Source organism: Ipomoea nil, unplaced genomic scaffold, assembly GCF_001879475.1.
Source record: "Ipomoea nil cultivar Tokyo-kokei standard unplaced genomic scaffold, Asagao_1.1 scaffold1830, whole genome shotgun sequence".
Lineage (NCBI taxonomy): Eukaryota > Viridiplantae > Streptophyta > Magnoliopsida > Solanales > Convolvulaceae > Ipomoea > Ipomoea nil.
The window spans coordinates 92969-237147 of record NW_017618258.1 but is presented as its reverse complement, the minus strand read 5'-3'; the positions used below and the strand labels follow the sequence as shown (position 1 = coordinate 237147).

The window sequence follows — 144179 nt, the reverse complement described above, 5'->3', positions numbered from 1 at the left end:
TAGGAGTTTAATAGATGTAGATTAGTTATATTTGGACTCTAATAATGTATTTAAGCTTTTAATTGTGAATTATTTAATAAAAGTTTTAGTATGTGCCAACAGCTTCGGATCATTGAACAAAGCGTGGTCAACATCACGCGAAAAAGGAGATTGCAACTCGCGGAGCAATTTCTTTGGTCGTTGGCGAGCGAGTCTCCAATAGCATGGAGAAAGTGCGGAAAAAAAAGTTGCACTGAAGGAGTATAAAAAGGAGGAAAATCTTCATCACCGATCATCAATTCACCCCGGAGATTTCCGGTGGTTCGCGGAGGTTTCTGGTCGGTAGTTCATCACCATCCGTTTCTAGGTTCGTAATTCCGGCGGCAAGTTCTGGGAGTTGGTGCAACGGCGGAAACACGGCGGAAATTGTTTCTTTCAGCAATTAATTCTTTGGGCGCAGGCTTCACATGGCATATGCTCTCCTCTATTTCTTTCTGTAATAACATCATCATTATTCTTTATTAATTTGTGTTGTTTTCCCTTCTCTTTAATTCGTAGCCTTCTTGTTTAATGCTTCAATTCCCTTAGTTTGAGCACATTGCTTAATTTCGTCAATTCCTTTTGTTTGAGCACACTGTTTGAATTCGTCATTCCCTCTATAATATTTGATTTGTTTTTATTAGTGTTGAGAGATGAAGCATGGTGATTTAATTATTATTGCAAAGTTCATAATAGTGCACTGCTCGTTTTCTTTGGTAAAATGAACAATACACTATGGAAGTTTTGCAGAAGTTATGTTTTTAATATATGTTTTCAATTCAATTCTGTTTTATCTTACGCTCTGAACTATGATTTGCATTTAAGTTATCTTAATATTTGACATTTGCTTTGAGAACTTTAAGTTGTCAAGCTTGTTATTTTAATTTGATATTCCCTGCTATTTTATGTCATTGTTATTTTATTATCTTTCTTACCTCGTTTTCTACTTGCAATTTCGTTTAGTTAAATCAATTCTGATTGTTGATTGGGCGCTTTAAAATTGTTAAGTTAATTATTTTAGTTTCAAAGTTATTTTAGTTCAATTTGTTATTTTTCTTTTGGTTTAATTTTATTGCTTTAACTTTCTGAGTTTTAGTGATCGTTATCTTTAGCATTTGATTCTAGTACTTTACATTATCGAGTCATTTATTTCTTAAGTTTAGTTTATAAATTGCATAGTATCAAATCCCTGTGAGTTCGACACTTGCTTTTGCACACTATCACTACGATCGACTCGTGCACTTGCGAGGACTATATAATTAAAATTGTCCATCAATTTTTGACGCCGTTGCCGGGGACTTTGTTTATTTTGCAATTTAATTTTCTATTTTTTTCTTTCCTTAATTGCTTGATTGTTTTTCGTATCGCTTCATTATTGTCATCTTTTTCATTTTTAATCTTGCATTTTATTTAATTCATTCGTCCATTTAAAAATTGTTTTATATTTGTTTTTGCTTTTGCTATTCTCTTTATTTAATTTTCCCATTTCTTAACTGCTTGATTCTTTAATTTGATCTCTTTATTATTATTGTCGTTTGTTTTTCTTTTTTAAGCTTGCTCATTTATTTAATTCATTAGTTCTTTCTACTTTCTGGAAATTCTTTTTCATTTTTAATCACAAAATAAATAAATTAATTAATATGTACTCTTTTTTAAGTTCAAACCAAAATAATTCTTATAATAATGATTTTGTACAGACAAATTCAATGAATGTTTTTAATCAAATGCCTATGCTTGACCCGTTTTATAATTATAATTCGGGTTGGGAAAATCACTCGAATTTTTCTTGGAATAATCAAAATGATTTTCAGCCAAACTATCTTAATTTTTATTGGGGTAATAATCAAAATGATTTTCAACCAACTCCACCCCAACCTGAAAAACCATCTTTGGAGGACTCCTTGAATGATTATATACAGGCTTGCAATAGGCGGCAAAAAGCACATGAGCAGCGATTCCAGAGATGGCAAGAAGCTCATGATCAATGGTTTCAGAAGAATCAAGAAGCACATGATCAATGGTTGCAAAAGTAACAAGAAGCTTATGAATTCCAGATGCAACAAGAAGCAGATGAACACCGATTACAACAAAATGAGGCTTTTTTAAAAAGATTGGAAGCACATTTAGAGCAAATTTCTAAATTTGTGCAAGGGCATGTGCCAGGTAAGTTACCTAGTCAACCTGAAGAGGCTGAGGCTATGAGAAATGGTGAAATTTTTTAAAACAAGTTAGAAGATAATACCATTTCTAAACAAATTGAAACATTAAATAATGATGTTGATGATATTGATGAGTCTCAATTGCATAAATATGATAATCCTTATGTGCCTCCCAAGCTTTATGTGCCCCCAATCCCTGTTGATGAAAGCTTTGAAAACACCAAACCGGTGCAAAATGAATATTTTGAGGAAGAGCCTTATGTACCACCCAAGCCTTATGTGCCCCCATTTCTATTTCCAAATAGGCTCAAAAGTTGTGTGCCTGAAACGGAAGGTACAGAGCTACAAAAACAATTGCCCCCTATCCCAATTGCCACTCAAGAAGGCAAATTGATAAAAAATGTGATTGATTAAAATGCTGAGTTTTTAATTTTTACACCTATGAATTTGCCTAATAGCTCTAACCAAGTTTTTGCAGTTAAGGGGTTGAATTTTGCAGAAGATGGTACGTTGGAGTTCGATAAACTCCAAAAAGAAAATCTTTTGAATGGCGTTGATAAATCGGTTTCTTCTTGTTATTCTAAAATTGCAGGGCTAAATGAGAATTTCATAAATAAAAAGTCTAATAAAGGAGGACTCTCTTTATCTTTTTTTTTTCTTTCATCTCACAACATTGGGGACAATGATGAAAATAAGTGTGGCCCACAAATCATAAAAATAACAAAAAAAAAATAAAAAATAAAAAATAAATAGAATTTGAAAATCACAAATACCTTTATGTGTTCTATACAATTTCTTTAGTAGTTTATATGTATCTTTCACTTATTTTACCTTTTTCAAATTCTTAAACAATTTTTTAGTGCTATAAATTATGGTGTAGTGTGTTGGTTCAAGGATCCTCTTTGTGGCATAAGTGAGGTGAAAAATCTTTAAAAAAAATATTGTAAAAAAATATTTAAAAATAAAAATGAGAGTGTTTCATTTATTTACATGTTTGTTTTTGCAATAATTTCAAAGATTCTACTCCGTTGGATCAGCCACCTACACATGTACCATAAATAAATAAGTGTAGTGGTCTGGTTTATGAGTACACACAAAATTGAAAACCCAAACATGTCTGGTGTAAAATGGCGAGGTTCTTTGGAGAAGTTCTCTTTGGAAAAAGTCATAAACAGAAAAATAATGAGTGAACTTTGGAATAGACGAGCAATTGCATTTTAATTTTAATAAATGTCTTTGATCTTTGTTTCCTTCACGTTTTTCTACTGCACTGTGATAGAATATTTCTGAATTTGGCTTGGGTTGTATTTTGTGAAATTTTCATATTTGTTTATTGAGATTTTGTATAGCTCATATAAGGGGTATCAGCACACAAGCACAAGTTTTATATTTATTTTAGCTACTAAAGTTTTTAATTTATAGTCAAATGTTTTATACATTCTTTGAGTTAGCACTAACTTTGCATTGATGAGGCAAATAAATTTGAAAGGTGATTTGTGTAAAGCTCGGCCTAATGCATGATTTTTCTTTTCTTTTTCTTTTCTTTTTAATAATGTCTTTGCTTGAGGACAAGCAAATAAATAAGTGTGGGGAGATTTGATAAACATTATTTTTGTTATTATTTTTAATAATCTTTTATAGTTAATTTGCAATAAATAATTAATTTATATATCTATTTTTATTTATTGTTGTGATTAGTAACTTTGTTAATATTATTCAATTTTAGGTTGTTTTAATGAGTTAATATCCAAAATTGTCCTCGATTATAGTGGTTTTTCTCAATTCGTCCTAAACGACTTTGGTGACCTAATATAGTCCCGGACTTTTGTGTTTCGCTCAATTTAGTCCTCTGTTTGTTATTCCATCAAATTGGTGTTAAATAAAGGGACAATTCAATAATATCAATATTGAGCTCTCTTTACTTTCAACCTGCGAAGTGAGAAATCTCTCTTTCTTACACGAATTACACCCAGAGTTACTCTCAAACCTACAAATCAAATTTTATATTCGCAGCTTTAGAAGTGATTCTGGGAGTAATTCGTAAAAAAAGAGGGATTTTGCACTTCACATGTCTATGAATAAAGAGATGCCAATATTAAAATTACTAAATTGTCTATTTATTTAACAACAAATGAACGGAATAACAAATGAGGGATTAAATTGAGCAAAAACACAAAAGTCTGGGACGAAATTGAGTAAAAACATAAAACTCTGGGACTACATTAAGTCACCAAAGTCGTTTAGGACAAAATTGAGAAAAACCACTATAGTCGAAGACGATTTTGGGTATTAACTCTTGTTTTAATTGTTAAATTTGTTTTATTATTTAAATTCCGTGAGTCCAATAATTCATTGATCTTAATTTAATAATAATACTAATACTAATATTAGTTTTAGTAGTACTTGATTAGTAGGAGTTTAATAATTGTAGATTAGTTATATTTGGACTCTAATAATTTAATAAAAGTTTTAGTATGTGCCAACAGCTTCGGATCATTGAACAAAGCGCGGTCAACATCACGCGAAAAAGGAGATCGCAACTCGCGGAGCAATTTCTTTGGTCGTTGGCGAGCGAGTCTCCAATAGCAGGGAGAAAGTGCAGAAAAAGAAGTTCCACTGAAGGAGTATAAAAAGGAGGAAAATCTTCATCACCGATCATCAATTCACCTTGGAGATTTCCGATGGTTCGCGGAGGTTTCCTGTCGGTAATTCATCACCATCCGTTTCTAAGTTCGTAATTCCGGCGGCAAGTTCTGGAAGTTGGTGCAACGGCAGAAACTGTTTCCTTCAGCAATTAATTCTTTGGGCGCAGACTTCACATGGCATAAGCTCTCCTCTATTTCTTTCTGTAATAACATCATCATTATTCTTCATTAATTTGTGTTGTTTTCCCTTCTCTTTAATTCGTAGCCTTCTTGTTTAGTGCTTCAATTCCCTTAGTTTGAGCACATTGCTTAATTTCATAAATTCCTTTTGTTTGAGCACACTGTTTGAATTCGTCATTCCCTCTATAATATTTGATTTGGTTTGATTAGTGTTGAGAGATGAAGCATGGTGATTTAATTATTATTGCAAAGTTCATAATAGTGCACTGCTCGTTTTCTTTGGTAACATGAACAATACACTATGGAAGTTTTGCAGTAGTTATGTTATAAATATATGTTTTCAATTCAATTCTATTTTATCTTACGCTCTGAACTATGATTCGCATTTAAGTTATCTTAATATTTAATATTTTCTTTGAGCACTTTAAGTTGTCAAGCTTGTTATTTTAATTTGATATTCCCTGCTATTTTATGTCATTGTTATTTTATTATCTTTCCAACTTCGTTTTCTACTTGCAATTTCGTTTAGTTAAATCAATTCTGATTGTTGATTGGGTGCTTTAAAATTGTTAAGTTAATTATTTTAGTTTCAAAGTTATTTTAGTTCTATTTGTTATTTTGCTTTTGGTTTAATTTTATTGCTTTAACTTTCTGAGTTTTAGTGATCGTTATCTTTAGCATTTGATTCTAGTACTTTACATTATCGAGTCATTTATTTCTTAAGTTTAGTTTATAAATTGCATAGTATCAATTCTCTGTGGGTTCGACCCTTGCTTTTGCACACTATCACTACGATCGACTCGTTAAAATTGTCCATCAGACAACCTTATTCAGTTATTCCCTAAGTTGCAACTTTAATTCCTTTGATCTTATTCCTATTTAACGTTGTCCTCAAGTTTGAAACCTAAAACTTCCATTCCCTTTTCCCTTTTCCCTTTTTGAACCGAATTTTCCCAAAACCTAGTATGTATGTATGTATGTAAGTATGTATGTATGTATGTATGTATGTATGTATATATATATAAAATATATATATATATATATATATATATATATATATATATATATATATATATATATATATATTCGCATAAAATATTTTTGCCTATGTACTACAGTACTAATTCCAACTCTTTATCCCCAAAAACGATTTCTAAGCTTCGAGGACGAAGCTTCTTGTAAGGGGGGTAGAGTGTAACACCCCGTGTTTTCCTAAATATTTATATTAGATATAAATATTATTCAAATAGAACTACTTACTAAAAATATATATGTACCTAAATATGTCACTATGGGCTCCGGTTAATAATTTTATAAATACCTAAATCCCGTAATTTATTGATATGGTCCATGATGGACCGTGGACGTTGGTCTAAAATAAAGCCCGTTAGCCTTTTAGATAAAATAAGGAGGGCCCTCTGACCTATTCAGATTCGTATTAGGAATCCCAAACCTCTTACCCTATTCAAATTCGTATTAGAAATCCTAAACCTCTTACCTATTCAAATTCGTACTAGGAATCCTAACCTATATAAAGGGATTAGAAAGCATTCAGAACCCTTACCACCCATCCCTATTCCCTCACTCGAAAATCACTCCCAAAAGATAGTCAAAGAATTCCCCATCACCGGGCTTAGGGAGGATCGATTGAGGAATGATCTTAGGAAGTTGTGAGAAGTTTAATTAAGCTAAAAAGGTAACCCATGTCTTACAAAACCTATTTTCCTTGCTATCGTATATTTATTGGCTCCTTTGAATGGTTGTATGTGTGATTTGGTATGTATGCCTTGTTAGAGCTTGTCTTTAGGATTTATGATGTGGATTCTTGTTATTCTTGATGATCTTGTGTGGTGGCTTGCATTTTCTTGTATTTAATTATGTTTAAAGCTTCTTTTAGGGTTTTATATGATGGTTTTTTGATGTTCTTGATGCTCTTGAACTGCTGTGTGTTTATTCTTGAGTCTTGGCATGATTAGAGTTGGTGTTTAGGGTCCAATTGTGTTGTTTCTTAGCTTATTCTATGTGTTCAAGTCCCTATTGTTGTTGATGTGTGTTTGGGCGTGTTTGGACTTGATTTGGGTAAAATTGGGGAATTCTCGGGATGGGAAAAATGCCAAGAAATACATGTTCCAGCGGGTAGTCGGTGGGGGGACGAACCCCCACCCGACCACCCGCCGGACTGCCCACTGGAACAAGGCAGCCCGCCGGCGGGAGGATGTCCTCCTGCCGTACCGCCCGCTGGTACAGGCGGTGGGTTGTATCGTGGGTCTCCGTTGGTCGTTTTTTGATGTTTGTGAGTCTTGTACGATGTCTTAGGTACCGTAATGTGAATTGTGAGACGTGTCCTTGCATGTGGCCCATACTTGTATCGTGTGGTGTCAGAGTACGGTCTATTGTGGTCTTTATGTGTCTTGTGGTATCGTTGTTAAGAGTCAATATGCATGACGTGCCCTTCCCCTAATTATCCCCTCATGGAGTCATTGTCGAGTCTTGTTTATTGTGTTGTTGTCCATGATGAGAAATGATATGAGATTGGCAGAAAAGATATGTTGGTGGTTTGATGCATTGCGCGTGCTTATGTGTGATGGTACTGCGGTACTTGTGTGTGATTTAATGGCATCGCGGATGCTAAGAGATCAGTGGTCTTGTTGGTGGTTATGTAGGCGAGGAGCATGTGGTGCTCCGGAGGGATAAGGATGTGGTGTGTAGGGTGGCCTAGAGGTACAGGTTGGAACTGATATAAGGTTGGAGAGGCGTAAAGGTTAGAACTTGGTATAAGGTTGGAACATGGACATGTTTGTTGTTGTTGATTGCTATTGTTGAGTCTTATTGTTGTCTTGTCTTGTGGTCTTAGTTTGCATGCTTACGTCTTTATGTGTCTTGCCGTGTCAAGTCTGTTGATGTGTCTTGTGTCTTGAGTCTTATTCCTGGTTTTGAAGCTAGAGTCGTTTAGGGCTATAACTATGTATTCCCAAGTCTCAAAATAGTTTCTTATATCTATATGTATTGTACTCAACGCGTGGGAGTGGGTTACTTAGCATTATTCGCTAATGGTTGTGCTACCGCATGTTTTTCAGGTACTGATTAGTTGGCCGAGAGCGCGCTAGAGGAGCTGCGGTTCCAAGCTTAGTTAGTTCTAGCTTAGTTAGACGGTCTGTGAGCCATGCTTGTATTTGGATAACGACTATGGTTTATGCTTTGTTTAGTTAGTTTTAGCCTGTGCATCTAGGTTCTCAAGCTTAGATGTGGCATAGCACCCCAACACTTATGTTTAGCTTCCGCTCTGTTTTGGGTATTAATGATAGCTTTATCTTTATTTCGTAAGCTTTAATGATTTTAAATTATACCGAAAATTGGGGGTGTTACATGCTCCATGTTTGGTAAAGAGCTTTGGCCACTAGGGTCCAACAATAAACAAGCTTGAGAAGAATGAGCTCCACCACATATGGCACAACAAGCTACCATTGTCATGCTTTGTGAACCGGGAGAATTGTAAGTAGCTTGTGGCAAGGAATAAGGAGTAGACATGTAGGATACTTGAGGAGGAGTTTGAGTCACCGCTTGCACATTTTGCTTTGGAGCTTGCATCATATTCTTGAGCATGTGTTGAATCAAATACAATTGAGCTTGCATGGCCATCTTTTCTTCAACCTCAAACATCCCGACAGTTTTCTCTTTCTTGGGTGGGTCACTTCTTTCATTATACCAATGTGTCGTGTTAGAAGTGATCCTATCAATCAATTGTTCACCATACTCCGGACCCATATCAATAAAAATACCCCCAAATGAAGATGTGTCAAGAATGGTCTTTGAGCTATCCAATAATCCTTCATAAAAGGATGAGATGAAATCCCCCAGAATTAGCAAATTCTTTGGACATTGTCTCCTCAACTCTTTAAATCTTTTCCAAGCTTCATACAAATTCTCATTTCCAAATTGTTGGAAATTTTGAATTTGTTTCTTCAATTTGGCGGCCTTGGAAGGAGGGCAATACTCTTGCATGAAGGCTTTGTAAAGTTGTTCCCAAGTGGTGAGCTGTCGTAGGCTCCCAAATTAAAACCTTACAAACGTAATAGCGGGAGTAAGGATCGATCCCACGAGGAGTAACTAGTTTAATGTATGTGCTCAAATTAAAGTAAAGGGGGGTTTGGTATGAAGGTGATAATCAAAGAAAATAAACGAATAAAGCAATGAAAATAATATATTGAAAACACTTATAATAAGAAACCTTGGTTAGTAAAGATCCACCACCAGAATATAACACTGATCATTGATTCATAAAGCAATTAATATGCAATTGAATATTTGTCGTGACCTAATAAACAAGCTTCCGTTTTCCCTTAGTTGTAGGTAACTAAAGCACACGCGGTTTAATTACCCCTAACTACTAAATAACCTAAGACAAGCGCTATAGATTTAATTTAATAGCAGCAATAGGAACTAGGAAAACCGACAAACTAAATAACACAAGCACAAGCACCAAAAAAAAAAATAAAAAAAAAATAATAATAATAACACAAGCACAAGCGGTTGCATTTAATTTAGGAAAATATTCTACCCGAGTCCAATTATCACTAAGCCGTCAATAATTAACCCAGTTGCTACTGAATATTAGAATAATTTGTAGCACAACATTATCTAATATAGCAAATAATTATATCAAGTAAATAACTAGTAGGTCTCCCTAGCAATTAAATGATACAAATTCAAATAATTTAGAAGAATATTTAATACCCAAATGCATAAAAATTATATAATAAAAATAAATAATCTTACAGCATAATCAATTCCGGGGCTTCAATTCACTAAACCAAGCTAGAGAAATTAGCAATGAATGGACATTGACAACAGCTTTACAGAATAATCGAGATGGGAAGAATGAACAAAGAAAAATGAACATTTTACAATAGAAAACCCCTACTATTTATAGCATTCTAAAAATAGGCCAAATTAACCTCTACCATCCATTCCCTATTATTGTGTCATTCGTCCGAAGACTTCCACTATTTGCGCCAAAATGAGTGAATTGAAACTTTCAATTCTTCTCTGCATTTCCGCTGCTTTGACCAACATAACCAACATAATACTAAATTATAAAATATATATATATATATATATATATATATATATATATATATATATATATATATTAGTAAGTATTATATTTTATATATATGTAGTATGTAGTACGTAGTAAATATTATTATATATTATATATTATATATATTTATATTATTAGTAGTACGTAATATATATGTATTCTATATATTTGTTTATTAGATATATTATATATTATTATTATTATTATTATTATTATTATTATTATTATTATTATTATTATTATTAGTAGTAGTAGTAGGATGGTACGTAGTATATACATATATATTATAATATATTATATATTTATTTAGTATTATATTTAGCTCATAAATTGTTAAACTCTAAAAATAACTAATTGTTAAATAATTTGAAATAATTAATACGAAAATATTATAAAAATGTACCTAAAATATGAGTGTAAAATGCTCATATCAAATTCCCCCACACTAAAACATTTGCTTGTCCCCAAGCAAAAATATTATTTGCGAAGTAAATAAATAAAATCCTCAAAACTCATAACATATCATGAACAACAATCTGAAGCACCCTGCAATTAATAAGATAACACCCCTGTCTGAAAATTGAGAAAACTAAATAAGTAAGCCCTCACAGGAATATCACTCATCACTCAAGTGTTTGATGGGTATAAATTTCACTCAAGTTCATTCCTATAAAATTGTTCTACCATAGGCTTGCATATCTTCTCAATCACCACTACAAGAGTCATGCATGACACAAATCATAAGGATTTTCCACAGGTTGTAATGGGGCTAGGGTTAAGGTAGGGAATATTTAGGAAAGTAGCTTAAACAAAAGCTTTCAAACTAGAGGAGCAAATAAATACAAATAATCCAAGATACTTGTTCAACACCAAGTATAGAATGCTTCCTCAGTATTACCAGAATTTCCCCTTACTTCATTTATTTAGAAGTAACTTCAACTCAAAATCAATTGCTGATTCTTTCTCATTTTCTTATAAATTTTCAGCAATATTTTTCTTTTTCAAACATATATTCTCCATTTTTCCATTTTTTCATTTTTTCAATTTCCATATTTTTTTGGAATCATGAATTGTCTTCGTTTTCTTTTTCATAGAAGACCAGTGACAAATCGGCAATGAAGATACAACCCACCTCATTCTCTGTCATATTAACACAAGAAAGTGACCTCCCCCACACTTCTTCCTCACAACCTCACGTAGATTACACGAATAATTCAAAATTTGCTCCACTAGTTATTCAGCTGGGTGAAGACATTATTTTTAGATATAAAAGGCTTATAATGTGGTTCAGGATAAAGAAAAGAATGGCCATAAAGCTCAAAGTGGGTTAACGAAGGGAAATAAATCATGGGACAAACCGATTATTTGGCTAGTGAGGCTCAAGATCAAATAATGGCCTTAATCACACTTGAATCATGCATGGTCTAATTAGCTTTAAAAGAGAATCAAGGCAAGTTCTAGAGAAACAAAATTATGGAAGAAATCACACAATAGAAAGAAAATAAGACCGAAGTGTCAGTCAATGGCTCAAAATCTCACAGGTTTATTGCTTAATCTAGCCACTACATATCGAACAGGAAATGCTAACAAATTAATCACAACTTGCCAAACTATTTATTCAATCATGTTATGAATTCCAAGAAAGGAAAAATAAAATAATTTTTTTCAAAATAATACTTATTTTGCATAAAATACTAGTAAAATATTTGTGAAATTTTTTTGAAAATTTTGACATATGCGAACAAATAATAAAGGTAAATTCCCTCCCCCACACTTATTATCAACATTGTCCCCAATGTTGAACAAAAAAAAACACAGAAAAAGGGTTATTGAATGAGAAAAGGGATTAAAAGAAAAAGAATGGAACAAACACACCTTAGGTTGCCTCCCAAGCAGCGCCTTTGTTTATCGTCGTTGGCTCGACTTATGATATTTCTTTAAATTTCCATCGTCTTTTTGAGTACCTTCGATGATTATGAGTATTCAAAGAAACATTCCCTTCATGCAGATTAGTACTCAAAGATGATTTATTATTTGGTTCTTCTTTATTCTCAATAGAAGCAATTTCATTAAATTTAACAAATTTCAAGGAATCAACAAAAATTGCAAAATTATCATCACTAGGAGATTTCATGGTATCATAAATATTAAAAGTCACAAGTTTACCATTAGACTCCATAGTAAGCATACCACTATGAATATCAATTTTTGTTTTTGCAGTTTTTAAGAATGGCCTTCCTAACAAAATATGATTATTATTTTTCATATCAAGCACATAAAAATCAGCAGGAAAAACCAAGTTATCAACTTCAACAATCAAATCCTCAATCACACCCCTAGGATATGTAGTAGATCCATCAGCCAATTAAATTATTATACTAGATTTATTCAGGGGTCCAAGATTTAAAGAAGCATAAACAGAATATGGCATGACATTAATAGAAGCTCCTAAATCTAACATAGCATTTTCAAATTTCACCCCACTTATCATGCATGGAATAGTAAACATACCTGGGTCTTTGCACTTTTCAGGAAGATTGCTTTGACTAGCCATAGAGACATTCTCTTGCACTTTCACTTCCGCAATTCTTTCATTATTTCGTTTCTTTTTCATAGTGCGTACCTCTTTTAGAAAATTTGCATAGCGAGGTACTTTTTCCATAGAATCTAAAAGTGGTTTATTAGCATCACATTCACGAAAGGTCTCATACAGATCATTATTTGAGTTTCCCCTTATTGGTTCTAAAAGAGCTTGAGGAAATGGGGGTACTGGTTCATAATCAGAAAAAGATGAAAGCTTACCTTGGGACTTCTCTTTATTGTTGGCAATGATTCCTGCACTTATTTCCTTGTTTAAATCAACATTCTTTTTCAGCGACATACTTTCAACATTAATTGCACTTACATTCTCTTTAGGATTAACAACTGTTTGAAAGGGTAGTTTGCCAGAACTCTGTGCTTCCAATCGACTAACCGTAGTTGCTAGTTGACCCATTTGTCTTTCCAAGTTTTGATACTAGCATTTGTTTCTTGAATACTAGCCTTTGTTTCTTGACGGAATATTTGTGTTTCTTGTTGAAACTGCAGAGTGTTAGTAGCAAGAGATTTAACAATATCTTCTAGATTCGTACCTAAGCTAAAGTTTTGGGTCGGTTGTTGTCTTGAAGGAAATGGTTGTCTATACTGTTGAAAATTAGAACGATTCTGAACAAACTGGTTCCCTTGTGAGTTCCCATAGCTAAGGTTTGGGTGATCCCTCCATCCAGGATTATATGTATTGGAAAACGGATCATACTTACCTTGAGGTTGTCCAGTAAAACCTCCAGCCATGTTAACTTGTTCAATAGGTTCTTCTTGAAGAGTTGGGCAGGCATCAGTTTGATGCCCAACTACCGAGCAAATTCCACATGCTTTGACAGTTTGCATATTGCCTACTGCTAATTGACGAACAAGAGTAGTTAAACCAGAAATTTGTTGTTCAAGATCAGAAATATTTACCTCATTCACTTGCTTAGACGATTGGACTATTCTATTGCCAAACTGTTGAGAATTTGTAGCCATGTTCGCAATTAGAGTTCTTGCAGCGTCTGGTGTCTTGTCAACTAAGGCACCACCGCTTGCGGCATCAATCATGTCTCTATCCATTGGGAAAAGTCCTCCATAAAAGTATTGAATGAGTAATTGATCACTAATTTGATGGTGTGGGCAACTTGCACATAGTTTCTTGAAGCGCTCCCAATATTCATACAGGGACTCTCCATTGTATTGCCTTATACCACATATTTCCTTTCTAATGTTGGCCGCCCTTGAAGCTGGGAAATATTTTTCAAGGAATAGTGTCTTTAAGTTATTCCATGTGGTGATGCTTCCGGAAGATAAATAATATAGCCAATCCTTCGCTGAATCTTTCAAAGAAAATGGGAAGGCTCTCAACTTGATTTGTTCTTCAATAACCCCTGTGGGTTTCATACTTGAACACACCACATGGAATTCCTTCAAGTGCTTGTGAGGGTCTTCACCTGCAAGTCCATGAAAAGAAGGCAAAAGATGAATTAATCCAGATTTTAATTCAAATTGGACATTAGCATCCAGAGCAAGGAAAGTGATGCATAAAGGTTGGTGATCTAAATTTGGTGCTCCAAGCTCTTTTAAAGTCCAATTCTGAGCCATGGGTTCCTCTTTTAAATTAGAATTGGTAGAATCGGTAGCCAGATCACTAAACTCCAATTTGCTCAAAGCTTGTTTCCTCCACCTGCGTACAGTTCTTTCAATTTTTGGATTGTATGGCAGGACTTCTTTGTTAGCAGATCGAGTTATAGGCATAAACAAAAAGAAAATATATTGCAGCAATTATGTAAAAGTAACGAAAGAAAAGATTTTTTTTTTTTAAATTTTTATGGGACAAATTAACGAGAAAAACAAATAAACAACTAAATAATTAAATAAACACAAAATAAACAAGAAAATCTCCCCGGCAACGGCGCCAAAATTTGGTGAGCTGTCGTAGGCTCCCAAATTAAAACCTTACAAACGTAATAGCGGGAGTAAGGATCGATCCCACGAGGAGTAACTAGTTTAATGTATGTGCTCAAATTAAAGTAAAGGGGGGTTTGGTATGAAGGTGATAATCAAAGAAAATAAACGAATAAAGCAATGAAAATAATATATTGAAAACACTTATAATAAGAAACCTTGGTTAGTAAAGATCCACCACCAGAATATAACACTGATCATTGATTCATAAAGCAATTAATATGCAATTGAATATTTGTCGTGACCTAATAAACAAGCTTCCGTTTTCCCTTAGTTGTAGGTAACTAAAGCACACGCGGTTTAATTACCCCTAACTACTAAATAACCTAAGACAAGCGCTATAGATTTAATTTAATAGCAGCAATAGGAACTAGGAAAACCGACAAACTAAATAACACAAGCACAAGCACCAAAAAAAAAAATAAAAAAAAATAATAATAATAACACAAGCACAAGCGGTTGCATTTAATTTAGGAAAATATTCTACCCGAGTCCAATTATCACTAAGCCGTCAATAATTAACCCAGTTGCTACTGAATATTAGAATAATTTGTAGCACAACATTATCTAATATAGCAAATAATTATATCAAGTAAATAACTAGTAGGTCTCCCTAGCAATTAAATGATACAAATTCAAATAATTTAGAAGAATATTTAATACCCAAATGCATAAAAATTATATAATAAAAATAAATAATCTTACAGCATAATCAATTCCGGGGCTTCAATTCACTAAACCAAGCTAGAGAAATTAGCAATGAATGGACATTGACAACAGCTTTACAGAATAATCGAGATGGGAAGAATGAACAAAGAAAAATGAACATTTTACAATAGAAAACCCCTACTATTTATAGCATTCTAAAAATAGGCCAAATTAACCTCTACCATCCATTCCCTATTATTGTGTCATTCGTCCGAAGACTTCCACTATTTGCGCCAAAATGAGTGAATTGAAACTTTCAATTCTTCTCTGCATTTCCGCTGCTTTGACCAACATAACCAACATAATACTAAATTATAAAATATATATATATATATATATATATATATATATATATATATATATATATATATATATTAGTAAGTATTATATTTTATATATATGTAGTATGTAGTACGTAGTAAATATTATTATATATTATATATTATATATATTTATATTATTAGTAGTACGTAATATATATGTATTCTATATATTTGTTTATTAGATATATTATATATTATTATTATTATTATTATTATTATTATTATTATTATTATTATTATTAGTAGTAGTAGTAGGATGGTACGTAGTATATACATATATATTATAATATATTATATATTTATTTAGTATTATATTTAGCTCATAAATTGTTAAACTCTAAAAATAACTAATTGTTAAATAATTTGAAATAATTAATACGAAAATATTATAAAAATGTACCTAAAATATGAGTGTAAAATGCTCATATCAAATTCCCCCACACTAAAACATTTGCTTGTCCCCAAGCAAAAATATTATTTGCGAAGTAAATAAATAAAATCCTCAAAACTCATAACATATCATGAACAACAATCTGAAGCACCCTGCAATTAATAAGATAACACCCCTGTCTGAAAATTGAGAAAACTAAATAAGTAAGCCCTCACAGGAATATCACTCATCACTCAAGTGTTTGATGGGTATAAATTTCACTCAAGTTCATTCCTATAAAATTGTTCTACCATAGGCTTGCATATCTTCTCAATCACCACTACAAGAGTCATGCATGACACAAATCATAAGGCGGCCTTGGAAGGAGGGCAATACTCTTGCATGAAGGCTTTGTAAAGTTGTTCCCAAGTGGTGAGCTGTCGTAGGCTCCCAAATTAAAACCTTACAAACGTAATAGCGGGAGTAAGGATCGATCCCACGAGGAGTAACTAGTTTAATGTATGTGCTCAAATTAAAGTAAAGGGGGGTTTGGTATGAAGGTGATAATCAAAGAAAATAAACGAATAAAGCAATGAAAATAATATATCGAAAACACTTATAATAAGAAACCTTGGTTAGTAAAGATCCACCACCGGAATATAACACTGATCATTGATTCATAAAGCAATTAATATGCAATTGAATATTTGTCGTGACCTAATAAACAAGCTTCCGTTTTCCCTTAGTTGTAGGTAACTAAAGCACACGCGGTTTATTTACCCCTAACTACTAAATAACCTAAGACAAGCGCTATAGATTTAATTTAATAGCAGCAATAGGAACTAGGAAAACCGACAAACTAAATAACACAAGCACAAGCGGTTGCATTTAATTTAGGAAAATATTCTACCCGAGTCCAATTATCACTAAGCCGTCAATAATTAACCCAGTTGCTACTGAATATTAGAATAATTTGTAGCACAACATTATCTAATATAGCAAATAATTATATCAAGTAAATAACTAGTAGGCCTCCCTAGCAATTAAATGATACAACTATTCAAATAATTTAGAAGAATATTTAATACCCAAATGCATAAAAATTATATAATAAAAATAAATAAATAATCTTACAGCATAATCAATTCCGAGGCTTCAATTCACTAAACCAAGCTAGAGAAATTAGCAATTCACTCTACCATCCATTCCCTATTATTGCGTCATTCATCCGAAGACTTCCACTATTTGCGCCAAAATGAGTGAATTGAAACTTTCAATTCTTCTCTGCATTTCCGCTGCTTTGACCAACATAACCAACATAATACTAAATTATAATATATATATATATATATATATATATATATATATATATATATATATATATATATTAGTAAGTATTATATTTTATATATATGTAGTATGTAGTACGTAGTAAATACTATTATATATTATATATTATATATATTTATATTATTAGTAGTACGTAATATATATGTATTCTATATATTTGTTTATTAGATATATTATATATTATTATTATTATTATTATTATTATTATTATTAGTAGTAGTAGTAGAATGGTACGTAGTATATACATATATATATTATAATATATTATATATTTATTTAGTATTATATTTAGCTCATAAATTGTTAAACTCTAAAAATAACTAATTGTTAAATAATATGAAATAATTAATACGAAAATATTATAAAAATGTACCTAAAATATGAGTGTAGAATGCTCATATCACCAAGTTGTGAAGTGATTGGCCGGAAAGGAATTGAGCCAACTCAATGCTTGGTCTCTCAATGAAAAAGGGAATAGCCTCAACTTGATTGCATCACTAGGAATATCATTCAGCTTAATTGTTTGGCAAATCCGATCAAAGTAAACAACATGAGCCTTGGGATCCTCAACCCTTGAACCTCCAATTGATTGGCTTGAACCATTTGGATAAGTGAAGTCTTGAGTTCAAAATTATTGGCATCCACCCCCGGGTAAACAATGCAATCCTCTTCTTCAAACTCCGAAGGTAGATGGGTCGCCATAGGTTGCCTTTGTGGAACACCTTGATAGAAAATAAGAGGAACTCCTTGTGGAAAGTTTTGAGGCATGTTGAACATGGCAAAGTTGGGGTTCATTTGGTGAAAAAGATTTTGCATACCAACCCCTTGGCCTTGTTGTTGTTGAGGTTGTCCATACCCTTGAGGAATGCCCCCTTGATTCATGTTAGGATAAAGTGGGTATTGAGCTTGTGGAAACCCCATTCCTCCTCCAAGATAAGGATTGACATTAGGATTTGCCATGAAGTTTTGCTCCGGTATTTGAACTGGAGCAATTGGCACTTGAGAGACATTAGCATGAGCTTCATTGAATTCCCCTTGTCTCGGGCTATGTTGGGTGCTTGTGTCATTGGGAGAGATTTGACCTAGATTGCTAGTGTCACCCATCTCCATGTTTATCTCCAATGATTCAAACTCCTTCAACCAACCAAGCAAGTCTCTTCTTTGTCTCCTTAGATCCCTTGAGAGTTCTTGGTTGAAAGGGTGGTATTGGCTTCTTTTAGACCTAGTTTGCATGCACCAAGAGGAGTACCTACAAGCAAACTCAAGCAAAGACAACTTTGGAAGCACTTAGTCACAATTTAAAACAAACGAACAAAGGAAAATAAAAGAAAATAAAAGCTTGATCTCCTTAGAGTTCACTCACTCTAATGCTAGAAAGAAAAAGCAATCACACAATACAACCAAATAAACCAATCCCCGGCAACGGCACCAAAAAGTTGATGTACGGGAAAGAGGTGGTGAGTAAACGGGTGTAAAATTTTCGTTCCGCAAGGGATTGGGACTATGGCACGTACTTGAGTGACAACTGAAATTCTAGGCACCAAAGTATTGGAACCCACAAGAATCCAAGCAAGTTCAAATTCATGGTTGATTAATTGTCAACAATTAAAGGCTAAAAGTCTAGTTAAGATAATGCAATCTAAACACAAGTAAACACAATAATAAAAGATGAGCTCAAATTAGGGGGTGTTGCCTTCTAGATGCTTTAACAACTTAAGGCCAGATTAGGGGAGACCATCAACCAAAGGATCATAAAGGCAATGCACATAAAAATCCTAGCTTAAAGCCATTTTCATAAGCTAATAAACAAGGATTAGAGCAAGGATCGCCCTACTTTCGTGGTGTATCAATTCCTAGCTCTTAAAGCACATAAGCATTTAGGCCCCCAATTCTTCCCTATTTTCATAGAAAGAAAATGGGTTTGAGAAAGGAGAGGCATAAGTTCTTCTCCCAACTTTCATGGTGGAGAATAACCATCCAAAAGCAAGTTAATATGAGTTGCGTACCAAATATTAACAAGATTCAACATAAATCCATCTCAAACAAATGAACCCTAGGTTAGATATCTTCCCCTTATGCAATAATCACCTATTTAGCATCTAGGTTGGAAATATCACCCTAATCCAAGCCCAAAAATGAACTACTCACACTTCATAAGCATAAATAACAACAAAGCACAAGAAAGTATCATAAACATTGCACAAAAGCTTAAAAAGAAGTGTAAGAAGCTTCTCTATTGAAGATGAAGATTTTGTGGTTGAATCCCACTCCAATCCATGATTACAAGCTTTGTAAATGAGTTAGAGATGAAATACTAGACTAATCTAAGATAAGGAAATGAAAGGAAGTGAAAAGGAATGAGTTCTAGCTCTCTAGGGTTCTAACTTATCTTCCATCCTAAAAAAAAAAAAAAAAAAAAAAAAAAAAGAAGAGTTAAAACGCAGTCAAAAGAAGCAGAGATGGGCTACTTGATGCATCGAGAGTAATTCTCGACGCGTCGAGCATTTACAGAATGTAAATCGTGACATTCTGCCAAAACTCGACGCATCGAGAATTACTCTCGACGCGTCGAGGGCTGATCTACAACAGAACTTTGATTTGTAGGCTAGTTTTTACCCTTTTCTTTAAGAATTAGGTTTCTTTATCTTCATGAAAGTTGTATCTCTTCGAGTCATGTTTCAAATGCCGCAAGAATCACTTCATTTGGACATTCCTAGGTCGAGATATGGTCAAATTACTAAACAGTGGTCAGTTTTGGACGAAATCTGTAAGTTTAGAACTTCAACTTCAAGGATGATTTTGACCACTGTGGCTTCCTTTTTAGGATTTTATGTCTGAATATGAGTTGTAGCCCTTTGAGTCTTCTTTCTAATGGGACAAAAATCACGTAATTTGGATATTTTTAAGTCGAGATATGGTCCAGAGACTATGACGTCGTCGTGCAGGTCGGGAATTGCAATTGCATGATCGCTTGCTTCTCTTTTGCTTTGGTTTGCCCAAATGACCAAGACCATTGAAAGCACCACCCTAGACTCCTTTGGAAGTGTTGCATCCATCTCCATAGCTTTATATTTTGGCTCTCCTTGACTCCAAATTCATCCAAAATGCCTCAAAAGCACACAATTTCCTGCAACTCTACAATTTATGCATCAAAAGATATAAACTAACAAAGTAATTAAGACACTTCTTTGCATAAAATCAAAGTGTTTATCACTCAAAATATGTCTATACAAGGGATAAAAATATGGAAATAAATGCACGTATCATGCACTATATGGTTGGGTACCTACCATCTAAGGGAAGCTTAAGCAGTTGCCATATGGGAAGCTCTAAGTTGGCTTAAAATGCAAAACTATGATAGAGTAATGGTGGAGTATGATGTTCTTGTTATGGTGCAGGGTCTTAATTCTAGCTCTGGAGAGTCCCCTTTTGACTTGATTCTTTTAGACATTAAAGATAGATTAAGTTTGTTTAACAACATGTCTATCTCTTTTGTAAAGTGATCTGCGAGCTGGACAATTCATACCTTAACTCGTGACTCGTGAGTATTACTAAGTTAGATTGCGAAGAGTAGATCATTTATTCTTCTTTTCTTTGTAATGTCTTCTAAACTAACAGATGTTTTGAATTTTCATAAAAAGATAAAAAAAAATTAAAACACTAAGGGTCTGTTTGGAAAGAAGGAAAATGACTTTTGGAAAATGTCTTCTGAAAAATGAGTCATTTTCCAAAAAACATTTTCCTTTCCAGTGTTTGGTTGCGTTCATGAAAACTCTCTTGGTGTGTTTGGTTTATTTTCTGGAAAATGAGTAGAATTGTATAATTAAACATTTTAATTATTTTATTTAGAATATTACAACATGTATAATAATAAAATATAATAGAATAATAACAATTTTAAATATAATAAAAAAAACTAATAACGCTCTGTTTGGTAGAACTTATTTAGGAGCTTATAGCTTATTTTAAGTTACTAATAAGCTATAAGCCCTGTTTGGTAACGTTTCCAAAATAAGCTTGTAGCTTCTTAACTTTTTTTTTCCATCTTTGTCCCTTATTATTTTACAAAATGACATCCTTTATCCTTCCCACTTAAAATTCTTTTCTCTTCTCCTTCATCCACAACTTTCACCGCAATAATAATAATAATAATAATAATAATAATAATAATAATAATAATATTATTATTATTATTATTATTATTATTATTATTATTATTATTATTATTATTATTATATGAAAGAGATTCGCAAAAATATTGCTACTTCATTATGGGATGCTAAATCATGATTATGCTAATAATTTTATATCAAAATGTTAAATTTTTTTTTTTAAGACAAAATGTTAAATTTTAATATGTAAACAAATTAATTTAAATTTTATGAAGATGTTCTTTTTTGTCTTTTAACATTTATCAACTTATTAAAAAGTTAATTTTACCAAACACTTTCAAGCATAACATCTAGCTTAACAACTCTTCAGTTTTCAGCTCCTAGATTATAGCTTTTCAGCTTTAAGCTCCTTTTAAGCTTTCAACTATCTTTTCAGTTAGGTTTGCCAAACATAGCCTAAGATATCAAAATAACTCATTAAAGTCTTGTAATTCAAAACAACAATAACAACAACAACAACAACAATAATAATAATAATAATAATAACTAATAAGTGGTATAGTAGTGGTGTTATTTGTTATATAATAATAATAATAATAATAATAATAATAATAACAAGTGGTGGTGTAATGGCGGTGGTAGCGGTGATATGGTGGTGGTGGTGGTAGTGTGGTCTTGTACTGGTGGTGGTGGTGATGGTGATAGTGAGGTGGTGGTGGTATGTTGTTGATGGTGGTAGTGGCGGTGGTGTGATGGTGGCAGTGAGTGCGGTGGTATGGTGGTGGTCCCGGCAACGGCGGTGATAGTGTGGTCTTGTATTGGTAGTGGTGGTGATGGTGGTAGTGAGGTGGTGGTGGTATGTTGTTCAGGGTGGTAGTGGTGTAGTGGCGGTGATTGCGGTGGTGGTGGCGGTGGCGGTGGTAGTGTGATCTTGTACTAGTGGTGGTGGTGATGGTGGTAGTAAGGTGGTGGTGGTATGGTGTTGGTGGTGGTAGTAGTGGTGGTATAACATTGGTGTAAAAGTTGAAAAATGACTTCCCACAAAAAGGGGAAGTCATTTTCCTCTAAAATGAACTTATTTTCCAAAATCAATGAAAAATGATTTCCATTACTTAATTTTCTAAACACATCTAAACACGGAAATGAAATATGGAGAAATCATTTTCCAGATTTGTAAATGCACCCTAAACCGAAAACAAAAACCAGCCCCATTGGCCAATCATTACGCATATCGATCGGGTTATCCCCCAAGGCCCCAATATAGGGTTTTCCACAGCCCTGCACCAGCATTTTTCTGTACCTTCTCACACCAAAAATCAATCAAAAATGGCTGAAGAGGCACAGTACGCATCGGAAGCGGGGTCGAACAAGAGGAAGTACGAGGAGCCAACCTCCCCTTCCCCGGTGTCACGCAGGCCCACCGGATTCTCTGCCCCAATCTCTTCACTGTCTCCACCCGACGGTTCCGCCGCCGCGGGCGCTCCTCCTCCTTCGTACAATAATGTCGCGCCTCCGATGGACGACTTCCAGCTGGCGAAGCAGAGGGCTCAGGAGATCGCTGCTCGGCTAATCAACAACTCGGATCCAAAAAAGCCCAGGGTTGACAACGGTGGTGGTGCTGGTGCTGGTGCATTTGAAACTAGAGAACGTAAGCGTTTCAGCTTCATCCTTATACCGTGGCCTGTCTTCTTTACGCATATATTAATCTTGTGCATATTATCATCCCTTATGTTATGCGTTTATGCACTTCCGGCGTATTCCCTGTGAAAGATTTTTGGCATTTTATTTACTGCAGCTCAGAAGCCAGTTGGGTCTACTTTACTTCCTTCAGTAACTGGATCATTCGGTTATCCTGGTCCAAGCAAGAAGATAGAGGTTCCAAATTCCAGGGTTGGTGTAATCATAGGGAAGGGTGGGGAAACCATTAGGTATCTTCAACTCCAATCTGGAGCAAAGATACAAGTTACCAGAGACATGGATGCTGACCTTAGTTCTCAGACTAGAGGGGTTGAACTAATGGGCACTCCAGAGCAGATAGCCAAGGCTGAGCAGTTGATTCAAGATGTTCTTTCTGAGGTAGAATTTCAATTTATAAATTATTTATACCATTTCTATTCATATTATGGTTTCTTCTATTAAACCATCAGGCCTATCCTTTGGTCAGGGCGTTGCGTTTAAGATAAGTTATGGTTTATGTGCGTATAGTGGTTTGCCCATTACTAATACACTGTAATTGAGATAGGCTGATTCAGGTGGTTCTGGCATAGCATCACGAAGGTTAACAGGACAGCAATCTGGAGCTGAACAATTTGTTATGAAAGTCCCAAACAACAAGGTATACTGCCAGTAAGATTTGTTTGCTATATGGTGAAATACTTCTATGTTCTATCCTTGTTCTATTATCAACTGGTGTGTGTATAGGTTGGCCTTGTTATTGGCAAAGGTGGAGAAAGCATAAAAAACATGCAAGCAAGATCAGGAGCACGTATTCAGGTACACTTAATCTCTCTTTTATTTGCTTGTGAGCACCAACATTCATTGCCAATTATGCAGTGTCAATAATTGTTTGAATTCTTATGACTTTTACAGGTGATACCTTTGCACTTGCCACCTGGTGACACTTCAACTGAGAGGACTGTACAGATTGATGGATCAAGTGATCAGATTGAGCATGCAAAACAGCTTATCAATGAAGCTATCAGTGAGGTATATTGGTTGTGCATAATGATGTGGATTTATTCTTGTGAACCTGTGCTTGAAATGCAATTTAGGTATTCTGTTTAGTTTGTGTGCTCCTTTTTTTTTACTATCCTTCGGTGCCTGTAAAGAGAATATCCTGCCCAAATATGCTAAGAGTTAAATACTCACTGCTGGACTTTAAGAAGCATTCCTTCTCAGGTCAATAGTGTGATTTTATTTAGCTTTATTTTCTGAATATCTGTATTGGTATTTAGAGTCTACATTTTGACATCAGTGGCATAACCTTGACTCCAGTGCAGTCTTATCATTTGTAGATCCTGGCAGAGCATGAGGTCCAGTAGTTTTCATTCCTTATTTATTGGGGTGAAGGTCTAAATATTTCGGCATTCTTAATTTGGTGATTGGATGGATATCTTTACTGGAATCCTTCTAGCCTAATAATATTATATAAGTAGACTAACTGCCATAGAATTCTGGTATCATTACCTGTGACTTATGTTGATGAATAATTGTCTCCTATACCAAACCAATATCTATACATGCAAATACAGGGTGTATGCATATGTATATTTTGCCATTCCTCTTTGGATGTACAGCCAGGCTGATTGAGATTCTATAGTTCATGTTGAATGTCCCTGGATGGAGAGGTAATGTGGCCTTATGCAGTGCCCTTAGTTGCAAACTAGGACCTTGTTAACCAATGATATTCTACTGCTAGTACACCATGATCCATTGCTATTCATTCTTGATAAGAGTGCATTATAAATGGAATGCTAGTAAAGTGATATTTGTGCAGACTTTTCTCCTGTTGTTTTTCTCGGGTATTGGTTGAAACTGCATACACATGAGTTAAATTTATAAAGGTTTTAAGTCAATTTTAACATCCAAGTTCATAATGCCTTTTGAGGTGTTAAGATATGTCAGTTCCTATTTTAAATTGTTGGATATTTTATTGGACTTGGATATCTGATTTCATGTGAGGCAGGTCTTGTCAAGCCAATTTCACTGAGGTATGAAGGCAGTTTATAAGTTTCCCTAATGTAGTGGATGTATTTTACTCAAGTTTCTCAACAATTTTTAGATGATTTTTCTAGTAAATAGTGTTTGGGGTTGTCATATCATTTTTTTTTTTTTTTTTTTTTTTTTTTGGTTAGTTTCGTATCTGATTTTTTGTTGTCATTTGGGCCAATTCTAGAGTTAGTTTGTTAATGGAAAGTCGGTGACATCAAACATGGAACCATTTAATGTTGGGTCTTCCTCAGGACTGTTCGGGTATGTTTTCAAACTATAGTAGATAATTATCTTCACATAATGGAGAAAAAATGCCTGCCCAGTATGAAAATGCCCCATTCATTTCTTATCCGACTTCAAGGTACAAAGTATCTTTAAAATTTGCAAGCTATGGTGATGCTAAATTTATGGTTGGCATAAGTAACGAGACTGTAAGTAATTTATGAATTATATTTTTGTGTATGCTGCGTAAATAGAATCCATTTATTAAGTTCATCACTCTTTATAAATGTGGAGAGTTGGAAAGGATTGCAGTCTCTTGTATGATTATGATATCAGATAAATGGAACTATTAGATATTAGGGCTGCCAACTTTATTGAATGTTTTGGTACAAGGTTATCTTCTGTGTTTTTAAAATATTCTTGTTTAGTACTTAACTGGGTGTATCTGTGTGTATTTGATTTGTGTTATGTATGATTACTTTTTGCTCCTTTTATTTCTATAGATATCCCAACTCCCAAGATCAGCATTTTGAGGGAGTCAGTAGTCAGTAGTCAGTATCATATCAATAAATAATTATATCTGTTTGATTTGCTGTTGTCAATATAAATGTTGAGAGAGTCTATGGAATTAAAAAAAAAGAAGTAAAATTCCACTTTCAATTTAAATGGCTAGTTGATAAGTGGAAAAAGAAAAAGAAAAAACACTAAAGACTATTTGAATACTTTAATAGTAATATATTGATATAAATAACTTATATTAAATTAATAATTAATAAAAACTATATTAATAATTAATGTTAGTTATTAATATTAAAATTAATTAATACTCTGTACTAATTGAATTTGCATTTGTGAAATTTTGGTAAAAATTTAGGATGTGGAGAATTATTCGCGTTGAATGCTCTACTTAGTTGTTATTAATCACTTAGTATTTTTTCTATATTGCCATGCGAGAATGGGTTTCAGTAAAAATACAATTATCCCAATTTTATAAGTGCATTGCCAAACATTTTGGAAATTGTTTAGCTTTTTTTTTTTTGCCATATGTTGTTGCACTTGTCATTTCAATTAGGGTGAGGATGGGGCCTCTGCAGAAGTTTGTGTCCCAATCAATGAGTACGGTATGTTGGTGTCTAATCTTTTTGCCTTAGACTGTAATTTACTAATTTGCATATCTAGAAACTAGAATAACAGTGGCTTATTTTAGATTAATTGTTTTGATTGTTGCATTTATATCTTGCTGGTTATTTTGTTGTATTTTATTTTGTGTATACCAATCATATTTTACTTCATTGTCTACCCAATGTGGTATGGATTAGTTATTCGTGGTTCATTTTAGATAACAACTTTGTGCAGAATCGTGTTAGAAATCCATCTATGACTGGTGCATATCCTCAGCAAGGATATCAGGCACGACCACCAACTAGCTGGGCCCCTCCTGGTGGACAAATGCAGCAACCTGGTTATGGATATATGCAGCCTGGAACATACCCTGGTCCATCACCCCAATATAGCATGCCTCAACCACCATACCCTGGTTACCCCCCTCAACCACCAACATCTGCTGGATATGGCACTGGCTGGGATCAATCAAATCCGAATCAACAGACAGCTCCTGGAGGTGGTTATGATTACTACAGCCAGGTGCCACCACAGCAGCAGCAACCAACTCCTGGAGGCTCTGGTGCTCCTACTGATAGTAGTGGTGCCTATGGCTACAATCAACAACCATCCTCTGGTTACAGTCAAGGACAAAGTTATTCCCAAGATGGTTATAGTGGATATCATGCACCTGCCCCTCAATCTGGCTATCCAAATCCTGTTCCTGGATATGATCAGCAACAAGGTTATAATTCTACAACTGGGTACAGTAATACCTCCAACCCAGCAGCAGATGGCCACACACCATCTAATGGGGCACAGAGTGATACAAGTCAAGCACCTCCAAATCAGTCAGCGGGCAGCCAACCTGGGTACCATGCTTCCCAGCCTGGGTATGGCATCCCAACTTCTCAAGGTGGATATGGGACACAGCCACCTGCCTATGGCAACAACTATGGACAACCCCCATCTCAAAAGCCTCCAACTAGTCAACCAGCTTACGGTCAGCCCCAACAGTCACCTAGTGCCCAGGGAGGTTATGCACAGCCCCCTCAGGTATATCCACACTCTCAGCCTTCACCTACTCTATCTGGTTATTCTCAGCCTGATTCTGGTTCTCAGCGTGCTCCCTCTACTGGATATGGTGCCCCGGCAAGTCAACCGGGTTATGGCCCTCCATCGTATGGGGCACCACAGATGACTCAATCAGGAGTGCCATACAATAGTGGATATGGTGGTAGTGGTTATTCCCAGGCTTCAGCATACTCCACTGATGGAAGTGGTGGTGGTGGTGCACCTGCGAGCTATGATACAGCACCAACTTCTCAGTCCTCCCAGCCCACTGGGTCGGCAAAAACCTCTCCACAGAGTTGATATCTTTGACTTAAATGGTGGTTATGAATTTTGCATGTACTTTGGTTATGTTCTGCATTTTAGTTTCTTGATCCTTTGAATGTAGAATTAATTTGTTGTGATATCTGTTTTCTTATCTTAACTCTAATTGCAGTATGACTCTATGTTTCATAATTTGTGGTTCTCAATCTATGTTTATTCTTGTAAGGGAAAAAGGGTCAAATAGATCCAAAAACATTATATGAAAGAGCAATTAGGTTCTCGAATTTTTGCAAGTGACAATTATGCATTTCATTAAAATCAGTCAAATAAGTCTTATTTATTGGTAAACAACATGTTATCGGTAAAATTTTGATGATGTGACATGTAGATTGTTGTTGACTACCCCATGCTACCATTGACTGCCTTCATTTACAAAAAAAAAAAGTGATGGTCGTGGTTGTCTTCCTTAAAAGAAAAATGCAATTGCATTATCACCTTCATTGACGAGGGCACCTTCTCTACTGGAGAAGGGTGATTGAAGCCTTCTCCAATAGAAGGTGATTGGCCGCCTTCTCTTTGACAAGTGGAGAAGGCAATTGTTACCTTCTCCATAGAGAAGGAGGTGGTTGCCAAGGTTGCATTCTTGAAGGTGATGATACTCTGACTTCGACATGTCCTTTTACAAAGTACCATTGTTGGAGAAGAGCATGATGAAGTATTACAAGTCTTCCTATCAATCTCCTAATAATGGAGAGAGTGTAGTGTTGAAGGACTTATCAACTTGGCAATTCAACGTGAACCTGATGGGGAAAAATCACTCCAAGGACTTGTCAGCTTGGCAATTCAATGTAAACCTGATGGGGAAAAATCGTCGAGGGGATGAGGAGAGTCGCCATCCCCCACACCCAAACCCGATCCTGAACCCCGTTCTTCGTCCTTGACCCAGATCCCTGAATTATATTATATTACATATATTATATTTATATAATAATTAATTATTTTTATATGATATAAATTAAAGGAAAAAGTGATAAGTAAGTCACTAAATTTTTACACTTTGTGCAATTGGACTATTAAAAATTTAAAATTTGTGCAAATAGCATTTTTATAGGTTACTTTCAAATTTCCATTAAATATTATGTCATAATGTCAAATTATATATACAAATTAATTTAGTTATTATTTTTAAAAATTAAAATAAAAAAGTGTTTTTTTATTATTTTTTTATTTTATAAATTTCAGAAGGTGGAGACCACCCTGACTGCCTCCGTTTTCCTCTACAGTGGATGAAGGGGAGGCAGCAAAGGCTGCTCCCTCCGTTCGATCTAGATGAAGGAGGGAGCAACCACCCCTTCGTCCAGATTGGACGAAGGTGGAGGCAGCCGTTGCTGCCACCCCCTTCATCCACAACAGACGAAGGCTGCCTCCACCTTCTTCTGAAATTTTAAAATTTTTTTTTCTTTTAATTTTTTAAAAATAATAATTGAAATTGTATAATTTGACATTATGTCATCATATTTAATGAAAACTTAAAAATAACCTGTAAAAAATGCTATTTGCACTATTTTTAAATTTTTAATGGTCTAATTGCATATTTTTTTGTTTGATGGTTCAATTACAAAAAGTGTAAAAGTTCAATGACTTATTTGACATTTTTATCTAAATTAAAAAATAATTTTATTTGAGATATTTGGATAATGGTATGCTAATAAACTAATTAGATATTTAAATATACCAAAACTTCAAAACCATGAACAAGGAGCATATCAGTGTGCTGATGATGATATGTTGGTATATATGGTACGCTAGGAATGACAATGTTTGGAACAATTAGAGCACTAGTGACAGGTGATACGATCCATATCGGCTCCACAAGAGATCGTGAAGTGGTACTTAAGTTGGGGCTAAACTTCCACTCATGAGCTAGCTTTTGTGGTGCAGTTAGAGTCTTGGTTGAAGTACTGTATCATTTATGATTGTATCATTAGGCTTCTCTTAGCTTGGATGAAAATATAATTAACCACATTTCTTTTGATCTTATTCTTTCAGATGTGAAAATGAAAAAATATTTTTTTTGATTACTATTGAAAATTGAAAAATATAATTAATCATTTTTTATAATGTGTTTACCTCCTTTGCAAAATGATTCCCAAATTCAGATGTGAAAATGAAAAAATATTTTTTTTGAGTACTATTGAAAATTGAAAAATATAATTAATCATTTTTTATAATGTGTTTACCTCCTTTGCAAAATGATTCCCAAATTAGACTGTCTATATGTTGATTAGGTAGTCCCTTTGTATGGTTGATTGTATGGACTATGGAGTGGGCTGAGTACCCTACTTCCTTTTCTGTAGTGTGTTGCTTTCTGAGATGAATTAAGGAAGTTTTTTCTGTTTGTTCAAAATAAATAAATAAATTACTTTCACGCATAGCGTTGTCTCTCTCTCCCTCTCTTATAAAAAAAAAAAAACAAAAACTTCACGCATAGCTGAGCTGTGAGCACATTTCACCAACAAAGCTGATAGCCCCACGTGGAATCACGCTATGTTCGAGGCTAAATCTGACTCTGCCACAATTTATCGAACATTTTATGTGCAAAAGCAAAACTTGAAACTGCAGTATTACATAACAGTATTCTTGATCTCACGAGGAAGGAAAGAGAGAAAGAGTGAGGTAGATTGCCAAGAGAGAGATAGCTTGTGCTGCTTTAACTTCTCTGATCGCAACCATTGAGCTTCAGTTTCTGCAACCCACCCCGAGGGCGTCTCTCCACGATCGAGCATCGATCAAACCTTGCTTCATTGCAAGCGATTCTCCAGGAGGGATCTAGTGGTGCAGTCAAAGATTTGCAAATCCAAACCAGAGACTTTGCACTCAAAGCTGAAGATGACATCGAAATGCAACTGTGGAACTTTCTTATGGTGGAAGACGGAGAGCATCTATAAAAAGCTTCTGAGGAGCTCCTTCAAACCTTGCGAGGATCAACATAAATTGCAGCGGAGTTGCTGAAGATTATAACCAGAGAAATAGAGTCCTGTGTAAGTGAGAGAGAGAAGGCTAGTGTTGCTTTAACTATTCTCATTACAAAATTTGAGTATTACTTTCTCCACCCCATCCCAACCGTGTCTCTCGATGATGGAGCAGCAATGGTATCTTTCTTAGAAAAGCTTTCTTCTCTGCAAGCCTGCTTATTGCAGGGGAAATCCAATGGTGGTGCCGCAATCAAGAAATTGGAAACCAAAATCAGAAACTTTGCACTCAAAGCTGAAGATGACATCGAAATACAACTAAGCAACTTTCTTTTAGCCAAATACACCGAGCATGAAGGAGAAGCTTCCCAGGAACTCCATCGAACTTTGAGAGAAGCAGTCGAAATTGCAGCAGAGTTGTTGAAGATTATCAACAAAGAAAAAGAGGATGAGAGAGAGAGAGAGAGGGAGATGGCTTGTATTGAGTTAACTTCTCTCAGGGCAGCTATTGAGGTGATAATGAATTCTCTTCACGAGGAAGCGGGAATCAAATGTAATTTCTTGGAAAACCTTTCTACTTTGCAAGCCTTTCTGCGGGAGGAATCTAGTGGTGGTGCTACAACCCAAGATTTGAAAACCAAAATCAGAAACGAACTTCGCACTCAAAGCTGAATATGACATCCAAATACAACTAAGCAACTTCTTTCAAGAGTGTAAAATTATTCTACACGTTAAACCTTATTGGCTATTTTATTTAGTAGTTTTGTTATTAGAATTAATTAATGTTGTTATTAGAATTAATTAGAGTTATTAGAATTAATTCTATTTTGGACCATGTGATATCTAAATGTGTGGATGGTATGCATTGGTAAATGAGAAGAAAGTCAGCAACAACGCACAAAAGGAAACTTTCAAACAAAAGCATGTGGCTGAGATTTATTCGAATAAAATGGAGCTAATATTAAGGATCAGAATGAGGTTTGAATATTGGCTATAAAAAGGAAGCTACACCAAAGAGGAAAGTTGCCAACTTTGAGATTAATATTCAAGAGCACACATCTGATTTACAAAGCTTTCCATTTTAATGTGTTTTATAATTTAATTCTTACGAATATTTAATCTGTACTACATGACCAGTACGTGGTACTGCTGAAGCATCTGGTGAAGATTGTTCGGGCATTCGTGTGTCAGTCCTGGATAGGTGTTAGAAAGAGTGGTAGTGGTAAAGGCTGGAGGCCATTTGTATTTACCTCTTGTAATACTCCTTTTGGTGAACATCTATAGTGGATTGGGCAGACGTGGGTTACCCCGCAGACGTAAGAGAAGGAGCTCCGAACTGCGTGATCAATCTCTGGGTACTTGTTTTATTTTTATGCTTTTATATTTTGTTATTTATGTTCATTAAATAACCTAATTAATTGATAATGCAATATCTCTTCTAAAACAAGTAGAACATTAAAGGTGTAATTGAATTCAAGACTCACGGTGTAATTTCACCAAAGAAAAAGAGTCTCAAGAAGCAGCTTCCACGGGACAATATCAAGCCTGGCAAGAAGCAACAAAAAACACAACCGAGTTGTTGAAGATTATCACCAAAGAAAAAGAGGACTATGGAAGTGCGAGACAGATGGCTAGTAATGCTTTAAATATTTTCATGAAAAAATTTCATTTGGACTTTTTGCATCCCACCCCAATAGTGCTTCTTGATGATAAAGCAATAATGATATCTTTCTTTGAAAAGCTTTCTTCTTTGCAAGCCATACTGCAGAAGGAGTCTAGTGGTGGTGCAACGATCAATGATTTGGACTTTGTACTCAAGGTTGAAGATGACATTGAAACACAAATAAAATTTTTAATTCAGGCCAAATATGACATAGAATATCGAGAACAAGCTTCCCAACTCAATCAAACCTTGCAAGAAGCAGCCAAAAATGCAGAAGATTTGTTAATGATTATCAACATCGAAAACGAGTGTGATGATGAGATAGATATGGCTTGTGTTGCTTTAAGTAGTCTCATGGGAAAAATTAAGCAGGAGTTTCTTGATGATGAAGCAGTAAAGAAATCTATCCTTGTAAATATTTCTTCTTTGCAAGCCTTTTTGCAAAAGGAGTCCAGGGATGGTGGTGCAGTGAAAGATTTGGAAACTAAAATAAAAAACTTTGCACTCAGAGCTAGGGATGGCATCAAAATCCAACTAAACAATTTTCTTCTAGCCAGAGACACAGAGTATCAAGAAAAATTTTCTGAGGAACTCCATTAGACCATGCAAGAAGCAGCTGAAAGTGCAGGAGAGTTGTTGAAGATTATCAATAGTAAAAGCAATGACGTTGATGAGGCAAATGAAACTCAAACATCAAATAGTTGGTTAAAACATGCTTCTGAGTCTGCCAATGTTGAGTCTGATGGATCCTCGCAGCGCTTTCTAAAGCTTGAGGACAGAATGGTTGTTCGTTACCATGATATTGGAGTGATAATGAAGCAACTACTCTCTTCCTATGGTCAACCACCAAAAAAGGTAATCTCAATTGTTGGAATGGTGGGTATTGGAATGACTATGTTAGCTAGAAATGTCTATGAAGACCCATTAGTTGCATCACATTTCCATGTACGTGGTTGGAGTACCATACCTCAAGACTACAATAAAATCCGAATGTTGTGCGACCTTCTTAAGTCAATTACGCCAGCAAAGCCAAATTTAATTAAAAAGGGAAGCACTCCAGATGAACTAGAAATGCAGGTGCGCAAATGTTTACTTGGTAGGAGGTATCTAATTGTTTTGGATAATATTTTGAGCAATCAAGCTTGGATTGACTTCATACAGTGTGTTCCTAATGACATAGATGGAAGTTGCATATTACTAACCACTAGCCACATCAAACGAGAGTACTACCATAACAACTATATCCATCACATGACTTTGCTAGATCCAGAAGAAAGTTGGAATCTATTTTGTAATATCCTTCCTATTAAAGAACACATGGCACCTAAATTTGAAAACATTAAGAACCATGTTGTGGAGAAATGTGATGGATTACCACAGTTAATTGTTGAAGTTGCCAAGCGCTTATCTAAAGGCAATAACATACATCAGGGATGGAAGAAGATTGAAAAGGAATTAGAGTCATTGGGAATTCTAGATCGCAATGCACTCTATGCCCTTTACAATCCATTGCCACATCATTTGAAAGTTTGCTTTCTATATTTTGGGATCTTCCCAAAACGTTATAAAATTCTAGTTAAAATGCTTATAAGGTTATGGATTGCTGAGGGATTTGTGAAGCCATTGGAACATAAGGAGTTATATAATCAAGCTTATGGGTATTTATAAGAGCTTATTGACAGAAGCCTTCTCTTAATTGAAAATCAAAGTTTTGATGGCAAAACCAAGACTTGTAGAATGCACAGTGCCTTGCATAGCTTCTGTGTAGGAGAAGCTCAGAAATATGGTATCTTATGTGCAGTAAATGTTCAGCAACACTCAAGTTTGCCATTAAAAGCGTTTGCAAATTCCTGTCGTTGGTTAAGTTTTTACTCGAATAGTTTTGACTACTATGTGCTCTTTAGTACAAATATCTCTCGCTCCATTTTCTTCTTTCATGAAAATCCTGAAATCTTTGTTCCTCCAAAACTGTTAAGAGTCTTGGCTTTTGATCTTTCTGTATTCCTTCAAAGAGTGCCAGTGAATGTAAGGGATTTAGTTTTTTTTAGATACCTATCTATAACACAGTGGTTTGAAGGTCTTGATCATGTAGTGTCAAATAATCCATATTTGCTAACCCTTCTAGTAATGAATCACAATTCGGAGCACCACCTGTCCATTTGCCATCCAGTATTTGGGAGGCACCACAGTTAAACCATCTTGAACTTGGTAATTCATATAGGGTGGATCCCCCAAGCATGGTTAAAGAAAATTTGCAATCATTATCTTGGGTGGTGAGACTAATTCATTGCAGAAAGGAGGTGTATGACAAGTTACCTAACATAAAAAAGCTGAAAATTTCCCTGAAAGATGACATAGATGCCAGTCACACTGGTGGATCTTACAGCAATCCCATTATTTTGGATTATCTTGACTATTTGGAAGAGCTTGAGAAACTATTTCAATATTTTTTGGCTGTGTGTTAATACTTACAACAAGGTCTATGTTTCCTTCACAATTGAAGAAGTTGAGGTTGAGTGGGACTAATCTTTCTGAAAGGGATTTGACTGTAATTGGCATGTTGCCACAACTTATGGTGCTCAAGTTAGAAAATGCCTTCCAAGGAACGGTATGGAGAGTATCTAAAGGAGGATTCTGTAGATTAAGATTCTTGCTGCTTGAAGATATAAAACTCAAACAGTGGGAGTGGGAAACTTGTGATGATGATAACTTTCCCTTGCTTGAGCACATATCTTAAGATTCTGTTATAGTTTGAAACAGATTCCTGGGATATTTAAAGATGTTATTTCGCTGAAATTAATTGTGCTTGAGGAGTGTTGCCCTTCCCTTGTTGCTTCTGACAAAAAGATTCAATATGAGCACTGGACATGTGAAGACGTAACTTTTGAGGTTAGAAGCTAAAGTGTGACCCAGTCTTAATTTTTTATTTCTTTTTTACTCAATGCTGACTTTCTTACCATTACTATTTCATTCCATGATCTCATTTCATTTCCTGCATTATTTTTCATAGATCAAAATCATGGGCCCTGAATATGATACAGATGTGTCTTTAAAAGACGACTTGGCCAGCCTCACAGATACAAAAGTGTCTGTAGAAGATGACTTGGCCAACCCAACACTCTCAGAGTGAATTAATCGTAGTTACAAAGTGGTACTTGTGAAGCTACATGTGTCTTTGTGTCTACAATTATATTTGTTTTCCATATGAAATGATGTGCCAATATTTTATTGGGTAATTTTTGCATTTTCTAGAGTTAGATTCTACTTTATTTTATTTTTAATTTATAATTAATTGTATGATATGGATTTGGGCTTACATTTGGTAATAAAGGAACGAGTTTGGCAAATTTTCAATAATTGAGAACTAAATATGCTTAATTTTGAAGTTGAAGACCAAATATGAAAAGACTTAGTTGTCAAGTGACCTTTGTTGAACTAACTTATTTAGAATAATATCACTCGATACCCATGGTATAAAACCAGAAAGATGATCAGTATATGGTGTTGTTTTCTTGTCAGGTAATTTATGCAGTATTGTTGTAGCTGGTTTTGTCACTGTAGTATTGTCAAGGAAATGGGAAGCTCAAGTGCTCAAGTACTGAAGATCTAGAGGTAAGAGGGATTGCTTGGTTATTTCGTTCTGCCTCTAGCTAATTGAAGATATAGAGGTAACAGGTTTTGCAAGGCTAAGTGTAATTTTGAAACTTCTTCATGAGATTGATTACATCCATTTCAGGCATTTTTTAAGGCATCAGTCAAATCAAAGATTTTACGGTGATCCTGGTTTCAAAGAGAAGGCTTTCAAATCTGTAGTTAGTCTTCAGGTGATGCTTTTTTCCATTTTATTTTAAGCAACTGGATGCTCAAGACTACTGGTGTGTTGTATACTTGAAATAACTTGCAGAAAAATTATATTCTTTAAAGAGGTTGCAGAATAAGCATGCCTTTCCTCAACAAAGAATGAAAAGTTCTTTAACAGAGAAATTATATAAGACTGATGTTGCTTTGTATTTTAACTTCATAATTATTGAACCAAATTCACCAACTACTAATTATATTCTATTACTAATTCAAAGATCAAATTGGATTACTATTTCTGTTTGGAAAAATTGCTGAATAAATGAAGGGAACATTCAATTTGCCAACAACTCAAAGTATGAAATAAGAAATGGAGAAGCGCCCAAAAGTCACACCTCTTTGATAACTAAAACTCCTTTTTTTTTCTAATGATGATGATGATGTGTGTGTTTTGCATTCTTTTCCTAGTAATCAGGATAATGAGGAGAACTTGAAAAGGTTTACCAGCGACTTGGAGTACGCTTGGAGGCAAAGATACTACATTGTCTTTTTTTGGTTCAATTGATTGTGTATTTGTAGAACATGGGAAGACCTCGTGTGCTACACGTGTTCAAAATATGATATTCAATAAAATCAAGTATCCAACATTTTGATATATAGAACAAAATTGACAAGTTAAATAAAATATGAGTAGAGAGCATGTTGTTATTGTTCTTTTAGATATCAATTTTGAAAAAGGAGTTTTATGTGATACCTCAATATCTATCATATATGCAAAGTTTTAAATATAGACCCAACAAAGGGAAAGTAGAGTGAATGATTTACATTACAGATTGAAATGGCTTTTGCTTTAAGTGTTTAAAACCACATTTTCAAGCATCTCTTTTTATTTTTCACGCGGGGCAAAAACTTGTATGAGGATCCGTGAGACGAGTCAGGTCAAGATGAAAATGTAATACATATATTGAAAAATGTAATACTAATAAGGAATAAAATGTTTGTTACTTATCAGGGGAAGTGTAATACTTTTGAGAAAAATGTAATACTTTTACGTTTTGATTTAAAAGTATTATATTCTTCCTAAAAAGTATTACATTTTTCTTTATAAGTAACAAATATTTTATTCCTGATTTGTATTACATTTTTTTTAAAATTATTACATTTTCATTTTTACCCGACCCGCCTCATAGATCATCTTACGGGAGAGTCACTCTTCACTCTGATATGATCAGGTTCAGATAAGTTAGAAATTAAGTGCTTACTCTATATTTCTTCCAAAATCTTGTTGCAGGCACTCACTGGTTGATTCCCATCTGATGGGAATGCATATCCCAAAGCTAGGCATGTGGGATTTGTTCTTGTCATTGGAGAAGATGGCAAATGGTTCTGAAGTTGAAGTACTGATGTTACTAAGGTGATTGATTTACTTTACAATTAGGGGGTGTTAGGTTTGGGTTATCTAAGATAACAATGGTTATCTTTAGCAAGTTATATGATATTCATGTGTTTGGTTAAAGTTATTCAACATTCCCTTGGAATAAGATTTAACTTCCGCATAAGTTTTTTCCTTATTTTGAAGGGAATGTGATTCTCTTGGTTTCCTTAGGTAATGTAAGATTACCTTGCTTTTTTTGCAACTCTACCCTTCATGCTTTTACAAACTTATGTTAACCATTATAACATAAAGAACAACCCTTCAACTAAACAATTTTATATTACATATCTCAGTTTTAACCAAACACTTGATTCTAACATTCCCAGCAATCTAACATTCTCTAAGGTAATCTGACATTCCTTAAACCAAACGACCCTTTAAGGTGAAGTGTTGAGATTAACAAGAACAAAAAACAATAATAATGTCAGAAAAGGTAAAGAAGACAAGATTTACGTGGTTCGGCAATGTGCTTACGTCCACGGGAGTGAAAAAATTCTTCTATTCATAGTGATGGTGACAACACCCAGGATACAATCAATGTATTTATAGACATCTAATCCTTATACCGTGAGTCTAATCCAAACTGCTTCACTCCTATTCCTGGTATGAGACAAACTCATATTCCTAATCCCTATATGAGACAAACTCAACCATCTCCACCTTAGCGGATATGTTCTTTAGGAGAAAATATAACTCAACAATCTCCACCTTGGTGAATATCCTCTTTAGGAGAAAAGATAATTCAACAAATCTCCACCTTGACGAATATGCCATTTAAGAAAAAAAAGACTTATCCCACCATCTCCACCTTCACAAATATGCCTTTAGGATAAAAGACTTATCTCACATATACACATGAGTAGGAACAACTTAACCATGCTCATCCCAACTAGCCAGCCACATGCACCACACAGCATCAAACGTTTCCTAGTGCATGTACACGAACGGCTTCGTCCCAAGAAATTCGCCCTCAGCCGTTGACCTGTTATACCAGTCGCGACTCATGCTAACTGTCCCGTTCAATTGACCTCCTGCATCTGGCCCATACCAGGTCCATGTCTCCTCCTAGTATCCACACTGCCCCTAACACAACAACGCCCCTTCAAAGCCACACTAAACCTGTGTGCCTTGCCCAATGCTCCACTAACCAGCAATCGTCACTAGTCAACAACACGCACCACGTAGCATCAAACGTTTCCCCGTGCATGTTTACGAAATACTTCGTCCCAAGCAATCCACCACACCAACTACCTCATACCAAGCCCGGACCATACCAGGCCCGCGACCCCTCTTGGTATCCGCGCTGCCCAACAGTACTACATCACCACCTTTTCATCTAGCATCTAGAAACATCCAATCAGTCCAAACAATGTTCGATCTTGTTACTAGTAACTGCTAGAACATCACCTTCACTATAATCTGAGTCATCAGTATGTACCACTATGTACCACGTTCGTAGCCTCTTGTTGCTTCTTCAACTCTGGACAATCTCTTTTCATGTGCCCAATCTCTTTATACTTGTAGCACTAGATTTTCTTGCTATTTCTGGACTTAGACCTAGAGTCTCTCTTCCCAGAATTATCTTTCATTGGCTTCCTATCACGATCCTGACTCCCCTTAGCATACAAACTTTCACCAATAGATCCATCTCCTACATTCTGCATGCGCTTATTATGAGCTTGCAGGGCCGCAGAGATTTCACTGTATTTAATCTTGTCTTTCCGTATGTAAAAGTAGTCAGCAGATGTTAAAAGGATAGAGGTAATGAACATAGCAAGATCATCTCCTTGTCTTCATCTCCAATCTTGACATTAAGCCTGGCCAGATATGAGATTATCTGGTTGAAGACATTAATATGACGCACCAAGTCTGAACCCTCCTGCATCTTAAGCCCATAAAGTCTTTGCTCTAGATACAGTTTGTTCGTTAGAAATTTTTCCATGAACTGAGTTTTCAATTTATCCCAAATTTCTTTTGGGGTTTCTATGGCCATAACGTGATATATGATTTCATCATCGAGGCATAACCGAATGGTTCCTGCCGCGCGTTGCTTCAAATCCTCCCAATCAGCCTCTTCTAGATTAGCTAGGTTTTCCGCCTTCAAGGTTTTCAGAAGACCCTGTTGTGCCAACAAATTCTTAACCCTAGATTTTCATAACCCAAAATTTCCTATACCATCAAACTTTGATACCTTGAATTTTGTTCTGATACCAATTTGTTGAGATTAACTAGAGCAAGAAAATAATAATGGCAGAAAAGGTAAAGAAGACAAGATTTACGTGGTTCGAGAATGTGCCTACGTCCACGGGACTGAAACAATTCTTAATTCATAGTGATGGTGATGATGGTGACACAACACCTAGGGATACAACTGATGTATTTATAGACATCTAATTCATATACCATGAGTCTAACCCAAACTGCTTCACTCCTATTCCTGGTATGAGACAAGCACATATTCCTAATTCCTATATGAGACAAACTCAACATGAAGATCCATTGTAAAATTGCACTCATCAATGGCATGGGATATCAATCTTAACCCGAAATCAATGAGTTCATTACGACTAAATTTTTTTAGAGTTATAGCTAAAAAATTTGAATTTGAAAAACAATTAACCTGATAAGTCCGAAACTAATAAGCTCCATAGCTCGAGTCACTTAAGATTTATTATTATTACTATATTTTCCACGAGTGATGGGAAACAAATATATAGGGAGTTATTTGTAAACTCATATCTAGCAATTGTTTTTATTAAATTTTTAAATAAAGTTTTAATAAATATGTTAATAAATTTATTTAAAAATATTTTTTATGAAAAAATAAATAATGAAAAAAACTTATTATAATTATGATATTATAGTGTAAATGCATTCTAAACAGAGCAGCGACTACACAATAAAAATCGGGGTGCTATGCCACATTCAAGCTTGAGAACTTAGATGCACAGGCTAACTAACTAAATAGGACATAATTCAAGTTTAATATCCAAAATACAAGCCAAGGCACGCTGGCCATCTACCAAGACTAAAACTATCTAAGTTAAGTCCTCGCGTCCATCTAGCGCACTCCGAAACTACTGATCTGCACCTGAAAAACATATGGTGTAACAACCGTCAGCGAATAATGCTGAGTAACCCACTCCCACCCGTTGAGTACAATAAGTATAAGTATAGGAAATCATTTTGAGACTGGAATACATATATAATCCTAAGCAACACTAGCTTTAAAACCAAGATCAAGACACAACAACAAACTAACACTATGAACACCATAAAGATACTAGCATTCATCCTAAGCCCACAAGATAAAATAATAACAAAGCTCAATAATAACAAGCAACGACAACAATCAATAACAACAAGCAGTCAATAGGGAACACATCCATGATCCAACCTTATACCAAGTTCCAACCTTTACTCATCTCCATCCTTATATCAGTTCCAACCTTTACCTCTAGGCCACCCTTATAACGCCTCCCTTATCCCTCCGGAGCACGCATGCTCCCCACCGACATGCCACCAACAAAACCACTGACATGGTAGCACCGCAGTACCATTCGCATGACCCGTGCCTATAACACTATAATCAAGGGGTCAGTGCCTATAGCACATGACATGGCACCGCAACGCTTATAACTTGACCCATGCCTTCAACAAGCAAATCAAGGGTGGTCTGTGCCTATAGCACAATGACCGAGCACTCGTTGTGCTAACCGCCAACAAATCATTCTTACCAATCACATCTCTTTTCTCATCATGGACAAATCAATCACAACAATCAATGTTCAATGATAGCAGCAATCATCAATACCCAATCAATAACAGTAGTCAAACAACAATGATCTAAGCTCAACAACAACAATAACCACGACACACGACTCTTAAACGGTACCCAAAACATCACACGAGACCCATAAACACCAAACAGAGCACAACGGGGCACGGGGAAACAATGAACGGGGTAAAACAACATCCCGCCCCGCTTGTACCAGCGGGTGGTCAACCACCCGTCGTCCACCTGCCGGTGGGCGGTACTGTACTAGCTAGTGGATACACGGCGGGTGGTCGTCCACCCGCTGGTACGGAGGACAGTACCCGGTGGGTGGTCAGGTGGGGGTTCGTCCCCCCACCGACCCTCCACTGGTACTGTTAGGAATATAGCGGAATAATGCGGAAGCGAAGAATCGAAAATTGAGAATTATAGAAGTTAAATAATAGGGAAAATATATAATTGAAGAAATTTGTATAAAACGACAAATGAATAACTAAAATGAGAATATATATATATATATATATATATATATATATATATATATATATATATATATATATATATATATTAATGCATACGTGAGGACAAAAGAAGAAAGGAAGAAAGAATTCAAAACATTGAATTGATGTAAGAATAAGAGGTGTATTTTACAAACCAAAAATCTATGCTATTTATACACTTCAAAAGGAGAAAAAAATGGCATGACGAATACGGACGTGCAATGTTGGAGTGCAACGTGGACATGCGACACTAACAATGGAGAAATGGTCTCATGGATTTTGAGCCACATATTTTATTTTTCTAACAATCTCCACCTTGGATCAAATCCATTATGAAATTAACAATTGGAACAGTCGACTAAACTCAAGCATTGCTTGAACTTAGCAATAGGAGAAACTTCAAAATAGCAGGATGGATCACCATGAACTTCCTTATGCGACTGAGAGAGCATAAGCAACCAAGTGGGTTTCATCATCACTAGCATTCCTAGCAGGTTTTTTAATTGTCCTCCTAGGACGATCCATAACAATGGAATACTCTCGTTGTGGCTCGACGAGAGGGGCGATGCTAGTAGATGCATCAGACATTGATGAGGATACCGCAATTGAACCTGTCACAGTACTGCCATGCAAGACGTACAAGCTTCCAGAACAAGAAGCTTTCATGAGAACAAAAGAGCCTTTGATGACCTTTAGAACTCCACCTTCAGCTGTGTACTTGCACCCCAGAGATTCCAAGGTGCCCAATGATATAAGATTGCGTTTCAAATCAGGAATATACCGAACATTGGTAAGAGTCCTGACAACGTTATCATGAGTTTTAATCTGAACACTTCCAATTCCACTAACCTTGCATTGGGTATCATTACCCAACAAGACAACTCCACCATCAACCGGTTCCAGAGAAATGAACCATTCTTTGTGGGGACACATGTGGAATGTACAACCAGAGTCCAAGATCCACTCGGTTTCACTCCGTTTCTCACCGGAGCTAACAGATAACAACACATCACCATCTGAATCACTTTCAACAACACTAGCTTCAGGAGACTTCTTTTCTCTCTCTTGCTTGTTTTTCAACTTGAAGCATTCAGTCACATCATAATCATGCTTCTTGTAGTACTTACAGGATTTGTTGGACTTGGATCTAGATTTTTTATTGCTACTCTCTGTTTCAAGTGAATGACCCCTTACAGTCAAGCCTTCACCTTTGTCCTCAGACTTAATTTCAAAGTCAAACTTTTCTTTGGACAATAGGTTTGACTTAACATTGTCGAAAGTAAGGGTATCACTACTATTACCATACAACATAATTTCTTTGAAATGCTTGTATGATTTAGGGAGAGAAACAAGTAATAAAACAGCACAATCCTCATCGTCAATTATGACATCAATATTTTCTAAGTCCAATAAAATAGAATTGAATTCATCTAAGTGAGACTTAATAGAAGTACCTTCCGTCATACGGATTGTGTACAGACGCTCCTTCAGGCGTAGCGTATTCGCCAGAGTTTTGGCCATGTAAAGCGCATCCAGCTTGGACCATAAATCTGACGCAGTCGTCTCACTTACTACCTCACGTAGAACTTCTTTAGACAGGCACAAAAGGATGGTTGAACGTGCCTTGTCATCCAAATCTTCCCAAGTTTCATCTGTCATTGTAGCCGGTTTCTTCTTCTTCCTAGCTAGCGCTTTCTTCAAACCGTTCTGGTTTAGAACGGCTTCCATCTGAACCTTCCAGATAGAAAAGCTAATTTTCCCGTCGAACTTCTCGATATCGAACTTGGTAACAGTCGACATCTTTGAAAATAACTCTCAATTAAACCGCTCAATTACCACTTGTTAGGAATATAGCGGAATAATGCGGAAGTGAAGAATCGAAAATTGAGAATTATAGAAGTTAAAATAATAGGGAAAATATATAATTGAAGAAAATTGTATAAAACGACAAATGAATAACTAAAATGGGAAAATATATATATATATATATATATATATATATATATATATATATTAATGCATACGTGAGGACAAAAGAAGAAAGGAAGAAAGAATTCAAAACATTGAATTGATGTTAGAATAAGAGGTGTATTTTACAAACCAAAAACCTATGCTATTTATACACTTCAAAAGGAGAAAAAAATGGCATGAAGAATACGGACGTGCAATGTTGGAGTGCAACGTGGACATGCGACACTAACAATGGAGAAATGGTCTCATGGATTTTGAGCCACATATTTTATTTTTCTAACAGGTACGATGGTAACTTGGCATTTTTCCCCTTCGGGAATTCATCAATTAAACCTAAAATCAAGTCCAAACATATCCCAACACATATCAACAACAATATGGACTCGAAAAACAAGAATTAAACCAAGAAGCATCGCGATTATACCCTAAACACAATCCCTAAACATGTCAAGACTTGAGATTAAACACATAACGGTCCAAGACATCAAGAACCTCAACATCATCAAGGAATCTATATGCAAGCCCTAAAACAAGCCCTAACCTTGAATCAACACCCGAGCATGCATAAACCCACCCGAGAACACCAAGAACATCACAACAACATGATTTACAATATAAACCCTAAGGACAAGCCCTAAACATAATTAAATACGATAACATACCAAGACCACACAGGGCCACTAGGAATATCAAGAATAACAATAATCCATATCACAAATTCCTAAAGACAAGCTCTAACAAAGCACAAATACAAAATCATATATTTAATCGTTCAACGGAGCCCATCAATAAACGGTAGCAAGGAAAATAGGTTTTGCAAGACATGAGTTACCTTTTTAGCTTAATTAAGCTTCTCACAACTTCCTAAGATATTTCCTCAATCGATCCTCCCTAAGCTCGGTGATGGGGAATTCTTTGACTATGTTCATGGGAGAGGATTTCGTGTGGGGAGAGGGAGATATGGATGATAGGGTTCTAATGCCTTCTAATTCCCCTATATATAGGTTAGGATCCCTAATACGAATCCGGATGGGTAAGAGGTTCGGGATTCTTAATACAAATCTGAAAAGGTAAAAGGCTTTAGGATTCGTAATACTAATCTGAAAAGGTAAAAGGCTTTAGGATTCCTAATACTAATCTGAAAAGGTAAAAGAGCCCTCCTTATTTTATCAAAAAGGCTAACAGACTTTATTTTAGACAAAGGTCCACGGTCCATCATGGACCGTATCAATAAATTAGGGATTTGGGTATTTAAAAGCATTCCAAACCTTCTACTAGGCTTGGAATATCCGCAGCTCAAATTTGGTGCCAATAGGAGTTCGTTTGATACCATATTTTAGACTCGGAAAACCTAAATTGGTTCAAACAGAGAAAAAAGTTTGTAGAGAAAGTTGAAATGTTTGGGGTTGGAGGTCGAATTTCAACTATTTATATATTTGTGAAATAAAAGTCTACCAGAATCCTAATCTGGTCAAGTATATAAAATTTAATAAGTTTTTGAATACCAGTAGACTTTTAAAGACTCCATAAACGTTTGAATCGTATACCAATATACTTTTAAACACTTTTTAAAAGTATGAATCGAATATCGTCTAACTTTTAAAGGGTCTTTAAAAGTCGAGATCGAATACCACGTACCATACTTTTAACGTCTTCAAAAGTTTATAAAACTCTTGATTGAATACACTCCCAAGATAAAGTCAGAATAAAAGTCTCAATCAATGTAGGAAATCACTTTCGCATACGAACTAAAGAAAAATGATCTTTTGAAAGGCTATATAAAGATCTCAATATTATGTCTAGAGAGCATAGAAGTATTGTGATGAGAGAATTTCTGTAACACCCCGGAAATTCATTCCCTAAAACCCGAATTAATTCCTTGTGGCTTTACAATTCTTATCCTAATTTCCCTTTGAAATTAGTTGAAGGACCTAGTTGACCAAATTCATTATCCTTTTAATTTGGTCAATGAGTTGTACCTTGAGTTTTAGCCCTTGTACCCTAGACTTTGTCTTTCTCCTAACTAGTTTTGGGAGGAAGGGGCCCTTTTGGTCATTTCACACAATGCTAGCATTAAAACCTACCCTAACCAAGGAATCCAAATCATTTTTCAAGATTTCCCTTCTCTCTACATCTCTTTCTTGCCCCTTACTCCTTCTCTCTAGGAAATCCTAGAGTTGATCTTCACAAGTTCTTCAAGAAATCCCAAGCCAAGATTCCAACTTTCCAACACTACAAGGCTAGAAATGGTAAGATCTATCCTTCCCTACCTTTTCCTTACAAGATTCCTCCATCTTTTCTCTAAATCTTTCCTTTACCTTGTTGGGTTTGGGAGGTTGTAGAAGATCTAGTGGTGGGTGAAGTGCTAGGTTGATCTAGAGGAGCTTTGGTTTTGCTTTGAGGTTGAAGAAGGTGTTCTAGGTCTACAAGAGGTAACCCATGCTACACAAAACTTATTTTCACTTGATAATAATGATTATTGGCTTCTATATGACATTCTTGATGTGTTTGAGTGATTGATGCATGATCTTGTGATAATGCATTTTTAGAGCTTGTATTTAGGGTTCTTAAATTCTTTTATTTGAGTTATTCATAGGTTCAAGTCATATCTTTGTTGTATGGAAGATTTGGGGTCATTTGGACTTGAACTTGACCTTGTAGAAGAAAAACCACGAAACCTAAATTTTTGTGCTGTAGTGTTCCCCGCCGGAGGAACCACGGGTAAGAGTCCTACCTGTGGCCCCACCCGCGGGGTACATGTTGAGAAATGGTGTGTTGGTTGTCCGGCCACCGTTTCACCCACTTGTGTGTGATTCTTTGGCCCCCGTTTGATTGGATTGTTGAGCTTTTGTGTGTCTCCTTGATGTTACTTATGTATAGAGCAATGTCTTAAGTGTCCATGTTAGGACTTGGTGTCTTGAATCGTGCTTGTGGTCCAACTTTGTGATTCGTTGGATTATTGTGAGTCTTTGAGGTTCATTGGAACCATTTTGGTTTACCCGTTTGATATGCATGCTAGTTTTGGTGTCATTGATGCTAGTATGTATTGTTTGTCCCTTTGTATTGAGGATTGACAACTCATGTTGATATTGGATTGAGGTCCATTGTTGTTGAGTATCGTTTCATGTCCTTCATTGAAACCCCTTGTTTGGATCCCTTGATGTGATCCTGTGTGTATGATTATTCCTTGATTAAGCTATTGTTGAGCTTATCCCTTGTTGTACACACTTTGTGTGGAATCTATGTGTTGTTGTATCTCTAGATTCCGTGTGTATTGACTCTTGTTGAGATGATGGATTGATGTGATGAGATGATTGAGCTGGTAAAGTGGACAGTGTGGAGACTTATGTGTGATTGCATCTGGTAGTGGGTTTAAAGCTCCGGATTGCCGTTTGGTTACTTGTGACTTGTGGGCAACATGGGAAACTCATTCCAGTTGCCAGAGATGGTAGTTAACCCATTGAGCTTGGAATCTGAATAGGGAGTGTATACACTTAAAGTTGCTAGCTCTGCTTCCATTAAGCTGCAGTCCTTGTCATTGCGATGACACTATAGCATGTGATCCGGGTCGTTGCGATGACTACGTGATACATGATTGATGATTTGGAGCCCTCCACACTGATCCACTATGAATCGAGCCGTGGTGCTGACTCCATGGTATATGACTTGGAGTGATTGTGTCCTATGAGGACTTGTAACTCGTTGTGGTGTGAATCTTGTCTTCCATTGCCTAAGAGCATGTCTTTTGTGAATCCTTCATTGTGGGTCGTATGTTGTACCTTATTGTTGAGCTTGTTGCTTGTGGTTCTATTGTCTTATTGAGTATGTTGGTCTTGGTTCTTTGTTGTGAGTGATTAATGAGTCTATTGATGTTTTCTCTCTCTCGGCTTTAAAATGATATATACTGTATTCCCAGTTTCAAATGGTTTTGATTATATCTATGTATATTATGATACTTAACGCGTGTTGGTGGGTTACCAGCATTGTTCGCTGACCGGGTGTTATCCCTTATCTTTTACAGGTTGAGTAGCTTTGGAGAGCACGCTAGTGGATCGTAGTTAGCATAGTTCTCCTTATGCGTTTCTAGTTGTTTATGGCCTGCGAGCCTAGTTAGATCAACCATTCGAGGTTTGTTTAGTAGTTTGCATGTGCACCTATGTTTGATATAGATGTGGCATAGCACCTCCGTATTTGGACGTTGCTTAATGATTAATGTTTAGCTTTATGTCTCTTGTTTAAACTTTTAAATTTTGGTAAAATCAGGGGTGTTACAATTTCACTTAGGAGTAATACTAGAGTTAGGTTTCAATAGAGATATAGTGAGATCTAAGATTCTATTGTGCAAAAGTATTTCTAAGCTCTATACTTTAAATTGTGCTAATAGTGGATTCAAGCATTTTTTTCAATACAATAAGTGCCTCACAGATTAGGGACTTTTTCCGAACTGCGTTAAAAATCTTTTTGTCACAATTACTATTCTAATCCATCATGCGATTCTCACAAATTTACTAATCATTATTGTGTCGATCATATTTTGTATACTGTAAAATAATGTACATTCAGTACAAAAATAATGTATATTTAATATATCAAAAATGTACTTTTTGTTATGGCAAAACACTGTGTGGACCATGGTCTACACAATAATTTGTCCAAATTTACAGTGTGGATCGTGGCCACACAATGTGTGGACCGCAGTCCAAAACGACATTGTTTTGACTTAAAAAAATTCATTTTTCAGTTAACGGATTAAGATAATGTGTTAGAATAATGATTTTGAAGGTAAGATAATGTATTTTATGAGTTAGAATAATACACTTTACGTGTTAGAATTTATGAGTTATAAAAATGTGTTGCATCAATGAAGTTGAAGAAGAAACAATGAAGAGAAAAATGCAGGTCTCGTGAAAAAAATAAAATAATATAACAATACCGATACAACGTCGTTTTTGGATCATGGTCCACACAATAAAGTTTGCTCTATGCCTATCCCTTTCTAAAATTTGATTAAACTCTCTAGTGACATTAATACTATTATTTATCATACGATATTTAAATATTAATTTTTTAAATCGTGCCAAATTAAAACCAATTGAACCAAATTTTTAATTGTACAATATAATTCATAATTAATGTGAGCAAGCTGAAAATTTGTTCAAACCGCTTAAGTGAAAAATAAAAATGAAAATCCACTAATGTTTTACACATTTTTAGAGGTTGTCTTTAGATATGATGTTTGATGTGATTATTTGATAATTAAGAATATTCATTATTTGCTCATATATTAAGTAATTCGCTATATATTCATCTGTTATACAATTATTTGTATTTAATTTTCGTTTTAAGAAAACAGTAACCCGCAATTGTCTAAACATGTTTAATTTGATGTAATACCACACAGCTTGCAAGAAGCTAGAGTGTTAACATATACAGAAGCTGTGTATGTATACATACATATAAATATATATAGAGCAGTTGGAAATGGAGATATGGTGTTAGAGATGAAATGAAAATGATGTGATTCTGATCAGCAAGGAATGAGATCAATGAACCATCCGAGTATTGTGAGAGGCAGCTGAACAAGGCTTACTGCCAAATTTAGTACCCCAACACAGCATATGCAACATGGGCAAAAACAGCTCAAAATTGACCTAAAAATTCATAATTATATTGCACTAGTTAGCCAAAAGTATAAATATATACATAATGAAAACAATGGGGGTTTGTGTACATATTGATTATTTTAATCTTAAAATACTCTGCCACTTTTAAAAGTGATCAAGTTTTACTTTCACATTATAAAATTTACAATTCATTCACTATTTACTTTACATTTCTATGATTCTAACTTTTAAAAATGAATCCCGCTTTCACATACCTATAATTTCAACTCCTACAAAATAATTATAAAATAATAATTAAAAAAAACAAACAAACAAACAAACAAACAAATACAAAAACTATCATTTTGTCAGATTTTGTACTTGTTGCAAACTTGCATCACATTGCAATTTCAAAAAAAAAAATTAAAAATATAAAAAGTATATTTTGCATGTTAGCTTGCAAAGCTATCTCCTTTTAGGAATAAGGACAATCTTACTACATGAAACTGTATGAACGAGGGCATATCTACAGTGGGATAGTAGGATCAGCTGCCCCCTTCCCCTACCTCACCCCATACAATATGAAGGAGCTATACCAACATCATTAGGTTTCAACTAGTACTTTTCTAGATTCCTAAAATGGTCAAAATTTTGATAAAAAATTATACATTATTTCATCAAACCAAAAACTAAGTTTTGATCACTTCTTTTTATGGTAAGAAATCTTAGGTTTCCGCGGTGATTACTGTTAGAATGACTATCTCATGAGCTAGCAATACAGAAATGGGCACAAGCAACTCAAAAGAAAAGTTAAACAAAGAAAACAAACTAGAGAAAGAAAACAAATTAAGAACTAAAAGAAAACAAAGAAAATGGATGGTATATGAACTGAGGAAATCCTTGCATGGAGGGTATTTCTAGTTTATTGTTTTCCACTAGATTATAAGGTTTTGTGTACATGTGTTAACTCAAAAAACAGTTCCGATAAAAATAAAAAATTAAAAAAAAAAAAAAAAAAAAAAAAAAAAAACACACACACACAAAGGACTTATTTGGTTATTGGCGGATCCATCATTTTCAGCGTTTGACTTAATCAAAACACTGAAAAATGGTTTGGTAAATGGTGGTTTGGAGTAGCGGATTTGCTCCAAACGGCCAAGTTTCTACACGCTGCAAATAGCAGCAACATAATGTAATTAATTTCAACATGGAACTGCAATTTCGGATAAGATTAATTACCATATAAAGCATAAGGTTAAAACCTTATATACATGAAAGCTCTAAACAAAAACCAAGAAAGAGAACAATGAAAGCTCTACAGCATTAATTGCCAAGAAGATAGAAATCCACATTGTTTATAAACATACCAAAAAGGGATTCTTTTACCAATTAATGCTATGGGCAGAATCAGATACAGAACTAGGGTTTGTATTTTACATATATATATAAATTGAAATGCATATGCAAGAAAGAAATGATATGAAGATTGGAGAGGAGAGAAAGAGACGGACCCGAAGACCCAGATGATGGCGCCGACGAAAGAGAAGATCAATGAAAGGAAGGCAAAAGGCAGGCCAATCAAGAAACCCAATGGCTTGCAATCGTCCATTGTGTTTTTGCTACCTCTGATCTTTTCTCTGTTGTTTTCCCCTTTGTATTAATTCTGCTTTCTGTCTGTAAAAGGCAATGGAGATGGTGATTAAAAGGTCTTTTTGGGCGGAGAGAGATTGTGGAATTTTAGTTGATGGTGGCGGTATTATATCATTTATATGGTTATGGGAAACATCTTTCTCATGGGGGGGGGCTAATTGGTTATTGTTTTTTTTTTTTTTTTTTTTTTTTTTTTTTTTTTTTTTGTACTACTGACTCTATTAGTACACCGCGCTCCACTAAAACTCGAGCTTATGACCTCTCATATGAAGGAGTCACTACATGTCATGTGATCACAAGGTGTTTGATAGCTGATTTATTGGGATTTTAGTCGCATATTGAAGGAATAATGGTCAAAAAGACCATTGAACTGCACACGATAATGCAATTAGGCCACTGAACCCAAAAAATCAACAACAGATCCCTGAACTAACCAATTTCAAACAATTCTTCCAATTCAAAGGTTTCCGACAGGTCAACAGGACAAAGAAACCTTCTTCGTCTCCGGCTGTGGAGACGAAGAAACCGGCCGGAGACGAAAAAGTTTCTGTTTTTTTTTTTTAATTTAAATAATTAATTTTAAAATTTTATTTTTTAAAAATAATTAATTTGGGAGGATGACCTGTTGACATGTTGAAAACCTACAAATTGAAAGAATTGTTTGAAATTGATTAGTTTAGGGACCCAATTGTTGATTTTTTAAGTTCAGTGGCCTAATTGCATTATCATGTGCAGTTCGATGGCCTATTTGACCCTTATTCCCATATTTAATTATGATTTAATTACTTAAATTCAAAATAGAAAATGGTCAAATTGACCCCCTAAGTCAATTGAATAGTGCAATTGAATTCCTTAAGTAAAAAAAACTCCATTCAATTTCTCTAAACTTGTAAATTGTTAAATTAAGTCCAAGTTACCAATTTAGCAGGTTGACACATGTCTTTTTTTTTTTTTAAATTAGTTTTTATTTTTTTAAAAAAAATAAATTTATTTATTAAAAATTAAGAATTTTTTTTTAAAAAAAAAATAAGAAAGTTTTAAAAAAAAAATAGAAAAAAAAAATTACAGCACCGGCTATTCGGCGAGGACCCAAGCCAGTGTTGTTTAAGCATGACGGCCGTGGTCGTCTAGAACGAGGGCGGCAGCCATGGTCGTGGTCGCCGCCCTCGCTCCAGATCTGGAAGACAGACTGCCATTGTCTTCTCAAACACCATGACCATCCATCTTCCAGATCTGGACCTCTGGAACGAGGGCGACGGCTACGGCCATGGCTGCCGCCCTCGTTCTAGATGGCCATGGCCGTCATGCTTAGACAGCACCAGCTGTTCGGCGGGGACACCCGGTGCTGTAATCTCTTTTTTTTTTAAAGAAAAATTTTCTTAATTTCTAATAAATTGAATTTTAATTTTTTTTTAAATAAAAATTATTTAAAAAAGACACGTATCAAATTTTTGAAGAAATAACCCGTTAAATATGTCAATTTGAACTTAAGTGAACAATTTTACAAGTTTAGGGGATCTTAATTTTTATTTATTTTTACTTAGAGGGACCCAATTGCACTATCCACTTGACTTAGGAGGGCAATTTGAACCTTTTTCCATTCAAAATTTATTTTTTGAGTGATGATGATGAAACCATAGCTACCCTTCGCAATCATTATATCATTGGATTCATTGGTGTATTGAAAGTTCACTTTTAGTTATACTACATAAAAATGAATTTGTAGTACATTAAAAATAAATCTCCAATAGATTAAAAATGAACATTTATCAAAGGTTCATAGTAAAATTTGCACACAACTCAAGAGTGTGTGCTAGGTAAATTTCGGTTCTACGTAATAACTCTCAAAATTCAAATCCGTTGAATATTATAACCATTAAAAATTAACATATTATTTTTATGCATCGAAACCTAAGAACTAATTATTGACCTGTAATATACTGGTTACTAGTGTTCCAACAAGACTTTAGTGATGCTCCTGCAACTAAAACCAATGAATTACAAACAGTCTTCGATCGTTTGCATACTAGTTGCATTTTTCAACGGCGAAGGCGACCATTGCCTTCTCCACCGGAGAAGATAACTAGCTAGTCGTCTTCTCCACTAAAAAAGGCGACCAAGTGGTCATGCACCTTCTTCAAAAGTGACTGACGATCATTCATTTGCATGTCATCGGTTTTAGTCTCTGGAACATTAGGGATCTAATTGTGTTCTTGTATAAAATTTAGGGGCTTATTTGAATATTTTTCCTGATAATTATATTCAAAGGATATGATGATTCTAATCTCATGAAAATTAGCCTTCCCATAGGAAGCTAGTGGAAATAAGTAAAAAAAAAAAAAAAAAAAAAAAAAAAAACGTTGTGGCATTCCAAATACTTTTGTGCACTATTATTATAAAAGGATAAGGGTCAAATAAGCCCTCTAACTATACTGATTTGTGCAATTAGACCCTTCAACTTCAAAAAGCTCTAATAAGAACCTCAAACTTATAAATAAAGTGCAATTAGACTATTTTGTAGGTTACCTTCAGGTAACTAGTAAATTACTTGATGATTAGATCTTTCAAGCTGATGTGGCTTCAACATATTTATTTAAAATGATAGAAGAAAAAGAAGAAAAAGAAGAAGAAGAAGAAGAAGATCCCGATAAAACCATCATCATTATTATTAGAGTAAATACCCAAAATAGTTCCTCGACTATAGCATAATTCACAAATTGATCCTCGACTATTGATTGAACCCAATTAAATCCTTAACTATTCAAAATTTACCCAATAAAACCATCATCATTATTATTATTATTATTATTATTATTATTATTATTATTATTATTATTATTATTATTATTAGAGTAAATACCCAAAATAGTCCATCGACTATAGCATAATTCACAAATTGATCCTCGACTATTGATTGAACCCAATTAAATCCTTAACTATTCAAAATTTACCCAATTAGGTCCTCCGTCAATTCCTCCGTTTAAAGCCCGTCAACTATTTGGTCAAAAGCGTAATTTCTAATCTTATCTTCTTCACCATTGCCTCCGTCCTTTCTTATGTCGCCTCCCTGCACCATCCCAAGAAAAAAACACAAATCTTCTTTCAATTAATATTGGTTGATTTGCTACGGGTTTTCCAGAAGTTTTTCATCTTTTGCTTTTTCATCAACCTGAACTGCAGCGAAGCGAGCTCGAATTCGAACCTGGGTTCCAATTCAGATGGGCTGTAATCGACTTTGAGTTTATTCCCTTTGCTGACTACTTCCGCTCTTGAAAAGCGTTCTTGTTGTACCAATCAAGCTCGACGTCTTTAGATAGCCAAAACAACTTTGGCAGCGCTTCCCTTCCAACATTATCGTCGGTACCATCTTTCTTGTCTACCGCATTATCTTCCACCAATGTTTCGCATGCGATTGTGAGAAAAATTACTACATAACCTCAATCTTTTGGAAGTATTGATTATTAGTAGGCAATGCTGCCTACAAGCCTTTCAAGCTTAACTCTTCCCCAATATCTACACATATAAAATATATTGTTGTCCTAAGCTTGAGTCTCTTCAACAAAGCATAGAAAATTTTAAAGTTTTGTCAATAAGGCAGGGGTGCCCAGAACTGCAAATTAAAGGCGATATGATCAAGAAAATGGGGAGCACTAGTGTGACATTGCTCGCATCACAATCTGATAAGGCCCATTTTCTCTCTCTTCAATGCTTTGAAATGCATGACACTTGAGGTGCTTGTATTGTAAACCTTTCATTTCCTCTGTGAAATCGGATTTCACATTGAAGATTCATTGACCCCTCAACAGCAATCCATTCAAGCTTGAAAGGCTTGCAAGAATGACCACGGTTGGTGGGATCGAGGTAGTTTTGGGAGTTAAGCAGATTTGATAGTAAATTCGTTATTTTCTACTTTGCTCAATTCTGGCAGACCACGGTTGTCGCTGGTGGCAATGGAGTCGAGAATGGAAAGGAAGACAAACAATAGAACGGCAACGTATTCGGTCTTATTTTAGGGATAATTTATTGTATAATCAAGGAGCTTATGAAATTACACTTTTAACCTCAAAGTTGACAGGTTTTAAACGGAAGAATTGACGAAGGATCTAATTAGGTACATTTTGAATAATTGAGGATTTAATTGGGTTCAATCAATAGTCGAGGACCAATTTGTGAATTATGCTATAGTCGAGGGACTATTTTGAGTATTTACTTTAATAATAATAATAATGATGGTTTTATCGGGACCGAGTCCACCATAAACCGAGCATAGAGGTATAGAACGGGGTAGGAAAAGAGTAACTTTATTGCCCGGGATGCTAAGCCCAAAATAGTACGTACAAAGCTCGAGGTACAGGCCCGAAATGGCGGCCCAAATACAAAGAATAAGGCCCACATGGTGGGCTATAGGAATTGAACCCATGTGAAAGGGTTGAGAGTATAGACTAGAGACCACTAGACCAGTGTGCCTGTCTTGTCTCTTGTCGCCCCTTGTTAAGAATCCAGGGCCCCTATTTATAGCCCGCCCCCTCTCCTTTTTTGACGTCCACGTGTCCCACGTACTTACCCTCGCTCGCCACTTCCCGTATCCATCGCTACACAAGGGCACGTTCGTCGTAGTGCCACACCATAGCATCCGCACCATGCGACCCCGGCAATCCAACGGCCCAGTCCGAACACCGCAACACACCGCCTCGCACTCCCTCGGGAAAGGGGGGGGCGTCGTTGACATGCCCGGGGGCGCACCACCACTGTTGGCCACGTCGTGGCCTGAGGTGGCCGGCCAGTCGCCGGTCGGTGGTCAAGGCTGCCCAGGCGAAAATGTAGGAACAAATACATGGTCGTGTACCTTAGTACACAACTGTTGGCGTGGCTTGGTGAGTTGGAGCGTGCTTGTTATGCAAGAGGTTTTGGGTTTGACTCCTGCTGACAGCTTCCCTTACCCCCTTTTGCTTTGGCCTTCTACTGGCTTCTTCCCTTCACTAGTCGCGCCGCCGTCCTTTACCCTATTCTGCTCTGGCCTTCTACTGGCTTCTCCGCTTCACTGGCTGCGCTGGTGGGGCGCTGGCCGGCCGCCGACGGTTCTGCCCTGAAAACCTCTTTTCTCTCCTCCTTTGTGCCTTTTTGGGCCACCATGCCCCCTTGTCTTCTTAGCCCAATAAGATTTGGGCTAACTTCCTTCCTTCACCACCCCCACTTGGGTCAATACTTTGTTAATAAAATGGACCCCCGGGGTCCCATATCCCCATCACAAGTCTCTCACTTTCTTTAGGCATCTGGATGCCTGAAGGAAGTATAATTCAACATTACCTCCTCCTCCTTTTTCCAAACTCAAATTCCAATTCCCAAACTTTCCAGATATGTCCATCACAAGTCCCCCCCGCCATCGTACGTTGTAGCCACCTTCCATCATCACCACTAGCTCCGAAAATATAGGAACAAATACATGGTCGCGTGCCTTGGTACACAAGTGTTGGCGTGGTTTGGTGGGTTGGAGCGTGTGTAACACCCCACTTTTCTTAAACCTTATTAACAAGACTTAACTTAAAAAGGGAAACTAACGAAGCAAGTAGATAGCATTATAAGCTTAATAGTCAAACTTCAAGAGGTGTCACCACCACAATCACCACACACAGTGATTGCACAGGCAAGGAAAAGATCTAAACAACTTCAAGCTTAACTAACTTTAAACAAACTTGGGGAACAAAACCCCGGTGTCCAGCACCAACAAAACATCTAAACAGATCTACAACCAAGTCTCAACAAACATAACTGAAAAGAGTTTAGACTACAACTAGCGCTCTAAGCTAAGCCAGTCTAACTCGATCGCTCCCAAGAACTGGGCCCACCTGAAAGGGGTTAACAAACAAGAAAGTAGAAAAATAACTCGTTAGCACGAAGCTAAGTATAACGCCACTCAACCCTATAAAGTACTATAGAATATACTTTTGGAAAACATTTGTCTCAAACACTTAGATCAAGTATTCTCAATCACTTAAAACAACAACTCAAATATATTCAACAGTAATTCTATATGCTTGCAACCTAATTATCAAATAGGCATGCTTTCTCAATCATTTAACTCATCAGCAATCTCATGCTTTCACATATATAACTTATCATGGCGAAATAAATTACTCCTGCTTAACTGATGGGTAATAATATACTTAAACTTTAACATGCAATCTCATGCTATCAATACATTCAATAAATGACAATATAAAGTCATGCTTCTTCTCATACTTTCGTGCAATACATGCAAATCATTTAATCATGCAATAAAATGAACATGATGCTTTAGTATAAGTATAGATAGATATACATATACACTCTTTCTTTTGTAACAAGGAACACTCGTTCGGTAGAGGTTTTTTAGAGTCACAATGACTCGCTTTTCTCTTCTTTCACTTGAGTCACACAGACTCACTTTTCTCTTATTTCTCTTGAGTCACATAGACTCGCTTTCTTTCTTTCTTTACTTTTACTCGTGGGCGAGGTAGGAACTTCACCATAATGTGAACCTATCTGGGCTCGACATCTAGCCAGCTTAATAGTCATCTCACCCACAGAACCACTCTCTTGGTTCTTTTCTCAAACTCTGTGGAATCAGGTATCGTACTTGTCAGTGTGCACACCCCCTAACCGGGATTCCAAGCCCGACGGGTAGCATCCTACCTAGTAACTCGAGAATATCGACCTCGTTACTTCACATCGGATCGCAATGTCTGTTTCTTTCTTTACTTTCTTTCTTTCTCTTTTCTTCCGTAAGGACATAGTCCTAACGGGCCTCCAAAATCTCAGATTACTCACACTAGATACATACAGATATAACTCATGCACTTCAATCTAATGCAACAACTTTACTTATGCAAACTCGTGCACATAACTTCTCAACAACTTCTCTTTTCTCACAAATTGGAAATCAAATATCATGCAACTTATCAATGCAACTAGATAATAATTTTCCAAAATAGATATAGATTTTTGAAATGGATCTTAGGCTTACATTAAGCCACTTATGCACTTTAGTTCATGATATGCTAAACAAAAATTTAGAGAAATTAAAGCAAAAACAAAATTAGGAAAATTATGGCAACACCAATAAAATCTAGACATACTCACTGCTCACAATCCTCACATTCAAAATAATATTAGAATTTAGACATACTCACTACTTAGGCCTCAGTGCTCACATTCATATAATTGATTTTTTTTGAATGCTACTGACTCTATTACATTGTAGTATCTGTTCAAACATACTTTCTCAACCTAATGAAGCACAAAGAATCAACAACGCCTTCACTGAGATATAAATTGAACAAATTGAGATAAATTGAGACATTGTTTAAACAAATTGAGACACTGCTCACATTCATATACTAAAAGCGAGTTTTTCGCACTCTTGGTCCCACGAGTATTGTGTCACTAATATGATTGCTCCATGACTTTCGAACCTTACAAACTTGATCAACAACTATCATTTTTAGCACAAATGGTCCTCTGGCTAAATCTCCGTCCATGGCTCAACCTTGCTATAAAGGGGGAAAAGAATTTTCCAGTCACAAATGGATGGAAATTGAGCCGGAAAGACCATTTGTGCTAAAAAAAAAAATGATAGTCGTGGATCAAGTTTGCAAGGTTCGAAGCAATCTTGTTACTGCCACAATACTCGTGGGACCAAAAATGCAAAAAAAACTCTACAAAAAGCACATTCATAAACTAAACAATTCTGTCACCCTGGCAGCGAACAAACTCGAATTGAGTTCTTCGTTTGAGTTCTAACATTTTTTTCAACTATAGGATAACGATTGAAATTAAATAAAAAAAATACTCAACAAATTCACATTCACTGATTCACAAATTGAACAAATTAAGACACTGCCCACATTCATAAACAAATTGAACAAAGCACATACAAAAAGTACATACATTAAATTGATTACAAATAAAATTAGAGAAATTAGGGCAAAAATACGAACCCGAGTCCTAAGGGGAGACGAGAGGCGGTGTTCCTACTGTCCAGCTGACCGGTAAAGCGGCTAACCGGCGACTGGTCACCAGTGTGGCGATGCCCATGCGGCACAGACAGTGAGACAGGGATAGAGCGATGGAGCCACAGAGGACTCCTGAGTCCTGAGAGGAGACGAGAGACCGAGAGGGACAGTAGTCGGTACTCCGGTAGGCAGGGACGAGAGAGGCAGCGAGGTAGAGAGGTTGGAGGCGATGAAAGAGAGGCAACAAAAGAGGCGAGAGCTCTGCGGTAAAAAATGTGAAACAATAAAGCAAAAATTATATATATAATACAGCCCCAAAACAACGTCCCTCTTGATTTATGTCACTCGTTTTGTATGCTAATAAATGTATACATTTTACTTTAAATGTTATACACACACTTCAATGTTATTACACACACTTCGATGTTATTAGACAAAACACCGTTAATTTTTAATTCTAGCAATGATAACTCCATTATTAATATATACACTTATATCTATCATATCTTTTTCCTATTCTTTATTTATCATTTTATTAAAAACATTATATATTTAATTTAATGGTTAATTATATTTTAATTAAATTTCTATGAATGGTTATTCATATATGAGTGTATAAAAAAACATATATTAAAATAAAATAGAAGCAAAAAATAAAAAGATGATTCTCTCTGGAACGCTGGAAAACTCCTCGTCGGCAGCCACCTCTACGGAGGAGGTTGACCTTCTCCAACATAGTAAGAAGAAGACGAAGAGAAACTTTTCGGATAGGGAAGGTGAATCAACGGAGATGGACACAGATGAAAGGAACGAAAGCATCAATGAGGAGAATGATAAAATAGAAGGGCAGAACAATCCTTTGTGGGGTAAAAATAGCGCTCAGATCCCTTCGTTCGGAGCGGCACTGACAAGCATAAGCGACACTGAAAGAGGTAAAACTAATGACGTCTCGGATGATGAAAGGGAATAGGAAGGTGATGACAACCCAATCTGCCCAGTGATTAGACTAACTAAGGAGGAGAAGATAAAGCTGAGAAGCAAATGGCAGAACACTCTAATAATAAAACTCCTAGGGAAGACAGTGGGTTACAATTACTTACTGCGGCGCCTTAGAACAATATGGAACCGGAAGGCTGGTATGGACTGTTGGAACCGTTGGTAGAAAAAATAAATAATAATCCAATAAATAAGATTATTATTTTATGGAAAACAAGGGAAAGAAAGATGGAGGGTCAGATATTGACATGGGGTGTTCCCCTCCTTTTTCTCAAAAAAAAAAAAAAAAACATATATTACTTGTGTATATATAATTCGAATTATAATTTTTAATTATTTGTATTTATCAATGTTTTAATATTGGACATAAATTTCCGTGCATCGCGCGTACAAAATGTTAGTATATGTATACATATTAAAGTTTCATATGTAATGCATGGGCAATGTCGTAATGACTTCTTTATTTTATTTTTCTTTCTCATTTCTTATTCTATATTGTTTAAAAGTAAGTTATGAAAATAATAATGAGTTTTATAATTATTTAATAATTTGAATCCAAGAACTTAATAAGAATAGACAAATAAACATAATAATGAGTATTAAGTCTCACAGTAAGATAAAAAAATCTCCAATTAAATTGTTTACCAAAGTAAAAATTAAAGAATTTTGATTAAAACTTGTTTACTAAAGTCTATTTTCAGTAATCTTCTAGTCTCGTAGTCGTATGATTCGTATCTCACCAAGTCGCAGTGGCATTATCGTGATTCTTTCTCAAAACCGCCATGGAAGAAGAATACTCCGTTGATGCAGCTCAGCTACTCCAAGCTGCAACTGATTTCGCTTATGATCCCAGTAAAATATTTTCTGCATTATTTTCATTTTATAAAAAAATTTCATCAATAATCATCATCATCAGCGTCACCGTCTCCCGATTTCAGGCCCTCAATCTGATGTTTCAGCTCAAGAATTCCTCGACCGCTTCCCTCTGCCCGCCGTTATCAAGTACCGTTCTCCTTCTGTTTCTCTGGGCCCATCCGACTTGCTTTTCTTTTAGTTGATTATTTATTTGTGGAGTTTTCAATTTCTTTCAGTGCTTTACAAGCGAAATCGGATTATCCGGGTCTGGAGGACGCGTTGTGTGATTGTTTAGACAAGGTTTTCAGAACTAAATATGGAGCATCTTTGATCCCACATTTCATGGTATTCTATGTCTGTATGTTATTTACATTGCAAATTCACTTCTCTGTTAGTGTTCTATTTACTGGCTTATCTTTATTTTAAGTGGTTTTAATATAGCAAAGAAAATGGAAAACAAAAACCTTATGGAGATAGAATTTGTGCTTGATGTTCCCAGTCTTGTTTACCTTTTACTGTTACTATGTTCTCATGAATGAATTTTATACATCTACTAGTGTTTGGTAATGTGTTTTTCCTTTTCTCAATTTGGCGATGCCAGTATCATTGTTTTATTAAGATATGATTTGAACTCAATGTACCCCTAGTCTTATTTTCCTTTTACTATGAGTGATTATGAATCTACTTGTGTTTGGTACTGAGGCTTTGATTTTCTTGAGTTGAGATGTCAGTATCGTTGTTAAAATTCGATGCACTAGTTGAATTATACTGCTCTCCTTTTTATTCAGCCTTTCGTTGTTGTTGGCCTGGGTGCACCATCTCAGAATGTCAGGCGTTTGGCTTGTACAACAGTAAGTGCATCTTATATATATTCAGCTCCATGACTGATTTTTAAAGTTGCTAATGCCATTTTCACTTTCAACTTGGTTGACGATAGTAGGACTCTTCTGTCTGCTTACTAAAGTTTTCTGCTCGAATGAAGCTGTTCTTGTCTGTAAACTTCAATTTCTTCCCTGAACTGAAATTAACACACTTGACATTTATGCACATGTGGCAAATCACAACTGCAGATCTGTAATGCTTAAATGGATTATATGCACGACTGAATGATTTCTAAAAAACACTAAGCATTGTCACATCATCATAATTATGTAGTAATTATTAGCTGATTTAACAGATGCTTGAAAATTGAAATTGATTGAATTGCTAAGCTGAATTATTATTTTCCACTGAGAAGAACTAGGGCAGTTAGGGGGAGTAGTAAATAATTCTAAGGAACTTATTGAGTGCCTGTATTGTTCTTTCTGTGGCATCTTGGTGTAAGAGATTTCTCTGCTATATTTAATTTAAATCTGACATAGAAACTACTATGTTCAGGTGTCTTCCCTTTTGGATAATACTGATGAAACTACTGCTGTATATCTCATTCTCCAGAATGGTGTATATCCTTTATTGCTCAGTTGCCTGATTGATGGGTAAGGTACTTTTGACTAGTCTCTTCCGTTTGGCCAAAACTTTGCTCATTCTCTGTTTTTTTTTATTGGTTATTTGTCTCATAGATTCTGTCCTTCTACAACCCAAATCAAACTCTCATTGGATGACTGGATTATTTCCCTCCAAGTTTGCTCCTTGAGATCTCTGCACGTGTTGTTGGCTTGTTGCTACACATTTTCTTAAGTGTCTTAAAGATTACTACAACAGTGTTTAACTTACAAAGTGAGAACAAGCTGTCTTTTCCTGAAAGACATTTACTGTTAGTGGCAGCAGCAGATGCATAAATTGCTTAATTCAACATTCATGATAGATGATACCCTTAGAAGCTGTTTACTAACAATCTTCACCCAATTATCTGGTTATCTAATTAGAAGTATTGCTTTCAATGATTATTTTATGATTTTCCTTCCTCTCACTTAGTTTCTTGGAATTGATTCTTTGCCTATTTTCAGGGATGAACAAGTTGCAGCAGCAGCGATTGCTGCAATTAAGAATTTGGCTGGCTTTACAAAAGGCTTAGTATGTAGTGTTCTGTCACTCGTTTGGTCAATGCGGTCTTGATTTTATATAATGCTTCTAATGATTTTCTTTTTCATAGTTTTCTTGGCATAATTTGTTGTCAAATGGACAAATTTCTGCAGGATATCATATTTCCCGCAAGCAGCAGTGAACAGACACATCTTGGAGACTTGGCTGCAAAATGTTCTTCACTGGTAGAGTACTTAATATGATAATTTATTTTTGAGTCTTATTTCTGTTACTGCAATTAATCTACATAATACCAGGACTTGTTGGCCTCTGGTGGATAATAAACTACAGTATTGTTAAATATGCCATACTGCAAATTCATATGAGATTGCCTATAATAAATTTCCCTTTCCTTCTTTTGGTTGTTTTTGATTCTCCAATATATTCAGGGACGAGTTCGAGTTTTAGCATTGATTGTGAAGTTATTTTCTATTTCTACCACCGTGGCATCAAAAGTCTACAATGCCAATCTTCTTAGCTTGTTGGAGAAAGAAGTTGGCAATGCTAATGATACACTTGTAACATTGAGCGCATTAGAACTTTTATACGAGGTGTGCCTTTTACAATTTATGCCTTAAAAAGTTCCCAAATTTTCTCTATAACATCATTTAAAATTTGCATAATTTTTCATCTTTTCATGTGATCCTGGGTGCTACTATATCATTGTCTTTCTAGTAGGCAACCTGAAGTTAAATTACTTATTAAGAAAGAGCTTCAAATGCCCCTGGGGAAAAGTAAAGAGATCTCTACATTGTTTTTTCTCCCTGAACAAGTTCCATATTGATCTTTTACGTGTTCTTTCTGCATGTGCTTGGTGAATGAAGTTGGTTGAAGCTCAGCATAGCATGGAATTCTTGTCAAGAACTACACTTCTTTATCTACTTAGTTCAATAATTAGGTACACTTTTGGCACTTTCATTGCATCTGTCTTATTTTATTTTTATGTTTTTTTTTTTATTAACATCTTATTCAGTTCTTTGGGGTAGTTTGATAATTGGGTACATCTATGGCATACTCTATTCATTGCCATCTGTATGTTTATGCTTTTCCAATGCTCTCCATATTTTTTTTTCCTTCGGGGATGAGGATTGAATTTTATTTTGTTTTATTAAGATGCATTATTCATTATCCCTTCTCTTCTTCTGTAGCAATGCATCTGCTGACTCAATCTTGAGATCTAGAGCAATGCTGATAACTGGAAGGGTGTTGTCCAACGACAATGCATTTCTGTTTATTGATGAACCTAGTAAGATAAGGATTTTTTCTTTCTTTGCATTTTAAGGACTAATGTTAGTATTTCAAGTTAATATGGATGGTGATGTGTTGAGATCATGTTTTCTGTGTGAATATTGTCATGAATTAAAGGATGGGTATAATGAAATGTTGTCAGCCGAACAAAGAAAATTAAAAAAATAAATAAATGAATCACAAGCCGGAGAAACTGTCCATTAAGAGCCTTAAGCAGTTATGCTTCCAATGTAAGATGTGTGGGTGGTGGGGGTTACAGCAAACCTGTGAGTTTTTAGTGGGATGTTTGCATTGCTTTTTCAAGTTAACTGATTATTACAAGTGGCTGATGCATGAGATAATTTTATTTTGGATAGGTTATAGAAATGTCATTTCAGCTATTGATAGGAGGTTTGCTTTTCTGGGAAGTCAAGATGCAGACGAATTTGAATGTGCACTTGAAGCATTTGGTCAAATTGGTTTGTGTAAGTAAATCATTTGCCTCTGGTAAAGTTAAGACATTCTTGTGCTAATATGCTTTGTTTATACAGTATATCAAATGCCATTTAATTGTACATTAAATTGTCACTGACTGGTGATTCATACACTTTCAATTAAATCCTTGGTGCAAAGGGTAGTCGGTAGTCCGGCTTTTGGTATGCATATGAACTAGAGAACTTAACTACTGTGGAAAGATATGAGCATGGGAATGCCCACTTGGATGTGCGCTGCAAAAGTTTAATTGAGGGCCTAAAAATAAAGGATTCATCTCTTCTCACAGACCATACTTGTTTTGGTGCTAGATGAAAGTGGTTACTAATTGGAGTAATTGGAAGTCTGAAAGTATGGGCTTCAATGTAATGCAGAATGATTACTGTGGGAGCTACCCCAAGTTAGATAGGCCTAAAGTTAATCACTCAGTCTTCTTGCAGTCCATGTCATGTCCGGGCTAGAAAATCATAATGAAGGTTGTTACTAACTGAAATGATGGGGGTTGCATGTAGTATATGCTTATAGCACATTAGCACCATGGACACAAATACATAATGATTACTGTGAGAGCCACCTTTAGGGTTTACATGTCATCTTTAGAAGTATTACATGTGTTTTTGAAATGTCCGACTTTGACATCACAAATGGCAAATACCTATGCACTTAATTGAGGACTTTTGAGTGTAGCACTCGTTTGGTCCTGAGCATAACTGTTGGGAATTAGCTAATTTGGGTCACAGGCCATTGCATTAACTATATTAAGTTATTAACAATTTCTACTTGAAATTTAACTTTTTCTTACATTTTTGCCAATAAGGGGGAAGCCTGCTAGGGGGAGTTTGTTGCTAGATGGTTCTTAGGAAATGGGGAAATACCTCCTTTAGTTTTAATTAAATTAAAAAAATCACTTGCAAACTAGCTTGCCATAACATGGTGCTGCAGGCAAGAAAGGAGCTGCTGCGCTACTATCGAGTTCACCTGCTCCTGTTAGGCATGTTATCAGTGCTGCTTTTGATTGCCAACATCATGGTAAACGACTGGTAAGAACCCTTGGGTTTTCATTTTCCGTGACATCTCTATTCTCCACTGAGCATAAAAACCTTTTGATTCTTTGTTGCCATATGCATACTTTAAGTGAATCCATACATACATGGCCGAGGAAGGTTTGTTCTATAATTACTTAGATTCTTCTTATTTTATTTTAATGCATGATACAGGCTGCACTGCATGCTCTTGGAAACATTGTTGGAGAAACTCGTTCTGGAAATGACGTGTTACTGGATGGTGATGCAGAAGAGTCATTACGACGTTTGATCTATGACACATCATCAAAGTCTCCTAAACTGACACCTTCTGTAAGTTTAATTTTATTTCTTTTCACTTGCGACTTCAAAAATGGAAACATGGAATGGAATGCCGGCAGCTTGATTCTGGCACTGTTGTATTGATACTGGCTGCCAGCCAGTCACTGACAAAGACACTTCAATATTTAGCCTTTAACCCATGAAATAATTTTTTTTTTGCTGCACCACAACAGTTGTTAAATCATCTGTAATGTAAAACCCAATTGGTGCTGATGGTGCCTAAGTGCATTTTCTTGACCTGCTTAGGTATTTTTTTAAAAAGATACAAAATTGACTTCATTATGAGTAGTGTAGTGCCTTGGCTGCATCTATAATTGTGAGGTTGGTTCTTGTGACAGGGCCTCCTCCTATCGGTTCTTCAACAGGATTCAGAAATTCGTCTTGCTGTGAGTACCTTTCTATTTGACCAAAGACTTATTATTCCTTTTTTTTACAAATCTTATAAAGATACCTAGCAACCAGAAAAGGCCTTACATTATTTCTTCTGTTTAAGTATTTCAATGTACCTGAACTCTAGTTCAACCTGACAGGGGTATCGAGTGATCACAGGATTGGTGGCTCGACCTTGGTGCCTGATAGAGATTATATCTAGACAAGAAATTGTAGATATTGTTACCAACAAATATACTGAAACAGAAAAGATAGGTCTATATTTTGTACATCAATTCAGTTTATGATGAATACTCTGATGTTTTCTAATCCTTGTAAATTCTGGAAATTTGGTAACTCTTAGGTATGGAAGCTCGGCACAAGTGTTGTGAGGCAGTATACGAGTCTTTCACCTCATCCAGCAAACTAATGAGTGACCCTGCACGTTCTGGTCTAGCTACAAAGGTAGTAGAGTCGTCATTATCTCAAAAACTTTAGATATTTTATTTCCTCTGCATCCGGCACAGATTTTGTGGATAACTTGTGATTGGTCCGGTCCATCCATAGAAATATTACTGGGTTTTAGTATGAGATTGTGCCTAACAGATGTAGACCCCAACCATCATTCCTATTCAAGTAGCTCATTGCAATCATGATTAATGTTTTTTTTTTTCTTTTCGAAAATGCTGAAGGACCCAACCCCCAGAAAGAAAAGATTTCAAGGTGTATTTTGTGTATATCATAACACTAGTTTTTGATGATGTCCACAGCTGGAGGAAGCTATTAGAAGTGGTCCTTACCTGGGAAGAAAGCATGCTGAAGCTCAGCCTGTTGTGATGACAGAGCAGAGGTTTTAGGGTCTTCTACAGAGTGTTCATGTAACAGGTTAAGAGTACCTACCATGTTAAGCATTCCATTTTGAATTGATTCTAGTGAGTGTGAGATCACATCTCATTATTCTCAGTTTATACTGTAGGATGGATAACAAGATCAAATTTTTTCAGGATATCACTACGAGTAGTTACTCTTTATACTCTCTTCATTAGGACAACACCTCTAATTTGCGGCTCACGCCCAAAACTTTTCATTTTTATAATTACAACGTTCAATGATTTATTAAATTCAGTCTATCACCTATTTTGATTTTGTAAAACAATTTTATGGAATAGTTCTAAAGTATGATTTGAGCTAATCTTCTTTGTAATAAACTCTTGGAAAACTTCAACTGTAATGACCTTACACATCCCCTTTAAACACTAATATTAGGAGTTAATTCCACAAAAGATCCCTTGTTTTTTGTGACAATTTCAAATTTAGTTCTAAACTATCGTTTTTGTCATTTAACATCTTAAACTATTATTTTTTGAACACTTTTAGCCTTCATAACTTTTTGTATTTTTAGTAAAAATTTATTTTTTTTGTCTTTTCATATTTTTCTGGTTTCAAATTGGTTTAATTAATTTAGAACTTTATGTAATCTCTGATTTTTAGTAATTATAATTTTTAACTAGTTTTTACTTTTTAGTAAATTCCTAAACAGGTTGAAATTGAAAAAATAACAAAAAAAAAAATATATGAAGAAAATATTAGCTACTCATTATCAACTAATCTAAATGACTACAGAAGGATTATTAGCATTGAATTTCTTCTGAACATTTCCCACTAAGTGATTTATATGAATCATTCATTTTCCTTTCATGGAGTTTCGCTCTGATTCATATCATTCCGTATTTAACAAAAAATACAAAATTTTAAGCAAAATAATCAGCCCAAGCGCTATTTTTACCCAAGCTTTTGCTACTTAACCAAAAAATTACAAAATCTCGACAACATTAGTTACATGGTTCTTAATCTGGCAAGTGATGGCAAAACCAGTCCTTCGCAGGCATGAAATATGCAGAATACTATCAAAAGAGCTTCAATTTCCTGGAATTAAATCACAAGTATGAATGAAAAGCCTGGTATCTTGAGATCACGGAAAAAAAAGAAGTCAAATTCATGTGGTTATATTTCAATCAAATGCGTGTTTTAGAAAGTGGAATCTACATCCTGGCATGTCTCATGCAAATCATTTAAATGAACATTAATATGTAATGATGAATTTTGTCAATAAACTTGACAAATAACACCAAACGAAATGTACTAACTGCTCCATTAAAATCATACCACCATAGCTGGAGCCCAAAGAATCCAAAATACAGCACTTGAGAAATGAACTTCCATGAAAGCAGTCATATTCTTCTATCTAGCAAAGCATAAACAATTCATGATATGATATGGCAGGTGCTTCTTTATACATATTAATACTCAGCATACTCAAAAACATTTCAAGAAAAGTGGGATAAAAAGTAAGAAATAGGCAAGGCATCTAATACCAGTGAAGAGTGTATGGAATTTGATTTGATAAATTTCATTTAACATATCCTGTCTCAGCAGAAATGAAAACAAGCAATTTATGAAATCATAACAAATGAAAAATAAAAACTCTAAAAGATAAACATTGTATATATATTATAGGCTCGCGACCTATATATATTTTGTGTGTGTGTGTATAAGTGACACAACCCTTCACAAGAAAATAAGTGAACTTTCATATAAAAACTCTATTATTCATAGCAAAGTACTGAACACATACATTTGGGAGAGCATCTCAAATCTCAATATTGATGATATATTGGTTGTTACCCTCTTCCTTAGGCTGGTTTTGTTGAAGGTTAAGACACATTACTTTCAGTTTCTCCTATGCTTATTTGGCTTGTTCTTTGTTCCCACCTTCTCTGAGTCAATTCCCTTGTCTTTCAAGGTAATGTTCATGGCATCCACCAACAATTTTGTCCTCGGCTCTGGTACCAGTCCCTTCGATGTCATCTCATCGAAATAATGCAATGCATCCTCTAACCTTCCTTTCTCAAACAAGCCATGAATCATAATCGTGTAAGATCTCTGATCAGGTCCAAGTCCACACCTTTCCATCTCATCCCAAGTAGTTTTCAATCTTTCATAAAGATCCCAATTCATATACAGCCTCAACAACAGATTGCAAGTATCCCCTATCATCTTACACCCTTTCTTCTCCATTCTTTCCAAGATCTGAGAAACTTCCTCTGGATTCTTGGCAGAATTTATCAAGTAACCATAAGTTCTAGCATTTGGTGAACAGCCCTCGCCGGTTTCTTCCATCTCCCCCAAAAGCTCATGCACCTTCTCCATCCTACTGATCTTGCACATATGCTTGATCAATGAATTGTAAGTAGCAGTATCTGGTAAGCAGTCTCTCTCATTCATTTCTCGGAAAATCTCAAGAGCCTCGGGGATCCTCTTCTTGAAACACAACCCATCAATGATGCAATTGCAGATAGCCACATCTGGCTTGCACCCTTTCTCCCACATGGCCTGAAACAATTTCACTGCTGTGCTTATTTTCCCAGCCTTGCACAATGAATTGATGAATATCCCATATGTAAACTTGTCAGGCTTGCACTTAGAAGTCACAATATCATTCCAAAACCTCTTGGCTTCGCGTAATCTCCCCAAAACACACCAGCCATTCAAGATAATGTTTCTCGTTTTGATCTCATCCCTGAACTCCTTTTTCTTGTTATGGTACAAGAACTCTGCTGCCTCAACGTGCTTGTACCGGCACAATGACAATAACAGTGTTTGGAAAGCAATTAAATCAATCTCTAGCCCAAACTCTTTCCTCTTGTACAAAAATTGTATAGCTTCTTCAATTTTGTGAGCTGCCGCATACCTGTTAACAACAATGCCATATGTTCTTTCACTGAACAAATTTCCTCTTTCAGACATTTCGTCGAGCATCTCGTTCAGTTCATCAAAACGTCTCATTTTTCCCAGAATGTCGAGCATTTCGTTGTAAACACCAGTCCCCGGCGAGTACCCAGTGCGGTTTCCCCCTTCTAGCACCCAACTGAAGAATGCATATGCCGGCTTCCAATCAGAACGGTGCCGTTTAAGCACATCGAGAACCAACTCCTCCGTCAAGGTCAAACTTCTTTCACTGAGAGAGCTATGTATTCCAGTGATCGATTTGTTGGCCTGAAGCTTGAGAATGGTTTGAATTTCGAGAGCGGTGGCGGAGCTTGAAGTGGACTCCGGGTCCAAAGTGCGATCAGTGTGGCCGAGTTCGCGGCAGTTCTCCGGGAAATCTTCGAAGCTCTGGTCGGGAAAGCTATGACTGTGTCTAATGAAGGTTGATAAAGGAAAGAGGTTTTGGGAAATCGGTTTGGATTTGAAACAACATTGGATTCCCCGGGAGAGTGTTTCCGCCAACATGCTGAGGTTTGAAGATGTTCTGTTTTATCAATTGCCCTTCAAAAAATAAAAAATAAAATTGTTTGACGATTCATAACTTGCCCTTCAAAAAAAACCCTTCATTTCAGTTAGCTTCAGGGAGCGAATAAAAAGAAATTTATGCAATGAAGAAAAGTTATTCCAACTAAGAAGATTTGCATATCTTCAATTTCCTAAGCTCTTAAAAATGGCTGATATGTGGAAAATCTGGGTCAATTTATTTAACTCTTTCAGTTCATTTTTGAAAGAGAAGTCCCATTTTCAGACTTCAGTCCGGTTTGGGAATCCCAATTCCCAACATTTCCTAGTTTTCTAGGGAAAATAATTATTTATTAATTTTTGCTTATAATTTAAATTTCAAAATACAAACAAACCAATAATGCATATTTCAAATTTCTCAAGTCTCAACTCAAAATAAGTCCAAACAACAAGTCAACGATACATATTTAAAATAGGCAAATAGCAAAGTCCAAACATCACATAGTCCAAAGTCCAAACATTTTTTTTTTTAAGTTATAAGAATCTAAAGTAACTGTAGAAGTTTGTAACAAAACATCCAAATACTCATAATAGCATTATGTAAGCATACTCACCAATTCAATAAAGAGGAAAAGAAAGACTTGTGACCACATATTTTGGTATGACTTATGAGACATACATAGACCAACTTAAGCATTAACTATTTTTCTAGGCTTAGAGCAATTCTCATTACATAGAAATGTCCTCAAGCAAGCAAAACATAGAAATAGAAGTTGAGCCTGTTCATATGAAAACAAGAAAATATCAACAGAACTATAATATTCTAGTACCAAAGAAGGTATATAAGAACCCCAAATCCTCCATATCATCCAATGCAGCCCCTTCTTCAAAACTATATTACCACCCTATTTTCAAGGGAAATTCCTTTCAACTTTATGAACCAACAATCCAGCTAGTATATTGAAAACTGAAAAGCTTGTATCTCAAAATAAATTGGTGTGCTGAAATTTACACCTCATAACGAGTCATGGAACACTAGAATAGAACCAATGGCAGTTTCAATGCCCTTAATCTACCATTTCTATTAAAGAATGAAGGGATCTAATGCAAGAGTAGGCAAATGTGACTCCCTCAATTCTCTCCTTCAGAGTCTGGATTGCAATTTTCTTGGAAAATGAAATTACTTCTTTGCATTGTTAAATTTATTTACTACAGAAACCAATCATCATGAATATGAACATATTCAGACACCAATACAGAAAAGTAAATGATGTTCTCAGAGTCCCAAAGAAAACAAGCTAATGGTGTTGAATAAAGAAATCATGAATTTGAAGGATCAACATCACACACAATCATCAAAAGCCTATCAGAATTTGAAATTGGATATGCTAAGATTGTCACTAATACAAACAGAGACTTACATGAAGAAGGTGACCAATATTGATTTCCTGAGCTGGAAATGAGAGCAAGAGTTCCTTCAATGGCTTCTCAATCTCGAATACTTTTTTTGGAGACTCGAGAACAATGTTGGGGAAGTAGCTTGGCTCTGAATTTCTAGTCTTCAACTTCCAGCCTTCAAGGCTGGAACTTTCAGATTATAAACAATAGAAGAGGCGGAGACCGGAAGCAGAAACACTCAAACTAGAAGAAAACTAGAAACACTCAAACACCTAGCTAGGGTGAGCTAACGGTCAGTCAATTACATAACCGACAGAAAAACCAATTGGAATTTTTTACTGTCATAACCGACCAAAGTAAATGCTATAACCGACCGATCATCTTACTGAAAAACCAAAAGATTAACAAATTATTCCAGAATTAATAATTTTCTATTCTGCAATAATTGAGACTCCAGGATTAATTTTCTCAAACACTGATACAAAAACAGTAACTTCTTTGGTTATTTCTCAAAAATTCACATAAAATATTAATTAACAATTAAAGAAACCCAATAACATAGTGTCTAGACTCCAGAATTAATTTTCAAAAACTAACAACACAAGTCCAGTGAGCATGATAGGGTATGAAATATTAAAATTTTAATGTATGAAATCCAGAGAGTCATGGCAGCATATAATGTATGAAATCCCTTTTAATTTTAATATGTGAAAAATAAAAAATTTACCTTGAGCCTTGGATTTACAGTGACTCAGTGAAGCAGAGGCGCAGAAGGCTGACTGGCTGAGGTGAGTTCCACAAAGCCACTGAGTGCCTGAGTCCCGTACGGTCGCCGCTGAGACGGCTGAATCGACGAAGTGACGTCTGACCGTCTGAGGATGTGAGGACAGAGGAGCGAGGGCAGAGGCCGGAGGGGGAGGCGGTGAAAGACGAAGGAGAAGTGATGAACCGTCGTCCGTGGCTGTGAAGTGGAGAAGCACAGCTCGAGAACGGAATAAGGGATTAGAGGAATAAGGTTCAAATTGGCCACGGAACGTAACCTAAAAATGCAATTAGGCCACTGAATGAAAAAAAAGTGTAATTAGGCCACTGAACACTCCAAAACGTGCAATTAGGCCACTGAACTCTCCAAACGTATACAATTTCATCGGATAGCAGGTTACCATCAATTTTAGCAGGTTACTTGCTTACGTGGCAGCTGAGTTGACATTTTTAAATAATTTTTAATAATTAATTTTAATAATAAATTTTATTAAAAAATTGAAAAAAATTAAATAAAAAATAAAATAAAGTCTTTTTTATTTTTTTAAAATTTTTTTAAATAAAAATTTATTATTAAAAATTATTTAAAATTTATTAAAAATGCCAACTCAGCTGCCACATAAGCAGATAACCTGCTAAAATTGAGGGTAACATGCTATCAGGTGAAATTGCACATTTTTGGAGTGTTCAGTGGCTTAATTGCACTTTTTTTTCGTTCAGTGGTCTAATTGCATTTTCAGGTTACGTTCAGTGGCCAATTTGAACTTTATTCCAAAAATTTTCAATTGTTACACGGAGTACCATATTACATTGTTAACTAATAACTAGTATTTTCACCCAAAATAAATTTGTTATAATATATTAAGAATATTTGGATCGTTATACAATTATTTAAAGTCAGAAGTGTCAAATAGGTCCATCTATTACTTTGAAGTGTTCAATTTTCTTCACCATCTAAAATATATGCTAATCAGGCACATTTATCTTCTAAATTTGTTCGATTAACTTTGTAATTTTAACACAATTTGGTCCTTTGTCTATTTGACCGTTTGTTGACCGTGATTGACGATCTACAGAAAAACCTTCAGCTCTCGTCGGAGCACGTGGAGGCCTCCAGGATGACGTTGCACTGGTTCGGAAACACGTCGTCTTCTTCGCTCTGGACGAACTCAACTACATTGAATCTAAAGGGAGGGTGAAGAAAGGCAACCGGATTTGGTAGATTGCTTTCGGCAGTGGATTCAAATGTAACAGTGCGGTTTGGAAATGCAACCAGAACCTTAAAAAATCGACGATGGACCATGAAATTACATATATATCTTCAAAAATCATAGTCAACAAACGGTCAAATAGACAGAGGACCAAATCGTGTTAAAATTACAAAGTTAAGGACTTAATTGGTTGAAATTGAAAGTCGAGGATCAATTTGTGAATTTAGCTATAGTCAAGGGACCATTTTGGTTATTTACTCTATATTTTATTAGGAAGAGAGATTTTTTAGGAATTGAGAGGGAAGTTAAAGTTCAGGATTTTGTTTTTATATATAGTATAAATATAGATTTTTGAACAAATTGAATTATAGACACATAATATAATAATAATGAGAAAATTTCAATTTTGGTCACACGACTATAGGAGTTTTGTTAATTTTAGCACCTAACTTTTAAAAGTGTCAATTTTGTATCTTGAGTATGTAATTTTTTGTCACTACGGCCAATTTGCCGGCCAAATTTGACCGAAAAAATTTAATCTAACATTTAGTCTAAAATCTGAGGGATAAAATGGTATTTTCTATCCTTTCTCCTAATTGGTGTTGACCGAATTAAGTTGTTGACCCTGTACAGAATGACCATTTTAGCAATCCAGAGGGAAGATGGTGCCATAGAAGCGGTCTTTAGCAACCTTCTGTAGGCCGTCTCCAACCATGATTTACCAATAGGTTCGGTCACTGCGGTCAATTGTATAAGAAGTGGGGTTTAAGCTATGGAGGGGTGGTTTTCCGAGGGTTTTTGACATCTCAGAGAGAAAGAGAAAAGAGAAAAGAGAGGAAGAGATGGAGAGAACAACGAAGCCATGGTTGCGTACGCCAATTTTTATTTTTTATTTTTGGTTTTGATGAAGGTGGAGGGAAGAAGCAAACATCATGGGGCGAAAAATTTCTTGCGTGATCGATGAGAATTCTGGGTTTTTGTGTTTCCTATATTAGATTTTTGGGCTCGAAAATTTCGGCGAGTCTCCGATCTTGAATTACCGGTGGTGAATTGTGTTAAATTTTTTACTTTCATGGGTTTTGAGTTGGATAGAATTAGGAGAAAGGGTAGAAAAGATCATTTTTCCCCTTAGATTTTAGACTAAATGTTGGATTAAATTTTTTCGGTCAAATTTGGCCAAAGTGACCAAAATTGACAAAAGTTACATACTCAAGGTACTTAATTGACACTTTTGAAAGTTAGGTGCTGAAATTAACAAAGCCCCTATAGTCGTGTGACCAAAAGTGAAATTTTCTCAATAATAATTGTAAATACATAAATTGTTAATTATAAGTACAAAATATGTTAATTGCATGTTATGTATCTACAATTAACATCTTTTATACTTATAGTTAACGTTTATGTGTTTGTAATCATCATGTAATGTACTTTTAATTTGTTTACAAGTACAAAAATGATTAATTTCAGTACTCAACTTTAAAAACTAACAATTTAGGCCCTGTTTGGTAAAATGGCTGTTAGCTGATAGCGGTTAGTTGTTAGCTGATTGTGTTAATTAGAGGGTATAAATAGTTGATAACATTAGCTGATTGTAGAAAAGTGTTTGGTAAATTAGCTGTTAGCTGATAGCTGTTTAGTATAATTTCTTTTTTCAAAAAGCTAATTGAAAAAGTTGCTTGGAGTAGCATTTTGAATTTTAGCCTTTTGGAGTTGCAAAAAGCTAATTAACCAAACATTTATATTGATGTTTTAACTAAATCAAACAATTAATAGTGGTCAAATAAGCCAAAATTGACCTATAGGCCAATTTTTTACCAAACAGGGCCTTAGTCCCATAACTATGCAATTTTTAACACATTTGGTCCTCCCGACCAAATCACCGGCTAAATGTCGCCGGAATCTTTTAATTCTATTTTAATTTGTTTAATTCGGGGATAAATCAGTCATTCTATGTTCTTCATTCTTCTTCTTTCTTCTTCATCCTTCTTCAAAAAAATACGTCCACAGTGGTAGTGTGTATACCTCATAAAAGCAATTGGCCAGACCAATTCAATTTCTCAAAGTAATAATAAAGAAAACAGTTAAAGTAATTGAATTATTAAATATTGAAATTTTCTAACCAAAATCAGAAAAATCTGTTTAAATAATAAAGCATCGGAGTCTTCCCCGATTTAAAATAATTCGTTGCCGACCGATCAGTATTTCTCTCAAATGGCGTCGCAATAATCTGTATCACAAGGCCAAGGTGAACAATAGGTTTGGGTAAAAAAGGTATCAATTTGATGGCATTGTGGTGAGCAACTCTGCTTATTGTTCTTCTGGCGACCTGTGAAATTAACAAAATAATTTAAAAAGGCATCTTGTTTTCTTGTTGAAAATATTGAGACCTGTGCTGAAAAGCTTCAAGAAAAAGTTGATTTTTGTTATTGGGTATGGGAATGAAGAGGAGGGTAGAGAGAGCTGTTCCGGTTCTGAGTATTTGGTGTCAGAGACAACTCTCAATGAAAAACACAGTAGCTGTTGGCCGGAATTGCAGCGAGACACCTGGATAGCCTTTGTTCTCGTCGTTTCTCCACCATCGCCGCCGCCACCCTCCGCCTCTTATTCTATGACTGCTTCGTCGGCGACTGCGACGTCTCCATGCTCATCGCCTCCGGTGTCTCGCTGCAGTTCCGGTCAACAGGTGAAGGAAGTTAAAAGAAAATAACCGTTTTACCCCTATGAGTAAATAATTTAAAAAAGGTTTACGTTTTCCGACGACATTTGACCGGTGATTTGGTCGGGAGGACCAAATGTGTTAAAACTTCCATAGTTACGAGACTAAATTGTTAGTTTTTAAAGTCGAGTACTAAAATTAACAAGCCCATAATAGTCACAGGAGCAAAAGTGTAATTTTCTCTTATTTTTAAACTTGGTCTACAATGTAGACCCTGGTCCAGGGTATAATTTGCGACAAATTATACTATATACTAGGGTCTACCTAGCATTATGGACATTGATTCAAAATGATATTTAGATTGTGTATCAAATGATATTCATAGCACGAATTAATGGTGCCCAATGCGCGATGAGCTTTGCTAGAAACGCTGGGCTCATAAAACTTGAATCCAAGCTTAGACGAGAGCTTGAGGATGTCTTGTATTTAGAAGAGTTGGCGTGGTTCCAACGGTCCAGAGAAGAGTGGATTACGTCGGGAGGCCGCAATATGAAATACTATCATGCTATCACGAATGAGGAAGACTTCTATGGTGACTTCCGGTCTACGCAACGTGATGGGGATTGGGTGCATGGCGAGGTTGACATGGCCAAGAGGTTCATGACCACTTTCAAAGTATCTTTACTGACGAGGATAACCGACCGTCGATAAGGTATGACCACTCTAACTTTCCCAATATTAATGCTGATACCCTCTCTATGTTTTGCAGGGAGGTAACTTTGGAGGAGGTTAAGACAGCGCTTTTTGACATGGCACCCTACAAAGCCCCCGGCCCCGACGGATTCCACGCAGGTTTCTACAAAAAAGCATGGAATGAAGTGGGGATAGACCTCTACAGAATGGTGGCCTGCTTCTTCACGCATGCCAAGATGCACAAGGACTGGAACGACACACTCATTGCCTTAATTCCTAAGGTTAAAAGCCCGGAGACAACTTCCCAGTTTAGACCGATAAGTCTATGCAATGTTAAGTACAAAGTGATTACTAAGATCATTACTAATAGACTTAAGGACCTCATGAGAGAGGTGGTGGGTGAAGAGCAAAGTAGCTTTGTTCCAGGACGCCAGATTGTGGATAATATAACTATCTACCAAGAAATGCTTCACTCTATGAGAATAAAAAGAGGTAGACAAAAATCCATGGTACTAAAAATAGACCTGGAAAAGCCTATGATAGGCTTTCTTGGAGTTTCATTCAAACCATCCTTAAGGAGCTGGGAATGAGTGAACACTGGACAAACATCATCATGGAATGCGTCGAAACCCTGAGGTTAGGGATCCTTTGGAAAGGGGATCAATTAGACTGGATCAAGCCTTCAAGAGGAATTAGACAAGGGAATCCGATGTCACCTTACTTGTTTGTCCTGTGCATTGAAAGACTGAGTCACTTAATAAAATAGGAAGTCAGATCAAAGAGATGGAAGGGAATACGACTAACCAGGTATGGTCCCGAACTTACCCATCTTCTCTTTGCAGATGATATGGTCCTAATTGCAGAAGCCTCAGAGAGTCTGGCCAAAGAGTTAGTCTTCCCAAATCCCAAATTTTCTTTTCTAAAAATGTTGACTCTTATCTTGCTAATAGAATCACTAGCATGGCTGCTATTGGCAAAACTGATGATCTCAGGAGATACCTGGGTGTTCCCTCCATACATGGACGGGTCACTAAAAATATCTTCACTCCTTTACTAGATAAAATTGACGCACGGTTGGAGGGTTGGAAAGGGAGGCACTTGACACTAGCGGGACGTATCGTCCTTGCACAAAGCGTGTTAAGCGATATACCTTTCTACACCATGCAATCTATGCTCTTACCTGCAGAAGTTTTCCACGCCATTGAGCAAAGAATTCGGAGGTACATTTGGGGCAATGGTACCCACCTTGTCACGTGGGAAAATGTAACTCAACCGAAAGAAAGCGGAGGTCTAGGCCTTAAGAATTTAAAGGATACGAACTTGGCTTTTTGGCAAAAATTGGGTGGAGAATTCTCAAAGAAAAAGGGGCCCTTTGGACAAACCTGATGATTAGCAAATACATGCATGGGAAGGTAGATATTAATAACATCTGTTGGCGCCCTGGAGGATCTAACATGTGGAGAAGGAATACCTTAATGAAGGAAGCGAAGATGATTTCATGGGAGGAACCATACCAATGAGCAAAAAGGTCACCAGAATGCAATCTACTGGAAATTGGAAAGCAATGGGAAATTTTATTCTGTTTCATCAGCATACAAGGCTAAGATGAATGCGCATACTAACATGATTTCAGAAAGATGGGGTGACGTGTGGAAGTTAAAAGTCCCAAATAAAATCAACACTTTCATTTGGGCTCTCAAACATAAACGCATAATGACAAATGTGGAAAGAAGAAGGAGAGGTTTCACGATGAACACAACTTGTCCAAGCTGCGACAACCTGCCATTGTAAGGCGGCAGCTGAAATTTGGGAAGTACTCTTACCTCATGGGGCCATTAATGAGTTCTTTTCCTCTGACTTTGATAGCTGGCTAATAAGAAATGTTGCAGGTAAGGTGAATGGCGCTAAGGTTGATGGTTGGGGAAAACTATTCGTGTACACGATCTGGTGGATTTGGAGATGGCGCTGCAACAAAGTGTTTCGTGAAGAAGTTTGAGACTGGAGAACGAAGATCAAATGGATATATGAGCAGCATAAGGAAGCCAGAACTGCGTTCGAAAGAAGGAAGACTCCTGGAGTAAAAACGCAAAAACCGAAGGAAAATAATGCGCAAAATTATGGCAGCTGGATTACCCTTCATACCGATGCCGCCTTCACGTACCGCGCATGATGGTCTGACGGGATGCGGAGGCGTACTCAGGACTGCAAGTGGAACTTGGATAGGGGGATTCAGTAGCCACAAGAGCACACCATGCAACCGAAGGTGAACTTAGAGCTATCCTAACTGGACTAAAATGGGCTTGGGAACGGAACGTGAAAAAACTCCGACTGATCAGCGACTCAAAACAAGCGATGGAGTGGATCAATGCCGCATGGCCCTTGTGCGACTCTAGTAGAGGGCTGTATTTCTTTGGTTCGAATGGACTGGGATATCACGGGTGAGTACTCACCACGGGAGACGAACCATGTTGCAGACAAACTTGCTAAGGAGGCAATTCGAAGACAGTGTGAATGGCTGGAGTTCTTCGAGCCACCGGCTTCTGTTGTGAACCAACTTGAGGTCGAGTATGCTCGAGTGGCTTGCCGTACGAGCAGCTAGCTTTTAGGGTGCCCCCTTCCCTTTTTCCCAAAAAAATGAAAAGCTCATACTCACGATTCTTTAGGATCATGGCCGCCTATTTGGAATTGTAATAGATACCCATTACAAGTTAGTTGGTTTTCATTGTATTATTTATTTCAATTAAATTAAAAGTAAAATGTTATTAAAAGTTAAAAAAAAATAAAAAAATAACACAAATTAAAGCAGGGACGGTACATGAAATTAATTAAACCGAAACAAGAAATTAAAGGTAGGTTGATAGTTTGATATAACTACATTGTATTGCTGAAATACATAACCCAAAGAATTGAGATCCCACTTCCAGCTACTCCACAAGGGCTTGCAGCAAATATAGTATACACAAGTCATCATCCAGCTCATGCTACCACACAGAGGCGGAGCTAGAATTTTTGTTCAGTGTGAGCGGAGCTAGAATTTTTGTTCAGTGTGAGCGAAACATTACAACAAAAAGATAACAAAATATGAAACATAATTAATTTCATAAAATAATTTGTATGTGTGTAAAAATCACACCATTAATTAATATTAAAAAGTAATTTTAAAAAACTGACTCACTATTAATAATAGTGAAGCCATAAAACAAGCAACTATTAATAATAGAAAATCTATGCTAAAGTATTAGGAGGGATTCAAACTCAAACCTTTTATAGTATAACACGCATTCCTTACCACCTGATTGAACTCAACTATTGTTAATATTTCATGTTTTCTTATACTTATACAACTTGTACTATATATACATATATAGATACAATGGTTATATGGGGTGGGGGGAGTGGGGGCTGCCCCATTGTAACTCCGCCCCTGCTACCACAAAATCATAACCAAAATAATATTGAGCATGTTGTAGGAAAAAAAAACGTAATTTCATATAAATTCTGTGAAATTGTACGCTCAAATTAGTATAGCGAAGAAGAGTGAAGGAGAAAAAAAGAACAAAATTGAACGTAGAACACCAGCCATCATTTTCATTAATAACTATTTGTATATATGCACACGGAATGACTGTACACAAACAACATAGAAGTAGGAGAGAGTGAAATAATGGTCACATATTAAAATAAATATTTATCACATTCCCTTGGCCATTATTTCACCGTACTCATGCATCATTAAAAATCTCGCTAGAAAATTCCTATAGAAAAAACCTAGTCAAGGAAAAGAATACACAAAGTATGTGTTTATGTGTTGCACCGGTTGCCTCATTAAAAATCTTAGCTTAAGAAAACTCATTATTGGAAAAAACTTAACTAAGGGAAAAAGAGTACAACAGTAAATCAATTTTAAACCATCAAGGCATAATCTTCAGGATTTTGGGTATGTCTATTTAAATATTTATTTGCAACTTTCCATTTTTGACATTACTATATCATACGCATGCCTCGTTAAAACCCCCACTAGAAAAACCCAATGAAAATAAACGTAATGAAGAAAAGAGTACATGTATGCATTCATGTGTTGCACTGCCTCGTTAAAAACCTTTAATTAAAAAAATTATATCAAAACTCAATGCTTTTTTCCTATATGCTATCTACTATCCGATTTCTTAAATCTAATGAAATATGTTGTTTTACAACCATAGAAACTTTGTTGATATTTGGTTTATAAAATCTGTGTGTGTGTGCGCGCGCACGCGCGCACTATTTGCAGATGAAAATGTATTTTGCGTTCTGTCTTGGAGTTTTTGAGAACTGTTTACTGATTCTAAGAAATGTTTTGCCTCACATGACTGGCCACGGGACTACGAGACCTGTCGACTAATCCTGTGAGGCTCACGAGAGGAGTGGCAGAGCTTGTGAAGCCCGCCAGCCCACCCCATGGTGGCCACATGATAGAGTAGCGGGTTTATGGAACCCGCCACTCCAACCCGTGAGAGAGGTGGCGGGCTCCATAGCCCCGCCGCCACCCCATCCTGTGAGGGACTAAGGCACGGGTCCTATGGACTCGTTGCCTAGTCCTAGGTACATGACCAGTTGCCCAAACCCGTGGGTAATCTGTGTGTGGTATTTTCGGGTTTGTCGAATCCCATTGTTTAACCCGTTGGTGTATTCTGGATGATCTACGTGGGAAAAATTAAGTTTCTTAGAGAGTATTGCTTCTCTGAGAAAATCTTATTTGCAGAAATTGTATATTTTGTAAAGATTACCAAGTTTTGATAAATCTCGTGTTTATTTGGAGAAATTATATATTTTGAGAAAGAGCATTTTGAAAGCTTATGTACAGTAAATAATTATAAGAGTGTGCTATTTTGGTTTATGAGTTGAGAAACCTATATTTGGGACATATCCTTATACTTTTGAAAAAACTACTAGGTTGATAAACCTCGTATGTATTTGAGAATTATATGTTTGAGAAGCCTATCTATTTTGGAGGAAATATATGTTTTGAAAATCTAATGTGTTTGAGAGATATGATCTATGGTGATATTATAGAGTTCAGTGAGAACTCCTATTTTGAAAAATGGTATTTTGATAGTTTATGGGCAATGAAAAATTGTATAAAATATATATAATTATTTTTGGAGGATATGATTGTAAAAATGTATAATTTTTAGAAGATATGAGGAATTGTGGGTTCAGAATCCTATTTGTTTTGTGGGGGTATTCAGTAGAAATCATCCTAAATACTAGGACAATATGTCCTGCTTGTTTGGAGTTGTATCCGGCAGAAAACATCCTGGATACTTCGACTACGCGTCCTGTTTATTGAGGAGTAACCTGGTAGAAAACATCCTGGGTTACTACCCTCTACGCTTGGAAAATCCTTTGGGGGTGTGAACACTCAAGGTTTTAGTCCTGATTTTCACGAAAGGAAAAATTTGCGAAGTGTTCGGTAGAGTGGATTATCGTTCACTAGGGCCTAACTATATCGGACCATGTGCCCCTTTCACTATTGATAAAGTGAGGATATTTGCGGAGTGTTCAGTAGAGAGTTACTATTGGGCTTCACTGAGATGATGTCCCTGCCCCACTAGTTCGATTTGAGTTTCTCCATACTTTTATATATATATATATATATATATATATATATATATATATATATATATATATTGGAAAAGTGGGGATTTTTGCGAAGTGTTCAGTAATAAGTTACTGTTTACTAGGACTTCACTGAGATGATGTTCCTGCCCCACTAGTGAGATTTGAATTCCCCCATATTTGTAAATATTTGAAAATGACATTTAAGAAAGATGTCTTGTATTCCTCTATACTTATACATATACTAGTTTTTTACGCGCATTGCGCGATTGGGATAATACCCAATGTTTTTTTTTTAAAATAAGTACTTTAAAATATATTAAGGCAAGATTATATTGAAATTGTTCATGCATAGATAATTGAAGGTTGAATTTGCGTATTTAAATAGGTAATTCTTCTCCCAAAGGTTGAGTCCCCAACCCCAAGGGCCCTGGTTCAGCAGACAGGGCCAAATGCTGATACGCACAAGGAATCTGCCCACTTTGTACATAATTCCCGCATTGCCGCCGCCGAGGTTCAAACCTTGGTCTCTTCTCCCAAATACTACCCACTAAACCATTGAGCTAAGCCCGTGCGGGTTAAATAGGTAATTCTAAGTTTACAAATGCAAGATAATATAGTCAATATTGATTATAATTGTCAATAAAATAATTGTATAGGTATGGTTGAAACCAAATAGGGACATAAGGGAGAACAAATAAAAATTAGGGCATAAAATATTAAATATATACTAATATTGTTTGAGGAGATTCTGACATTAGGATTTGTGGTTAAGTTCTATTAAGACTTTAATATTAGAATTAGATTAATGGTGTAGTTATAATTCTATATTAGACTTTAATATTAGAATTATACTAACGGTGAATTAACGGAAAAGTTAAATGGATAATCATATAATTAAGGATAAATTAGAAAATCTTAAAAGAAAAAAATTAAAACCTGAACAATATGAACCATTCATTTGATTTAATAATTTGGCGGTCATTTTTTCTACTCAATGTTAATAATTAAATAAATTCGCTGGTCAAATCCGCTAGTATAATCTGCTAACGCTAACCGCTAACTGCTGATTGTCAAACAAGGACATTGCGAGGTAGTTCTCACTTCAATTTGTTGTGTGATTTGAATACTCTCTTTATCACAAAATCTCTCAAGTAGTTAATATGGTTGGCTTTATTAATTATATTTTTTTAATTTTTTCATGGTATTAATAAAATACTTGGTAAATAAATACATAGCATTATTTTATGTTATAACTTTGATATTTAATTAGAAAAATAGTGCACAAAAAAGATAATAGATAATGTAGTGAATATAATCAATTGATGAATTTGAATGTAAAAGTTTTTACATTTGAGAAAAATAAAGACAATATAACTAATGAAAATATTTCTTTTAATTAATTTATTGATAATTAATAATTTGTTTTTCACGGAATAAAGACATTGTAAGGACAATGTAGCGAAAATAATCAATTAATAAATTTGAATATAAAGAATTTTTATATTGAAGAAAAATAAAGACAATATAACTAATAAAATTATTTATCTTATTTAATTTATTGATAATGAATAAAAATTTTTTTTGAATAAAGACATTGTGGACACATAATTCTAAATTAAAGAAATGCATATGTATTATTTTTTGTTGTAATTACTAAATTATTATTTCTATAATTTAATAAGAGTAAAATAAAGTACTAATTATGTCAACTTTAATTGGGATGAGGTACGAACCTAAGACCTTTTTTTTTTTTTTTTTTTTTTTTTATAACGGTGAACTAACGGCAATTCTCACTTCAATTTGTTGTGTGATTTGAATACTATATTTGTCTCAAAATCTCTCAAGTAGTTAATATGGTTGGCTTTATTAATTATATATTTTTTTAATTTTTTCATGGTATTAATAAAATACTTGGTAAATAAATACATAGCATTATTTTATGTTATAACTTTGATATTTAATTAGAAAAATAGTGCACAAAAAAGATAATAGATAATGTAGTGAATATAATCAATTGATGAATTTGAATGTAAAAATTTTTACATTTGAGAAAAATAAAGACAATATAACTAATGAAAATATTTCTTTTAATTAATTTATTGATAATTAATAATTTGTTTTTCACTGAATAAAGACATTGTAAGGACAATGTAGCGAATATAATCAATTAATAAATTTGAATATAAAGAATTTTTATATTGAAAAAAAATAAAAACAATATAACTAATAAAATTATTTATCTTATTTAATTTATTGATAATAAATAATTTTTTTTTTAATAAAGACATTGTGGACACATAATTCTAAATTAAAGAAATGCATATGTATTATTTTTTGTTGTAACTACTAAATTATTATTTATATAATTTAATAAGAGTAAAATAGAGTACTAATTATGCCAACTTTGATTGGGATGAGGTTCAAACCTAAGACCTTTTTTTATTGAAATCAATGAGTAAGTTAACGGTGAACTAACGGCAATTCTTAAAATTTTAACGGAATTAGTAACGGTGTGTGGGTATTTTAGGAAATTTTGATCAATCTTTTAATCAATCTAAGCCATTCATTTGATTAAAATCTATGACCGCCATTTTTTCTACCCATTATAGGCCTAACTCTCTTGGGCTCTTATTAGTATAGTAGATATTGTTGAGAATGACTATTGGAAATGATTTATATCTTGAAATGATCAGTGGATACACAATATTACATATTGAGAAGTATTGATTACTCTTGAAATCCTCCATACTTATATATTTTGAAAATGATTCTTGAGTGAGATTGCTACTTTGAAAAGTATTTGGAAGTATATGATAATTTAGAAAATTGTATTTTTGAGAAATTATATATTTTGGAGAAAATTATATTTTTTTGGGAGAAAAATACATTTTTTTGAAAGCCAAATAAATCAAATTATATTAGCCATATCAGGCAAAAGAAAGAGAGGAGGATCTTCCCTCCAAACAGAACGTGCCAAACCTGCACTTACATGCTTAGCTAGAGCGTGGGCCGCCCAATTAGCATCCCTATCTACATATTTAGTTTGACATGAATGAAAACAAACGATTACAAGAAAACAACACAAAACCAGCATGGGGTATTCATTTCAACCAGCCTTCTATACCCATCCTTGACTGAATAGCAACCCCTTAAATCCCGATCCCAAAACCACATGTCCTCGTAATCCGCATTAATAGGCAGCTGCTTTATTAGCACAACATCCCGAGGAGCAAATAGCTAATGTAATAAACCATCATTCCACCCTTGTGTGTCATTATCAACCAAATCCGAAACCAGAAGATCCTGATTCGGGTCCTAGTGACTCAAACCCACATAGGGATCATGTGCATCAGGGAGCCAAGGATATGACCAGACTTTAGTGGTCCTGCCATTTCCAATTCTACGTCAGCACCCAGACTTGACCAAATCCTGACTAGCCATAATACTCCTCCAAACATAGCTTGGGTTACCACCCATAGCAGCTTCATAAAAAGTAATTGTTGGATAATACCTGGCTTTAAAAACCTGCGCCAATAGAGAATCCGAATTTGTTAGCAATCGCCACCCCTGCTTACCCAGCAAAGCTAAATTAAACTCATGCAAGCGTTTAAAACCCAAGCCACCAAACTTCTTAGGAGCAAACATTCTGTCCCAGGCCAACCAATGAATACTAGTGCCTTTCTGACCCCACCACTACCTGTTCATCAACCTTTCAAGAGCAGCACAAAGGGTTTTAGGGAGCAAATATATACTCATCGTATATGTAGGCATAGCCTGCGCAACACTTTTCAGAAGAACCTCTTTCCCAACCCTTGATAATAGCTTTTTATTCCACGAACCGAACCTTTGCTTTATCTTCTGCTAGACATAGGCAAAGACCGCCTTTCTATTTCTGCCTACAACAGATGGCAAACCAAGATACTTGCTAAAATCATCCGCCTGGGCAACCCCCAACGCTCCTGCAACGAGCTCCCTATCCCTGACAGATGTATTACGACTAAACGTAATACTTGACTTGTGAAAGTTTACCGCCTGCCCCGAATAAGACTCATAAACACCCATGCACTTTTTCACCTCCAATGTTTCCTGCAGATTAGCTTTAAAGAAAAACAGACTGTCATCTGCAAAAAACAAATGTGAGATAGGCGGCGCCCCCTAAGCTACTCTACAACCATGTATTAGTCCTTTGGACTGAGAGTCCTGCAACAGCAAAGACAGCCCCTCAGCACATATAATGAATAAGTAGGGAGACAAGGGATCACCCTGCCTTAGCTCCCTGGTCGGGATTATCTCCTCGGTTGGCCTGCCATTTACCAGCACCCTATAGCGCACTGTTTGAACATACATCATCACAAGCTTAACCCACCTGTCATCAAACCCCAACCCAAGCATCATCTGTCGCACAAAAGGCCACTCCATCCCGTCATAAGCCTTAGCCATATCCAGCTTTAAGGTTACCCAACCAACCTTCACTAACTGCTTCCTTCTCAAATAGTGACCAACCTCAGACGCAATAAGAATGTTATCTGAGATTAATCGGCCAGGCAAGAAGGCACTTTGAGACACTGAAATAATACTCTCAAGCAGCGGTTTCATGCGATTCGCCAGCATTTTGGCCATTATCTTATACAGTACATTACATAAAGCTATTGGTCTCAAATCAGATACAAACACAGGAACACATTTCTTGGGGATCAGGACAATATTTGCATCATTCAAATTATTAGGAAAAGATGACTGCGAATATTTGCATCATTCAAATTATCAGGAAAAGATGACTTCGAAAGACAATGAATAACAAAATCAGTAATATCCTTACCGATGACATCCCAGAAAGCCTGATAGAAGCCCGGATTCATGCCATCCGGGCCCGGGGATTTGTCCTTGCCCATAGAAAACAACGCACATCGTACCTCCTCAGGCTCAAAAGGACGCAGGAGGTCCTCATTCTGTGCACTGGTCACTCGTGCGTGCATGGTCTCCACACCAAAAGCCCCAGGGCACCCTCTTGTAGCAAAGATCTGTCTGTAATAATCAGTGACCACCGTGTCCAATGCATTGCCTTCTCTCCAGACACCATTTTCATCCTTCAACTTCAAAATCACATTCGTCTTCCTCCAGAACACCTCTTCCTGGGAGAGTACCAGACTTAATTGGCCATCAAAGAGCCTAAACCGCGCCAACGACACAGGATCATGACAACCTCGTAATGCATTCATCTCCTTTTGAATATTTTCAATCCGTTTCCCATACCTGTGATAATTATCACCACCCCACCTCTTGAGACCCCACCCACATGATTCCAACTTTGCCTGCATAGCCATGCCTGGGGATCCGGACCACTCCCTTTCCACCACCTCCCTACACCCATCATCTAACAGCCACGCATTGTCAAACCGAAAACCCCGTTGTCTTGGTGCATGTGACACCCCATAAATGTCAAGAAAAAGTGCAGTATGATCTGATGCATTAGTACAGATATTAAGCAATCTTGCTCTGTCATACACATCCAACCAATCCATGTTCGCCACCACTCTATCCAGACGCTCCTCCACCCAGTGATCAGTTCCTTTCCCACGCTCCCACGTAAAAGGGTAACCAATCATAGGAAGCGTCACTAAACCACAGTCATCTAAAGCCTCCCTAAAGCCTTCTATCAAACCAGCCGGATGCGGCAGCCTCCCCCTTTTTTCAGATTGCATCAACAAATCATTGAAAATCCCCTAAGACCACCCAAGGAAGATTAGAAACCCCCCTGAGAGACCTCAAGAAATCCCATGCAGCCCTCCTCTTGTCCCTCTGTGGAAACCCGTAATAACAAGTTAGCCTCCATTGTTGCCTATCCGGTAACGACACCACTAGATCAATATGATTATGTGAGTATTTAATCAAGCTAGCACTATTATTTTTCGACCACAAGAAGCACATACCCCCCCTCTGTCCGTCACTATCCACACAAAAACACCCCTCAAACCCCAGCTTTACACGAAGCCTGTAACACCCCGTGTTACGAGTCCTAAAACCAATTAATTAATTAATTAATAGCCCAAGAGAAAGAATGAATTATAATGATTAATTAGGGAAAAAGGCCCACCATAGTCCATGGGCCCTTATATATAAACCCAACCCCTAAACCTAACCCTTAGTTCCAAAAGGAATAGAATTAGCGAGCCTATAATATTAGTTCCTAATTAGGACTCCTAAATATATAAATAGGGGACTTAGGAGGCACCTAGAACTTCCCACAGCAATAACGCCCCACCACCCCAAAAGAGCTCCAAGAATCCCCTTAGGAGAAATCAAGAAAGCAAGGAAGCTTAAAGAAAGATCCTTCATAGCCAAGGAATTAATTAAGGCTAAGAGGTAACCCATGTCTCAACAAAACCTATTTTTATAGTTATGATTCCCCCTTAGGGTTTCCCCCATATTATTGTGTTTGGCGAGTTATGATAATTATTGTTGATGTTTGATGTGATGATCCCATGAAGGATCTTGATAATCTTGATATTGGGAGTCTCTTGATAATTATGATGTTCTTGATGATTATTTGGGATTCTTGATAATTATGTGTTGTTCTTGATAATTATGTGTTGTTCTTGATAATTGTGTGATGTTCTTGATGCCGATGCGTTATTCTTACCGAATCTTGTAATTGGAAGACGAATCGTATTCCTGTTGATATAAAAGTGATTAGAACCCTAGGATGTATCGTATGATCTTATTCTTGGGTTGTTGGGTGAGGAAATCGCATGTTTGGGTGTTGATTGTGTTTAGAAAAGCATGATAGGTTATGCGTCGTTCATTTCTCGTAATTGATCCGTTAATTGTCTACATGTTGTCGTTAATTGCGTTGTAAAGTGTCTAAGCATGGTTTCGGGTTCCACAACGGTTCCCGGGGCGCGATTGATGAAAAAGAGTCAGTGGGGGGTAGGGGACCCGCCACCTACCCGGTGCCAAGAATCACCGCCTGGCAGCGGGTGGCCGGCGGGCGGGCAGCTGCCCGCCGGCGACCCGCTGCCCGGAATAGTAAAACCGGCGGGTGGCCTCCACCCACCGGCTACCCGCTGGAATTTCCCCCAACTTGGGATCCCGGCTTCCCCGTTTGATGTTTGTTCGATGAGAAATGCGAGTCTATTTTGTCCACTTTCTGCATCCCCCTCTATAAAAATGATCAAAAAGGAAGGCGAGCTTGCTTCTTATTCCCGTGTTTGATCTCTTCCATCTCTACCTGGCTCGTTGTCACCTATGTTGAAGAAAGGTTTGGAACCTTGTAGAGAATGAAGAGGGGCCAAGGATCTTCCCTTGAGAAAGACCGACCAGGTCGTAACCACTCTGTTCCCCCGTTCCCCGTGGTGTCCCAACGGACTCCGTTTATCGTGCCTATGTCTAGTTTGATATTTCGAGTACCGTTCGTAGGTTTACGAGTCTACTATATTGCATGCTAGTTGAATTGGTATCCCGTTAACCTAGGTGGAAGGAGTATGAACCCCTTAGGACTATTCTTAGTATGTGAAGGATCACGCATAGGTTTTGTTATACGCTTTCTCCCCCCTTCCCAATATGTAATGTGGGTTGCATGTGCTTGCTATGTGATATGTGTGGGTGTTACCTCAATTCGGTTGCAATCGGATTGGTTATCCTGAGCTGCGGTTCAGAAGCTGGCTGCGGTCAGATTGATATTCTTGGGCTGCGGTCCACCGTTTGGTTGCGATCAAACGTTTCTATACAAGCTGCGGTTCGTCCTCTTTCCTGGCTGCGGTCAGATGACATTCTCTTGGGCTGCGGTCCACTGTTTGGTTGCGATCAAACACTATGATGAGCTGCGATTCATCGGTCGGTTGCGATCGACCCCTCCGTGTTGCGATACGGGGCAAGGTGCTGCGGGGCCGTGTCAGAGCTATATGCGCTGACCCTCATGTATGGGCATGCGATTGGTCCTGTGGCGCCAACAAAGTGTGTTATGTGTTGTGACATGGACGAGTTGTGATTATGAGTGTCTTGGGGGATGTGACTATGGGATTTATATTGGGGATTGTTCATGTTGGGTTATGATCATTGTTTATGCTTTGCCTTATCTGCCTTATCCGTTGTGAACTGCATATGCTCGTTACAACTGTTGCTTGTGTCTGGCCTTATCTGTCGAGTCATTCCCGGTTTTAAAGCTAGAGTTCGTAGGATATATCTTCATGCTCAAATGATTTTCGTATATCTATATATATCTCTATATGTATTGTATTTCAACGCGTTGGAGTGGGTTACCAGCATCTCTCGCTGAACAGATATATTTGGCTTTCAGGCACAGAAGATTAAGTCACTGGAGTGCGCTAGAACTTAGAAGTAGATAGTTTCCCTTTTTGGCCTGCGTGCCACATTTACGTATTTACGCTTTGAGGATATTAGTTAGTTAGCCTGTGCACTTGGGTTCTCTAGCCCAGGTGTGGCATAGCACCCCGAACGCTTGTATTTATCTTGGGATTTAATAAGATTCTACCTTTATTATAAGTTTTAAATGTCTTGAAAATCTGGGGTGTTACAAAGCCTTTCAGCATGACTCCTATCTACCATCGTCTCCATAAAAAACACGAACTCGGGCCTCTTCTTGGACACTAAGTCCACCACCTCGCGAACCGTCCGTGGATTACCCAATCCACGGCAGTTCCAGAATAAGGTACTCATTGGGAACGGCGGGCCTGGTCCCCAAGTCCCACCAAATTTAAAAAACCAGAATCCACCTGCATGTCCTTCCCCCCATCACCCCTCCTCCGCCTTTTAGGATCTGCCCGTACCCCTTCCTCCGCCATCTCAGCACCCTCCGGCGAAACAGTAGCCGGAGTTTCCAGCACCACTCCTACAATAGCCCCCGCCAACACCTTACCCGCAGCCTCTCCCCCCGTAGCAGGACGCAGATCCCCAGTCTGTCCTCCCCCCGGTAACACACTGCCATACCCAATCTCCCGCCGGCTCTCTCGGCCAAGCTGAAACCATTTATCACCTAACTCCGTCGCCGGATTCAACCTGCCCGCCCTCAATCCCGGGCCATAAAGATACTGAGCTGGCTCCAAAGATGAACGACGAGCCTCCATCTGTGTGTCCCATCCTCCCACAAAAAAAAAATAATAAAACATATGCAGGCGTTCATATTTGAAGTTGATCCAAACCCAAGAACCATCGCGCAATATCATCTTCATTCGACGCTTCAGAGGATTGGAGACGTCATGCGTTACGCGCACACGGTAGAAAGCAGTCCAAGGTCTCACAAAGCACCGGTCATCAACACGCAGAAACACCCCTACGAAATCACCCACCTTCTCCAAAACTCTCTCTGTGCGATATCCAATTGGCACCTCAAACACCTGAACCCAAAGATCCACCGTGTTCAAAACCATCTGCGCCGGATGATCATTCCCTTCCAACTGCTGGCAGAGAAACGTTGCATTCTCGAAAGCCCATGGTCCTTCGTCGAGAACACGACGCCGGTTAGCGTCGTCAAAAAAAGTAAACAGAAACAGCCCAGGCTGCACATCAGCTATCTCAATCCCCATCAACGGACGCCATGCAGACGCCATAACCCGCTTCATCATCTCCGTCTTCAAATTCCGATAAGTCAGGAACCGGCCTACAATTGACCACGTTCGCCGCTCCGTAGCTAGTTCGACCCAGCCCGTTGGCTCGTCCTCAAACCGGACTCCCAAGTCCTCATCCTCTAGTGTTATTTCAGCAGTGCTATTGATAATATCCTGAACATCCATGTCGTGTAGCCAAATCGCACGTAGCGTAGAAGCTTCCTTCAATGGCCGGTTGCGTAGAAACCCTAGATTCCAGGGAGATATTGAGAGAACCCTAGAAGCCAGGGAGAAAAATACCTATTTGTGGAGAAATGATATAATCTTGAAGAATCAGTCTTCTTGTGTGGTGTTTAGTAAGAGTGATTACTGTTCACTTGGACTATTTACTACTCATCGAGCTTGGAATCCCCTTGGGCAATCGTTATGCTATGGACCTGTGTCCAGCATGCATGCTGGACATGGGTAACAGTGCTGTTAGTGGCACTGTTATCTTCTACTTAAAAAAAAAAAAATTAAGACTGCTTCGTTATAGGAGTATATGTTCATAAATTTATTACTATATGTTCATAATTGTAAGTTCATAATGTCAGAGCTCTATGTTCATAATTCCATAACTGTACATTCATACTTCCATAATTGTACATTCATAATTCCGTAACTGTACATTCATAATTCAATAACTGTAACTTCATAATTTTCGAAGCTCTATGTTCACAATTTTAGAGCTCTATGTTCACAATTTTAGAGCTCTATGTTCATAATTTTATCACTATATGTTCATATTGTAAGTTCATAATGTCAGAGTTCTGTGTTCATAATTCCATAATTGTACATTCATAATTGCATAACTGTACATTCATAATTCTGTAACTGTACATTAATAATTCAATAACTGTAAAATCATAATTTTCGAAGCTCCATGTTCACAATTTTAAAGCTCTATGTTCATAATTTTATCACTATATGTTCATAATTGTAAGTTCATAATGTCAGAGCTCTGTGTTCATAATTTTATAACTTACATTCATAATTCCATAACTGTACATTCATAATTCTATAAATGTACATTCATAATCCCATAACTGTACATTCATAATGGCACAAACGAATAACGCCGTTAACGGCGAGACAAAATCATTTTTTTTTTTAAACTGGAATGACGCGTTTTCCCTAAAAACGACGTCGTTTTGGACTCACTCGTGTCCACAATGCATTGTGGACACGGGTCCAGGGCATAATTTGCGCCCCTTGGTGTGTGTCACATAGGTTTTGATCCAATTTCCATTACCCTGTTTGAGTGGTAGTCAGTAGGAAAACCTGACTACTTGGATCAATACTACCCAGTGGGCTTGGAACCCCCGAGAGGTGCACACTTAATGTCTTAGTCCAATTTCTAAATAAGTGGGTTCCAAAAAGAGTATTACTTCTCCATACATAAATATCAATTCTCCACACTCGTATCTATAATTAGATTTTGAAGAGAAAAATATATCTCCTTATATTTTGGAAGTATATTATTATGAAAAGTATATTACTATGAAGAGTTATGGTATAGTTTGTTTTGATAAAATTATTTCGAAGAGTAATTCGATAATATTCTATTTGCCCTCCTACTGCGTATATTTTAAATACAAGATTAAATACAAGATGTGTGATAGCTTGGTAGTTAAGAACTTGTGTTGTTATACTTGATGGATGATCTGTGAATGGAATAATATTCTTTTGAAAGGTGTATCAATGCCCTTTTTTTTTGTGAGAAAACTTTTTAGCCTTACCAAATTGTAAAGTATTAGGGTAAAAATCTTTTGGAAATTGTTTTGGAAATGTTTATTAAGTCTTTGACTGGCATTTTGAAATATAACTTATTTTCAAAGTTATATATAACTTATTCGCCAAAGACCTTGAGGTCAAGTTGCATGAAGTGACTCACCCAAATGAAATGTCATATTCCGTATGTAGAGGCATAACACCCTTTTGTTTCAGATTTTATTTTGCTGCATTTTAACTCTATTTTCAAGTAAATAAATGTCTTTTATTTTGAATATTCCGATTTTATAAAAAATGGAGGTGTTACACAAGGGTCCATACACCTCGGCCTGACAGAACATTTGGGATGATGTAAATTAAATGCCGGTGCATCCATGGGAACTGTTCACTATAGACATGATCCCACAGTTCAGCCGCCGAAGTTAAAACCTTAGTCTCTTCTCCCAACTATTGACTAAGTCCGCGGGCAACAAGAAAAATATTTGATGTACTCCCAAAACTTTATTCCCAACTTTTATTCTCTGTGTTCAAATTTGATTGGAGGAAGAAAAAAAATGAATAAATAAACATCATGGCCCTTATGACCCCCTACTAAGTTGAGTAGTCAAAGCATGCTAAATCATATAGAGTATAAAATGAGAGTACAACAATTCTCTTCTATCTTAATTTTATGGGAGAGTAAAAGACATTTTTGGTCATAGACTTATAGTGGCTTGGACAATTTTAGTCCTTTATAAAAAAATTTGTCATTTTATGGACAGAGTTATTATGGCGAGGACATTTTTGGTCCTCCATCTATATTTCTGTTAGATAACCGTATGAGAGAGGAGCAATTACGTCAATTTAGGCTATCTCTTTATTGTGAGATGGACGATTTTGGTCCCACAACCATGCCTTTACTCTGATCCTCATTTATTTGTAGTTTTGCACTACGAAATGCTCTGCCCACAACCATGCCTTTACTGCAACTTGGACTCTCCGACTCCTTCAAATTATGACCGAGAAGAAAACAAAACACACATAGATATAATAGATAGAAGGAGATAGCCTAAATTGACGTAATTACCCCTCTCTCAGACGGTTATCTAATAAAAATATAGACGGAGGATCAAAAATGTCCTCGCCACAATAACTCTGTCCATAAAATGATAAATTTTTTTATAAAAGACTAAAATTGTCCAAGCCACTATAAGTCTAGGATCAAAAATGTCTTTTAGCGTCGGAATCAGCAAAATCTGGGCATCAGACGTGTCGATGTCTTGAGAGTTCATGTCCACTTCTTCCACATTCACACCACTCTAACCGACAAATATTGTTCTTCGATTAAACCTCTCTTTATACTTTTTCAGTTTTCGCAGGTGGCAGGGTTTTCGGGGTCGTAAATTCAATCAAGATTTTATCTGGTGGTGGTGGTGGGGAGAAGAGAATTGAAGGATGGGGAGGATATTTGTGGTGGATCTTGAAGGCAGGACTTACAACTGCAAATTCTGCAAAACCCACCTAGCTCTTGCTGATGATCTTGTTTCCAGGGTACTGTTTTTCCCCCATTGTTACTTGTTTGTGTTTCTGGTTTATACTTGTGGCGTAAATCATGCTTTTTGGAGTCACTGAAATGTTCAACTTATATTTGTTTGATAATCTCTGTGTTTGTATGTTATGACTTATGAATGTAAATTCTTGCCTTGTGAGGATTAGGTTTGTAGTTTTGATGAACTTTTGGTGTACAAAAATTGGTTCTTGGAAGCAAGAATTGTCAAGCTTGATGTTTATTTGGCTCAGGGCTTACTAGAGTTATGCATGTACCCCCCAAAAAACATGGAAAAAGGTTTCTAAAGACAAATGATTAGTCTAATGTTGCATAGATTTGTATGTTCTAATTCTGATTTGGGAATTGGGATAGTCTCTCCTCACCTAAACTTTAATGTATAAAGAATAAGCTCTACTTGCCCGCACGGGCTTAACTCACTAGTTTAGTAGTCACTAGTTCAGTGGTCACTAGTTCAGTGTAGTATTTGGGAGAAAAGGCCAAGGTTCGAACCTCGGCAGCGGATGTTCTATCGGGGCGGGGTGTGGGGAGGGAGAAGAAAAAGCTCTACTTGGACCAAACAATCACACATTGAACTATTAGTTAGGGTTGTTGGGTTGACAACCTTGTTCTTTTGATTTTCTGGAGTTGCATAAGTTAGTCATTCTGCAATGCAGGTACTTTAGGCTTTACACATTTAAACCAAGATGTAGCACTTAAGCTTCAGACATAGCTGTCCGAATTTTGACTACTTGACTAAACACCAGCCCATTCCAATGCCTTGACTAGGTGAGGAGGAGACGCGGTGGTAACCTTGCACACAGAAGGACTCGGGTTCCAAATCAGTGTCCTTTAATTCCTAGTGCTGAATGAAAGAACACAATTGTTATAGGAAATGTTGGTCTGTCTTTGATATGGGAACCTCGCATTTGATATTAAGGAGGATTTGGAATGTTGAAAGTTACATTTTCTCTGTCCCTGTGGTTCCATTGCTGAGAGTCTCTTTGTTCTTTGAAGTTGTTGTTTTGGATACATCACCATACCCTAGCGGCTAGCCTCACATTTTCTAGTCTTATTTTTATTCAGGCATTTCACTGCCGCAGAGGAAAAGCTTACCTATTCAGTAATGTGTGAGTACGTTTACTATAATACTTACAGATGGAAACTATTTCCATGTTTCTGTTTAAAAACACTCGATTTGACTGTAAGATCGAACATTTGCACAACCATTACAGATACGTGACTCCTTGTTAGGAACTAGAAAGTAGTAATTTTTAGTGAAACAGAGCTTAATTTTTCAATGCGTGATTGCATTTCTTAACTTACTAAACGAGATGTTAGTAGAAACCGGTTTGCATTGAGCCATTGACTTCCTCCATCTACAAGATAAAGGTGAGTTATGTTTACTGGTAAACAGACATGTAAGCATAGTGTTCTTTGACTGACAGACACATGACATGTTTGAGTCCAATTTCTTCTAGAGTACTTAAATATTTCAGTCTTGTTTACGGTTCAGGGTGAATAACATGGTTGGACCTCTGGAAGAAAGGATGATGCTCTCGGGGATGCATACTGTTGCAGATATATTTTGTTGCTGCTGTGGGCAAATAATCGGCTGGAAATATGTAAACCCTTACCCTCCTGCTGTCTCGATCTCCCCTCCCTCTTGTCATTGCATTTCACTCGATACATTTAGCTAATAACACATTCCCTGCATGCATGCATGCAGGAGGCTGCACACGAGAAAAGCCAGAAGTACAAAGAAGGGAAATTCGTCCTCGAAAGGTATGATAGATATATTCATTCACCCCACCTCATTGTACGTTTTGATTGTTTAAGGTTTTGCAGTTGTGGGAAATGGTTTGACATGATTGATGATATGTTGAGCAGAGGGAGGATCATAGATGGAGGAGACTCAGAATTCTACATAGGAAATCACCCCATCTTGAGTGATGCAGAAGATGCATAGAAGAGATGAATTAGTTTGTGATCTAAGTGTATGTTGTACTCAAACTTTGGCAGTATGTATTGTGCTTGCAGATATGGAATCAACAACAAATTGCTGCCTGCTTATGTATTTCATTTTTTTTTTTTTTTTTTTTGTTAGAGATTCTCTTGCATCCTAAGTTTATCACATTGTAATCAAACTTGGGTGATTGGGAAAACTTATAGCCACAATTTGAGCTGAGTGTGTACGGAATTAATTTTGGTTGATGATTTTAGTCGGTAAAAAGATTATAAGGAGGTAAAACAATTAGATTGCTTATAGCTGATCGGTTAATAGGTCATTTTTATTGAGAGTTGAAGTAGTAACCTTTTGGCCAATTTAGCCGGGGTTACTTAAATTTTTGATTAACTGACGGTGAGCTATGATGCAAGTTGGTTCATCTGTTGGGGTTAGGACATAATTCAGAAATAGAATAATATGATCAAGATTATACTTATTTTGGCATTTACAATGATTCTCACCTTTAAAAAAAGAAAAAAAAAAAGAAATTGTGAGTTCAATTCCTCCATAATCCATATCATCTTATAATTTTTTCTCCTTTTTTTTTTTTCACTCTTAAACATCATTTATTACGTTATTTATTTATCTATAATCAATAATTTTAATATTATAATTATAATTTCTAATAATGATTTTAAATAAAAATAAATTTAAGTAACAATATTATTATTTTAAAAAATAAATAAAAATCAAAATCGTAGAAACAAAAATGAAAAATAAATAATGTTTATCTAAATTAGTGTATACGGGAATGGAGATCTCGGAAACTGCTCTTTCTCAGCGGTCGTCTGAGGATCTAGATTTGTTGGTGAGGAGCACGAAGAAGGCTAAACGTAGCGAGCCTTTGCGACAGGTGCAGACGGAGAAAGGAGATACGGTGGATCACGGGATGGCTGACGTAGAAGTTGTGCATGAAACGCCAGCGGATATGATGGTGACGTCGGACCATGCGATCGCACCGGAGCTATGCAGAGGAGAGGACCCTGCACCGCTTTCAGGGAATCCAGTTGCGCCCGTCCAGCAAGTGACGCCAAGGAGGACGTACGCGGACAACGTGGTTGGTCACAATACAGCTGACCATGCGCCATGCAACGACCAGGTGATATCAGATTCTAGCAGCGATGAATCGGAACCGGAGGAGGATGATGATCCGCTTTGTCCCACGATCCGGTTGACCAAGAAGGAGATCGCGGCGATCCGAGCCCCGTGGAAGAAGACGCTGATAATCAAAGTGATGGGACGCAAGGTGGGGTACGCATACCTCAAGCGCAGACTGACTTCAATGTGGAAACCACAGGGACACATGGATTTGATCGCTATCGCAAATGATTATTTTCTGGTGCGGTTCGGAACAACCGAGGATTTGGAATTTGCAATGTACGAAGGGCCCTGGATGATCTTGGATCACTACCTGATTGTGAAGCCCTGGGAGCCGGACTTCGATCCATACAACGACACCACGGAGAAGGTATTGGTTTGGGTATGCGTTCCGGACTTACCTGCTGAATATTTTGATTGTATTTTTCTCAGGAAGCTAGGGAACCGCATAGGCAAGATAATCCGAGTTGATCAGGCCACTAGCTTGATATCTCGCGGCATGTTCGCCCGAATCTGTGTCGAGCTGGACATGCGGAAGCCTTTGGTGTCAAAATTTACCTATGGAGGAAAGATCAGGCACATGGCGTACGAAGGTGTGCATCTGGTATGTTTCTCTTGCGGCCTGTACGGACACACGAAGGAGACGTGCCCCGCACTAAGGGAATCTGTGCCTGAGCCGGGAGCCGCGACGACAGCCGCGGGAGCAAGCGTGAACGCAAGAGGCCGACATCCAATGGCGGGCCAGAACCCCAATGCGACGGCGGAAATTCTGGATCCTAAGATCCCCTTTGGAACGTGGATGCTTGCACCAACGCGAAGGGGGCGTGGGGGGGCGAAGCCGCAGGCCAGTCCGAAGCGCCATACAGCCGGCCAAGGAGTAGCAACTGGAGACATGGAGGCGTCTTTAATCCACGAATCCACCTTCGCACCACTTTTGGAGGATGAAGTCGCGACTGAGGCTCCCGTGCAGGCGGAAGAAGAACAGGATCAGGGGGCAGGTGTTAATGCTGAAAAGGAGACTGGGCGACAAGGCAGGCAATCACAGATGCAGGTAGGTGGAGGTGATAGGCCACGACGGCCTAATGTGGTGGTCAGCGAAGCTCAAATTCAAAATGAGCCCAGGATGGCACGGGAAACCTCATCGGCCACGAAGGCAAACACAAGTAGATTACGAAGGGCAGGTGGGGTCATCCCAAACGAGCTGCAGAGGAGGATGAGCATGTGATTGTGAGAGGCAAGCAAGGCGGTTTGTCCATAGTTTCAACGAGAGTAAGTATAGGTGCTTTGGCAGCGGACATCCCTTCTCCAGTCTGGCAAAGCACTAAAGAACACCACTCCGATCCTCCTCGACGGTTTGACGCGGAAGGCGATGTCGTAATGTCGACAGATGGGGTGACGGAGATTGACGTTGATGGGGGGGCGTTAAGCGCTCCATGAGTATGCTGGATCCTTTTTGTGTTTCTTTTGTGGTCTTTTTCTGACCTAGGTGTTTAATTTTGTTTATTGTTTTTATGGACTGCATGTTTTGGAATTGTCAGGGCGCAGGTGGTAGGCCATTCCTGCGTGCCTTAAAATACCTCCTCCGGACTTATAAACCTGGAGTTCTGGGACTTTTCGAACCGAAGATCTCGGGGACTCACGCTAACTCAGTCTGCATGCAATTGGGCTTCTCGGATTGGATCAGGGTGGAAGCTGTTGGCTTCAGTGGAGGCATCTGGGTCTTCTGGAAGGACCCGGTGCAGTTGACGGTTATTTCTACCCACCCCCAATTTATTCTTTTGCAGGTAAAGGAGGCGGGGCAGGAACCGTGGTACATAGCGCCAGTGTATGGAAGCCCGGCCCACTACCTTCGCAAACGGCTCTGGAGGGACCTGACTCATCTGAATTGTGGAATAAACGGACCCTGGCTCATCGCCGGGGACTTTAATTCCACGACATGCAGGGAGGAAACTTTGAATTATAGTTCCTATTCAGCACACAGATGCGCGGACTTTGTAAACTGGATCCAAGATGAAGGACTCATTGATCTGGGTTTTTCGGGCCCACCACTGACTTGGATGAAGGACGGCCAAAATAGGGACAGCAAGGGCGGGCGTTTGGACCGAGCCCTTTGCAACTCGGTTTGGAGAACTAGATTTCCAGAAGCACGAGTGACTCATTTAGCTCGGATAGCATCTGATCACGCTCCTATTTTTCTGCAGGTCCTAGGTGAAAGGCGAAGCCGCCCTGTGGCGCCGTTTACTTTTCAGGCGGCCTGGCTCACTAGACCCAACATTCACGACATGGTCCACCGAACTTGGAGGACTGACCGGGGTTTCATTGAAAACACTAAAATCTTGGCTACGGAGCTATCCACCTGGAACAAAGAGTCGTTTGGAAACATTTTCAGACGCAAGAAGATTCTTCTGTCTCGACTCAGTGGCATCCAGAAGGTCCAGGCTCACAGGTACCACAAGGGCCTTGCTAGTCTCGAAACGAAGTTAAAAGCTGAGCTTGAAATGACCCTGCACCAAGAAGAATTGTTATGGTACCAAAAATCCAGGGAGGAATGGATTAGCTCTGGAGATAGGAATACAACATACTACCATGCGGCGGCCACAGTGCGCAAGTCACGCAGTTCGGTACATCGGCTCTTGGATGACAATGGCGTATGGATCTCGGACGCCTCTGAAATGCGCTCTCATGTACGAAATTTCTACTCCCAGCTGTTCTTGGGGGAGTCCAATGGGATCCTAGGAGGAGGCTTGCATGCGAACTTTCCTCGCCTTAGAGAGATTGATTGGGCTTGTTTTAACAGGGCAGTGTCAAAAGAAGAGGTCCATAATGCTTTAAAAGATATGAAGCCGTTCAAGGCACCGGGACCGGATGGCTTTCAAGCTGGTTTTTACCAACATATGTGGCCGAAAACGGGGGATGATGTTTTCAGACTGGTTCAACAGGCTTTCTTAACAGGGGTCCTTCCGGAGGGGCTGAATGATACTCTTATAGCCCTGATTCCTAAGGTGAAGGGTCCGGAGACCATCAAGCAATTCAGACCCATTAGTCTCTGCAATGTCAGTTACAAGATCATCACCAAGACTATCACGAACCGTCTCAAGTTGATCCTCCCAAAGATTGTGGGACCGTACCAAAGCTCGTTCGTACCAGGACGTCAAATCACGGACAACGTCCTTATTTTTCAGGAAGTCATGCACACTATGCGAGGGAAACAAGGTGCGAAAGGGTATATGGCGATCAAACTGGACCTGGAAAAAGCGTATGATCGCCTATCCTGGGACTTCATTCAAGATACGTTGGAACAAGCTGGCTTCACCGGACTGCTTAAAGACCTCATGATGACATGTATCCGAACGCCCACGCTGTCTATCCTTTGGGGCGGGGAAAGATTGGAGCCAATTCGCCCCACCCGGGGCATTAGGCAGGGGGACGCTATGTCGCCGGCTATCTTTGTTTTGTGTATGGAACGGCTCAGCCAGTTAATTACCTCTGCAGTTGAGAATCAGGTTTGGAAAGGTATAAAGCTTGCTTCTAATGGGCCCGTTCTAACTCATTTATGTTTCGCAGATGACATGGTGCTATTCACGGAGGTGTCAGTGGCGCAGATCGAGGTGGTAAAGAACGTTTTGGACAGATTTTGTGCGGCTTCAGGGCAGCGCATAAGCCTTAATAAGTCTCAAGTGCTATTTTCAAAAAACACGGTGCCGGGGCTGGCAGACGACCTCACAAGGCGATTGAATATTGCAAGAACGATGGACTTTGGGAAGTATCTAGGGGTGCCGGCAATCCACGGTCGGGTCACGTGCAATACCTTCTCCGATTTACTGACTAGAATCAACTCCCGTCTGGAAGGATGGAAAGCAAAGAATTTATCTTTGGCAGGGCGTGTGGTTTTGGCCAAATCAGTGCTGAATGCCATCCCGATCTACACGATGCAAACCACGGCGCTCCCCAAGAGTTTGTGCTTGGAAATCGAGAAACGAACGAGGAAATTCATTTGGGACGGAAACGACACGGTAAACAAAATGAGCCTGGCTAACTGGGATTTGGTTACCACCGCGAAAGAAGCGGGTGGGTTGGGACTCTTGCGGCTTTGCGATATGAATAGGGCATGCATGGTTAAACTAGCCTGGCGTATTAAAAATGATAGTGAGAGCTTGTGGGCACGGGTCATGACCACGAAGTACAGGTGTCCTATAGGAACGCAACAAGTTACGCAGGGAAGGAAAGGGGTTTCAAATGCTTGGAGAGGTATTGCTGAGGCCTGGGATTTTATGACTGAGCATCTTACTCACGTCGTCCGGAATGGAATGGACACGCAATTCTGGATGGGGAAGTGGATTTCACCGGAGCCTCTATATGTGCAGCTGCGAACGCAATTGGCTCTGCCGGACCTTTACGCACCAGTTAGGGATTATTGGGACGAAATGCGGGGCTGGAAATGGGAATTGCTTGAGGATGCCCTCCCAACAGAGATGAAAGCACGCCTCGCCAGTTTCGTTCTCACGGAAGAACACGTGCCGGATGCCTTAGGATGGGACCTTGATCCCAAAGGAATGTTCACTGTGCGGTCAGCTTACAGTGCAATTGTGAATGGTCCTATAGACAATACTGATGGAAGCTGGAAGAGAATGTGGCGTATACGCGTGCCCGCCAGAATTTGCATGCTCTTGTGGCTAGTTCTCCACGGAAAGATTTTGACGAATGCGGAAAGAGCACGTCGTAAGTTGACATCTAATCCTTTTTGTTTTCGATGTGCAGGTCACCCGGAGGATTTGAATCACTTGTTTAGAACGTGCCCGGCAGCGAAACAGGTTTGGGATGCAGCACTCACAAGCAGAACGCGCGAACGTTTAGACACTTTGCCCTGGGATGTTTGGCTAGAGACGAATCTACGGGGTAACGGAATGAATGGTTTCAGTGATCATTGGCGGGAGAGCTTCTGCATTCGACTTTGGTGGCTGTGGCGCTGGCGGAATGATGAGATCTTCAAGCAGCAGTCTAGAACCTTGGGGCAGAAGCTCGAGTGGATTGCGAATTACGAATTGGAGGTCCTGGCCGCTTATTCGAAGCGCATTCACCCGGAGAAGGGAACGGAAAATCACACGCCTGACCAAGTGCGATGGCGGAAACCAGCAAGGGGTTGGGTGAAGCTGAATATTGACGGTTGTTGCAAAGCCAAAGACATGGCCGGTTGTGGGGGTTTGCTCCGCGATGAAAACGGAACATGGCTGACTGGCTTTACATGCAACATTGGACGCTGCAGTGCTTATGAGGCAGAGCTATGGGGGATGTTACATGGTTTGTGCATGGCGAGACGGAGAGGCATTACAAAATTAATAGCTGAGAGTGACTCGGCGCAGCTGATTAGTGACTTACGACCGAAGAGTGCCACAAGCGACGTCACCAATAACCTCCTCTGGCGATGCATGCGGGAGGCCAGTGCCTTCAGCGAGATTACCTTTGAGCATACTTTCAGGGAAGGAAACATAGTGGCAGATATGATCGCCGCGACAGCTCTTGATCATCAGATTGGTTACCGCGACCTCTCGGAGCCGCCGCTAGCTCTTTGCGAAAGCCTCAAGCTCGATCAATTGGAGGCGGCGACTCGTCGTCACCACTGAGTTCCCCGGGTTTTTGCCCTCTTTCAGATACAAAAAAAAAAAAAATGAAAAATAAAAACTGAAAGTTGCCACAGATAAATGCACGTTGGTTCATCCGTTCATCTATTGGGGTACGTTAGGACATAATTCAGAAATAGAATAATATGTTCAAGATTAGACTTATTATTTTTATCATTCGAATAAGGTCCAAATTGATTAGGGTGAGGAATTGTCCAAGTTTTTGTTGGAGGAGTATTATAACTTCTCATGGCCTAATTTGTGATAAAATTAAATCAGACGCAGAATAGGGTATGGTGCAACAACGGCGGTGTGGGGTGATCCTTGGTTGTTAGGTGATTCTGATCCTAAAATACTAGTGGAGAAGCCTCCTCACATGGGTAACATTATGGTTTCTGGTTTGATAAATCCTGAGTCCTTATCTTGGGATTTGCCATTACTTAATGGGTGAACTTTTTTTTGCCAAGTGATATTCAACGCATAACTTGTATTCCGATTAGTCTGGCCTATGAAGATTTGTGGTATTTTTATGGGGACCTGAGGGGTAATTATACGGCTAAAGGTTCTTATTGTGACATTATGGGAGACTTATCCCCCCAATCTACTGGTTTTTTTTCTTGGAATAAAATTTGGAGCTTAAAGGTCCCTCGAGAGTTTTTTTTGTGGAGGGTTGTGAGTAATGTGCTTCCCACCACATCTAATTTAAATAGTAGAAAGGTAGATGTCCCTCTTGCATGTCCTATGTGTGGTGTTCAAAATGAAACTATCATGCATACCCTTGTGTTGTGTGATTATTCTAAGCGAGTATGGCATGCTTCTGGTTTGTTATTGCAGCGGATGAATGGAGATGACTTTGGTGGATGGCTAGATGTTGTGTTGCAGGGGATGGAGGAGGCTCATGTCGTTCGCATGGTGGCCCTCATGCATGCGTTGTAGCTTCAACGCAATTCGGCGGTATGGGATGCGAAGCTGGCTCATCCTAGCCGGGTTTGGGGCGCTGCTTGTGCTTCGCTGGAGGCTTGGCAGTTGGCAAATCCCACGCAGCCTTCAGGAGTAGGAGTACGTGCGCATCAAGAGTCAGGGGAGTCGCTGCCAGTTTGTTCGTTCGATGCGGGGTTTGAAGCTGGCACTGGGAAAGCAACCTATGGCTTTGTTTTGTTTGACGCGGTTGGGGGATTTTTGGCAGCCAAGAAAGGATTCCTTCCTTTTTGTAAAAGTCCGTTTATGGCTGAGGCTTTGGCTTGTAGGGAGACCCTCTCTTGTCTTCGGGAACAGGAGGTTATGGCTGTTGCACTTCGTTCCGATTGTTCAAATCTATGCCAGATCCTTGCTTCGACTACGACTGAGTTTCGTTCATATGATGGTCTAGCTGTGTCTGCTTGTAGAAGGTTGATGAGTACCTTTGTTTCTTGTTCAATTTCTTTTGTTCCTCGTACATCTAATCGTTTAGCACATTCGTTAGCGTCAACGGCTTTTTCACAAGCCAGTTCTTTGTTTTGGGAGACTAAACTTCCTGACTTTGTTTCAGCATTTCTTGATTAATATATGCAGCATTTTGCTTTCAAAAAAGGTCCAAATTGGTCACTGAACGTAACACTAGGCCATTGAACACCCTCAATTGTATGCGATTTCACATGATAGCATATTACCATCCATTTCATTAGATTGCCTGTTTACGTGGAGGGTGAGTTAGACATTTTTAATAATTTTTAATAATAAACTTTAAAAACAAATTTTAAAAAAGAAACACTGGGTGGCCGACGGCCACCTCCTTCCCCGCCCCTCTCCTCCTTCATCTCCAACCAGAGATGAAGAGAAGTTATTCGTCTCTAGTTGGAAACGAAGAGATTTGTCTTCGTCTCCAACCAGAGACGAAGGAAGGGGGAAGGGGGTGGCCGGCAGCCACCCAACGTTACCATCCATGTAAGCAGTCGCCTGACCGAACTGCATACAATTTTTTGCTGTTTGTTTTGTCTCGGTCACTTGCATTTTCAGGTGTCCAGTGGCCAATTTAGACCTTTTAATATGCTTTGATTAATATTTTCGATCAAAGAGTTAATACCCCACCCTGTTCTATACTCTCTCAAACTGTTGAAGATCAATGAGTTAATACCCCACCACTGGGGTTTGATCCTGTGACATTCCCTCAAGAGGAGCCACATAGGTGTCATCTGAGCACAAGGTGCTTGGCTTCTCTCCCTTTCTTATTGGTTGGAGTTGTTCTAAGACTTTTAATTTTTGATAAAAGTATGTATTTTTTAGAAGGAAAATGATATTTTTCCCTCTAAATCTTTCCCCTAATATTTTCTCTTATGATGTAACTTAAAATCATTGGTACCCATGAAATGGGTGACTTCACCAATAATTAAAATAAAAGTTAATTGTGCAATTAAAAATGTCATATAAAAAGGGAAGACCGACTGGCTGTTTCGCCAGTTCGACGAAATTGAAGCTGTGCTGGAAAGAAGTTCGGGCTTGGAAAGAAGACAACAGAGGGACGATCGACGAACTCAGCCGTGGCAGTTGCCGGACACCGGATGGATTAAGATTAATACAGATGGTTGCATGAACAGGGATAGACGAACTGCTTGTGGTGGAGTCATTAGGGATGAAAACGCCGCCTTCTTGGGAGCTTTCTCGAATCAGATCAGTTCGTGTAGTGCAGTAGAAGCAGAGACGTGGGGAATCTATACTAGAATCAAATTGGCTTGGGAACGAGGGTATCGCAAGGTTATCATAAAAACTGACTGTATGGAAGCCATACTAGGGATCACTGGAGCAAAGAATGTCGAAGGTGTTAGATATAAATAATCTAACTATACTAAACAATAGTATATGAGAGATCTGACCTCGTATAAGAGCGGAAGTGCGGAAGCATAGCCGTGTTGATCTCCAGCCATAGTTGATGTTCCTGTTGTGTTGCCTTTGAACGGTAGACCATTAGCCATAGTTTGTCTCATACCTGACTCAGAACCCTAGATGGTGTATTGGTGTCTACTGAGCAGTATGAGTACCGTATCTGATTGTGCTATATCATCCATAATCAGGTATCCCATCAATCCAGATTTATGTTAGGCACATAGTTTGGTTGACTAATAACTTCTAGTTATTCAGTCCAACCAGCCACTTAATAAGCCTAGTCAACTTGTACCACTTAATTAAGGCCCTAATATATAATATATATTATTAGGGAAAATCTTACATTCTCCCACTTGGTACAAGTACTAGCACAACCCTCATCAAAGAACAAAACACATGAATCATAGTGACATGTCCTCTATTTAATCAGAGTAGTGTCCATTATGGTCACATGCATTTTAATTCTCCAACTTAGGTCATTTATGAACAAACCCTATGTTTATTCTCGGTACCTTAAGCGATGTTTCTCAAAATATATTATGTGCACAACTGAAAGAGAAACACATCCAAATTGTACAAAAAGTACACTGTATGATCTCTAAAACTTTATAAGCATGCCTTAAGTAGAGATCTCTTAATGTTAGCATAATGCTAACTATATTCTATGACTTCTTTATAAGTTAATATAAGTACTACCTCTAATGGCTAAGAGCTTGCGGTTGGCACGTCTGTCACTCCCACTCATCAAAAATAGCCAAAAGATAGTCAAGTCACAGAAGCATTCCAATAACTTAGACAATAAACCAAAGGTCTAAGTACATAAATTTGGAATCTTAAACATACACCATAACTTCCAAAATAACTTCAATGTTCACTTTAAATGAATTGAACATAATGACTCTTACTTATATGTCTCACAAAATTATTTTGAGCCTTACAAACCAAAAAGACCCATGATCAATTTTGAAGAAACTAAAGACTCTATTTGTAATACCCCTGATTTTAAACATATTTTAAAACATTTTTAAAGCTTAGGAAATGAGATAAAGTATAATCATTAAAATCAAAGTAATGCGGAAGCTAACTAAACAATACTGAGGTGTTATGCCCCATTTAAGTTACAGACTTAGATGCACAGGCCAAAAACATCTATCAACCAAAGTATACTGTTCATAATGTCAACAGTATGTCATATCAGCTCACAGGCCATCAAAACTAAGGGCTAAAGAGGAACTAAGTCTAGGAACCACGACTCCAACTAGCGCTCTCTCGAACCAACTAGACTGTACCTGAAAAGCATAGGGTATTACAACCGTTAGCGAAAAATTGTTAAGTAACCCACTTAGATGCGTTGAGTACAATATATATAAATATAACAAGAAACTCACTTTTGAGACTTGGAATACATAAGTATAATCTTAGCAACACTAGCTTTTAAAATAATAGAGATAGAAACATCATTTGACTCATCGAAAGATACACTCAATCATACCGACCAACTATGGCTAAACAATGGAATCAATTCAAGGGGACAATGATAAGAGTACAAGGGTAACCAACAAGGTACGGTAACCAAGCATCAATCAAAGATCACATAAAGATTGCTCATAAACAAAGAGTTACAAGAATTACAATCAAGAGATACGATGATCACAATCCTAATCAAGTTCCAACCTTATGCCAAGTTCCAACCTTTACACCGCTCCATCCTTATATCAGTTTCAACCTGTACCTCTGAGACCACCCTGTATAACCAGTCCAACCTTATTTCTCCGGAGACTATGCTCCCTGCCTGCTTGCCGCCGATCTCATAAATATAATCATATATCATTATCATGTGATAATATACCGCCAATCATTTTGAGCAAAACTCATTACCGCCAATCTCATATCAATCATAACACATAGTCATCGTCAGAGATAATCGAGGCTCAATCAATAGCCCAATCAAGAAATAATCGAGATAAGGTACAACATTTGTACAAACTCACAATGATAGGTTCAATCGAAGGAGTTCAAGAAAGAACATGAAGGAAACCTGTGACACCCCGTAAATCCAAATTCTATTTAAGGATTAATTAGGTAATTAATCCTAGCTTAATTGGTAATTTAATCCTAAAATCCTAAAAATTCAATAGTCAGAGGACTAGAAATTGACTAGTCAATCCAAGTCAAAGAGTTGTACTCTATGCTTTATGAATTGTTCCCTTGTATCCTTACACTTTCCACTTTAGTAATGGTAGAGAAGACTTTTCACCTTATGTTTGTGTCACAAGCTAATCTAGAGTCATCCTTCATTTCATTTCCCTAACACCCTAAACACAAAGCTCATCCTTCTCTCTAGAAAATTGTTAGCTTCTTCTTCAAGCCAAGTTTGGGCAATCCAAGATTCTTCAAGTTGGTCTCCAAGATTCAAACTTTCTTAACCTTGAGCATAAGGGAGGGTAAGATCCTTGGTCCCTTAGTGTTTTAAATACCTTTTTAGGTGTCTTTTCTAAAAGATAGAATCTTTGTTGTCTTTTGGTGTGTTCTTGAAGTTGAAGTTGAAGGAGAGCCTTAAGAGAAGCTTGTAAGGGTGTGATAAGTGAAGGTTTAGGCTACAAGAGGTAACCCATGCTTTACAAAATCTATTTTCTTACCTATATGATGATTTCTTGACTTCTACTTGTGATTTTTTGCTATGAAATGTGAGATTTGATGCATTGTCTTGTGAGAATGCATATCTAGAGCTTGTTATTAGGGTTCTTGTATGCCATTGCTTGGCTATTTCTTGGATTCAAGTCTTATTGTTGTATTTTGTGAGATTTTGGGTGTTTTGGACTTGAATTTGGACTTGGTGTTGAAAATCCCTGAAGGGATTATTTTGTTACAGGGTCGGTACCCGCGGGCGGAACGGCGGGCAGTGGCCTACCCGCCGCCCCACCCGCGGGGTACAAGTGGGGTGTGGCTTCGTACCGGCGGGCGAAACCACGGGTAGTTGTCCACCCGTGGCCCCACCCGCGGGGAACACCTTTTGGGGTTGTGTTGGGGATTTGTTCCCCGTGATTCTTTTGACTCGGTAATTGATGTTTTGACTTCCTGATGTTGTTTGTTGGGCTATTTGAGTGTCTTCTTGATGTTTCGTATGTCTAGAACGGTATGGTAGAAATCCATGTAGGATTTGGTGTCTTGAATCGTGCTAGGTGTTCAACCTTGTGATTCGTTGAACCATGATGAGTCTTGTATGTTCTTCGGAACTATGTTTTGTTTACCCATTTGATAAGCATGCTAGTTTGAAGTTGAAATGCTAGCGTTTGTGGTTTGTTCTTTCCTATTGTGGATAGCAAGTTGTGTTGACTATCGTTGGTGTTGGATTGTGACCCTTCCTTGTTGAGTATGGTTTCATATCTTTGTTGTGATCCATTGACTGATTCCTGTGATGAAAGTGTGTGTATTGGCTGTACCTGGATTGCACGATAAATGGTATGTGACATTAATCACCAAGGTACAGATGTGGTCCTCGTGATGGGCATGATATGATTATGGAGTTGTGAACTGGGTTCAGGCTCAGCTTGTAACACCCCGTGTTACGACCCCTAAGATCGATTAAATCATTTAATCAATTACCCAAAAGAAAGAATTAAATCACAGTAATTAATTAGGAAGGCCCATCATAGTCCACGGGCCCTTACCCCTAAGCCCAATCCTTAGTCCCAAAAGAAATAGAACTGGCAAGCCCATAATATTAGTTCCTAACTAGGACACCTAAATATATAAATAGGGGACTTAAGAGGCACCTAGAAACCCCCACAAGAATAACGCCCCACCTCCCCGAAGAGCTCCAAGAATCCCCCTAGAAGGAATCAAGAAAGCAAGAAAGCTTAAAGAAAGACCCTTCATAGCCAAGGAATTAATTAAGGCTAAGAGGTAACCCATGTCTCAACAAAACCTATTTTCATAGCTATGATTCCCCCTTAGGGTTTCCCCCATATTATTGTGTATTGGCGAGATATGATGATTATTATTGATGTTGGATGTGGTGATCCCATGAGAGATCTTGATAATCTTGATATTGGGAGATTCTTGATGATTATGGAATTCTTGATGATTATATGGAGTTCTTGATGGTTATGTGTCGTTCTTGATAATTGTGTGATGCTCTTGATGTTTATGTGTTATTCTTACCGAATCTTGCAATTAGAAGACGAACCGTATTCTTGTTGATATAAAAGTGATTGGAACCCTAGGTTGTATCGTATAATCTTATTCTTGGATTATCGGGTGGGGAAATCGCATGTTTGGGTGTTGATTATATTTAGAAAGCATGATAGGTTATGTGCCGTTCGTTTCTTGTATTTGATTCGTTAATTGTCTACGTGTTGTCGTTAATTGCGTTGAAAAGTGTCTAAGCATGGTTTCGGGTTCCACAACGGTTCCCGAGGCGAAAAGTGATGAAAAGAGTCAGTGGGGGGTAGGTGGGGGGGTAGGGGACCCGCCACCTACCCATGGCCGTAAAACACCGCCCGGCAGCGGGTGGCCGGCGGGCGGGCAGCTGCCCGCCGGCGACCCGCTGCCCGGAACAGTAGAATCCGGCGGGTGACCCCCACCCACCGGCTACCCGCTGGAAAATTGTCCCACCCGGGACCTCGGCTTCCCCGTTTGATGTTTCCCCGTCCCCCGTGGTGTCCCAACGGACTCCGTTTATCGTGCCTATGACTAGTTTGATATTTCGGGTACCGTTCGTAGGTTTATGAGTCTATTATATTGCATGCTAGTTGAATTGGTATCCCGTTGACCTAGGTGGAAGAAGTATGAACCCCTTAGGACTGTTCTTAGTATGTGATGGATCACGCATAGGTTTTGTTATACGTTTTCTCCCCCTTCCCAATGTGTTAATGTGGGCTGCATGTACCTGCTATGTGTTATGTGTGCATGTAACCCCGAGTTGGTTAAGATCAATCGGGCTATACGGGCAGTCGGGTGGGCTGAGAACCATACCGGCTGTTAACCAGGCTGGTAGAGACCGGTCAGGTATATAAATATTATATAGGACTAAGTTCCACTATACGGGCAGTTGGATGGGCTGAGAACCATACCGGCTGTTAACCAGGCTGGTAGAGACCGATCAGGTATATAAATATTATATAGGACAAAGGTCCACTATACGGGCAGTTGAATGGGCTGAGAACCATCTCAACTGTTAACCAGGCTGGTAAAGACCGGTCAGGTATATAAATATTATGTAGGACAAAGGTCCATCAGCCGGTTGCGATCGGCTCCTCCGTAATGTGAGACGGGGCAGGGTGCTACGGGGCCGTGTCAGAGCTATATGCGCTGACCCTCATGTATGGGCATGCGATTGGTCCTGTGGCGCCAACAAAGTGTGCTATTTGATGAGATATGAACGAGTTGTGTTTATGAGTATATTGGGGGAATGTGACTATGGGATTTATGCTAGGGATTGTTTATGTTGGGTTATGATTATTATTCGTGAACAGCTTTACCTGTCTTGCCTGTTGTGGATTATATACGCTTGATTATAACTGTTGCTTGTGTCTAGCCTTATCTGTCGAGTCATTCCCGGTTTTAAAAGCTAGAGTTCGTAGGATATATCTTCATGCTCAAAATGATTTTCGTATATCTATATATATCTCTATATGTAATGTATTTCCACGCGTTGGAGTGGGTTACCAGCATCTCTCGCTGAACAGATATATTTGGCTTTCAGGCACAGACGAGTAGATCACTGGAGCGCGCTAGAAGCTTGGGCATAGCTTAGATAGTTTTCCCTTTCGGCCTGCGTGCCATGATTTAGTATTGATACTATTTGAGGATATTAGTTAGTTAGCCTGTGCACCTGAGTTCTCTAGCTCAGGTGTGGCATAGCACCCCATACTCTTGTGTTATGTTTTGGGATTTAATGGGATTTCACCTTTATTTTATAAGTTTTAAATATCTTGAAAATCTGAGGTGTTACAGTTGGTATCAGAGCCTAAGTTTGACCCTAGGATAAGACCCTTAAGACCGGACTTTATGACATTAGGCTTGAACCCTAGGTATTAAGAAACATAGGATTTAGGATGCTTAGGACGCACGGTGAGATTGTGAAACCTACACATAACCCCCCTCCTCACTTTATCCCCCTCTAACTTAAAGGAACTCTCCCCTTCACTTATTGCATCACGGTAAGAACACAAAATAACATCGACCTATGAACTCCAGGATGGCGCCGAGAAGAAGACAGGTAGGAACGCCAAAACTCCCCACGGAGGAATTCCTGACTCAGAATCTGCAACGCCTGGCCCAAATTGCCCAGGCACTAAGTACTACCGTACCCCAGCCTGTACTGAACGAGAACTTGGAAATCCACCACCAAGTCTCGTCACACCAACCACCCACCCTCTCAGGAAACGAAGACCCCACGACCCTCGAGGAGTGGATCGGGACTTTCGACAAGATATTCAGGGCAACTAAATGCCCGAGGGCCACCAAGTAAGAATGGCCTCCTTCTACTTCAGACACGAGGCCGACACCTGGTGGGCTCACGAGGGACCCACCCTTGAACAAGACCCCGGATTCAGCTGGGAAACCCTAAAAACGCGGCTACGAGAACAATTCTATCCCAGCCACCTAAGAGCCGCCATATACGAAGAATTCCTCCACCTAAAACAAGATACAACCACGGTCACGGAATACTACCAACAATTCCACCGACTGACTCGCCTCATCCCCGAGCTAGTACCCACCGAGAGGGTCAAGACTGAAAGGTTCATAACGGGCCTTGACCCCGAATATCAAAAAGCCTTAGCCACACAAGAGCCAGGAACCCTCAGGGAAGCCTATGCCAAGGCATCCCAGCTACAACAAGTGCCAAACCAACCCCGGGAAACACGCCTGGGAAACAAAAGGAAGTCAGAAGGAAATCACATGAACCCCACCCGCAGCCTTAAAAGCCCCAGGGCCGCCTCACCCCACTTAGTCACAACGCCAACCGCTCATGGAAGAATCCTCACTCTAAGCAAAGCCAAAATTGGGGATAGCAACATAGTCTCCGGAACCTTCCTAGTACACGCCACCCCCGCCACAGTGTTATTTGACTCAGGGGCTACCAACTCATTTATAGCAACTGAGTTTGCCACTCGGCTCAGCCTCAACACCAGCACCAAGGTCCGGCTCCAGGTCAAAGTGGCCTCCGGCGAAATCCTAGAATGCGACTGCATGTACAAGGATATAATGATCACCATACAAGGGATGGAATTTCCCAGCAACTTAATCCGATTCAAACTGGATGGGGTACAAGTAATTTTGGGCATGGATTGGCTGGGAAAATACCAAGCACAAATCCTATGCGGAGAACAAAAAGTGGTCCTACGAGGACCAAACGGTAAGAGGGTATCTTACCATGGAACCCACCAGGAAGCCGGGATCAAAGTGGTGAACATGATGAAAATGAAGAGATACCTAAACAAGGGAGGCGAGGCCTTCCTATGTTCGGTCGAGGACCTCAGCACCAAAACCCCCGAACCACAAACCATCCCAGTGGTAAGCGAATTCACCGACGTCTTCCCGGACGAGATCCCCGGGGCACCCCCAGTCAGAGAAGTCGAGTTCACCATAGATCTCGTACCGGGCGCTGCCCCAATTTCTAAACCTCCCTACCAATTAGCACCAAAAGAAATGAAGGAACTAAAAACGCAACTGCAAGAATTGCTAGACAAGGACTACATCCGTCCTAGCACCTCCCCGTGGGGAGCGCTAGTGTTGTTTGTTAAAAAGAAGGATGGGAGCATGCGCCTATGCATCGACTACAGGGAACTTAACCAAGTCACGATAAAGAATAAGTACCCCCTTCCCCGAATCGACGACTTGTTCGACCAACTCAAAGGGGCAGGGGTATTCTCAAAAATTGATCTAAGATCCGGGTATCACCAAATACAGGTGGCCAAACCGGACATTCAGAAAACAGCCTTCCGGACACGTTACGGTCACTATGAATTCACCGTGATGCCCTTCGGACTCACCAACGCGCCTGCCATATTCATGGACCTCATGAACCGAGTGTTCTGACCACACTTGGATGACTTCGTCATTGTATTCATTGATGACATCCTAGTCTACTCCCGAAACAAGGAAGAACACGAAAGACACCTCCGCATAACCCTGCAAACCCTAAGAGAGCATCAACTATACGCCAAGTTCTCTAAATGCGAATTTTGGAAGGACAGCGTGGCCTTCCTGGGTCACGTGATAACCAAGGAAGGAATTAAGGTGGACCCCGCCAAGATCCGTGCCGTTAAAGAATGGACCACACCAAGCTCACTCACCGAAGTCCGAAGCTTCCTAGGCTTGGCGGGCTACTACAGGAGATTTGTGCCCGGCTTCACCAGGATAGCCCAACCTTTCAACAAACTCATGAAAAAGGAAACCCCCTTCCAATGGGACAACAACTGCGTCTCGGCCTTTCAAGAATTGAAGGATAAGTTAACCACGACACCCGTACTCGCCATCCCCTCCGGGGAGGAAGGATTCGAGGTCTTCAGTGATGCATCCAAGAAGGGGTTGGGGTGCGTGCTAATGCAAAAAGACCGAGTAATAGCCTACGCATCCAGGCAGCTCAAAACCCATGAGGAAAACTACCCCACCCACGACCTCGAGCTAGCCGCCATCGTGTTCGCACTAAAAATTTGGAGGCATTACTTGTACGGAGTACAATGCAAGATTTACACGGACCATAAGAGCCTAAAGTACATCTTCACCCAAAAGGACCTAAACATGAGACAACGGAGGTGGTTAGAACTCATAAAGGATTACGACCTGGACATCCAATACCACGAGGGAAAAGCTAACGTGGTGGCAGATGCACTAAGCAGGAAGACTAACCACTCCCTCAACACCACTTGGGTTCTACCGGACCAACTGTACAGGGATTTCCAAAGACTGAATTTGGAAATAATAAAACAAGGTCAAAACCACCCCGGCACCCACATATTCAGCACACGAGTCGTGCCTACGCTCTTCGAAGAAATCAAAATAGAGCAACAGCAGGATCCGGAGCTAGATAAAATCCGCCTCGACCTAACCCAGGGGAAGGAAGGACCCTTCAAAATACACGAAGACGGCAGTCTCCGTTACCAAGGTAGGTGGTGCGTGCCCTCGACGCACCCCCACTTGAAGCAACAAATCCTGGAGGAAGGACACAACACCCCATACTCAATTCACCCAGGGGGTGACAAACTATACCAAGATGTAAAAAGGTCGTTTTGGTGGCCCAACATGAAAAAGGAAATCGCGGATTTCGTGGCCAGGTGTTTGAATTGCCAAAGGGTGAAGGCCGAACGATGCAAGCCCAAGGGACTCGTACAACCCCTTGAGATACCACAAGGAAAGTGGGATTCCATATCCATGGATTTCGTCGGAGGACTACCCCCAACAAAGACCGGCAATGATAAGATTTGGGTCATAGTGGACCGACTAACCAAAATAGCACGATTCATCGCCATGAAGGAAACGTGGACAATGACACAACTGGCCCAAGCTTACTTGAGCCGAGTAGTGAAGTATCACGGAGTCCCCCGAAACATCGTATCCGATAAGGACTCCAGGTTCCTCTCGCAATTCTGGAAATCACTGCAATTAGCCTTGGGTACACAACTAAAACTAAGCACTGCTTTCTACCCCACCACGGACGGCCAAACCGAGAGGACCATTCAGACCCTCGAAGACATGCTAAGAGCCTGCGTGTTGGACTTTCAAGGGACATGGGAGGAACACCTAGACCTCATTGAATTCTCGTACAACAACAGCTACCACGCGAGCATTCGCATGGCACCCTACGAAGCTCTATACGGACAAAAGTGCAGAACCCCCTTATGCTGGGAAGATATGGTCGGCCCAATATCACTAGGGCCCCAATACCTACAGGACACAATCACCAAGGTCAAACACATCCGGGAAAGGATGAAAGCTGCCCAGGACCGCCAAAAGTCCTATGCCGACCTAAAGAGGAAACAAGCCGAGTTCAACACCGGGGACAAAGTCTGGTTAAGAATCTCGCCCACACGAGGGGTAATGAGATTCGGAAAGAAAGGAAAGCTCAGCCCTCGATTTATCGGCCCCTATGAGATCATAGAAAACGTTGGGAACCTAGCCTATCGCCTCGCCCTACCCGTCGAACTAGAACGAGTACACAACGTATTCCACATATCCCAACTAAAGAAATACGTACACGACCCGAGTCACGTGCTTCAACCCGAGGTCGTGAACCTCGACGAGTCACTAGTATATGAAGAAAGACCCGTGAGGATCCTGGACACCAAGACAAGAAACACTCGTCGCCGAGCCATAGAAATGGTGAAAGTCCTCTGGACCAACCATGGGACCGAGGAAGCAACGTGGGAGCTCAAAGACACAATGAGGGAACGCTACCCCGAACTTTTCACACCAGGTAACTAAGAAAAAGTCACACGGCAATGACCAAGCTTCGGGGACGAAGCTTCCCGATAAGGGGGGGGGGGGGGGGGGGGGGGGAGAGTGTAACACCCCGTGTTACGACCCCTAAGATCGATTAAATCATTTAATCAATTACCCAAAAGAAAGAATTAAATCACAGTAATTAATTAGGAAGGCCCATCATAGTCCACGGGCCCTTACCCCTAAGCCCAATCCTTAGTCCCAAAAGAAATAGAACTGGCAAGCCCATAATATTAGTTCCTACCTAGGACACCTAAATATATAAATAGGGGACTTAAGAGGCACCTAGAAACCCCCACAAGAATAACGCCCCACCTCCCCGAAGAGCTCCAAGAATCCCCCTAGAAGGAATCAAGTAAGCAAGAAAGCTTAAAGAAAGACCCTTCATAGCCAAGGAATTAATTAAGGCTAAGAGGTAACCCATGTCTCAACAAAACCTATTTTCATAGCTATGATTCCCCCTTAGGGTTTCCCCCATATTATTGTGTATTGGCGAGATATGATGATTATTATTGATGTTAGATGTGGTGATCCCATGAGAGATCTTGATAATCTTGATATTGGGAGATTCTTGATGATTATGGAATTCTTGATGATTATATGGAGTTCTTGATGGTTATGTGTCGTTCTTGATAATTGTGTGATGCTCTTGATGTTTATGTGTTATTCTTACCGAATCTTGCAATTAGAAGACGAACCGTATTCTTGTTGAGATAAAAGTGATTGGAACCCTAGGTTGTATCGTATAATCTTATTCTTGGATTATCGGGTGGGGAAATCGCATGTTTGGGTGTTGATTATATTTAGAAAAGCATGATAGGTTATGTGCCGTTCGTTTCTTGTATTTGATTCGTTAATTGTCTACGTGTTGTCGTTAATTGCGTTGAAAAGTGTCTAAGCATGGTTTCGGGTTCCACAACGGTTCCCGGGGCGAAAAGTGATGAAAAGAGTCAGTGGGGGGTAGGTGGGGGGGTAGGGGACCCACCACCTACCCATGGCCGTAAAACACCGCCCGGCAGCGGGTGGTCGGCGGGCGGGCAGCTGCCCGCCGGCGACCCGCTGCCCGGAACAGTAGAATCCGGCGGGCAGCCGGCGGGTGACCCCCACCCACCGGCTACCCGCTGGAAAATTGTCCCACCCGGGACCTCGGCTTCCCCGTTTGATGTTTCCCCGTCCCCCGTGGTGTCCCAACGGACTCCGTTTATCGTGCCTATGACTAGTTTGATATTTCGGGTACCGTTCGTAGGTTTATGAGTCTATTATATTGCATGCTAGTTGAATTGGTATCCCGTTGACCTAGGTGGAAGAAGTATGAACCCCTTAGGACTGTTCTTAGTATGTGATGGATCACGCATAGGTTTTGTTATACATTTTCTCCCCCTTCCCAATATGTTAATGTGGGCTGCATGTACCTGCTATGTGTTATGTGTGCATGTAACCCCGAGTTGGTTAAGATCAATCGGGCTATACGGGCAGTCGGGTGGGCTGAGAACCATACCGGCTGTTAACCAGGCTGGTAGAGACCGGTCAGGTATATAAATATTATATAGGACTAAGTTCCACTATACGGGCAGTCGGATGGGCTGAGAACCATACCGGCTATTAACCAGGCTGGTAGAGACCGATCAGGTATATAAATATTATATAGGACAAAGGTCCACTATACGGGCAGTTGAATGGGCTGAGAACCATCTCAACTGTTAACCAGGCTGGTAAAGACCGGTCAGGTATATAAATATTATGTAGGACAAAGGTCCATCAGCCGGTTGCGATCGGCTCCTTCGTAATGTGAGACGGGGCAGGGTGCTACGGGGCCGTGTCAGAGCTATATGCGCTGACCCTCATGTATGGGCATGCGATTGGTCCTGTGGCGCCAACAAAGTGTGCTATTTGATGAGATATGAACGAGTTGTGTTTATGAGTATATTGGGGGAATGTGACTATGGGATTTATGCTAGGGATTGTTTATGTTGGGTTATGATTATTATTCGTGAACAGCTTTACCTGTCTTGCCTGTTGTGGATTATATACGCTTGATTATAACTGTTGCTTGTGTCTAGCCTTATCTGTCGAGTCATTCCCGGTTTTAAAAGCTAGAGTTCGTAGGATATATCTTCATGCTCAAAATGATTTTCGTATATCTATATATATCTCTATATGTAATGTATTTCCACGCGTTGGAGTGGGTTACCAGCATCTCTCGCTGAACAGATATATTTGGCTTTCAGGCACAGACGAGTAGATCACTGGAGCGCGCTAGAAGCTTGGGCATAGCTTAGATAGTTTTCCCTTTCAGCCTGCGTGCCATGATTTAGTATTGATACTATTTGAGGATATTAGTTAGTTAGCCTGTGCACCTGAGTTCTCTAGCTCAGGTGTGGCATAACACCCCATACTCTTGTGTTATGTTTTGGGATTTAATGGGATTTCACCTTTATTTTATAAGTTTTAAATATCTTGAAAATCTGGGGTGTTACACAGCTGGGCTTCAGGCTCATGTGTTGGAGATTGTGATTGAAATGAACGGTACCCTCGTGTACTAGGAATAGGTGGATATGTTGGAGATTGTCGGAGTGGGGACGACGGTCCTCGGAGGCATAAGGTTGGACTTTGGAGTACAGAGGTCCTGGAGGTAAAGGTTGGAACTAGTTATAAGGTCGGGGGTATCCATAAGGTCGGAACCGGGCATAAGGATGGAATTTGGAACTTGTGACATGTAGTGTCACGGTGGCATGTAGTGCCAATGTGTGGATGTCTACCATTTTCTGATGAGTATGTCGAGTGGTATTCTACTTTGTGATAAGTAGAATACGCCTCGAGTTTTGTACTTATTTATTGTTGTTGTCTTTGCCTTGATGTTTTCTACTTTGTGATCAGTAGATTATATCTTGAGCTGTGTTGAGTTGTACTGTTGTTGTTCTTGTCTTGATGTTGTCTTGGGATGTTGATTTCCCTTGTTCTTTTGAGAGTGAAATAGAGTCTTTGCAGTTGACTTCTCTCTTTACGGTTTTGAACTGATGTATACTGTATTCCATTTCGAAAATGACTTTGTATTGTACTATCTATATATGCTATTGAAAGCGTATTGATGGGTTACCAGCAATATTCGCTGACCGGGCGTCGTCCCCTTTTCTTTATGTGCTTTACAGGTCCTGAGTAGATATGGCGAGAGCGTTAGCCATTGGTAGTTTAGCTCCCTTGAACAATGTAGTTAGTGTTTTGGCCTGTGAGCCACAGTTGTTGAACAATATAGTTTGATGGTTTTAGATTTGCCTGTGCATTCACGTTGAGGTGAATGTGGCATAACACTCCTTGATTTTCCCTATTTTTATATTAAACTTCCGCTGTGCTTACGTTTGTGATATATGTTAGTTACCTTACCTTACGTATTTAAGTTTTAAAATGGCATGAAAATCGGGGGTGTTACAAATCCTTCCAAGGTATTGCCACAATAACGAAAGATTGCAATCAAGAGACCACAACCATTGGTACGCACAAGTTACCAATCCTCATCAAGAATAGGCAAGATCAATACAAGGGAAGCACAAACTAGTACCAACGAATAACGTAGCTAGCATGCAATTCAACAAGATAATCATAAAGGCTCATATGAACATCATAGACTTCACAACGATCCAACGAATCACAAAAGTTGGATCATAAACACGATTCAAGACTCACAAGTCCTATCACGGGTACTTAAGACATCGTTCTAGACTTACGAAACATCAACGAAGACACACAAGTGCACAACAGATCAACAAAATGGAGGCCAAAAATCAACATACCAGTGGGCGGTTCAGTGGGTTCCTGGCAAACCACCCGCCACGTATCAGCGGGTGGTACCACTGGTGGTCAACCACCCGTGGACCCCCCTGCCACTTCTTAGCCACATTCCAGTGGGTGGATTGGCATGTGGCACACCGCCCGCCAGTGTACCCGCTGGTACCGAGAACAAGGAGAAGAAATCCCTTCGAGGAAAAAATGCAAGAATGCTCAAGTTTAAGTCCAAAACACCTCAAAACTCACATCAATCAACAAAGGAACTTGAACACAAAGAATAGCCCAATGAATAACATTAAAGAACCCTAAATGCAAGCTCTACAAGGCATAAACACAAGAAAATGCATAGAATCATTCAAGAGCATCAAGAAATCAACAATAGCAAGTGTAAATAGATTTTGTAAGACACGTGTTACCTTCTTAGCCTATTGAACACTTCCTCAATCTCCTAAGATCCTCCTTGAAGGTCTTCTTCCAAAAGATCTTCCAAACACAAACCAAAACCCAACAAATACACGAAGGCTTAGGTAAAAGAGGTGAAAAACTAAGTAATCAAACCAATAAAGCCTAGAATTGAAGGTGGAAACTTGATGGCCTTCAAGGTATGGAAAATGAAGGGTTTCTTTGGTTAGGGTGGGAGAGTTTAGAGTAGCTTGGAGAGAAAGCTAGAGTGTAGAGAGAGAGAGATGTGTTTCTTGTCTAAGTGAGGAAGACTAGAGTGGGAGTCTAGGGAAATGTCTTGGGTTCCAAGTTAGGATTGTGAAAAGATCAAAATGACCTCCCTTTCCCACAAACTAGTTAGGAGAAGAACTAAAGGTTAGGGTACAAAGAATAAAGCACAAAGTCTCCCCATTGACTTAATTAAAAGGTTAAGGGATTTAGTCAATTTAGGTCCCTCGACTATGCTCAAAGGTAAACAAGAATAAAATTGTAAGGCAACATAGGAATTAATTATGTAATTAATTCTGGGTTTAAGGAATTAATTTTCGGGGTGTCACACTATTAGTCACTGAAGAATTTATTAAATGTCAGTGCACCACAAGTTAAATGCTCTTGTTCTAATAAATTCCTTAATATTGTTACAACATTTTCATAAATATGTTGCACAACTAAATGTCCAATAATTTAAACTTATGAATTTATAAGAACAAATACAATATTAATACTTGTGGAATATTTTGGACTTATTGTTTGACATACAATCCAATTTGAGATGTATGAAGACAATAATTAATTCCAAAATCTTTAGTGAAGTATCTTAATGATCTTTTTCTAAATGATCACTCCCACTGATTTAAGATATTCTCCAGCGAAATTAATAAAGTGAACTTAATAATATACATACTCGTAATTGATTTGACCAACTAACAAATGAAGACATAATTCACCACCATTAGTTGGACATACTAAATAATCAATTTTTAGTTCCAATTAAAGTCCAACTAAATAATGAAGATATAATTCCCCACCATAGTTGGACATACTAAAAAAAAAAAAACAAAATACACCTTCCAAAACCAAGTTAGAATTTGGCTCAAAAGATACATTTTATTATTAATGAAATCCAAAAGATGTATGTCAAATCACGTAACTTACTACAGTTAGTCCGAAGAACCGAGCAAGATTCGTGGATTAATTAATAAAAGTGGCTAAATTTTGGGAAGTGACTGAATACATGTTTTGCCAATGCAAATCATGAAACTTAGAATTATAATTGAGCTAAATTTATAAAGTCTAAGAATTGTGATAAAATTATTATCTAATGGGTTGAAGGATTTATTGACATAAAACATGCCTGTGAGCTAAAGTTTTAATTAATTCTATTAAATCCAATTAAGAAACCCTTATGATAATATTTTATCTCAATTACTAAATAGTCATAAGAATTTAGAGACATAAAACTTGCCTGTGGGCTAAAGTTTTAATTCAATTACATCCAACTAAAATATTGTATTTATGATGAAACATTATCAAATGAGTTGAAGAATCAAGTGACATAAAACTTGCCTGTAGGCTAAAGTTTTATTCTATAAGATTCATTACAACTATTATGATATAACTTAAGAAATCATGTTCCTATTCTTAATCCATGTGGGCAAATTAAGAAATATGATCTAAAGTTTATATCATATAATTAAACTTCATGATAGAATTGGAAATTATCAAATAAATTAATTTATTTCTATCATCACTGATAAAACTACTAAACTAAATTCCGATCGGTCGTTATATTATAGACCGCGGTGCATGTGCACCGCGGTCAAAAACGGCGTCGTTTCTTTAAGTAAAGAAACGGCCCGCCGTTAGAGTTAACGGAGTCCGCTTGTTTGGTGTATTAAACACCAACTGACACTATAGTATATCTAAACTGACACTGCAGTTATATCAAAATGATACTGTAGTTATAGTGAAATGAAACTGCAGTGTATATAAAATGAAACTGAATAACATTTCACATATTTGAGTGTATATTGTACAATGAAGCTGTAATTATATCAAAATGATCATGTAGTTGTGTTTTAATGAAACTATAGTGTATATAAAATAAAATTAAATAACATTTTCACATATTTGAGTTTATAAAAATCGAATGAAACTATAATTATATCGAAAAGAAACTGTAGTTGTGTTGAACTGAAACTACAGTGTATACAAAATGACACTGAACAACAGAGTTACTTTTTGCAAAAGGGTGCGAAACGGCGGAAACAAACACTGTTTATTTTCATTTAAAAAAAAAAAGACGCGCGGTGCATAATCGATTATGCACCGCGGTGCATAATATAATTTGCCACATTCCGATACACAATTGCCTGTGGGCTAAATTATGATCGTGGTCTTGTATTTCATCCTGATTAATTATACAAATATAACAAAATTGCCTGTGGGCTAAATTTCATCATATTACATACAATTAATCACAAATGATATGTGTCCAAAACTTTATATGATCAAAATAAACTGCTTAATATATAATTTTAACTGATTAAGGATGCTGTGGCTGCTACTCCCCAACCAAATCAAAATTATAAGATCACTAGACATTTATCAATTCCTTGCCTAACCTATATAATTTTAACCGATAAGGATGTTGTGACTATTCCCTAACCAAATTAAAATTATAAGATCATAACTTAATAATCTTAGGTAGTTGAATATGATGTACCTATTCCTTAATTAACCAATATTGAAAACTTAAGAGACTTCAGTAAATTAAAGATGCTATGGCTATTCTTTAATGAACCGAAATCAAATCACATTGACAATGAATACTCAAATTTTTGACAAACAGATTATACCAAATTGTGATGGGAAAATCTAAATATACTCCAAGGAAAGGTGGTTAGAGACTAAGTTTCACTGAAAACCAATTCCTTAGATAGAATATCAATTTAAGGAGACTAGTTGCACAAGATGTTCTCAAGTTATGGCCATTAAAATTAGTATGTCTCCACGATTCATATATACTTAGTGTAAAACTATTTGGGGGTATGACCCTAAAAGTGTAGGGTATACGGCAGAAAACTGTATGATTCACCTATGATTAAAGCTTAAATGATGAACTAAATTAACAGACTAAACGTGTTTAAATTCAAGCACTACCGTAACTAAAGTTTATGCATAAGTCCAACTTAATAAGGAACTAATATAATTCCATCCCAAAGTATGCATTGCTAAAGACATAATAAAAAAATTGCATAATTTAAAACAGAATATTATGCTTAGGACAAATATGCATAAAATTAAACATTAAACTCATATATTCTAAATAAATTGCATAAGTTAAAGCAATTTAAATACAAGCTTAATTTGAAAATATAAAATTTAATATTCAAAGTACTAATATGAGCCCAAACCAAAAAGACACAACTTTGAATAATAAAATAATGAATCAGTATTTTGAAAGATTCAGACGGTAAGCCCATGACAAAATGTTTTAATGCATAAAATCAAACTTGTGAGAAATAAATTGAATTTACAAATTCTAATAATATCAAACCAAAAATATATACCAAGATTGTGTGGTTTAATGGTACTTGGGTTGGATTTCTATTTGGAAGGTTGTGAGTTTGAGCCTTAGTGGAGGTGTTATGAGTAGTTAAACGATGTTGTTTTATTAAAAACATGTGTCTCCCTTTAAAAAAAAAATTCTGGTTCGATTCCCAGCAACAACATTATGTTATTCATTTTGGAATTTTAGTTCATAGATTATGGAATTTTATGAACTTTAAAAGTTTGGAGGTATTCAATTCAAACTTTTAGAGAGTCTTTAAAAGTCAGGCGGTATTCAATCAAGATTTTTAAAGAGTCTTTTAAAGTCGTATGGTATTCGATTAAGACTTTTAAAAAGTTTTAAAAGTTATGTGGTATTCAAAAAGTTATGAACTTCTGTAGACTTTTCAATTTTAAGACTTTTGAAGACTTTTCTTTCTCAAATATAAATAGTTGAAATCCAACCATCAACCCCAAGATTTCAAAATTTTCTTTCTAACAACTTTGAATATTTTCTCTCCCTATTTAAACTCTCCCTATTTAAACTTCATAAACCTATCTAAATTCAATAAAATTATTTTTTTCTTCATTATCCTATATTTTCCTCATACCTAAATCTACCAATTTTTCTCTCTCTCTCTTAAACTTTACTATCTTTATCTAAAAATTCGAAATAATATTATTTTTACTTCATTATTGCTTGTTTATATTGATTTTTATTTTTTCTATAAATTTTTTATCCCTAACTTTCTCTAATTCTCCCTAAATACATGAAAGAAGCAAATTTTTCTACCGTCAAATTTTAGTATATGTTTCATAATATTCATATAAATACTTATATATTTTGATTTTTTTTTATGTTTATATTCGTTATATATATTTTTTCTTTTTTTTTTTTAACAACAAGTTACTACGAATAGCTAACTACTGTTCGCAACAACAATTTGTGATTGCTAACAGTAACACCTTGTTGTTGTTCTCAGTCTCAAATTGCTATTGGAAATAATAGTTCTTTGCGTGATGCCTAGCAATATATCAAGTATAATTTTTATATATATATTATTAATATTAGATTTTTATTTTTTGTTTTATGCAACTTGTAATTATATTTTTAAATATTTAATTTGATCAATTCGTTTATTTTAAATTTTATTGTTCAATATTGTTATGAATTTCTAATGAAATAGTTTTTTTTTTTGTTGATGTTTATTAATATATATATATATATATATATATATATATATATATATATATATATATATATATATATATATATATATATATATATATAAAAGTAATTAGAAGTCTCAACATACTATGGATAAAAATAATAATGTTGAGAATGTTGATGTGGGTGAAGAACTATTTAATAAGAAGAATTTTATGATATATTATAAATGTTTTGTAAGAAAATTATAAATGATAATAATCAAAATCATTGAAAGTTTGTAAGGATGTATTCAATTAAGAATTTCAATGACTTTTGTAGACTTTTTAAAATAAAAAGTTGATAAAAGTCTATGAATGTTTTTTATATAGACTTTTATAGAGTCTTATAAAGTTTTAAAAAGTTTTGAACGACTCTATGAAAGTCAATCAAAATTTATTAAAATCTATCATTTTAAAAGTCTTTAAAACTCTACAAAAGTCATGATTGAATACACCCTCCCTTAGTTCATTGATTCTGGAATTATAGTTTATCGATTCTGGAATTGTAGTTCATCGATTCTGAAATTTTAGTTCATTTATTCTGAAATTTTTAGTTCATAGATTAGATTCTGGAATTTTAGTTCATCGATTATGGAATTTTAGTTCATATGTTGTTACTGGGAATCGAACCTGATTTTTTTTTTTTAAGGGGAGACGCGCGTTTTTAATAAAACGACGTCGTTTTTGCATCCGTATGCACCATGCATGGTGCATACGGATGCACAACATAATTTGCCAGGCGTTATTGATTCTTTGTGTTTCAGATTAAACTTAATATTATGCGATTGAATGCATAAAACTATCTAAAAAGTATGAACCAAATATGGACAATCAAATATTCATTTATTCATACTTAATCAAATATGGACAATCAGAACTAAAAAATCTGTTTACTTTAAGTATAATTTACATATTATTATTGTCGAAATTTGAACCTTAATTACTTTAAGTATAATATATTTACACATTATTATTGTCTAAATTTGAACCTTAATCTCTTCTTATATATATTGCTTAATAAATCAGTGAGCTTCTTCGGAAAAATGACAACTTAGTTGATTATATTGTTGTTGGGACTTTGTCACAAGTTATGTTGGATCGTGTAGTTTTTGAGATACATATCCAATATATCAGTGAAAGGCGCAAGAAAAGCGGCGGAGAGGGGTCGTGTCAACCCTACAAACCTCGTCATCTCCTTTCTATACACTTGTCACCCTCTTCTTTAATTTTCTCTCTCTTTTCCCCCTTTAGCTTTCTCGCTCCATCTATAGCTTACCTATTTTGGAACCTTAGCTTAGCTTTTTGCATTCCTAGCTAGCTAGCTATTTTCATATATACTTTTCTTCTGCTAATTTCTCTCTAAATCTTCCATCATATCATGTCTTCCAATCAAATCCTCCATAACAACAAGGTATGTCTCACACACACACATATATACGTACATAGGAAATTGAGCAGGTCAGTTTAACTGTGTGAAGTATGTATTGAATTGTGTAGGGAAGTTCGGAATCAGTAGAGCAAGGGAAAATGAAGGTGGGTTCAGGTGCACAAGAGGCGGGGAAGGGGAGAAGCAGGATGTCGGAGAACATAAAACACGGCTACCATTTGGTGGAAGGAAAGATGCGTCATGCCATGGAAGACTATGTTTTCGCACAGTTTAAGGAAGTTGACGATGAAAACGAACTCGGCCTCTTCGCAATCTTCGACGGCCATTTAAGCCAAGAGGTCCCCAATTACCTTCGATCTCACCTCTTCGACAACATCCTAAACGAGGTACTATACGTAAATCGTCTAAATCTATGATTCCATTCAATAATTCTCAACATCGATTGAGTTTATTTAATTAATTAATTTCTGATGACGAATGGAGCAGCCAAACTTCTGGTCTGAACCGGAGAGTGCGATCAGAAGAGCATATCGCATTACAGATTCCACGATTTTGGAGAAGGCGGCGGAGTTGGGGAAAGGAGGCTCCACGGCCGTCACGGCGATTCTAATCAATGGTCGGAAACTGATCGTGGCCAACGTCGGCGACTCACGCGCCGTCATCTGCAAGAATGGGGTAGCCAAACAGCTGTCGGTGGATCATGAGCCTGAAAGAGAGAAGAAGGTTATTGAGGATAGAGGTGGTTTTGTCTCAAACTTTCCAGGTATATATATATATATATATATATATATATATATATATATATATGAAAAATCACGAAAACCTTCAACTTTCATTTAGAATGTCATAAGTTGAATTCTCAATCTCTCATCTACCTATATATATTGTCATGTGTTGTTTCATGGGAATTTACATAATTTATTCAAATGGGATTATATGGTAGCTTTTTTTTTTTTTTTAATAGTTATAGAGTCCAAGATAATGCAGTAAGGACAACCTAATCGAGTTCATCTGGCAATTAGTTTAGTATATTTACAAAGTGTCAAACTGATTTTTGAATTAGCTTTCTTAATTTGAGTCAATCAGTCAATTATAGACAACTTAATTTATACTGTTTTACACTTTTACCTTTTTATAATATTTTATTTTTAAGTTATAAGACAATTTTTACCTAGAACGCACTCCCAAATAATTGTTGTTGTTGTAGCTTTTCCATTAATCAAAGAATGCAAGATTATGGGATTCTTTTGGGGAAAATTTATAAAGTTAAGTACGTCTTATTATGAGTAAATTCAAATAAGTCTGGCCTTTTAAGAAAATTGCGGTTGAATCATTTATCACTTTCCCTTAACACATTAAAAGTCTATGAAAAATTTCTTAAAGTTACGTACAATTCTATTGAGGTCGTAACAAAGACCGTTGCAATTGAGATGCAATAATATGCATGTTTTTATAGCTTGGTTATGCGTTAATATATTAGAGTATATATATATATTATCAGGGGATGTTCCACGAGTGGATGGGCAGTTGGCAGTAGCAAGGGCATTTGGTGACAAGAGCTTGAAGGAGCACCTTAGTTCAGAACCAGATGTGGTGACAGAGGCCATAGATGATCAAACTGAGTTTCTTATTCTAGCAAGTGATGGAATATGGAAGGTCAATTTGCATGCATATATGTTTTCTTCATCAATTCAATTCATGCAATTTTCATTTTGTTTCCACATCAATTGTTGGATCTTGTGTATAATATATAATTGTTAAGAGTCCCGGCCTATAAGTTCATGGGTTAGAATAACTAATTGATTGGATTCAGTCTGGTTTGATCTATATGCATTATATGATATATGGCGGTGCAGGTAATGTCGAATGAAGATGCAGTGAAGTGCGTTAGAGGTATAAAAGATCCTCGGACAGCCGCCAAGCACCTTAACGTTGAGGCCATCTCCAGGAAGAGTACCGACGATGTTTCCTCCGTTGTCGTAAGGTTCCGCTGATATACATATATAGATACATAACGGATTAGTTTCCCTCAGGGGAAGACGATATGATGCAGTTTTTTTTTTTTTTTTTTTTGCTTGAGATGATATAATATATTTAAGTGGTAGGTCCTTAGCTTGTATTACAATCCTCTGCACTAAATTTGATTCAATATTATTATACGTAGTTGTTGTTGTGAAATGTGTTAAAAACAAAGAGATAAGGGAGGAAGAGGAATATCTCGTATTCATTCATCTGTTTTCTTCATAAGCATACAATATATGACAATACATATATAATACAAAAGTCATAATAAAGTTATAATGATAGTGTTAATAATGACCGTTACATCCGTTATAGAAATAATGTCCACTTATGATATATTTATAACACTCTCCCTTGGACATTATTTGATCACAATTTTATCCCGTTAAAAACTTGCTAGGAAAACCCTGTGGGAAAAACCTTGACAAGAAAAGAGTACAATAAAAAATATATTCATGCCTCATTAAAAACTTTACTAGGAAAATCACGTGGGAAAAACTTAATTGAAGAAAAAAGTACATGATACATGTAAAAACATATATTGTATTGGTCGCCTCATTAAACCTTAACTTAAGAAAAATCTTGTGGGAAAAATTTAGTTAAGGGAAAAAGAGTACAACCGTGAACTTTCAAGGCATAATCAACATAATCTTCAGGATTTTGGAGTTTGTCTACTGAAGCAATTATTTTGCAACATTCCTCATTTACATTATTATATCATACTCATACCTCGTTAAAAATCACACTAGAAAAACTCAATGGAAAAAAACTAGTGAGAAAAAGAGTACATGATATTTATGTATTTATGTGTTGCAAATAGTGCGCAACTGTTAGTCTTTTATGACTTAATCTTTAGGATTTTACATTCAATCTTCCAGATTGATTCGAGTAAATGTACTTCCCGTCTCCCCCTGAAGATAACAATCTTCAAGTTCTACATATATTTCAAAAATTTGAAAAAATGGATTGGACAAATCTTCTGGATTGTCACTGGAGTAAATATCTAATAATCTTATGGCTCTTCTAGAACTCATATAACATTTGTGCAACACAAGTATTATTGTCCTCATCTTGAACATTTAGGAAAATTCATTGTATAAACCAGTTTAGACTTGGCATTGCGTGGATCAAATAAAACAGCCAGTACCCAAGTAGCCTATTAAAACCGTATCATGGTTTCTTACATAAATGTCATGTCTTTGTATCTCGAAGATACCAGAGGATATGTTAATCATTATTCAAGTACTTCATTTGTAAGGAGAGCACTAAATTTTGCTAGCAATTTCATCGCAAATATGTTGCGATTATGGAACTTTTGGTTCTACAATGGTGCTCCAACGATAATGAAGTAAGGGACTTCGAGTCCAAAAAGGTTCCTTATCTGCTTCAAGAGGTTATTAGGCAACCTTTAGTTTGATAAAAACATGACACTTATATGCATATAGACATGTGAAAAAGCATTTTTAGATGTAGACTGACTGGTGTATATAAAAAAAAAATCTTCAAAGAAAAACTCGATCTTCAAGTCGAGATAATACTTATAGCTTTCACAAGCTTTTTATTTCAAAAGTCTCAGTCTTTAAACATGAACTGACATTATCAAGCTCTTTATATATTTCATTGATGTTTACACCATCAATCTTGACTGAGATAATAAATAATAAATAAGTTCATTATCAACCTTTTATCGAGCACACAATGGTACATATTATTCCTTCAATGAGGATATTAACTCCATTCGTAACCCTTTAAAGAGTAAATAATGACACATAATAATACTTAAATAAATCCTCAATTCGAGAATTATGAATCCATCCAGGATTTCTCAAGATAAATTTAACTGCATATCTAAATTTAGTATTCTGCCAATTGTATTGTGTAGCGGAACTTAATGCCATGTACTATGGGAGAGTATATTTAACTAAAATCAATTAAGGGTCTCTGCGCGAACCCATAGGCTACAGACTCGCTTCATATCTTATCACCTCGTTATTCTTACTTCTCTTTCATGCACACACCCATTTGTAACATTCAGGGTTAACGCTTAACGGTGTATTGTTAAAGAGGACTTATTCATTTTAGCGAGTCGAGCTATGTCTTAATTGCTCCTTTTTATGTTAAATAGTCATGACACTTTCGGTGCCTAACTCTGGATCCAGATTATCATATGACGAGCATTTTGTAATGGCAATTGTGTTGTCGACAACTATAACCTTCTTTATAAATGTCTCCCATGTTTGTAAAAGTTAATGGCAATTTTTTTTTTTTTTTAAAATAACCAGATTCTAAACATTTCCCTAAAGATATTTTGATTTGGTCATTCCACATCCCTAGTATTACGTTTGTTTGGCGCACCTATAAATTTTACTAGGATTTTTCGTCTTCTGGACGAATGTCTGCAGGACTTTAATTGTTCAAGCTTATTTCAAGAGTGACAATGTTTCTTTACTAGATCTAGTATTATGATTCATATCTTTTTCATCGATAGATCTCCTACACTTCTGGCGTCAAGGAGTATCGGTAGATATATTTGGTCCATGTTGGGGAAGGTACATAGAACCTAGTAACTCTTTTATGACCGGTATGATCAATAGATGTATTTGGCAGATTATTTGCTAATATCGCAAATAGATTATCTTTTGAACTTCTAGTTCAGACTAACTAGTACGTGGATTTAGATAATGAAGATCTTTTCATTTTATGAAATTTCTTGGCATTCCATTAAAAACTAGTATATTATCCGCCCCTAATGCCGAGAAACAATTTTCATTAGGAATGCAGTCAACTTACCCAATTATATGTATTGATCCCCTATCATGGGCTTTCGGTATTTAATCAATAGACGGAGGTTTCTTTGATAGCCCTTTAGAGGTACATTGTGGTGTGATATAAAATAGACTGCGCAAAAAAAAAAAAAAATAACGCAGATAGGGAAATGTTACTTCTGAAACCATGTACTAGGTGAAAAAAAAGGGGTATAGCAATCCATGAGGCATTAATTTGTGATATGCAATGAGTTAGACTTAAAAAAACTTGACTCATATAGTAACGTCAAGCAATCCTTCGGGGATTGATGGGATAGGTTGACCATTTTTGGTCAAGAATTCATTGTCAAGATTCATCCTAAAAGGATGACTTAGAGAATTAAAATCCTTAATATACCTTCTGGGCAAATAAATATACAAAACAATGAGGGCTATAAATTTAAATATCATATGCCCAAATCTCATGTCAAAAAGTTTCTATATCAGAAACTAGCATTAGCATTTAACTATTATCACATGCAAGCTAAGGTTTAGCAACGACAGGTGCAACCTAACCATATTGAGAATTCATGCTATTGCCACACTTATAAGTTGGGTGATGAATCTCAATAGCTATGACCTATAAAAAATAATTAATTGCCAACAAGAAATTACAAAAGCTCTTATATGAGCCTAATCAAGAGATTATATGCTAAAAGTTGTCAATTAAAGAGAAGCATGCAATAGCATGTGATATAATTGTCCCTTATGTCTTGGACACCAAACTCTCAATTGCGTCATGCACATCCATTAAATAAAGAGTATCATGTTTGGGACACACAAGGCATAACATGACAAGAGATATTGTTTATTAATTCATAAATTAGAAAAATGAGAGAAGTACCGTTCGCCGAAGAATAATGAGCACATGTTTGCTGCTGGGCCGATTCATTCCTATTTCATGGAGTCAAAAACAGCACTTTCCAAGCAAGCTCACATTTTATCTCATAGTTTCATACAAGCATGAAAATATCACAAAATAGCAAGATATACAAGCTGAAAACGGCAGAAAATTTCCAGAATTTTGACCTGGATTGCAGAATTTTCTGGGGAAAAGGGCAACACATTTTGACACAAAATTTTGCAAATATGTAGTTCAGCAAGTCTAGAACGTACATAAAAATTTTCAAGAAGTATTTTTTCGAAAATTTTCCCAACATTACTCCAGGCAGAAAAATAATTGGCAGCACACTGCCAAAACTTTACAAATTTTTCTGGAATAACCAAATCATATTTTTAACAAAATATTTTTACAGAAATCAAATATCACGAGTCGAGGTTCTCCAGAAAAAAATTAATGCCAAAAGGAGTTCAAGAAGTATTTTTCACGAATTTAATTTCAAATTGCGCCGGTCAGAATTTTCAAGCAGTAATTGCTGTGTAAAAAGAATACAATTTGTTTGCTTCAGACAAACCAACATGAAGTGAGTCAATTTTGACTTTTGGAGAGTAGCATAGCATTAGAAATAGAAATTGCAAACTTCATTCATGAGCCATTAGGCACCTTAAAGATCAATCCCATTTGAGGTCTTCCAGACCTTATTAGAAAGTAGCCCAGTAATGATCAAATACATGGTCAAGTAGGGAAGGTTTAAAAAAACTCAGAGAGTATATTCCCACAAAAAAAAACTAAGTTTTTGGTTTCTTATAAAAAAACATTCAAAATACTTAGTATAATATTTTATGTACTGGAGTACAATATGACCATCATAGTTGACAATTAGACCCGCATACACCAAATATCCTTCAGGGATTGACTTAGGGTCTATAGATCCTTTTAGATCAAATATTCATAACTGATGGTTTAGAACAAAATGTGTCAAAAAAAAATATTAGTGCTCTAAGTGTTTACTTTCTGGGCAAAACTATATTGAAAATATGCACTATTATTTTGTTTTGATACTCAGATTTGAGATATTCAAGATTCAAGACTCATGCCATATAATTTTATGATAAAAACTAACACCATCAATATGCATGAATTTGGACAAATAATCATTGACTTCCAAATCAGAATTAAGTCAATTTGACATTAGTCATAGAAATTGTTCTAGTGCTATTATCATATAATTAGAGCTATGAATTCACCTTCTAGGCAATGCTATGTTTAAGATTTAAGATATGAGATAAATCTCTACCTCTATGGCCTATAGCAAATGATTAGTATCATCGATGAACAATAACCATAGTAAAAGAAAACCATAGAGGTAATCACCCATTTTAGCTCAATTATATTCCATATAGATTGTTTTCAGAAAATTCTGGCCAGTTGCATATATAGATCTAAAAACATCCATCACATCAATATATGTATAGATATTTTCTTGCTCAGATACGGATATGGATGTATATATCATATACATCACAAAGGGCCATATGCATTAACTATTAATATATCTCTTGAGAGTATTAAAAATGGAGTATGAGTACTTGGGCCTCAGTGACATAGATAATCACATGTTGTGTACTGTAAATTTTACACGTACAGCAAAACTAGCAATATTGGGATAGCCAGCAATAACAGAAGAATTCCAAGGCATTGCTTTCTATGTGGAGCTTCTATTCATGCACTGCAAGCTAGTACTCATTCTAAAGAGCCAAATTTCTTTCTTGCTCGCATTTAACCATTAACTTTGCACTCATACAACATATTAACTTTGTACGTAGGTGTAATAGGCAAAAGGAATATGAAGCTATGCAATATTCAGAATCAGGCCCCAGAATTTATGCAAATAATTTTAACCCAAAATGGCCACAAATTTAACTGGGCAATAACATACTCAAGTAATAAGTAGAATTCATAAGAAATACCGTTCACCAATTTGCTGATCTTTTCGCCGTGTATTCAATGATCTTATCGCCAGAGAAAGATCTTTTGGCCGTGTATATAGTCTGCCACGGATCTCCAGCCTACATCAAATGCAAATCGTCGGCCAATAGCTGGCGGCGGTTGATGGGCCGTGACGCCTTCTGGGCGTGACGAATGGGAAGCAGGGAGAGAGGAAGGAACGATCGTCCTCGATCTGGTCACCGGACTGCAAAACCAGCCGCCCTCGGTCTTCGTCCCCGAAAACCAACCTGTTCTCGTCTTGATCGTCGGTCAGTTCTAGAGCGGAGAGAACGAGGATCACGCGGGGAAACCGGCCTCACGCGGTGCTCTCCGATCGATGGGGTCGACGATTGATCTGGTCAAGATCACCGCGAAGGGAGATCCACAAACGGGGAGAAGCCGTGACGCTTCCTCGGGCGAGATCAGACTGCCGTGATGGACACACCGGTTGCCCTTCTCGAGCGGAGAGAAGATCGATTTGCCGGCGTCTGGGAGGAAGAAGCTGACTGCGTCTGCGGAATCCGATCATCGTCTACAAAGCCGGTGTCGTCTGCGGAAACCGATCGCTACGATCTCCGTCTACCACCTCTCGCCGTAGCCTTGCGGGAAGGAAAACGAAGACGCAGTATACAGAGTAATAGAGGACATATTTTCAATATAGTAAATTTACTTTTCTATAAAAAAATTGCACATAATATTTCTCTGGGGAGATTTTGGATTTGGGTTGAGGCTCGCTGGCGCCAGAGGCCGTGCGTGTTTTCCCCGGAGAGGGGCCAGAGGATTTTTGGTCAGAGCGAAGCGCTGATAACGTGTTAAAAAACAAAGAGATAAGAGAGAAAGAGGAATATCTCGTATTCATTCATCTGTTTCCTTCATCAGGCATACAATATATGGCAATACATATATAATACAAAAGCCATAATAAAGCCATAATGATGGTATTAATAATGACCGTTATATCCGTTATAAAAATAATGTCCACTTATGATATATTTATAACAAAATGATATATTTGATTCAATATACGTATTCCAAAATTGTTTTGGGTGGCTGACTTGGTATTTGTCAAGGCTTTTGTGATAATGAGCATATATCAACCCAAATGTTCCCTAAAGCTTCCTTAATTAGTGAAAATGTTCCGTGAGTCTTGAATTCAATTACACCTTTAATGTTCTACTTGTTTGTAGAAGAGATATTGCATTATCAATTAATTAGGTTATTTAATGAACATAAATAACAAAATATAAAAGCATAAAAATAAAACAAGTACTCAGAGATTGATCACGCAGTTCGGAGCGCTTCTCGTACGTCTGCGGGGCAACTCACGTCTGCCCAATCCACTATAGATGTTCAGCAAGGTGTATTACAAGAGGCAAGTACAAATGGCCCTCAGCCTTTACCACTACAACCCTTCCTAACACCTATTCAGGACTAAACCGTGCATGCCATATCAATCTTCAAGCAAAGCTTCAGCTATACCAGGTACTGTCTGTGCAGACCTGAATTGAACTACAATAATAATAATAACATAATTTAGTTGATGAATTTAAATAACACTTGTGTAGATTTCACTCAATATAGCAGTTCACAAAAATGACAACTTTCATCTTTGGAGAGACTTCCTTTTATAGCTGTTTTAACCCATCACCTTGATCCTTAATATTAGCATCCCTTTCATTTCGATAAACCACAACCATACACATTTGATTTGAAGTAGCCATCCACTCACTTGAGAATTACCAAAGCCACTCAAAAATAATAAACTCCTTAATTATAGTTTTGATTCCATAAACCCATTGAGTGCCATAATAAACCATATAATCATGCATTTTGCTCCAGGTGCTGCTCACTTGAAATATACCATGACCATAATAATTAATTCCATGCAAAATAATAATAGCTCAATATTTCAAACCTGTGGAGCAGCATAAATATGAGATGGTCCAAGCGTATAACATAAAGTGTTTCACATTAAATAATTCTAACCCTTTAATAATTAAATTAGTCAATTTATATCAAGGATTTTTTACGTGTATAATTTGTACACTTACAATTAGCTTCTTAATTTGAGAGAACATGCGAGCGAGAGTTCTTGTTTTGTTTCAGAATTTGGCCTGGCAGTGAAATTTGCGAGTAAAAACAAACAAATCTCCGTGATGGGTGTGTGAGGATTGGCTTGTATCACGCGATATCGTGGCCACCCATGAAGGTTCATCTAGTACTAAAGAGTGAGAGTTTGTTGTTACTAAAATGTTAGTTTTCAACGTTTACATATTTTGAATGTTAGATTATGAGTCTATTTGGGAGAGCTTATTTAAGAGCTTATACCTTATTTTAAGTAACTAACAAGCTATAAGTTCTGTTTGTTAATGTTATCAACATAAGCTCATAGCTTAAAATAAGAGCTTATTTTGAATTGCTACTTTAGGTAACGTTTCTGAAAAAACAAGTGGATCTTGAATGCAAGACTTTCTCTTATGGTTCCTATTAAGTTTTATATTCGAATATTAATCTGGATTAGAGTTAGCTTCTGTGCCAGAAACAAATTAAAATGAACAAGAAGTAAAAAGAGGAACTAGACACCAGGATGTGTTCACGCAGTTTGGAGCCTCACTCCTACATCTGCGGGGCCACTCATGTCAGTCCAATCCACTGCTAGATGATCAACAAGCTATCCCTATCAACTTTATATCATCATTATGGACTGATCATGCAAGCCATCAGCTAGTGGGTGTCTTCAATACTCGAATTAGATTAATAGATAGTACTGGAGGACTAGGAGATGATGGTAGATTTTCCCTTCAAAAAGCGCATTTGATGAATCAAAGAAAGTAGCATTTTATAGAGGTGAAAAAAGGAACCTCCTTATATGAAATCGTGCTGCTACCAAGTCCTCAAGAGAAGCAGCACCACATGATTTAGAACAGCACAATAATAGGGTCTTGAGAGAACAACCTTTGAAGGAGTATTCTGCTAACTGGAGTGTGACCTTACCGTGATCCAGAATAAAAAATACTTCACAATTTTGACAACTAATTAAGCCAACCTAAAGGGTCCAATGTGTAACATTTATTACACTTACAATCTCCCCATTTGGCAATTAGTTGACAAAACACATGACTACAAATATACTTGAAGGCTATAATATAAACAAGGTTTTATTAAAAGCCTGAGTATACTTGCTTACAGTTTAATCCTATCAGATTCTGGATCAGAATCAGAAGCAGCTCCAAAGAACAAACCACCCCTCAAAAACATTCCATCCCCATACAACCTCCAACCCGACTGCCACAAGACCTGATAATGTACCTCATAACCAAACAGTTTAACATGTAACACACTTATGCACTTTAGACACATAATTAAGAGATCACACCAAATAAAGCAAGCAATCAAAAACACCAGCAAACAAAGATACACGTCGCCATGAGCCAAGAAGAATCAGATTTTCACATTACCACCAAGCATAAAAAAAAACATCACGTTATTACACTTATTATCAGTTCAAATGTGCAGTCAAAAACCAACCAACCAAAAACCTCCCCCTTAATACAAACTCCCCCTTTCAACCGTACTTTCCCTTTTTGTCACACTTAATGCCAAGGGGCCATCATGTCATCTAGTGGCTGGAGCTCTGAGACGGATCAGAGTGCCCATGTCTTCATCCTCGGGTTCCTCATGAGTAGAAAGGTGAGATGAGATGTCGTTTCAAGCTTGGATATCTGCCTCAGAGTGCAGGAGAACTTGTTTTCAGTTTTAGCAACTACAGCTTGTAAGGAGGCAATATTGCTCTTCAGAGAAATAGAGACATACTTGTAGTAATCAGCCTATTTTTGAAGAGTCACAAGCTCTGGAGGGCAGGATGGAGTAGAAACTGGAGCAGTAGAGTCATGCCTGGCAGAGGAAGACCGGAAGCTGTCTGGGCTGGAGTTGAGGCATGAGTAGTGTCACAGAGCAGAGAGGCTCTATCGTCATAGTGGGACCCTTGATGTAGTCTGTAATCCATGGTGTATTTTTTTTTGGAAATAGTGTATTCATGCTCATTTTCATAGAGTTAGTCCCTGAGCCTTCAAAATACCATAGATGAGATAGGGAAAAAAAAAAAAAAAAAAAAAAAGGCAAATGGACTTTGGGTTCCTTCCCTTTTGCAAAGGTCATGACGTGATTGTAGATGAGCATACCCAGATCAAAGCTGATTTTGTTCCTCACTTTGTAGAGTAGTAATGCCATCTTTTTGTTGACAACATGCAGAGAGACACTTGGAAGCCAGTTACTTGACACCAATCGAAATAGAACTGAGTAGACAATAGTGAGAGAGTTTGAGGGAAGACCAGTAGCTGGCCAAGAGGTAATCTCAGCATGAGTAAGAGCAGAAACTAGAACATCCAAACTGGGATCAAAGTCCTCTTCCATCGCGGATCTGTTGAAGTACTTATTGATGACATAGGGGCTGAAGTCATACCACTTGTAGCGCACAAATACTTGATGATAGTGCTCAAAGGAGGCAAGTATAAAGTCAGGAGACAAGTTGGTGTAAAATTCTGGAGTCCGCCATATAGAGTAAGATCCCACATCACGAACAGTCTGAAGAAGGTTTTGATCATGAAGAAGAGATACGACATTGCACTGTATAAGAGATTGTCCACATCTATACTCTTCTCAACCAACATAGAGCGTGCAAAGTTGATATTCCAACTATCCAGAAGCTGATACAGACGCAAGACAGGTTTGAAAGGCTTACGTTTGGAATTTTTGGCATAAAAAAAGTGTGCTCCTGGAACAGAGACAGATTTCGAGGCAGAGCTAGACTTTGGAGTGGTTTTCGGCTTAGAGGGCTTAGAAACCGAACTCATCTCATGTTTCTGTATGGGAGGAGCAACAGGAGTAGAAACACCTGTTCTAGATCTAGTCACCCGAACAGAGATAGAGGGGGCAGATTTTTTTTTTTTCCTAATTTCAGAGATGATCACAACATCATCATTAGACTCAGATGCTTTATGTTTTGAGGGAACAGTACGGGATTAAAACACAACCTTTTCTTTACCCTTTTTGCATTTTTTGACGAAAGGGACAGTGATGATAGGAACAGATTGGGTGGACAAGCGTAGATTAGGGAGATTTTTAATTAGATCAGAGAGCACTGCTTGTTGGGTGGAGGTGATAGGAGCACCTGAACAAGACACAATATCCCTAATTGAGAACCCGGTAGTAACAAGAGCAGGGTCGGACACGATAACTGGTGGAGGGTGAGATGCTGGTTGAGATGGCTTAGACGTTGAAGTTCCTGGCAAGGGACCAGTGTAAATAACAGTAGCTAGAGGGTTAGCATCAACACAAGGCATATATGAGGGTTTCACAGAAGAATAAGCAAAATTTACAGGCAAACTAACAAAGAACTGAGGAACCCTAGACTCAGGCAGTGAGCTATTGCATTCTAAGTAGGAAGAAACTTTTACCAGAGCATTAGATTTCTTCGCCTCCAGGTCTGTCGTAAGTTGAACTTCATCAATAGTTTCCTCATCATCAGAAGCATCAACTGGCTAGGGTTCAGCGGTCACGTGGGCAACCATGGTGAGGATATTCTTCGATTCATTTAGAGTGAGATTGCCCATGAGATCCTGATTCTGAACAAGAGTAGTTAGAACTCGTTCCTCAACGTCGGGAAGAAGAGGCGCTGAGCCTGTGAGAATTTGTCGGTATAGGTTGGTGTGTTCATCATCAGAGAGGTAGATGAGGAAGGGGTTTATCTGGTTTGGATCTGCGGCAATGGATGAGAGCTGGAAGTAGGACGAGGATGACGGCATTGGAAAGGCCGAAGTGATGGTAACTGATTTGAAGCTTAGGAATTTTTTCAGAGAAGAGGAAGTGTGATGTGACGGAATTGGGCGGTAAGGTTTTGAGGATAAATTTTTCCAACACACATTGACCTATTCTTAAGGGCGAAGGATTTAAAATAGGGTTTATTTTAGGGGGATAAAAAACGAGAAGGTTATCTTTTGTCTCTTTTGTTTTGTTTTTACGGGGAAAAAAACAAGTAGATGACCGCCTTGGAACTGACTTGGGTCCTGGCACTAGGTTAGGGCTGAAAAAACATAAAGAAAACGTTAAAAGAAAAAAAAACTTAATAGTGGACAATTTATTTACTTGCCTTTATTTGAAGGAAGGGAAGCCATTAACTTGGTAATTTGCAGACCCCTAAGGCTGCCCGTAGGCTTTCAAATTTGGTATCGTCCACGACTTTGTGAATAAGTCTGCTTGGTTCTTGTCAGTTGAGATATACTCTAAACCAATCTCTTTGTCCTCTACCAATTTCCGGATAAAGTGGCGCCTAATATCGATATTTTTTGTTCGTGAATGTTGAACCGGATTTTTGGAAATGTTTATTGCACTTGTGTTATTGCAGTACAAAGTCATACATTCTTGGTTTATCCCATAGTCACTCATCATTTGTCGCATCCATAGCAACTGATTGCAGAAACTTCCCGCAGATATGTACTCAGCTTCAGCTATGCTCAAAGAGATAGAGTTTTGTTTTTTACATAGCCACGCTACCAGGTTTTTGCCTATAAAAAAAATCCTCCTGATATACTTTTTCGGTCATCAGCATTACCGGCCCAGTCAGCATCACTGTATCCTACAAGACTTAAACTTGTGTCATTCGAAAAACATATACCAAAGTTTAGTGTACCTTTTATATACTTGGTGATGCATTTGACAGCTTGGAGATGTAACTCTTTAGGGTCAGCTTGAAATCTGGCACACATACCAACATTAAGCATGATGTCTGGATGACTTGCAGTTAAATTAAGAAGACTCCCTATCATGCTCCTATATAGGGTAGGGTCAACTCCAGTTCCTGACTCATCTTTAGTCAATTTTGTAGATGTTGATATTGGAGATCGTGCATCTTATTCTAATCCAAAGCGTTTTATCAGATTTTTGGCATACTTCTCTTGGGATATGAATATTCCCTCATTTGTCTGATGAACTTGTAGACCTAGGAAGTAAGTTAACTTCCCAATCATACTCATCTCGAATTCTTGTTTCATAACATTGACAAGCTGATCCGTCACACTTGTTTGTGTGGAACCAAAAAATGATGTCATCAACATATACTTGAGCAATAGTAACATGTTTACCTGACTTTTTGATAAATAGAGTTTTGTTTGCTCCCCATTGATTGTAGCCATGCTGGAGTAGATACTGAGACAACCTTTCATACTAGGCCCTTGGAGCTAGTTTAAGACCATATAGTGCCTTGTCCAGTTTATAGACATAATCCGGGTGATGAGGGTCTTCAAAGCCTTTTGGTTGTGCAACGTATATGTCTTCGGATAGATATCCATTTAAGAAGGTTGTTTTCACATCCATCTGGAGTAGCTTTATCCTTGAGGCACATGCAATGGATAGAAGAAGTTGGATGGATTCTAGACGTGCAACTGGAGAAAATGTCTCATCATAGTCAATTCCTTCGATTTGGGAGTAGCCTTGAGCTACTAATCTAGCCTTGTTTCGAGCGATGTTATCCGTTTAGTCGGTTTTGTTACGAAAAAATCCACTTTGTGCCTACAATGTTAACATCGTTAGGTTTTGGGACTAAGTTCCATACCTTGTTTCTCTTGAATTGTTCCAACTATTTCTGCATTGCTTTAATCCAATGTTCATCGGATAGAGCTTCTTTCACATTCTTTGGTTCTATTTTGGACGTGTAGCATGCATATCTAGCTAATTCAAGATAGTTGCGTTTTCTCCCCCTAGTACGAACTCCGGAAGTAGGATCACCAATAATATTTTGAGTTGGATGATTTTTTGAATTCGAGTTGACACATCAACCTCTCCAGGTTCTTGGTCTGGCAGAGAGTCTGGATTTGTGATCTGGCAGAGAGGCTGGAGCAGTGTCTGGAGATTCTGGATGATTTGATTCAGGGTTTGACGTAGATCCAGACACAGGTGTTTCAATTATATCATCAGGTTGATTGTCAACCACTACATTTATGGACTCCATGACGGATTTGGTGACTTTGTTGTACACCCGGTAAGCACGACTATTTGGGGAATAGTCAAGAAAAATTCCTTCCTCACTTTTTGGTTCAAACTTT

The 144179-nt window shown here is 37.5% G+C and overlaps 6 protein-coding genes and 2 long non-coding RNA genes across 21 annotated transcripts; 5 read left to right on the top strand and 3 right to left on the bottom strand.

Moving 5' to 3' along the window:
* Window positions 1–22704: 22704 nt before the first annotated feature.
* LOC109192692 (far upstream element-binding protein 2-like) lies at window positions 22705–28060 on the top strand. 2 transcript variants are annotated; one of them, XM_019343386.1, is made up of 7 exons: window positions 22705–23147; window positions 23295–23575; window positions 23742–23834; window positions 23921–23992; window positions 24089–24205; window positions 26789–27589; window positions 27656–28060. In XM_019343386.1, exons 1-7 carry the CDS (start codon window positions 22826–22828, stop codon window positions 27905–27907), a joined length of 1938 nt encoding a protein of 645 aa, XP_019198931.1. In that variant the 5' UTR covers window positions 22705–22825; the 3' UTR covers window positions 27908–28060. The 2 variants fall into 2 exon arrangements, with proteins under 2 accessions (XP_019198931.1, XP_019198929.1); XM_019343384.1 differs by having other exon boundaries at window positions 22706–23147; window positions 26789–28060.
* A 21284-nt stretch (window positions 28061–49344) lies between these two features.
* Window positions 49345–51325, bottom strand: LOC109192696. Its single transcript, XR_002056143.1, has 2 exons — window positions 51097–51325; window positions 49345–49633 (listed from the first exon to the last, which is right to left on the bottom strand). It is a non-coding gene; the product is annotated as an uncharacterized LOC109192696 (long non-coding RNA).
* A 9597-nt stretch (window positions 51326–60922) lies between these two features.
* LOC109192693 lies at window positions 60923–67672 on the top strand. Of its 3 annotated transcripts, XR_002056142.1 has the most exons (18): window positions 60923–61074; window positions 61161–61224; window positions 61314–61422; window positions 61866–61928; window positions 62455–62552; window positions 63024–63090; window positions 63213–63284; window positions 63489–63650; window positions 63924–63997; window positions 64248–64345; window positions 64704–64811; window positions 65761–65858; window positions 66036–66173; window positions 66521–66568; window positions 66713–66827; window positions 66916–67016; window positions 67322–67481; window positions 67525–67672. XR_002056142.1 is itself a non-coding variant. In XM_019343387.1 (17 exons), the coding sequence occupies exons 1-17, from the start codon at window positions 61005–61007 to the stop codon at window positions 67406–67408; spliced, it is 1572 nt and encodes a 523-aa protein (XP_019198932.1). In that variant the 5' UTR covers window positions 60923–61004; the 3' UTR covers window positions 67409–67672. The 3 variants fall into 3 exon arrangements, 2 of the variants coding, with proteins under 2 accessions (XP_019198932.1, XP_019198933.1); XM_019343387.1 differs by having other exon boundaries at window positions 67322–67672; XM_019343388.1 differs by lacking the exon at window positions 63489–63650 and having other exon boundaries at window positions 67322–67672.
* A 1045-nt stretch (window positions 67673–68717) lies between these two features.
* On the bottom strand, window positions 68718–73246 carry LOC109192694 (putative pentatricopeptide repeat-containing protein At3g15200). 8 transcript variants are annotated; one of them, XM_019343390.1, is made up of 4 exons: window positions 72967–73244; window positions 72263–72624; window positions 69238–70880; window positions 68718–68796 (listed from the first exon to the last, which is right to left on the bottom strand). In XM_019343390.1, exon 3 carries the CDS (start codon window positions 70842–70844, stop codon window positions 69282–69284), a length of 1563 nt encoding a protein of 520 aa, XP_019198935.1. In that variant the 5' UTR covers window positions 70845–70880; window positions 72263–72624; window positions 72967–73244; the 3' UTR covers window positions 68718–68796; window positions 69238–69281. The 8 variants fall into 8 exon arrangements, with proteins under 8 accessions (XP_019198935.1, XP_019198938.1, XP_019198939.1 ...); XM_019343393.1 differs by having other exon boundaries at window positions 68733–68771; window positions 69235–70880; XM_019343394.1 differs by having other exon boundaries at window positions 68753–68768; window positions 69235–70880.
* Window positions 73247–95917: 22671 nt separating this feature from the next.
* Window positions 95918–98112, top strand: LOC109192667 (protein yippee-like At5g53940). 2 transcript variants are annotated; one of them, XM_019343362.1, is made up of 5 exons: window positions 95918–96025; window positions 97107–97150; window positions 97537–97645; window positions 97750–97805; window positions 97911–98112. In XM_019343362.1, the coding sequence occupies exons 1-5, from the start codon at window positions 95930–95932 to the stop codon at window positions 97987–97989; spliced, it is 384 nt and encodes a 127-aa protein (XP_019198907.1). In that variant the 5' UTR covers window positions 95918–95929; the 3' UTR covers window positions 97990–98112. The 2 variants fall into 2 exon arrangements, with proteins under 2 accessions (XP_019198907.1, XP_019198908.1); XM_019343363.1 differs by having other exon boundaries at window positions 97107–97154.
* A 667-nt stretch (window positions 98113–98779) lies between these two features.
* On the top strand, window positions 98780–104747 carry LOC109192673. The gene is made up of 2 exons (XM_019343367.1): window positions 98780–100177; window positions 100665–104747. Exons 1-2 carry the CDS (start codon window positions 98780–98782, stop codon window positions 104745–104747), a joined length of 5481 nt encoding a protein of 1826 aa, XP_019198912.1.
* Window positions 104748–128269: 23522 nt separating this feature from the next.
* Window positions 128270–130595, top strand: LOC109192684 (probable protein phosphatase 2C 39). 3 transcript variants are annotated; one of them, XM_019343379.1, is made up of 5 exons: window positions 128270–128448; window positions 128535–128810; window positions 128911–129187; window positions 129926–130080; window positions 130281–130595. In XM_019343379.1, the coding sequence occupies exons 1-5, from the start codon at window positions 128416–128418 to the stop codon at window positions 130416–130418; spliced, it is 879 nt and encodes a 292-aa protein (XP_019198924.1). In that variant the 5' UTR covers window positions 128270–128415; the 3' UTR covers window positions 130419–130595. The 3 variants fall into 3 exon arrangements, with proteins under 3 accessions (XP_019198924.1, XP_019198925.1, XP_019198926.1); XM_019343380.1 differs by having other exon boundaries at window positions 128271–128429; window positions 128525–128810; XM_019343381.1 differs by lacking the exon at window positions 128270–128448 and adding an exon at window positions 128491–128495.
* Window positions 130596–139507: 8912 nt separating this feature from the next.
* Window positions 139508–141892, bottom strand: LOC109192685. Its single transcript, XR_002056138.1, has 2 exons — window positions 141537–141892; window positions 139508–141364 (listed from the first exon to the last, which is right to left on the bottom strand). It is a non-coding gene; the product is annotated as an uncharacterized LOC109192685 (long non-coding RNA).
* Window positions 141893–144179: the final 2287 nt, after the last annotated feature.

Excerpts from the sequence above, each read along its gene's own strand:
- LOC109192692 (XM_019343384.1), top strand. The coding sequence starts at position 22,826 with ATGGCTGAAGAGGCACAGTACGCATCGGAAGCGGGGTCGAACAAGAGG. Across the intron at positions 23,576-23,741 it reads TTCAAGATGTTCTTTCTGAG|GCTGATTCAGGTGGTTCTGG; the intron begins GTAGAATTTCAA and ends TAATTGAGATAG. Across the intron at positions 23,835-23,920 it reads TGAAAGTCCCAAACAACAAG|GTTGGCCTTGTTATTGGCAA; the intron begins GTATACTGCCAG and ends GTGTGTGTATAG.
- LOC109192693 (XM_019343387.1), top strand. The coding sequence starts at position 61,005 with ATGGAAGAAGAATACTCCGTTGATGCAGCTCAGCTACTCCAAGCTGCA. Across the intron at positions 61,225-61,313 it reads CCTCTGCCCGCCGTTATCAA|TGCTTTACAAGCGAAATCGG; the intron begins GTACCGTTCTCC and ends AATTTCTTTCAG. Across the intron at positions 63,998-64,247 it reads CTACTTAGTTCAATAATTAG|CAATGCATCTGCTGACTCAA; the intron begins GTACACTTTTGG and ends CTTCTTCTGTAG.
- LOC109192694 (XM_019343396.1), bottom strand. The coding sequence starts at position 70,844 with ATGTTGGCGGAAACACTCTCCCGGGGAATCCAATGTTGTTTCAAATCC.
- LOC109192667 (XM_019343362.1), top strand. The coding sequence starts at position 95,930 with ATGGGGAGGATATTTGTGGTGGATCTTGAAGGCAGGACTTACAACTGC. Across the intron at positions 96,026-97,106 it reads CTGATGATCTTGTTTCCAGG|GCATTTCACTGCCGCAGAGG; the intron begins GTACTGTTTTTC and ends ATTTTTATTCAG. Across the intron at positions 97,151-97,536 it reads GCTTACCTATTCAGTAATGT|GGTGAATAACATGGTTGGAC; the intron begins GTGAGTACGTTT and ends TTTACGGTTCAG.
- LOC109192673 (XM_019343367.1), top strand. The coding sequence starts at position 98,780 with ATGGAGATCTCGGAAACTGCTCTTTCTCAGCGGTCGTCTGAGGATCTA. Across the intron at positions 100,178-100,664 it reads GCAGGCAATCACAGATGCAG|GGCGCAGGTGGTAGGCCATT; the intron begins GTAGGTGGAGGT and ends TGGAATTGTCAG.
- LOC109192684 (XM_019343379.1), top strand. The coding sequence starts at position 128,416 with ATGTCTTCCAATCAAATCCTCCATAACAACAAG. Across the intron at positions 128,449-128,534 it reads AAATCCTCCATAACAACAAG|GGAAGTTCGGAATCAGTAGA; the intron begins GTATGTCTCACA and ends TGAATTGTGTAG. Across the intron at positions 130,081-130,280 it reads CAAGTGATGGAATATGGAAG|GTAATGTCGAATGAAGATGC; the intron begins GTCAATTTGCAT and ends ATGGCGGTGCAG.